This window comes from Peromyscus maniculatus, chromosome 13 (assembly GCF_049852395.1).
Source record: "Peromyscus maniculatus bairdii isolate BWxNUB_F1_BW_parent chromosome 13, HU_Pman_BW_mat_3.1, whole genome shotgun sequence".
Classification (NCBI taxonomy): Eukaryota; Metazoa; Chordata; class Mammalia; order Rodentia; family Cricetidae; genus Peromyscus; species Peromyscus maniculatus.
In genome coordinates this window covers 41,728,072-41,843,530 of record NC_134864.1, presented here as the reverse complement: position 1 = coordinate 41,843,530, position 115,459 = coordinate 41,728,072, and the positions used below count along the sequence as shown (strand labels likewise).

Sequence of the window (115,459 nt, the reverse complement as noted above, 5' to 3'; positions counted from 1 at the left end):
TGAGAGATAATCGTCAAGCTTTCCCTGTTACTGTCTGAATGCTTTTGCTGTAGCAGGTCTACTGGCTAAGACAGATGGAGGGGGTGAGATGGCGACTCGGAACCACAGTGGGAGCAGCGGTCTGTGTTGTCTGCCTGGTCTTGGTTCCATCACCTAATAACTACTGCCCTCTGAAACCAGGGGCTGTTACATTGCCTACCTTAGGGCGCCTCGGGAAAGACTTAAGGTCCCAACCGTCATTAGCGTCAGCATTCGAATTGTCAAACTGGGGGCCTGGGATTTTGATGGTGACTGATGAGAAGCTGCTTTGACGTTATGAAAGGGATACATGGGGGTTGGCGTGGTTTCCTGGAGTGCAGAGCAGCGGTTTTCAAAGTCAGGTTCTTTTCCTAGGCTGGCTGCAGGAGCAGCAGCTGGGAGTGACCAGAGGATAACTTCTCAGGCTCTGTCTCAGACTTACAGAATCACAAGCAGGTGGGGCCTGCAATCCGTGCTTTGAGACGTACGGGTGTGTGTTGCTGTTGTTATTTTGTGAAACAGACTCTCACTACGTAGTTCAAACTGACTTGGATTCAAGGACATCCTTCAGCCTCGCCCTCCCAAGTGTTGGGGTTACAGGCATGTGTCACCGCACCCAACTTTTTAGTTGTAGTTTTAGTTCTGTTTCCAGTGCTGGGGATTGAAGCTAGGGTCTCCCACATGGATGCTAGGCAAGTGCTCTAGCCTGAACTATACCCGAGTCCTGCGGTCTGCTTTAGTAAGGTGATTCTGATGTCCACTTCAACTTCAAATCCAACTGGATGGGGCGGAAGCCTGGTACCTAAAGCCCCAGGCAGAATCACAGTGTTTTGTTTTGCTTTGCCCGTGTGATAGTTAGAAACTTGACATCGGGCATCAGCATTTACAGTTGGGAAGCTCCTGGCTTCTTAGGGCCTTTGCCAACTGGAGTGGATTAGGAGCTGATCTCTGAGAGGAATCTCCAGTTGCCTTATCCGGTTCCTTCCTGTGGCGCTACAGCTGGCATGCTCCCCCCCCCCCTTACCCCGCTAGACCCAACAATGGCTGTTACAGCATAGCTTTTCAATGGAGGCTGCTAGTTATCATCCAATAGGAGCCCTTGCTGGCCCAGAGGAGGGTGTAGAATTCCCAGAGAAGAGGTGGCTTAGTTGCCCAACATTGCCCCAGTCTTCAAAGAACGCAAGGTGATGAGATCTCGTCTTGGGGGAGCTGAGGTGGAGAAATGGACTCATAGACTTAGATCCACTCAGTGCCCCTCACACTGCGATCCCTGCACAGGCGTCCCGTACCAAGTCACTGAGATACCGTCCGGGATGTTGTGAGACTACCTCCCTTTGTCCTAGGGAGAAGAAGCACGGGGAGAAGGCTAGCAAGCTACTGTAGGAGGATCCGTCGGCTATCCAGGGGCTGTACAAAGAATGGGCCCTGACGTCACAAACACCTGGAGAAGATTGAAAGACTAAGACTGCTGGATGGCTAATGGTTGCTGCTAAGCGGGCTTAAATTTGAGCCATACCAGCTGTTTTGTTTAAGCTGCTTCCTAGGGCTCCAGAAAGAGGAGGAGGAGGAGGAGGAGGAGGAGGAGGAGGAGGAGGAGGAGGAGGTGGTGGAAAGAGGGAGAGAAGGAGTGGGGAGGAGGAAGAAGAAGAGGAGGGGGAGGGGGAAAAGGGGTGGGAAGAGGGAGAGGAGTGGGGAGGGGCAGGAGGAGAAAGAGGAGAGGAAGGAGGAAGAGGAGGAGCAGGAGGAGAAAGAGGAGGAGAAGGAGGAAGAGGAGAAGGAGGAGGAGGAACAGAACTCTTCAAGGTGAGAGACAAGTCCCACAAGATGAGCCCCGGGAGAGCCTCTCTGCAGGCTGTGGTCAGCTGGCAGCCCCTCGCCACCTGGGCACATTTCCAACTCTCCTGTCATCTAGCTACCTGCCCTTCTAGGCACTTTTCTGCAAAGTGTATCTTCCAGGGCCTCCTCTCCCCTTCATCCTCCGGACCGCTGAATCCTTCTCCGCCCCACTCAGGACCGGCTTTCTTCAGAACTGACCACAGGCACCTACCTTTGCTCTCTCTCTCTCTCACTTCCCAAGAACCCTGCTCCCTGTTGGTCCCTCTCCATGCCCTGTTGCTCAAACACCAAGCCTTCCCTTGTGGCTCCTTCTTTACAGCAATGGGGGGCCGGGGGGGGGGGGGATCACCAGCACTTGCAGCCAAGGCCAAAGCACCACTGTGGTCTTCCACAGCTGGGGGCGGAGCGGAGAGCACTGGACACAGACACATGGGGTCAGGGACGGGGAGAAAGGTCAAACTCTCCAATGCAGAGGAGGGAGGGAGGGAAGGAAGGAGGGAGAATTACAGGCGGGAGCACGTGGTAGGGAGAAGACAGGGGATGGTGTCTGCTTCAGGATGGAGAGAACCAGGACTTTTAAAATCGTAAAAGGTAGGGCTGGAGAGTTGGCTCAGTGGTGAAGAGTACTTGTTGCTCTTGCAGAGGACCTGGGTTCACAGCTCGCAGCCGTCTGGATCTCCAGGAGCAGGACATTTGATGTCCCTTTCCACCCTCCATGGTGCACAGGCATCCACGCAGGCAAAACACCCTTATGCAAAAAATAATTTTTTAAAAATATATATTTTAAATATAAAGGGCAGAGTTGTGGATATTAAAGAAAAACGATTATCTTAAGATGCTCGTTTAAATCGTGTTTGGACTTCCCACTGCTGTGACAAAACCCAACAGTTTGGAGAAGGAAGGATTTATCTTGGCTCCAAGTTTCAGAGGCTTCGGTCGCTGCTCAGCTGGACTCTGCTTTAGGTTGGCGTGGAGACAGATGGTCATGATGGTGGAGCATGTGGCAGGGTCCACTCATCTCAGGACAGCCAGGACACAGAGGGTGGGGCCATGTGCCAGGGTCCGCTCACCTCAAAACAGCCAGGACCCAAAGGGTGGGGCCATGTGCCAGGGTCCGCTCAACTCATGACAGCCAGGTCCCAGAGAAAAGCCACAGGAGGGAACCTGGGCCAAGATTTACCATATAAAGGCATGGCTCCAGGAAGCTAATTCCTGGAACTAAGGCCCACTTTCCCTAGTTAAACTACCTCCTGGTAGACTACTCAAATTTCAAAGTCATCAGTGAGTGAAATCATGGCTTAGGTCAGGACCGCCTGATCTACTTCTCTTTAGGTTACCCGCATAGACGCATCTGACCAACTAGACAAGATTACCCACACACCCAGCAAGAACTTCACTCAGAATCACTATGAGAGTGATGAGGACTACCACAGGAAGACCTTCACTAGGGAGAGAGACTGGGCACAAAGCTGAATACCTTAAGTGTGGATAAATGTAGATGTAGCCAGGGAGCAGGATGGGGGTCAGGGCATGGGAAATCACTCAGAAACAGCAGGGGCTTGGGAAGGTTCTGGTTAGGCGAGCCAATAGGAATCTTACCGAAGACAAGCCAGGGTGATGAGACACCACTGAGGGACAGTGGAGGGTGTGAGCAGTTGAGAACAAGGACTCCTGGAAACAAGAGCTGGAAAGCAGGGCTCTTTGCTAAGACTGGATGTGACACAGATAGACCCAGGAGAGGGCTCAGGGACCGGACGAAAGCCTTGCCACGAGAAGAGTCTGTCATAGACACAGAGATTTAACCTAAAACATGGGGATCAAAGTCTTTGGGTCCCAGGAAGAGATGCATTTCAAGTTACAGGACTGCACTCCACCTGGACAGACAGACAGACAGACAGACAGACAGACAGACAGACACACACACACACACACACACACACACACACACACACACTCATGCATGAACACATGATATAGGATGTGAGGGAACTTCTTTCCCAGTAGTAATAAGAATAAAAAATGTGGAGAGAATGAGCTCACTCAAAAGCTTTAATAGAGACATTTTCTCAAGAAGGCATGGATGGCAGCCCTGAACGAAAGAGCTAGCTGCCGCCAATCAGAGGAACGGGCCCTTTCCTTTACATTGCTGGAGTGATCCCGGATCTGGAAACTTTCCACTAGTCACGAGGACAGCATTGTGTGTGCGTGTGGATGTGTGCACGTGCACATGCATGTGTGTGTGAGAGAAAGGGAAAATACATGTGTCTGTTCGTGCACATCTATGTGTGAATGCCAGCGTGTGCATACTACAGTGTACATGTGACAGAAGACAACCCCATCCCCGTCAGCCATTAGCTCCCACCTTGTTTTGAGACAGTATTTTTTTTTAAAAAATAATTTTTCTGTGTATACAAAGGGAGCTGGCCTGTGGGTTTCCTGGGATTCTCCTCTCTCTGTCTGGACTTCCCTGCTGGGATTGTAGATACTCATGCTCCATATGCAACTATTACATGAGTTCTGGAGATTCAAACTCATGTGTGTGCAGCAAATTCTGTTATCCACTGAACCATCAGCCAGCTCGACAGAACTTTAAAAGAAATCTTTCCCTCCTAGTTTAAGGGGATTTTTCTTACTGCAAAGTACAAACCAATAGTAGACCTTTGGGGACATGTTGACATCACCCCATGTCTAATGAGTTTTTTTGTCCCTGGGATAAGAAATGGATAGTAAAGACACATTTCAGATGTCATTGACAGGGAGAGAAAAGGCATGCTTTCATTTTCTGTGTGGTATGGGTTAAGGGTGTGAGAACCTGTATTTCGTGCCCATGAGGTCCCTACTACGTGCCACATATTTGTTACATACTTACCCTCCGGCTTGCTTGTGCAATGCTAATATTTTCTGTTGTATTTCCCCCCTGTATTCTTACCTTTTCTTGCAGATTCTAACTGCTACTAAACATGTGTAATATTATGCTTACCAAAGTGATTCCGCCAAAGTGATTCCACAGCCCGCTGGTGGGCTGTAACTCAGACTGAAAAGCAACCCCTTGAACGTTGGTGATTGGGACTGAATTGATCACGGTTCTCTAAATCTAAGGATGGTGATTGATAAATAATGATAGGGTCCAGCACAAAAGGGTGAAGCGCGTTTGCATTCCCTGTTTGGGTCTCACACATCTATGAGGTACTGTTACTCTTTGCATTTTTTCAGAGGAAGCAAAGGAAGCCCCCAGCCTTCCCACACTTCTGCTGAAGCTGCCGAGGAGGTGGTAGAGCTAGGAAGCAGCATTGGTCATTAGGTCCTAGTGTCTGGCCACATCTCCACACAATCACCCACACTTTCCTCTTCAGTCATGTGTTCAGAACCCAGAATGCAGTACTCCTGGGCTACAGATGACTAGATGAGGCTCCCATCCCTTTCTGGGATGGCTGATGGAGGTGACAGCGGAGAAGCTGTGGACCAGAGCAGCCCTACCCTGGTCCTGAGGAATCTCAGAGTTGGATGGAGGTCACTGAAGCTGGCTTGCACTTTCTGACAGGGTGCTGAAGCCCCCACACCCACAGGGCTGGAGGCCAAGCCTGGCAGGAAAACAGGCACTCTGGGCAACTAAGTCTATCTTCTTCTCCAAGGGTCTCTATGGGATTATGAGAAGCCAAGTTGGTTCAACGAATATTAGCTATTGCTTTCCTGGAGATTCTCTTGAGTGGCATCGTGAGCTTTTGGTAAGAAAAGGACCACATGCCCAGCTTCTGTCCACTAGTATTTGGTACCAGCAGGGCACATACAAGCAGTAGGCATTACTTGTACTATCCATTTCCTTTTTATTAGCATCTTTCTTGGCCATTTCTCTGCTCATTTTTTTCCCTTCTATTTGTCATTTACTTCTTGCATTTGAGGTAAATCTCACAACTTTCAATATCTTCCCAACCAATTAGTACCACAGGCATGTGGATGGAGTGTGGAGACTATGGAATGTCTATTGTATTTATTATGATGTATGGCATTGCCATGGACAGGCTCATTTAGTAAACAGACATGGAAAGAATGAACGACCAGACTTGGAGACCGTAGCGTAAACTGCCCAGCTGATGCTCCCCTTGGCTTCCTAGTTTTGTGCATCGATTCTGTCCCCAAATGTGTTTGTCTGCTCCCTTAGCAGCCGGCAGTAGCTCCCTGCTGTGGATTGAAACAGAGAGCACAGATTTCAGAAGACTGCCTGGATCATTAGCCACGACTGCCATGGAGCTCACAGGCCCTTGCCCTGCTCCCACTCCTGCATTGCTGGGGTTCCTTGGCCCTCTGGCTTCTAGGTCATACTAGGCTGATTGGGTAGACTATTGGAGAGCCTCCACAGGAAGTAAACTCCAGGAGGCTCCTCCCCAATTCCCTCTACTTCCTGCTGTCTAGGACAGCAGATGTGACACGTTCCCAGCAGCCTCTGCCTTCCTGCTGGATGGATGGAGGGTGGCCTGACTTAACAACTCAAGGACAGGACCACAAGTTAAATTTGAACTACAGATAAGCTCACACAGTTTTTGTGCGTTAAAATTTGATGATGGTGAGACAACATGAACTTAACGTAGATTTTGCCATCTAACCACTTTTTAAGGAATAAAATTCTGTGGTATTTAACGCATTCTGTCCTGCTTTTTTATTCTGTGGTGCTGGGCCTTGTATATGCTAAGTGAGCAATATTGCCCGTCCACGTGCCCTAGAGATTGCTATGTGCGTTTGAGGTTCCTACTTTAGCCAGCTCACTGTCCATTGGGCAGCAGCCCCGACAGAAAGCCCCAGCTCTGCAGCTGCGGTGAAGAAGATGCCTTCGTTTGTCCTTCCTTCTAGCAGAGGACACTTTGATAACACCTCTAAACCCTTCACATGGAGGCCAAATTCCTTCATATGAATCGCTGAACAAGAGATCTGGGGCCAGGGGTGCAGCTCAGGGGGAAGGTGCTTGCTTATTGGGTGGTGTGTGTGAAGTCCTGGAATTGATACCCAGCGTTCTCCGAGCCCTCCCCAGCAAGGAAGGCCTACAGGGTTGCCACTGGCTTCCCAGGCTGGGCCTTGGCTGAGGACTGATAGAGACAGTGAAAAGTATCCACTCTCCATTTATGAAGTAGGTATCAAGGCCCCAGAGTTGGCTCCCAATTCACTGGGCCCCTGCCCCGTCATCAACCCTTAACCCTCGGTGTTCCAGAAGGCAGGCCAGGTGTCTCTTTTATTCTCAGGTGTTTCCCTCCCCCCTCCCCCGCGCCCCCTCCCGTCCCTCCACTCCCCACCCCCTTTGCCTTGGGATTTGTTCCACACGTCACTCTGCCGATCTGGTCATAGGTTCCCCTCCCCTCACGCCACCCCTCCCCTCCGCCCACCTGCTTTCCCTCCTCACGGCTCCTCCTCCGGCAGAGCCCTTCCTGCGGCACGTCTGACACGTCCCCGACGTCGTCGTCGGCGCCCCTGCCCCCTCTCTGCCCCCTTTCAGACAAGACAAAAGAGAGGGGTGGCGGGGTGGCTCTTGCCGCATTCAGTACTTTTATTAATGAATGCATGAACCCGGACAGCTGGCCCCTGCAAACATTCCTGCTGAGCTGGGTCGCCGTTAAGATGGGCCAGGAGCTTAGCCTGTTGGGGGTAGGGAAAGGGGTGGGGTGGGGTGGGGGAATAGAGCAAACTAACCTGATACAGCACTGGGGCTGAGGAGTATCAACCAAACCAGAAACAGTGCAAGAGGCTGTCAGGAACCCCGAAGGTGAGGCTATCAGTTCAGCGGCTGGAAACCCAGACCAGAGAGCGCCTGTAAAAGCGGGGAGACTCTCAGTTCCCTTCTGTCCTCCGAGCCTGAATCGGGTCTCTTGTATTAGGGCCCCACCATGTAAGGGGGAGTAACCACGCCGACTTGACAGTCCTGTACCTTCCGAAGCCAGACAGTCTAGCCATTTAAGACTGTATTTAACAAAAGCGGTGGGTTAGGCGACAAGTCGGCCCTTCACCAGGAGTTATTTAAAAAAGCAGTGGCTTAGAACCCAGATCCCCCAGCTGGTTTGAAAAGAGAACCGTCCTCTTTAAAAATGGATGTGATTGCGGCTCCTACCTAATGGGATTATTCAACTGTGGAGGCTGCCATGTCTCTGCACCCGGCACGGGGCATGTGCCGCAGCAGTTAATCAGTCACAGATAGTTCTTGATTCGGGTTGACTAAACCTCTGAGGTCACTGCTCACTGACTGTTGGCCATCCCTTGCTCGTCCTCACCTCATTTAGGAAGATTACTGAGGACACAGCTTCTCTTCATAGTCCATGTTCGCTACCACAGTTCCCACCCTTGGTCACGGTGGAGCGCCCTGAGTTAGGAAGAGTTGATGGGAGGCCATTGTTTTGAGTTGAGCTCCCAAATGAGGCTCCCACAGACCACACCCAACTAGAAGGAGTCACTTTTGCTAGGAGCCAAGGAACCAATCTGAACCTGTAGGTGAATCTCTTCCCCCCACCCCACCCCCAAAAAGATTGGCAGCAGTCAATCAAAATGGCGTGGTCTGACTGGACCAGCATAAGGAAGTCTCCAGAGTCTTGGGTGGTGTAACACTCTTGAGGAGCCTACGCTCACAATTTCAACGTCAACTTTTTGCTCCAAAACAAACTTCTTTCCAATTCTTTTTTTTTTTACTATTAAGAAATTTTTTATTCAATTTGCACACCAATCACAGATCTCCCTCTTCCCTCCTCCAGCCCCTCCAGCCTCCCCCTCAACCTACCTCCCATTCCTTTCTACAAGAAAGAAGGTAAGGCTTCCCATGGGGAGTCAGCAGAGCCTGATCCATTCAGTAAGCTGCCTCAAGGCTGTGTGAGGTGTCCCACTGTAGGTAATGGACTCCAAAAAGCCAGCTCACGAACCAGGGATGTCTGAGTTATTTCTTTGGTAGTGATAAAAATCTGGAAACACTAGGTAGAAGTCTCCATCATGCCTTCTGACTTAGACACCTCCTCAGTGTTTACCAACTGGCAACAAAGATCGTTTTGGTTTTTGTTCCTCACTGGGGCTGTCTTCAGATTCTTCTCCTTATAAATCACTCTCCCTCTGTTCACTGGATTGTATTCTTTTTTCAGCCCTCCCTCCCTTCATCCCTCTCTCCCTCCCTTCCTTCCTGATGGAGGTGGGTCATTGGGGGCGTGTCTTTGAGGTTTATAGACAGGCTCTGGTTCTGGTCCATTTTCTCTTTTTCCTGTTCTATGAGGACATGAGGAGTCTCTGCCACATGGTCCCAAATTGTGAACTTTATTATGAACCAACCCCGCCCCCCATGATGGTCTGAAATTGTGAGTTAAAATAAATCTTTCCTCCCTGGGCTGGAAAGATGGCTCATTAAAAGCTCATCTGCTCTTGCAGAGGACCTGAGTTTAGTTCCCAGCACCCATGATGCACAACTCCCAAATGCCTAACTCTAGCTCCAGGGGATATAACACCTTCTTCTGAACTCTGTGGGCACATCACTCACACATGAATAGACCTACACACACACACACACACATCGACATAATTAAAGCAGTCAAAACAAATCGTAGACAAGGAAAAAACAAAACAAAATCTTACTCCCCTAAGTTGCTTCTGTTACTATGACAAGAAAAGCAAAGTAAGTCAACTTGGTTCATTTGGCCAGCTGGCACCCATACTGTGCTGACTCGGGAGCATACAGAATATGTCCAAGTCTCAAAGCAGAAAACAACAGTGACCTCGGAACAACAGAACAGAAATAATAGTAAGGGCTCAACTGTCTGCAGCATAGGATGGCAAGTTTATGGATAAATTGGTCTTTGGGGTGTCAGGGACACAGGGACACACATGTATGTAGTCTCAGTTTTTTGGAAGGCTGAGGCAAGAAGATCTATTGAGACCAGAAGTTTGAGACAGCCTGGGCAACATAGTGAGACCTTGTCTTAATAATTAATTGATGATTTTTAAGAGCATCACCCTCTGGCTGGGGAGATGGCTCAATTGTTTCTGCTCTTCCAGAGGTCCTGAGTTCGTTTCCCAGCACCCATGTTGAGTGGCTCACAACTGCCTGTAGCTCCAGCTCCAGGGACCCGACATTCTCTTCTGGTTCCCAAAGGTACCTGCACTCATATGCATATACCTCCCAATTCAAGCATACTCATACTTAAGAATAAATAAATCTTTTTTAATCACCATTAACATGAAAAAAATGGACCTGTTGGAAGGTATTCCATCAAGGCTATTGGAGTTTCATTTGTGGTTTGCTCTTGTTAAACCATGTCAACATGGGCAAGTCCCCTTAACCCCTCAGAGCCTCACCTGCCTCCCTCGGGAAAGCAGAGGCGGGATTTGCGTGGGAAGTCAATGAGGTGAGCTCCGTACGTCACTTTGCTAGAGACAAGAGCACACAGTGACTGCCCAGCTACGCCTCTGCTGTTTCTCTTCTTTCCTTTTTCTTCTCCTCTCTGCTCCCACATCACCTCATCTGGTTATCAGCTAGCGAGCTTCTTCGGCATTTCTTGTGGCCATCCTTGATTCCATGTTTGCTGTGGTTTGGAAGTCAAACATTCCCCTCTAAGACTTGGGAGAAAAAGGCTGAGTTCTTAGGACGTCACTGCTGGGGAGTGGTGGAAACGTTAAGAAGCAGAACTAGGGGGCTGGAGAGATGGCTCAGAGGTTAAGAGCACCGACTGCTCTTCCAGAGGAACTGAGTTCAATTCCCAGCAACCACATGGTGGCTCACAACCACTTGTAATGAGATCTGGTGCCCTCTTCTGGCCTGCAGGGACACAGCAGGCAGAATACTGTATACATAATAAATAAATAAATCTTTTTTTTTTTTTTTTTTTTTTTTTTTAAAGCAGAACTAGGGACTGGAGTATAGAAAAATGGGATATGTGGAGCTCTCAGTCTCCAGCACGGAAAAAAAAAGAAGAGCTAAAAGACGTTTAAGATGGCCCAAAGGGACAAAAGGGCTTGCCAGGCAATCCCTGGAACTTATATAAAGGTGGAAGGAGAGATCGGAGTCCACAAAGTTGTCCTCTGACCTCCACACACGTAGTGCACACACAATCCAATAATTATTTTTTTTTTATTTTATTTTATTTTTTTTGTGATATATATTTTTTATTTTACAATACCATTCAGTTCTACATATCAGCCATGGGTTCCCCTATTCTCCCCCCTCCCACGCCCTCCCCTTACCCCCAGCCCACCCTCCATTCCCATCTCCTCCAGGACAAGTCCTCCCCCGAGGACTGTGATCGACTTGGTAGACTCAGTCCAGGGAGGTCCAGTCCCTTCCTCCCAGACTGAGCCAGGTGTCCCTGCATAAGTTCCTGGTTTCCAACAGCCAACTCATGGAATGAGCACAGGACTTGGTCCCACTGCCTAAATGCCTCCCAAACTGATCAAGCCAATCAACTGTCTCACCTATTCAGAGGGCCTGATCCAGCTGGGAGCCCCTCAGTCTTTGGTTCATAGTTCATGTGTTTCCATTCATTTGGCTATTTTTTTTTCAATAATTGAGTAAAACTGAAATTTATTATATGCCACAGTCGTCCTACGGACCTCCATGCTATATATATATAGCCTCTATGGTTCTATGGGTTGTGGTCTGATTGTTCATTTTATATCTAGAATCCACCAATGAGTGAGTACATACCATAACTGTCTTTCTGGGTTTGGGTTACCTCACTCAGGATGATATTTTCTAGTTCCATCCATTTGCCTGCAAATTTCATGCTTTCATTGTTTTTCTCTGCTGAGTAGTACTCCATTGTGTATATGTACCACATTTTTTTCATCCATTCTTCCGTTGATGGGCATCTAGGTTGTTTCCAGGTTCTGGCTATTACAAATAGTGCTGCTATGAACATAGCTGAGCATGTATCTTTATGGTATGTATCAGCATTCTTTGGGTATATGCCCAAGAGTGGGATGGCTGGGTCTTGAGGTAGTTTGATTCCTAATTTTCTGAGAAACCGCCATACTGATTTCCATAGTGCTTGTACAAGTTTACATTCCCACCAACAGTGGAGGAGTGTTCCCTTTGCTCCACATCCTCTCCAACATTGGTTGTCATTGGTGTTTTTGATCTTAGCCATTCTAACAGGTGTAAGGTGGTATCTCAGAGTCGTTTTGATTTGCATTTCTCTGATGATTAAGGATGTTGAGCATTTCTTTAAATGTCTTTCAGCCATATGTAGTTCTTGTTTTGTGAATTCTCTGTTTAGCTCTTTAGCCCATTTTTTAATTGGACTGTTCAGTGCTTTGATGTCTAGTTTCTTGAGTTCTTTATATATTGTGGAGATCAATCCTCTGTCAGATGTGGGGTTGGTGAAGATCTTTTCCCAATCTGTTGGCTGTCTTTTTGTCTTATTGACTGTGTCTTTTGCCCTGCAAAAGCTTCTCAGTTTTGAGAGGTCCCATTTATTAATGGTTGTGCTCAGGGTCTGTGCTGTCGGTGTTTTATTTAGGAAATGGTCTCCAGTGCCAATGCGTTCAAGAGTGCTTCCTATCTTCTTTTCTATTAAGTTTAGTGTAACTGGATTTATGTTTAGGTCTTTGATCCACTAATCCAATAATTATTAATTAATGAAAAGAAGTAGACAGAGTAGGAGGTCTTTATGATTGAGGAAATGTCCTAAAAGGTGATGGAAAGATCCCGGCCCCTTCTGTCTCTTTTTGCTTTCTGAACACGAGGAGAGGTGTTCTCCTTCACCACCCGTGTTCACCTGAGGTGCTACCCCCCCCCCACAGGCCCCAAACAATGGGGCCCATTGATCAAGAACTAGACCGTCCAGAACGATGGGCCCGAACAAGTTGTTTTGCCTCATAAGCTCATTATATCAGGCATTGGTTACAGGGATAGACGGCTGAGAACACAGCTCCCTTATGAGAACACAGAGCTGCTCATGTAGGAAACAGCTCAGGAGCAGCTTTGCGCTGCGTGCCCTCGGGGCTCTCAGTTTGGGGCCTCTGTACGAAGCCATGCTCAGTTTCTCTGTCCTCCGCAGCTCAGGATGTCTAAGTGTCTTTCCTTTTTTTATTTTATTTATTTATTATATATACGGAAGAGGGTACCAGATCTCATTACAGATGGTTGTGAGCCACCATGTGGGTGCTGGGAATTGAACTCAGGACCACTGGAAGAGCAGTCGGTGCTCTTAACCTCTGAGCCATCTCTCCAGCCCCCTAGGTGTTTTTCCTAATGAGATGTCTCTCTGGCCTTCTGATGGATTCTGTGGGTAGCTGATGGAGAGAATTGCTGGGGCGAGGGCAGGGGCGCACGGGGTGGTGGTGGTGTGGGGGGTGGGAGGTTGCCTTCTCCTATAAAGCCACTTCACAGGGGTCTTTTGCACAGTCAGAGCCTATGATTTAAGACAGATAAATTTGAAAGAAGCCCTCCAAATTGGGTGGGGAAATCTAGGTGTATTTTTATGTGAAATGGAAACAGGAAGTTTATTGTTGTTTTTGCTGTTGTTGTTAGATATAGGAAGACTTTCCTGGACCATTGCTGTCTAATAGAGGAGACTTAGTGGGAAGGCCTGGGAGTGGGATGGTCCACAGAGGTCCAGGTTGCTGGGTCGGTGGGAAGGCCATGGTAACTTTCTGCTTGGCGTTGGGAGTGGCATTGAGAACATAGCCCCAGAAAGTCAGAAGGTAGCTGACCCAGCCCTTTGCTCCAGTGCTCCAAGGCACAATGGATGAGAAGCAGGGCCTTCTGTTAGAGCACACCCACTCACTTGGTGGCCTGAAAGGGACCAGATGGCAATGGATGGGGTCAGAGTCATAAACAAAGCCCAGGGTGTGACTTCATCACACTGTGGTGCTTATCTCTGCAAATATTGACTCCGGTGGGTCAAACAAGTAGCCAGAGAAATAATATTTTCCCTGAGAGAAGGTCCTGTTCTAGGCAGCTGGGACCGCTGCTGGATGGCAGGCAGTGATGGAATGTACACCTGCCAGATAAAGCCCTCTGCCCACGGGAGCTACTCTGGCTTGGTACATTCCCTAGGCTTTGTTAGGGAGAATGGGATAAGGTACCATGAAGCAGTCTTGGAGAATGCCAAACACCCTCCTATTCCGGACTATAGTTTTCAAAGCTGATTGCTCCAAGAGGCCAGTGTCCTGCAGCAAAGGCCCGTCATTGGGTGTAACATATATCAAAGCGATCCCCCTTTTTGGACTAGACACACATTTTGGAGTCAGTCAGGAATTCTGTGGAATTTGGGAAAGGAAATTGAGGCTCCAAGCAATTTGGTGACTTGCAAAAATATGTCATATCTAAGTTACGTGAGACACTTGGGGTTGGGGTCCTCCAACAACTGCCTCTGAGGCGGGTTGTTTCAAGCTTGGAACTCTTTTGTGTTACAGCCGAAGTGGCCCATTACACACTGAAAGTCCAGAGAGCAGGCTTCTGGATAAAGGCTGAGGTCATTGCCTTGGGCTGGTTATTATTTTGTAAAAGGTATGGATGGAAATAACTATTGATTCTCCATTCTGGATCTTGGGCAGGAAGCACAATTTGGAAAGGGTTCACAAGGTGCCTAATCTTTCACCCTAGTCATGCAAGGGTGGGGGGTGGGGGGTGGGGGGTGGGGGGTGGGGGAGCAGGCTAGGATAATGGTGGTGGATTTCCCCTCTGCCCACAATGACACCTTCCCAGGAGTCTCTCAGCCATGATGATCATTACAACATAGCATTGTTAAGCCTCTCCTTCAATGATAATAATGGCCGGAACACAGAAAGTCTTTAGTCATGAGTAGGGGAGAGAGGCTGGGAGGTGGGTGTAGGGGGGCAAGAATAATTTTTTGTTTGTTTGTTTTTTCGAGACAGGGTTTCTCTGTTGTTTTGGTGCCTGTCCTGGGTCTCGCTCTGTAGACCAGGCTGGCCTCGAACTCACAGAGGTCCACCTGGGCTCTGCCTCCCGAGTGCTGGGGTTAAAGGTGTGCGCCTCCTTTGTTGATCTTCGGCACATTGTGTTCACTCAGAGGTTGTCTTACTTTCTCTCTCATTTTTTGCCTTTTCCATCATCACTGATGACTCTGTTAAAAATGATTCTTGGCCAGGCAGCGGTGGCGCACACCTTTAATCCCAGCACTCACTCGGGAGGCAGAGGCAGGCGGATCTCTGTGAGTTCGAGGCCAGCCTGGTCTACAGAGCGAGATCCAGGAAAGGTGCAAAGCTACAGAGAAACCCTGTCTTGAAACAAACAAAAAAAACAAAAAAACAAAAAAAAAAAAAAGAAAAGAAAAAAAAAGAAAAGGAAAGGAAGGGGAGTGGATAGAAGAGGCCTCAGCAGGAGATAGTGCCGAGTGACACCCCAGAGACACAGCTTGGCTGCCTCCTATAACCTTGGTTCCTTGCCAACAACCAACCACCAGTGACCTTCAGAAAAGTGGTTTCTGTTGTGCATGGTTGAAATGAAGGAGAAGATGGAATTGAAGTGTGAGAGATAAAGGACTCTAGAACTATCCACCCTCCCCCCCACCAAGGAGACAGTAGGTTTCTAACACTGCCTCTGAGAAGCCCTCCCAGATGTCTCTCTAGGCTTCAGAGTGCTCTGTGGCTCTTCTAGAAGCTCATTGGCCCTTTGTTTGGATTCCTAACTCTATAGAGTTCTCTATAGGCTCTCTTATTTGTGGTTTTCAATGGGTGTGTGTTGTGTCTTTTAACAACCCGCACATCTCTCTATTTCTCTTCCACTTTCTTTCCAGAGCTCAGGTTTTTGTGGGTATGCTCAGCTCTCTCTACCCTTTTTTCTTTAGCAGTGGCTAGGTTAAGGAAAACCCCCATGCTTATTGAACTGTATGCTAGTCTTCCATCTATGTCTTTTATTACAAATTCCCTTCTTATATGATAGCTCTTTCTACTGCCTGTTGCTCCTTATGCAATACTTATTTCTTAAAGATTGAGCTGGTGTGTTTATTCTCCTTTTATACATGAAGGCACTGAATGAACCTCAGGGGCATGCCTCAGTCACTTAAGCCATTCAAAAGATGAACATTTTTTGCCACACGTTCTACCAACATATGCGTATTAGCTACATTTCTCATCACTGTGACCAAGTATTCTACAAGGACCACTACAAGGCCACTTTGGCTTCTGGTTTGAGGTTGTAGTTCATATGGCAGGGAGTCACTGAGGCAGAAATGTCTCCTGTCTGGGGTAGTCAGAGTGGGAGGCTGCATCCTCACATCTCAGAGGATGAGGATGCCAAGGAACCCAGAACCCAGGCTGGGATGGAACACAAAGCCTCCACCCCAGTGACTGACCTCCTTTCTCTAGCAAGGCCTCTCAAGCTGATTTTGATAAGGCATTCCAAGGGAACACTTTTCTTTTTCCTGTGATATTTAGGATGAAATCCAGGCCCTCAAGCATGCTAAATAACTATCCTACCAAAGTTATATTCATGGTCCTCCAGGAACTTCTTTTATTTGGCATCTTGTGTATTTTGTTGTCCTGTGAAATTGAAAGATATATATTAAATTTGTGCTTTTGGGAATGTTACTGTTTGCAATATAAGTAAGTTATCTGAAGCATGGATATTAGAGAAATAATCAAGGTAGTGTAACCATGGGACAAGAGCTAGAAGGCAATTCTTTGTGTGTGTGTGTGGGGGGGGGGGGAGGTTGGCTTTGAGACAGGATCTTGCTACATAGCCAAAGCTAGCTTTGAACTTGCTAGCCTCCTGCCTCAACTTCCTCCAAGCTGTGGTTATGATGCGTCACCACATCTGGTCAGAAGACAAGGTTTTGAATGGCTGGTGTTTGGCAGCATCTGCCTTGTCCACAGTAGTGTGCTCAATCATTGATATTTTACCGCCTGACCATGGCCAGGGACAGGAGGCAGGAAAACAGCACCTATTGCTTTGGAAGTGACCACAGAATCAGGTCTGTCTAAGCACCTGAGTGAGACATGGTACTTCTGTTCTCCAGGCTGTGTTCCCATTCATCCAAAGGGAGTCACTGCGGTTGTTAGGAGTCTACAAAACACTGGAAAGACAGAGCCATCCCTCTATGTACGAACAAAGCTGGGCTGAAGGCTTGTGGGGTGGGAGATGAGGGGCCAGGAGCAGAGAAATAAGAAGTACTTGGTCCCTGCCCTCACTCAGCTTTCAGTATTATTGAGAGGTGGGCGGAGGGAGGCAGAACAGGACGTGAAATACAAAAGTGGAAGCAGAGACCTGAGAACAGCTTCCAGAGGGCCTCTGATCCTGGTGAAGCAGAACAGCTAGCTGGGCAAGAAGAGATTCATCTCCCTTTCAAGAAGATGTTCTGCAAAGAGCTGAATCAAAGGACACCAGTGGAGAACATCCCTGATCCTCAAAGTGACCGGGAAAGGGGTCTCCAAATTGAGCATCTTTCTTTTCTTCTAGAGGCCAATTCCTTGTAATTGCCACTCCCACCTGCCCGCCCAGCACCCCCTGGCCTAATTTCCAAGCTAGACTATTTCATCATTTCCTCCCATCACTCAAATCCCCCCCACCCCCCCACCCCCCACCCCGCAAACCCCGGTGGATGTAATCTCTCGCTGGCTGACTCATGATTGGAGAAGAGAGTCTCCGGGTTAACCACCGAGCACCTGAGGAGCAAAACTGTAACACATCTTCCTAGGCAGGGCTGTGGAAGGGTGGACTCGAATTCATTTTTCCCCATCGCCAAGTAGAAGTGATGTCAGAGACCCAGTGTGTGCCTTTGCAGCTTCCTGTGGCTCTCGGCCGAGAGTCTCTGATTTGCTGGGAAGGAGCCTTAGGGTAAAGCGTACCTGCCATGCTGAGGAAAGAGGAGCAGTGTGTGGTGTGCACGTGCAGCTGGACACACAGATGCCAAGCCCGCCCTGTGGCATGCCTCTGTAGGTTTCAGTTGTGAAGGGGCTCAGCAGTGTGTGTGTGTGTGTGTGTGTGTGTGTGTGTGTGTGTGAGAGAGAGAGAGAGAGAGAGAGAGAGAGAGAGAGAGAGAGAGAGAGAGAGAGAGAGAACGGAGGGGGGGGGGAGGCCAGTGCCTGTGGGGAGGACAAGGCCGGCTGAGTTGCAAGCTTGCAATTTCCCATTGCCAGAGCCTTGGAAATGCCTGGGTTGCTTCCCGTTCTTTATTTGTTTAGCTTTGCCTTCTAGTGGCCTCGTGAGGGTGAGAACGGGGGATAACAGGGGGATGAGATAATTGTAGGGGCCTGAAACAAGTTTGCTCAGACGGTATTGTGTGGCTGAGACTCATTGAGCAAGGCAGGAAGGAGAGTCAGAGGAACTCCCCTCACCACCTCACCACCTCCCATCCCACCCTGACCCCCACCGCCGAGAAAGAAAGAGACGGAGAAAGAAAACAAGCTCGATGCTGAAAAGCCAGTGTGAAGACTGAAACCAGGGGTCTTTTGGAGTGGAGAACAGCCCCGAGGTCTCAAGTGACAAGCTCTCTATCTCTGGGTTGAGGGCCCGGGACTCTGGGGGCAGGGAGAAGAGGAGGAGCTGCAGACCGCATTCGGGATTAAGAAACCCACGGTTACAGGGGCTCCCTCACTGGAGTAAGATTGGCTTTTGTTTGTGTGGTCTGAAAGGTTTCTTTAGTGATTGCAGATAGAGTGTCCCCAAACAGATGTAGACTTGTCTCTTTAAAGAAAGACTTGACGGCGCGGAGGAGGCCCCGTTGGTCACAGGCAGCTACCCTGCTGTGTCTTTACAGATGCTCCCTGCTAGAAACCTGCAGGAAACTGGTTCTGTCTGGCTCTGATGTAGGCGTCTGCCTCACCTCTTTCTCTCCCCGATATTACAGGGACTGTTTTTTTTTTCTTGTGCCTCCATCATGCTGTGCTAAATGAACATTCAGGATCCGCCAGGGCCTGGCCATTAGTCTGGTTGGGTTAAGATTCTGCCGTTGGGATGCTGGGGACTCAGGACACTTCACCGTGGGACCCTGGGAGGGGTTAAGGACTGAGAGCGGGGACCCTCGTGAAGAAGTGGTTATGGGTAGAGTTGCCTTTCCCGCCCGCATTCTCTTGCTCCCTTGCGGTTAACGCTAGATCACCTGAGGGTAGGTTTGGATGCAAGTTGGGAAGTGATACTTGAGGTCCTACACTGTCTCCCAGCCATTGGGGGGCCTTTGAAAGTCAGCTCTCTAAAGCTGAGGGGGGCGCAGAGCAGGGGTCGGCAAGCCGCTGTCCGTGGGCCAATTCTGGCCTCCATCTGTTCTTGCAAATAGAATTTTGTTGGAGTACAGCCATACTCATTTGTTGGAATATTGTCCCCGGCTGCTTCTGCAGCGCAGTGGCAGAGCTGAGTGACCGTGACAGGGACCCCATGGAGCCTTGTGAAGTTTGAAATACTTATCATAGGGCCCTCCACAGAAAGTTTGCCAGCTCTTCATCTAGAGAGTTCTGGCTGAGCGATGCTTTGTTCAAACACCCTTTCCTTTAATGCAGTGGGGCCCTATGGCCCCAAAGCCACAGAGGGTTTCCACATCTCTCTGATGGTACCAACCTTCCAAAAGGGGAGGGAACGCTGTAATTAGCTTCACGGGTTAGTGCTACCTTAGGCTAGAAGCTCTACACTGCTTTTTAAAGACTGTACACCCTGGAGCTGGAAGGGAGTGGTGGCCTGGGCGGGGGTGGGTATTGGTGGGGGGGTGGGGGGGTGGAGGGGTGGGGGTGGGGGGCTGATTCATAGTTCAGATCAGCATCTGCTCCTGACTCCCCAGGGTATGGCCGGGAGTTTGAGAAGTAGAGACAGGACAGCTCTTCAGGACAAGACCTGGCCTGTGTACAGATGCTCTGGAGAGGGTAGAAGATGTGCCGCTTAGACTGTTGGGCAATATCTTCTGTACCACATGCTTTTTCTTCACCTCCTTCAGCACGGGCTGCTCCCGTGACTGCTTGAGCAGTAGAATTTGGGGGACAGGATGCAGCGGGATGCTAGGGTGCCTGGTAAGCTCCATCTGGCCCCTTGCAGCGCCCGCTTTTGGCCCACTGCTTCTCGGCACTCAGCCGCCGTGCTCGGAGAAGCCCAAGCCACGTGGAGAAGCCATATGCAGCCAATGCTGTTGACCACTCAGCTCAACTCACAGCCAGAAGTCGGTATCAGCTGCCACCCAAGGGGGTGAGCAGCTCCCTTATGAGATGGTTCAGTGGTCTCCTGCGATCGTCCAGGACACTGTCTACTGTAAAAGTGTGAGAACCACCTACCTGGGCCTGGACACCATCTACTATAATAGTGTGAAAACTACCTACCTGAGCCTAACCAATCCCAGACTCACAGAGCATCCATCAGTGGTCGTTTCAATGTAAACTTTGATGTAGCTCCATTGGGGAAATGCTTGTCTGGGATGAATGAAGCTCTGGGTATGGTCCCCAGAACATAAAAAGTGGGCATGCCCGCAGTCTCAACACTCAGCAGGCAGAGTGGTAGGAGGGTCAGGAGTTCAAGGTCAAGGTCATTCTCAGCTATACTGTGTGTTTTGAGACCAGTTTGGTCTACATGTTGAGTTCCAAGACAGCCAGAGTGACACAGTGAGACCTTGTCTCAAGGAAAAAAAAAAATGAATTTGAGTTATATCCGTTGACCCATCAGCCTACTTTATCATCAAGTGAGACGTGACCAGGACACAGGTAATGGCAGTGTGGCTGTGAGGAGTGAGTGTGACCTTGGTCATTGGTTACTTCTGGGTGGGTTCCATTGCTCTGGAATGCTTCCTTTAGCTGGAGTTGGGGGGGGGGGTTCCCTTCTGTGCTCTGGTATCTCTTTTTTTTTTTGGGAGAGAGCCATCACCAACTCCCTACTTACAAAATGTCAACGGAGAAGGGATCTTTTCTGAGCCCTTTACATTCCAGCGCTCAAGAATCCTCACAGCTGCTCTGTGAGATTGGCAAGTGTTCATATTAAAAATAAGAACGAACAGGTGTGATGGCGTTGGATGGCTGTGTCGGCGTCATCCAAACAGCAAGTGGCAAGACCAGGCTGTAAACTAAGACCTCTGGAGTATGTGGATTTTAACTGAAACAGGCAGTCCTAAAGCTCTGGGGAACTTAATCCTTTAGAAAATCCGAAAACTAAGTAATTCATAGGACTTGCAATGTTTAGGTATGTTTTTTAATTTTGAAAGATTCACTTACTTTTATTTTATGTCTGTATGTGTTTGTGTTTGTCTGCATGTATGTAAGTGTAACATGTGTGTGGCTGGTATCTATGAAGGACAGAAGACAGTGTCTGAGCTCTTGGAACTGATGTCCCAAGAGGGATGTGAACTACTATGTGGTCTATGAAAACCAAACCCAGATCTTCTGCAAGAACAGCAAGTGCTCTTAACCATGATGTCTCCAGCCCCTGGTTTTTAACTTTCAAGTACCTAAAATGTTAAGAATTCGTGGCAACCCTATGAGGTTGTATATTTCTATTCTATAGATGAGAAAACAGAGGTGCATCGAGGCTAAGTAGCTTGTCCAAAGTTCACACAGCTAATAACTGGTTGCAATCATCAAGACAGACTACTCTACAGTGCGAAAACCAACAACCCTTCTAAATCTCTGTAGTGGGTAGCTATTCCAGCTTGGATATGGAAGTTCCAACCCCCATTGAGACTCTGGCAACTGTCACGCCTATGAGGCGGGGCCAAGGGAGGCGTCTGGAGACCCAGACCTGGATGGGCGAGCGCTCTCTCTGTTCCTGGACCCTAGACGGTGGAGGTTGACTGAGCAGAGCTCCAGAGAACTCCGCTGGACTGCGATACACCTTCCCCAGACCCCCGCGATCTACCTATCCCTTCATTTGTAAGTCACCCACTAAATAAATCTTCCTTTTAACTATGTGGAGTGGCCTTAATAATTTCACCAATAATCTCTAATTCTTTTATGGAATCCTGAGTTGTTCTTTGGTTCTGGTGCTCACCAAAGGAGGTGTTGCTAGTCTGTGGCAAACTCCTCAGGATGGCAGAGAGGCTACAGGACCTCTCTGCTCAAGGCACGCCCCTTCTCCCTTATGTCTCTTCTTGTCTCCTGAAATAGTAACACTCAGGTTAGAACAACTCTACATAGTAAGAGAAGGTATGTAATGTGGTGCACGCAAAGTAATTTCATGTGCTCCCAAAGAGCAATCCATGGCATGGCAGAGTGTGACCCTGTATGATGGATTCCCCTGTACAATCCCTCCTATTCTAATTCTGTCATATGAAAATACACTCAGTGACCCCATTAACCATCAGACTAATTCTCTAAATGAGATACAAACATGTATTCACCAGGACAGGTGAGTAGAGAAAAGACCAAAAATGCTGAAATGATGGCTAAGATAGGAACCTCCACGTGCTGCTGACAAGTGTATACTTTCACACACTTACTTGGCACAACTTTTTGGCTATCCCTACTAAAACTGAATATGTGCATCCACCATGACTCTGAAATTTCGCATCCAGGTGTAGACCTATCTTAGTTATTTTTTTTCTCTGCCGTCACCAAAGACCCGCAGGAAGCAACTTAGGGAGGAAGGACTGATTTTGGCTTACAGTTTGAAGAAGTCCACTCCAGCGTGATGGAGAAGGCATGGTGGCAGGAGTGTGATCGCTGTCCTCATTCCCTTCACGACAATGGAGCAGAGAGATTACAGGAAGTGGAACCTGGCTTTAAACCTCAAAGCCTGCCCACAGTGACCTACTCCATCCACTAAGTCAGTACCTCCTAAGGGTTCCACGGTCTTCCAAAACAGCGCCATGAGCTGGGGGCCAAGTGTTCAAAAACATGAGCCTGTAGGGGGCATTGTACATTTAAGCCACAAGACCCAACAGAATAGATTCACATGTTCAACAATAACATATGACATGTTTTTGGAATATGACATGTTCTAGGAAGTGTGTGCATTTTATTTATTTATTTATTTACTTACTTACTTACTTACTTATTATTTATTTTTTTTGGTTTCTTTGAGACAGGGTTTCTCTGTGTAGTTTTGGTGCCTGTCTGGGATCTTGCTCTGTAATTCAGGCTGGCCTGGAACTCACAGAGATCTGCCTGGCTCTGCCTCCCGAGTGCTGGGATTAAAGGCCACCACTGCCTGGCTAGGTTTATGCATTTTTGTTAAGTGTATTGTGTACATGTGTTTCTGTGTGCTGGTACCTGTGGAGGCCAGAAGAGGGTGTCAGATCCCTCGGAGTTAGGATTACAGGTGGACTGAATTCTGGTCCACTGCAAGAGCAGCAAGCACTCTTAGCTGCTGGACCATTTCTCCAGCCCGCCGCTGGTTCTTATCAGTAACAAACTGGAAACTAGCTACATACCTACCAATGACAGAATGGATAAGTAAATTCATGAAGCATAGCCACTAATGAGAAAGGATGATGTACAGCTACATGCTAGAATATGCGTTAATCTCACACAGAACACTGAGCAAAGACACACACACACACACACACACACACACACACACACACACACACACACACACACATGCTAAAGACGGAAAGACTGCACAGTGTATGTTTTCACTTATGAAGAAATAAAAAGTGGAATAAACAAAATGCACCCAGGTTCATCTAAGTGTGGGTAATGTTTGTCCTAGTGGACAATGGAGGCAATACCTACTACAAAGGGTGTGGAGGATGCTGGCTAATATCTTTCTTGTTCTGGGTGCTTGTTAAACAACTGGCACTTTGCAAATGTGTTTCAAGTTTATGCTATGTGTCTTTTGGCTTGCATATCATATTCCAATAAAATATCTAGAAAAGCATTTCCTACCTTTCTGATCACTTGGTGAGAATAAAATCTCAGCATGGGTCTGGCTGGCCCTCAGCACTTCTTACACTGGCTCACCCACAGGAGTGCGTTCCAGAACTGGAGGCTTCAGCAAGTCACAGTATCCAGCCCGAATGGTTTTTATTGTGTTTATTTTTATGGTTACCATCTGTATATGGCTATCCTTACTGGGTTTCCATTTATGGTAATGATATAGAGTTTCCATTTAAAATAGCCTCAAGTTAAGAAAGAGCGAATTAACTTACATTAAAAATTATGTAAGTAATAGTGCAGATGGTACTTAGTGACGGTAAACCATGGGAGGGTGGAGTTTGCACAGTATTGTTTAATGGAAAGAAAGCAGGGATTAGAAGGGAGAAAACCGGTCTCAGCTTGTCTCTATCCCTTTAGCAGTCCAGATGCCCAACAAAGACAGACTCTCGAGTCGAAGAACGTGTCGTTTACAGAGGCTTTCTGAGAAATGTAAAGTAAGGAATATTCCAGGAACAATGGTCAAAGCAAGAGGCTGGGAGTAGAGACTTTAGGTTCACTCAGAAAATACGATTATCCAGTCTCTGTGTACCAGGCACTGGTATAGGCTCTGGGCTTGGGCAAAGTGGTCAAGACCCAGCAGAGCCAGTAAATTGATTTGAGGCCATGGTCAAGCCTCTCCACTTTTTAGGTTTCAGTGGATTCAGGCATAGCTCAATTCAAATACAGAAGGGATAAACATTTGAGGGCTTGGAACGGCAGGAAAAGTGTCACACGGATTTCTGAAAGTGAGAAGACAGAGGCCGTGTTCCCAAGCGTGACTGTGACCACAGAAGCTAAAGACAAGAATGCATACACTTAGCGCACACACAACCCACAGATCTTTAGCTGCTTCTCACCTCAGCACACAGCACAACTGTTCCTCCCTTCCACGGGCCAGCAGATGAAGGGTCAAGTTCACTTGACTGAGTAGCAGGTTAGGGTGTGCAGAAGTCCTGTTTCCCACCCTCCCCTCCCCCTTTCTCCTCTCCCCTCTTCTTTCTTTCTTTCTTTCTTTCTTTCTTTCTTTCTTTCTTTCTTTCTTTCTTTCTTTCTTTCTTTCTTTCTTTCTTTCTTTCTTCCTTCCTTCCTTCCTTCCTTCCTTCCTTCCTTCCTTCCTTCCTTCTTTCCTCTCTTTCTCTCTCTCTCTCTCTCTTTCTTTCTTTCTCCCCCCCCCCCCCAGGATCTTGTTAGGCTGTGCTGGCTGACCTTGAACTTGCGATCTTCCTGCCGCAGCCTCCCAGGTCCTGAAGTTGCACGGGTTCACCAGAATCCCCCATGTCCTGCTTCCACAATGCCTGCTGACTCCTCTTAAAAAACAACTCTGCTAGTTCTGCTTCCCGAATCCCCCTTGTATTTTATAGAAGCTGTATCAGAAGCCAGTGTTGGCAGACGGCTCTGGAGCAGAACCCGAAGGTTATGGGGATCAGGAAGGGACCGAGATGAGTTACTCTTGGGGTGTGAGTATTTGGGGTTGTGCAGGGTAAAGCTATTAATATGGGAATCAGGGGAAGGAATCAGCAGTGATGAGACTCACCAGAAAGAGAAATTCTGGAAATTCACAGTGGCTCATGCCTGTGATGTCTGGAGACCCAGGCAGGAGGATTGTGAGTTCAAGGTTGTCTCCAGATGTGCTTGGATCATCTTGCCTTTATACTTTTTTTATATTCATTACTGATTAAATGGTACTATTTGGAGTAAACAGAATTCAAGTATATTATTAAAACCGATGGTGCTTTATTTTTTTTAACCCCTTCCCCACTTCTGAGATAGGATTTGTCTGTGTTAGCTCTGTTCTGGAGCTTGCTCTGTAGGCTGGGCTGGCTCAAACTCAGGGATCCGCCTGACTCTGCCTTCCAAGCGCTGGGATTAAAGGCGTGCGCCACCACACCTTGACTCTATTTGATGCGGCTACTAGGAAAGTTAGGTGTAACGTGCCTCCCCCTGCAGTCTGCGCTGGATGTGTCTACGGCACCATTTCTGCTCTAAGGGGATACTCAGTGGGTGAGGCGGATAGGAACATATTCCAAGGCAGGCCCAAGACACCAGGACCCCTGGAGACGATGCGCAGGCACCTGCACCAGCTTTTGTCCATTTCCTACTGGGAGGTCTTCATTCTGTATAGATCCAGGTTACTGTGAGAGGACTATCCCTCTGCTCAAACACTGATGCTGTGCCCCTGTGACGTCCCAACGTAAGCCAAATCTCAGCACAATTCACTGGCTTGCGGGCCAGTTCCCCATCTCCCCAGGGGTTTTGGTCTCTGGCCAAAGTGACTTTCTAGTCTCACTCTTCCTTTTCTGCGTCCTCATTTCGGCTGGTCGTTGTGTTGAGAGCACCCCATTGCCAAGCCACCATTTCCCTCTGTGGCATCTCCAAGCTTTAATTTTACACCCATCCCCCTTATCTTCCATCTGATTGGTCCTCTTCCACAAGGGTCCCGACGATGGCCAGATACTTAAATCGCCCAGACTCTCCCCTACAACTCTTTCTTTCCTCATTTCTCAAGATTAGACATTTGCCTTCCAGGAGGCATGAAATTCACCTTTGGGGGCCCGGCAGACACATGAGCAAATAGTTGCTGAATGGAACGAGATAGGCTGGGAGCCCTGGAGTTAGAAAGGATGGCTTGGAGAAGTCTTGTGGGGGAAGGGAGACACCTCACCCAGCGAAGGTCTTTGTTAAGGTCACAGGCCGGGGAGATGAATGAATAATTAAGGTCCTGTCCAGGCTGGAGTAATGGAGGTTGGGGGCAGCTGGGTGACTCTGTCAGTCGGAACAATGGAGGTAGCCACACTTGGTTATCCGTATGACCTGAGTGAGCGCCTCAGCCCAGCGCTAGGGCTTTCGCTCACACCCGGAGGGGTGGTGGTGGTCTAAACTGACCTTTTCAAGACCCCTTCAGTGGGTGTGTCTTCTTGGGGCGGGGGTGGGGGGTGGGGAGATAGTGTGTGTAGTGGGTGGGGTATGGTGGCCTGGATCTCTCAGAGGTTAGAGGGGCTGGGGGTGAGGGATGGGAAGGGAGGAGATTGCGAGGTACCAGGAAATACGGCGGGTTTTCATCTGTTGTAGCCTGTGAGCTCCAGTGTTTTGGGCAACCGAAGAGTTGTTGCTAGGAGGTGCGGTTTGGGACCAGCCTGGTCTAGAAAGACTGAACTTCCTGGGGGACTCACTCAAGGTCATTGTTCCTAGCAACACGAGGGCTGTAGGGAGTCGGTGTGAGCGCCGACGTCTTTAAGGTCAAGACGGCCTTTGTAGCTTCCCCAGCAGTCAGTCCGAGCCGGCCACGTGGGAAGTGCGCAAACTAAGTCATTCCAACCGAACTAAACTAAAAGAAAGGAGACAAAAGCACCGGCTCTTTCCACACTCCACGCCGCTTCTACCCACGCTTGCCAAGGTTATTCTTACTCTCTCGGAGCGGGCCGAGCCAAGGCTGAAGGGGCGCAAGCCGTGGTCACGAGGAGTGGGGGGACCAGTTTAATGCCCTAGTAACGTAGGGTGGGCGAGTGGGCGTGTGCGCAAGCACGTGCCCGCACACAGGAGTGCTTTGGGGTGGGGGGGGAGAAGGGAGTGGTCTCCAAAAGGGGGAGGGGAGAAGGCGGGCGGGAGGGGGCGGGGAGAAGCAGGCTTTTTAGGACCCGGCACAGGCGGGGGAGGAGAGAAAGAAGGCAAGGAGGCGTCTCCCGCGCTCGCCAGGACCGTGCCACCTGCCCGCTCGCCCGCCGCTCTAACGCAGCCCACAAGCCACCATGCTGCCGAGAACTTGGGCGGCCCCGCGCTGTCAGCTGGCTCCTGCCGTCGCTGCTGCTGGCTGCTGCTGCTGGCGCGGGCGTGGCTGCCGGCCCCGGAGTGCGCGCCGAGGTGCTGTTCCCGCTGCCCGGCCCTGCACGCCCGAGCGTCCTGGCCGCCTGCGGACCCCCGCCCGACGGGCCCTGCGCCGAGCTGGTGCGGGAGCCCGGCTGCGGCTGCTGCTCGGTGTGCGCCCGGCTGGAGGTGCGAGGCCGTGCGGCGTCTACACCCCGCGCTGCGCCCAGATGCTGCGCTGCTACCCCAATCCCGGCTCCGTAGCTGCCCCTGAAAGCGCTGGTCTCCGGCGGGGTACCTGTGCAAAGAGTCGCGTGGGCGCCACCCCACAGCAGGTTGCAGGTATGCGGACAGTGAGCACTAAGTTTGGGGGAAAAAAATCTCTCAGCTCAGCGGGTCTCCTGACTGGCAGCCCTCACGTGGGGGAAGGAGAGTCTGTCTGGACCCTGGGACTGTCTGTAGACGAGAAACAGCCCAGTCCTCGATCTGATCCAGGGAGACTCAGGAGAGCGGGAACTCGAAAGATAGATTCCCGGGAGGGAGGCTCGAGGTTGAGCAGGCGGGATTAACTGAGGTGGGGTAGACGAGGAGGGAGAAGGAGACACCGTGTCACCACTGGCCTTCCCTGGGTGAAAGTGACCCTCACTTCTACTCTGGCGGGACTTAGTGGAGAGGAGAGTATTGGTCAGATCTAGGGGCGGCGGGGGTGGGCCTGGAGCTGGGGCTGTAGGAACTTGAAACTTACTTAGGACACAGGTTGAGTCGGTGACCACCGGTCGAATGCCTCCCCGGTGGGGAAGTTGCTGGTAGGCCGAGGCCACGGGCGCAGGTAACACCGCAGACATGGAGGGACACCTTCCTTCTGGCATTGGGGGGCGAGAAGAAAAGACCTGGTGTTTTTTTATAGGGTAAGGTAGCCCGTGGAGAATGGAGGGGGCTCCATCTGTGTTAACTTTGGCCCGATCGCCAGCTGCATTCCGGCACCCTGGCAGCCAAGCTGTGCGCCTGAGCATCTGGGCCTCAGGTCTGAAGGCTGGAGCTGCTTGAGAGCTGGGAAGCAAGAACCCTTAACGTGGGTGTGTTTCACACCCTACACTCCTCCTAAATCTAGGGAACTCTTCCTATCCCCAGAATGGGGGAGGTGCGGTTCTTTGTTAAGGAGCCCTTCTTTCAAAAAAAAAAAAAAAAGTTAACTTGAGGAACACAATTCACTCCCCCCCCTCCCCCTTCTTCATTACGAAAAGCCTCCTGCCCCTTCGGTCTGGAGAAGGCTGTAATTGTTTTTATTTCGTCTTGGGGACAGTGCTGAATTGTGCCCACTATTCGCTACTATTTAAAAGGAGACTTTGACCAAGTTTCTCAGAGGTGTTGGTTTAAAAGAAAGAAAGAAACGAAGGAAGTGAAGGAAGGAGGGAGGGAGAGAGAAGAAAGGAAGGAAGGAAGGAAGGAAGGAAGGAAGGAAGGAAGAAAGGAAGGAAGGAAGGAAAAGAGTACAAATTCTCTTGCTGCTTTTCGATTTCTTTGTGCACCCCACACTTTCCCTGGGTCTGCTATCGCCCAGCCCCAACAGAGTTAGAGGTCCGTTGAAGCCTTCTCATTCTTGGAGACATTGTTGACCTTGAGTGCAGAGCAAGGTGGGGCTTTCTTTGATTGGGAGTCCCAGGCTTGCTTTCTTCTCTCTCAGCCTGCCTTGGAATTGCTCCTTGCCTCTTACTTCTAAATAATAATAAAAAGAAACAGAAGTCCCTCTCTCCACGCCCTCCTGCTCCCCCATCACCTCTGGGGCCCCAGAATCATCTTCCTCAACAGGCCTTGAAGAATCCTTCAAATTTTGACCATGTCATCAAATCCTGGCGTACTGCCCTCTCATGGTTTTAGTGCCTCCTCCTCACCCCCATTCCTCCCCCCCCCCCGCCCCCCATGGCATTCATTCTAACCCTGAATCCAGCCTTCCTGCTTCCCAAGACTCTGAAATAGATTGGAGTCATGTACAGGCAACAGATGTGGCCGGTTCCCTGGGTCACTTTTCCTTACAGGGCGGCGGCGGGGGTGGGGGGTAGGGGTGGGGTGGGGTGAGGTGGGGTGACGGGGGTTGTCAGGGGAGCTAGGGGACAATGAGGTGAGTTCGTGGGAAGAATGTCACTCTGGATTTTCTGCCTGGTTATGTATGGGTCTCCCTTCCACTGACTCTTCCCAGCTGCTGCCTCAGCCTTTTCCCAAGCAAGGTCCAGATGCCTTGCACATTTTTCTCTTGTGTTCCTGTCTGGAAGAGGGAGGGGGGGATTAACCAAGGTAGGGGGTGGGGTGGGAGTGGGAACTGGAAGCTGAGTAGGTACACTTGAAAACGGTGGTCAGCGGGCCGGCAGGGCTCTCAGAGGAGTCATTTGGGCGGGAGCCTGGTTTTGCAAGGGCCTCTAGAAGAGGGGCAAAGATTGGGGGGGCTTCTGGGCCGGTGGGAGACGCTTTTGAGTTGGGGCAGGGACTAGGGACTCTGTGTGGAGAATGTTGAAGTCCCAGTGGTGGGGAGGGAGATCTCACACCCGGCCGAGACGGATCTGAGCCATGAAGGCTCCTGCCTCCCCACTCACAGTCTTTCACCCCCTCCTCCCGACTCTGAAGGCCGACCCCTCCCCCCACCGGCAGCATCCTCTTTGAGCAGGTTGCTTTTGAGAATTTTAAGCATACCCCTCTTATTTCCACGAAGTTCCGGCTTTGCTGCTGGTTCTTTTGTCTTTGTTCCCAGGGACTCAGGGGCTGTGTGGCTGGCTTCCTGGGGAATGGCAGGAAGGCAGGGGGTGGGGGTGGGCACATCAGTGGGTAGAAGTGGCTGGGGGGGGGGGATCCTGCATCCCAAGAGGTGATGGGCTGGGCCTTTTTGGTTCATAGAAGCAGAAATCAAGCTGGGAATCAGGCCCCGGGAGAAAAAAAATGAAAAGCGAACTCCCGAGAACTGTCGCAACTCCGTGCTTTATAAAGGGTCTGGGAGGGAATAAGGTGGTGGGGTGGCAGAAGTACCCCCTCCCCCCAAAAAAATCTCTGGTGGGGGTCACTGAATACGGGGTGGAGGCTTGGGCCAGGCTAAGCCCTTTCAGAATTCAGCCAGGCTGGTTCCTCAGCAATCCCCTGTCTCCTGTTCTCCTCCACCCCCACCCCCCTCCCCGTTTCATACAATGCAAGGGATTATTATGCTGAGGGGCGGGGCCGTCCAAGTGGCCGTCTGGCCCTGAGCACATATAAAGGTGCTATAGAAATGTTCAGTCATTTAAAGTCCCAGAGTGACAAGGGCCAGCCTGCTGATAGGTGATGGCGTGGGGAGGCCCGAGTCTTCAGTTACTAGGAGAGGGGGACCTGATTTACAGTGACTCCCTTCGGCTTCAAGACTAAGGCGGGGGGGGGGGGGGGGGGGGGGGGGGGGGAAGAAAGCCACGGGACTTCTGGCTCAGAGCACCGCTTTGCATCTTGTCTTGCATAAATTTGCATACCGAGTTCAAACATGGTAAAATAGACTCTCGAATGAGTGGGACTCCCTGTCTCTGCTGATTCTTAGCACCACCTTCCACCTCCTTGCCCCTGTTCTGGACAGAACTTACCCAGGCTGGCTAAGTAGCTGCACTCCGCTGAGGGCGAGGCACGGACTAAGGCCACTCACGGCTCTAGGACGGATGAGGACCCCTGGAGTTGGCTGGTTTAGGACCTGTGCAGGGTGTGGCTCTGGGTACCAAGGCGTGAGAGTCAGGGCAGTGCAGGGGCCCGGGGAGGCACATACTGTGGCCTTGGCCTGCCTTGGTCCAGGGGCTGGGATTGGAAGCTGCTTCGATGTCCAGTCTTTGTTTCAGGTTCATTCCCCGCCTTTTAACAAATGTCAGCAATGTTCCCTGCATGGTTTCCTTTGTGTGGCAATGATGACCCAGTTCCTTAAGAGAAAGCCTGAAGAAGGACAAATCGGTGGGCTGGCAGAGATGGCTGAGTGGGTAGCAAAGGTGTTAGTGTGGCAACCTGAACTTGGTCCCTGGAACCCCTGTTAAGGTGGAAGGAGAGAACCTACTCCATGAATGTCCTCTGACCTTCATACGTGTGCCATGCATGTGGGCCCAGCCTCCCACATACACAATAACAACAAATAATAAAATTTCTTAAAAAAGAAAAACTTGGCGCTTTTAATCCCAGAGGCAGAGAGGGAGGCAGAGGCAGAGGTGGATCTCTGTGAGTTTGAGGCCAGCCTGATCTACAGAATTGAGTTCCAGGACAGCCAGGGCAACACAGTGAAACCCTGTCTCAAAAAACCAAAAAACCAACCAACCAACCAACCAACCAACCAACCAACCAACCAACAATAACAAAAAAAAAAAAAAAAAAAAAAAACCCTCAAAAAACAAAACAACAAAAAACCAAAACAAAACAAAACAAAACAACCCACAAACAAAGCAGAAACCTCTTGTAAATGTTTCAAACTTAAAAAGCACTTTAACAAAATAGAGCTAAGGATGCTCTGAGTTAGAACAGGTAGGAGAATTAGGAGAAGCCACCCACTGGCTGTGTTTATGGAAGGCTTCTCTATGAAGGGGCTCTCGGCCACCTATTGAGTTTGCTAGGGAGCCAAAGGAAGAGGGAGGCTGGGATGGCTCTCGCTGCCAGTCTACCTTAGCGGTACATCTTAGAACATTTCCTGACGATGAGGGTGGGGGGAGGCATCTCAGAGTAACCCTATAAAAGCACTCTGGGGCTGCGGAGATGACTCAGCTGATAAATAAAAACACCCTGCCATGCAAGCCTGGTGACTTGAGTTCAATCCTCAGAACCTAGCGTGGAAGGAGAGAACCAATCCCTTCCAATTGTCCTCTGACTTCTAGAGCCGTGCAGTGGCATGATAGTAGTAATTATAATAATAAGTATCACAGATTGCTCGGAAGCAGGGGTCCATCCCCCCAGCCTCAGACATTTGAGGGCTTACTCGGAGAGGTCTCAGCATCAGATGAGCGTGGCCCTTCACTGTTTTAAAAAGTCAGATGGACTGCCATCAGGACTACCCTGCTAATGGAATGGAGAAGAGGGTAAATCACACCTGGAAGGTAGGGCCAGGGCCCGCAGAAGGGATTGGAGGAGGGGCAGACACCTTTAGTTCACTGGTTGGGTCTCAGTGCTGCAACTGTCTGCCACTGTGGCTGCATTTAGTGTTTGCCTTCTCCGTTTTCAGCTCTTTCTTGCCTCTATCCTGACCTCGAAGTCTCTGTAGCTCCCTCCCCCGCCCAGACACACACATGGTTGCCTCTTCCTGTGCCTTTTTCCACTGTGGGCCCAGCTGGAATCCTTGACTACATGGTAAGTAGGTGGACAGTGTTCAGAACAAGCAGCATGGATAAAATCTATTGGTCCCAGCCTTCTTCAGCTCCAATCAGAGGGAGGCCTGGAAGGTGACTGTAGACCGGAACGTTGAACAAAACGCAGATTCTGGAATGAAAAAGGCTGGCTGAGTGTCAAGGAGCAGGCAGGGGCTGGGTCAGAGAATGAGACTTCCATAGACAAGGGACGTGGCGCTTTGCTCGTAAGGCCGAGTCCTGCTGCATTTGCTTAAGTGGAGGCAGAGAGGAGAGAGTTACAGATGTTTCACTAGGGAGCCTGAGATCTGGCTGGCAGATGTTCCAGCCCCCTCGGTTTCTCTTTGTTATCTCTGGCCGGCGTTTTCCTGTGGTGGCCGGCAGCCATCCAAAGATGGGTCAGCCCCTCTTGTGTCCTTGTCCTATTTTGAAATGACTGCTTGCTTTGGGCCCAGTTTTCCTCCATCCCCCCTAGGGGAGGGAAGTTTTGTCCCTCTCCCCCTCCCGCTCCAGACAGAATTTATCCTGTATAGCCCTGGCCATCCTGGAACTTGCTCTGTAGATCAGACTGGCCTCAAACTCAGAGATCTGCCTGCCTCTGCCACCTGAGTGCTGGGATTAAATGCCGTCACCACCCAGCTAGGAAGGGAGCTTTTTGTACTTCCATCCTAGGTGCCTACATGGGCTCAGTATTAGCATAAGAGCTAAGGGTTTTTGCTGGCTTCCTGCTGCTGAACCCTTTTTACCTCTGTGCTCCAGTCAGGGTTGAGCTATTGGTGGAAAAATACTTTTGAGCCTATGGGCCAGAGGTTTTGTTCCTGGATACCTGTTGCATCTGGGTGACGGTTAGGTCATGGTACACCCCTGTTAGCTTTGGTGAGGGAGAGGACACCACAAAAACATAAGGGGCCGGCATGTGAGATGGAGTGGGAAGATGAAGACAGAAGTCACACACTCTGGAGAGGAAGGACTATGTAGTCAAGAGTTTATGGGGGAAGTAGCCCGGCTTGCGCTTTTAAACTAACCTGGTCCCAGTGCAGACACCGTATCTAGCAGCCTGTGTGGTGGGCTGGATTTGATGGCATGTGTCTCTGGAATCTCAGCACTTGGGAGACAGAGGCAGGGTCAGTCAAGAGCAGAGAATAGTCTGGACTACATTGTGAGTTCCACAACCCAAACAAAACCACAAAACAAAACTCATGGTGAGCACGGGCCTTTCTCAGAAAACAGGTTTGGTAAAGGAGGGATAATCTTTATTTCTTTCAAGGCATGTACATTAGGCTAGTGGTGGGAAGTGTCACACACAATAGTTGTGTGTCTTAACCAAACTAGTTGTCATACACATTAGCTGACTTCATCTTCACCAGTGACATCTTTGCTGTTTTGGTAGCTGGCCCTTCCAATGAAGGCCAGTCTGGACAAATCAGGTGGGCTGCTCATTTCTTTAGGACCCAATCCCACATGTCAACTGTGCATTCAGATGTGAGATGTCTAGTCTCTTTGAACCTCCATTTTTCTTTCTTGCGTGTCTATAAATCAGAAATTGGTGATGCTCATGACTCAACTGAGTTACATTTGCATGGACATATGTCAAAGTAGCTAACACAGCTAGGCAGGTAGTTTATGCTTATCATCTTAGGGAGGCTGAAGCAGGAGGGTTGTCATACTAAGCTTGGAGTCTCAAAACAGAATGTTTTAGCTACTTTTCTGGTGGTTGTGATGAAATTTCCTGACAATGGCAGCTAGAGGAAGGCAGAGTTTATTCTGGCTCAGAGTTCAAGGACGCAGTCCATCATGGAGGGGAGGTCATGGCACCAGGGGTACAGCATGCAGGAAGCACAGGATAAATACTTCTCCTCTGCTTGCTTTCTCCTATTACGCAGTTAAGGACCCTAGCCTAGGGAATGGTGCCACCCGCAGTGGGCAGGTTTTTCCATGTCAATTAAGTTGACTGAGGTAACACCCCTCAGGCGCACCTAGAAGCCCATCATCTCTCATTTGATTGTAGAACTCAATGAGTTGACAAACAAGATTAGCTATTCCATAAAACAAGATAAAAAAAATCAACAACAACAAAGTAGATAATATATGTAATGCTCAGTGCTTGCTGTCTTGTGGGGGTGTCACATGATGCCTACCTCTTTACCTATAAAAGGAAGAAGTCCATCTTTCTCTGACCTATGTCCATTGAGCTTTAGAGAATCCTTTTGTGGAAGAGGTAATGAAACTACACTTCAGTGCAATACAAAACCAGCTGAGAAGAAATGGTTTGCATTTCTTATGAATGAGTTAGGCTTTTTGAGTGCATTTTGGGGCCCATGTCCAAATTTCTGGGGCTGACCATTCCAGGGCTGTAGTTCACACTTGACAGTGCTCAGAGTAAAAACCAGAGCGACTGAGATGACCCTAGAGCTGGGACCCTTGGGTTCTTGTGCCAGCTTTCCTATTCATTTGGCTTATGACAAAGGATGGAGACCTGCCTGCCTTCACCGGGCAGCCAACCTAGGGACTGAGCCTTCCAGAGCCTTCCAGAGTTTGGGAAGACAGGAGAATACCTGAGGTGTCACTGGACAAGGATGGTCTTGGTGGGAAGCCCTTTCTCTGTTCCAGGAAGCTGGCTGGACACAGGCTTCAGAACAGTGGGGTCACATACTAACACAAGTGCTCCACACACTTCGCACATGGAGGTGTGTGTGTCCAGGGGCACCCAGTGAAGACCCCAGAGATCCCCCCTTTTTGTTCCAGGGAAACAGAAGTTTTCAGGTCTGGTGTCTCTGAGCCTAGGGTGCCAGGGGTTAGAGCATGACCCTGGCAAAGAATTTGGATGTTCTCTCCAGGACAATGTTTTCTTACTATGTGGTCTCCAGAGCTGACCTCACTGCTTTGATGGGGCTGCTGCCGGTCAGTTTCAGGAAGGAGTGATCCTCAGGGCCATGCTGGCCTGGGCAGGGTTTTCTGAGTACTGGGGGCTTGCCTAATGTGTGAGGAATCTGGGACCCTAGAAAGTCCTCTCTTGAGAGGTAGCCTTTATGTGCTCAGTGACAACTATTTTTAGGCATCTAATTGAGGTGGGACCCTAGGCAAGTAGGGGTGGTGAGAATATATATATATATATATATATATATATATATATTTAGGCTGGAACCCAAGACCCTGGGGAATCTGGGGTGAATTAGACCCTGAGGTCCTTCATGGTAGGGATGGGAAGGTGAAGCCCCTTTAGTGATGAGTTGTGAGACCAAGGATATGTGTGGGGCTTTTGTTTTCTCCAGTCGCTCCTTCCACAATGAGCCGAATGAGGGATTTTTCCCCCCCTTTTTCTCTAGTGGAGAATGGACCATCCTCCATCCCCTCCTCCTCCTTGGCTCCTACCCCCCTCCCCTTCTGTTCCTTAACAAAGCCAAGGAAGATCTGGGCTGCCTCAGCCTGGGTGTCAGTCAGGACTCAGAGGGAGACCTTGCTCAGAGAGCTGGCTTTCCGGGAGAGAAGTACAGTCCACTACAGTTAGACATTTTTTCCCCTTTCTTTTTTTTTTTTCTTCCTGAGGAGGGTAGGCAGTTGGAAGCCTTGAAGCCCTTCTGGCTGTCTGCCCCACATCCCTTCCTGGCGGTTGGGAAGCAGGGCAGAAGTGAAGACCGGGGAGAAGGGGATGGGCTGGCACATCTCCAGGTGCTGGGCAGGGAAATTAGCCCACAGACCCTGGTGGAGCTGGCTGGGAGGGAAGCCTGGGGAGGTTTCTAATTAGTGGACGGGCGTAGGTGTGTTAGCCTATGTTCATTCAAGGAACTGAACGGAGCCAGGATGTCGAGGAGGGAAAGGGGGCCGGGGGCCCCCAAAGGCCTTGGCAGGTTGTTGGAACTTGGAAGACTAGAGGAGCCTATTTAGTGTGTTCATCCTGGTGGGTTGAAAAGATGGGGGGGGGGGCGCGCTGGCTTCCAGCTGGCGGGTCAGAGTTAGACTGCGGAGTGGGAGAGAGCCATTAGCCAAGGTGCCATCTCGACGGGCAGACAATGAGTCCAGGACAGTTGGAAATGCCTTGCTGCAGGCATTTCCTTCTACACAGCTCAGCGTCAGAGGGAGAAACCAGGGCTGCATTCTGGGTCAAGCGCCAAGGCAAACCCATGGCCCTGGATCCTTGTTCCTGTGTTCTCTCCCCCCCTCCCCCGGAGTTAATACGTGCACACAATCAGTGAGGCATACACTGCTTCTTGGAAAAGTTCTTTTTCCCTGGGTGGCAGTCATTAAGGGATAACATCAAAAAACATTCCTTTATGCAGCTCCCCAGGGAGTTTCTTTGGGGACTATTGTCTTTACTTCTGGATGGAGATGCCCAGCCTCCCCTGGATGCTGAACTTGCTTCCCAAAGTTCCCAAGGCCAAGAAAAGCAGTTTCCCTGGTGTCTTGAGTTCTTCCCCCGTACCTGATAATGCTGACTGGTTCTGTTCCAACCGTCATAGGAGGCATGCCAGGCAGGATAAAGGGGTCAAGTGGATTGGGCTTCCTGGGTCGGAAAGGTTATTGTGGTTGGGCAGGACCACTTGGCATATTGACTGGTAACCTGCTTCCCTAGGGGTTGAAATGTCTTGGTTGCTTTTCCTTAAGTGATCTTATGATCAGAAGGCATTCTGAGGAGTTAAGAGCTGTGTAGGCCAGTAGCCTGGCTTTGGTCTGGGCCCTGACAAGGTAACTGTGCCGCTGGCCTTCAAACTCCAGGCTGTTATCAAATGTGAGAGGGGCTATGAATTCATCAACCTCTTGTGACGGTTTGACAATAAACGGAGTTGTGTATACAAATGACTAAGCAGAGAAACTCAAACAGTCAAATGATGGTATGTATGCACACTCTGATCTCTTCCTTCTTCTTCTCTCCCCATCTCAGCAGAGGTCAGGAGGGAGTCAGGGCCTGAATTCTGATGAGGTGTAGCATGGATGGGGGGAGGGGGGTGGTGAGGTTGGGGGGAGGGTTGGGGAGCTGCCTCAGTAGGTAAATGCATTTGCTATGGAAACTTGAGGATCCCAGTTAGGATCTCCAACTAGGATCTCCAACACCCACGTGCTAAAAAAGAAATCTGCTGGGGTGTGGGGGCGTTGGGGGCAGAGACAGGAGGACCCCTGGGGCTTGTTGGTCAGCCATTCTAGTTGAAACCCACCAAGCTCCAGGTTCAGCGAAAGAACCTGTCTCAAGACCATAAGGAGACAGAGGAGGATGCCTGGTGTAGCATATTGCTTGGCAAAGCCTTCAGTGACTCCAGAGCTTGGAGTCCATGTCTGAGGATTTCCAATGGGCAGTCACGGCCATCGAAATCTTCCCTAATGATGGTACTTCTGATGATAGCCTGATGGCTCATTTACGTCCCAGACATGAGGATCCTTTTAAAAATTATTATTATTGTTATTATTATTGTGTGTATGTCTGTCTGGTGGGGGAGTTTGGATATATAGCACAAGTGGAGGCCAGAGGACAACTTGGCAGAGTTGATTCTCTCCTTCTACCTTTATGTGGGTTCTGGGGATCAAACTCAGGATACCAGGCTTGCGCACAGCAAGTGCCTTCACCCACCGAGCCATCTCATTGGCCCAGACGTGAGAATTCTTGCTCAAGGCGCCATCATTTGTCTCTAGTTTGGATTGTTGCCCCTTCAACCCAAGAGAGCGACACGTCAAGGACGGTGATGGATGTGATGTAGTATTCGATGAGTCACAAATCAGTGAGCGTTGAGTTGAAGCCAGAGGAGAGCACGGTGACCTATTTAAAGACACTTATTTATATTCAGGACACTGGCGTGCTGGGTTGAGAGTGTGGCTGGCAAGCCTGGGCATCCCTGCAGGTCTTACAGTTCTTTCTGCTTCCTCTGGGTTCAGTGTGTCAGGGCGGAGTAGCTGGGGGCGGTGTTGTGGAGACCGAGAGGAGGCCGTCCCGACCGGGAAGGTGATGATGGGAGAGTGGTTGGAAAGGTCAGTGGGTATTGCTTTCTTGGACCAGGATGGTGGGGTCATCATCAGAATCAAATACAGCGGACAGTGGCTTGGAGATGGGCCCTAGAAGAAATGCGTGTCCCTCCCATCTCATGCTGTTACTGCTCACTGCTTCTTGCCTATTTATCCCCTAACCACTCTTGCTGCTGTGGAGGCCGAGATGGTGTGATGTTAAAGAAAACAACAAATTAGGAAGGTACTCCAGGGATGGACGGGGAAGGCTCCTCGCATTAATTAGCTTTTCTAATGTTTAAGTGACAATTGATCATATACTGTGCACCAGCCCACAGCTGAGTGCCATGCCACCTGTAACACAGGACAATAGTTTAAAAGTTAAATATTGCCCACGTTATGAGGTCAGAAGAGATGTCTCCATATCTAAACGCAGTTTTGAGCAGAAGACCCAGCCTTTGATCGACACTCTAGGAAGACCTTCTTAAGCAGTGAGGTCCCTGAAGTGGCAGAATCCACAGAAGAGAGTCAAGCTTGGGAGGAATTGCTTCTTTGGACTGGAGGAAGAAGGCATGTGATCTTCCAGAAAAGCAAACTTCTTTTCCGTCTGTGATGATGTAGAACTTTTAAAATTCTATTTATTAATTATCGAGGTTATAATGACGTCACTTCTCCCTTTCCTCTCATCCCTCAAGACCCTTCCACATATTTACCTACCCTTGCTCTCTTGCACATTCATGGCCTCTTTTTAAAAAATTATTGTTGCATATATCTGTACATACATACATATACATACATATATGCATATACACATATACATGCACATGCATATAGGTGCACACACACATACATGCACATTCCTAAATATATAAATACAACCTTCCCAGTCTCTATAATCTTACTTGTATGCATTTTTCAGGGCTGACAGTTTGGAATTGGGTAGCCGGCTGGTGCTCTCTTCCCTTGGGAAACTACTTCTTCTCTCCCTGCATTCCTCAGTTGCCGGTGGTTCCTCCCCTAGGTTTGAAGCCTCGTCAGCTTTTGCCCCCTCCCTGCTAGCCCAGATGTGAGAATTCCATTTAAACTCTAAGTGCATGTTTATATGCCAACTTCTGTGTACTATAGGTATTTCTAGATGATCATATAATTCCTTACAACTTTCCCCCACATCCTTAACTGTTATTTTACCCTCCTTTATCTGCATCTATCCCCCTCCCTAATTAGAGCCTCTGTTTTTTTTTTGTTTTTTTTTTTTTTTCCATTTCCTCCTTCAGATCACTTGTACCCTGCTAGTCCCCTCTCCATCACTCACCTCCCACAATGGTCCCTTTTTATGAAGTATAATTTTTAAGTCTCTGGGGGAAGCCAAGACCAAGCTATCGTCTTTGAGGCTTCCATACGTCAGGAGAAGTTGAGTCCACGGACTCACTGATTTTTGTTTGTTTTAATTATATGCATTGCTTTCACGTGTGCGTGTGTGGGTGTGTGCGTGTGCGCATGTGCACCATGGTGCCTGTGTCAGTCAGAGGACGGCTTGTGTGAGTTCTCATGTGAGTTACTTTTCTATAGCTGTGATAAAACACTACCCAGAGGGATAAGAATCAGCATGACGGTGAAGAGATGGGCCGGGCAGCTGAGTTGCAAGCTAAGAATCACATTTTTAACTGCAGTCATGAAGCCAAGAAACTCAAGAGTGATCAGAGTCTCTTTACTCTCCAAGTCCACCTCCAGCGACATTTTCCTCTAACAAAGCCAAACCTCCTAAACAGCGCCACCGAGGGACCAAACATTCAAAAGCCAGAGACCCTGGGGGGACATGTCATTCAAACCTCCTGGGAATTGAACTCAGGTTGTCAGGCTTGGGGACAGGCCCTTTATCAGACATTATTCCTCCTCATCTCCCCATGTTTGTTAAAGGACTAGACCTAAAGTACTAAGACGGAAGTAGAGTTGAATTACTAGGATGTTTTGTCCAGTGATATCTTTTTATCAACTCAAAGTCAAGTGGCTTTGCGTCCTCGGTAGCCACATTATCCATCCTCCTTATTCCTTCAAAGGTCCTCCTAAGTTATCCCAGAGGATATGTGTGATTTTTTTTCCCCTGCCATTTGCCACTTATTTTTCTTCTTTCTTGTGAAATTCCAAGTTAGGTAATTGCCTGGATCTCTCCTCTTACCTGTTGTTGGGGAGGCAGAACAGCCCTGTGGACATCTCTACCTCTTTGCATCTGCGGAACCCCCACACCACTGACCCCTTGGGCTGCACCAGGGTACGCTTGACTCTCTCTGTTCTCTGGGCTGAGCGTCTTCATTCCTTCATTTCTGTCCTTCTTGAGTCATGGACCCTCTGCCTCTGGGTCTGGGTCTTCTTCCCCTGACACATCCTTCCACCTCTCCGGGTCACAGAGAAATGGAGAGGGACCCATGGAGAGACTTACTGGTGGACAAGCCATACCGGCAACATTGTGTCAACCAGTGGCGGTGGTGTGCCTGCCATGGCACAGTTAAGGCCTTGTCTAGTCAGGAGTTCTCTAGGACTCTTCAAGTTCACCGTTTCCCTCGTTGAGATGGGGAGGAGCGGCTGGTGGTTGTCTTAGGCTGCTCTCACTATGCATCTCTTGGTGTTCACACAGGTGAAAGCTTGTCTTTATGGCTGCTCCAGATCAATTTTATGTTTTCATTTGCCAATTGTATAGCACCTTCTGGTCAAGATGTTAATCATTTACAACTACAGATAGTGGAACATTTTTTTTATGCACATACTTTATGCATAAGTAGACCTTGGGGGTCAGATACTTTCCTTCTGTCCCTGTAGCTTCTGGGTCCCAGTGTCCGCTAAGGCACACACACTCCTCCTTACTTGGGCCTTTGGCCACTGAGTCACTTTGCCAGGTTCCTGGATGACGTGAGCGAGCTGGAGGAGAAATGTTCAGGACTCATGGGAAGAAGTGAAAACTGGTAGCGCCTGTTGGCCGTCTTGATATCGGTTTCTCTGGCTCTTCAAGGACAACTTGGCTTGCAGAGCCCCAGAGGACCTGGGCTGAATTTGAGAATGTTTTTGTTTTCTCAAACTGTCTGCCTCAGCTCTGACCCTCCCCAGGTCTTCGCGATTCCAGGAATGAACCTGGTGTTTATAAAGCAGCCCTTTTTTGAGTATGCACAGGCAGGGAGGCTCCAGTGAGGCTGTGTTCACTCAGGGGGAGCCTGCAGTGTGAGGGCATGCTCTAGAAATCTCCATGGTGCCTGGCCAAGGAGGGCAGCCCCTCTGCATGTGTGTAAGCATCCATATGTGTCTCTCTACAAACCCAGGAGGCAATGGGGAGACAGCTTGAAGTATTTACCCGAGGCTGTCCTGCTCCAATAGAAGAGATCTCTTTTTCTTCTCACCAAGGACTTCAAGAAAGCCCCGCAGAAGAATCACAGAAAGATGGAACCCTGGAAATGCCAGTGTTTGAGGGTTCTTGTTTGAAATACAGGTTCCTTGGTCCTGGCCCAGGCTTGATGCTTCTGGGTCTCCAGGGCTTGGGTCCAGGACTGTATTTAAAGGTTTCAGATGATCCCTCTTGTACAGTTAACGTTTGGACACCGTGACCTAGCCTAACTGCCCGACTTAGAGATGAACAACACACGGATGCCTAGTCCTGCTCAGCACCCAGCCTGGCATCACTCCCAGCACCACGGGCAGTAAATTCAGGGTCAGAACCATGTCCTTTGACTTGCAAGGTTAGCACTGCTTCTCCAACCACGCTAGAACTGAGTCAGCCTTGGGAGCTCAAAGACCTGGGTTGCAAGAATATGGCGGGATGGAGGGGGGTTCCTCAGGCAAGTGGTCAGTGCTCTGCCCTCTTTTTTTGTGCTCTGGTGCCTTGCTCTCCTACACAGGGAGGAGGGCACGTGCCTCCTCAGCTTTCCACTTGACAGTCTTTTCTGAGCAACAGCAATAGGATGGTCCCTGAGGCTTGTGGATCTAAACACTGACCAAGCCATTTCCTTCCACAAGCATGATTCTGAGAGGAGGGCTGTCTGCTGTGGTCCACTGGACAAGGAGACATTCTTCTAGAGTGTGGCCATGGCGGTGGTGCCCAAGAGATGCCAGGCTTTACTTGACTGGCTTTGGATTCTGGGAGGTAGGGGGGACGGGGTCAAGGATGAGAGTTAGGACAGAAGCTGGATGTCAGCAGAGGGTAGATGGACCAACCAACCCAGAGAGGGTCACTTGGTAACTAAAGTAGACTGTGTCCTGGGGACTAACTTATACCATGACAAACATCCCTTTACAGTGTTAAGAATCAGATACCCCATGCACCATTTGGAATTCAGGAACACTCGAGTACTGTTCGGAATTCAGGTACCTCTGTGCACTGTTCAGAATTCAGGCATCCCTGTGTACATTCTGTATTCAGGCATCCCTGTGCACATTCTGTATTCAGGCATCCCTGTGCACATTCTGTATTCAGGCATCCCTGTGCACATTCTGTATTCAGGCATCCCTGTGCACATTCTGTATTCAGGCATCCCTGTGCACATTCTGTATTCAGGCATCCCTGTGCACATTCTGAATTCAGGCATCCCTGTGCACATTCTGTATTCAGGCATCCCTGTGCACATTCTGTATTCAGGCATCCCTGTGCACATTCTGTATTCAGGCATCCCTGTGTACATTCTGTATAAAGGCATCCCTGTGCACATTCTGTATAAAGGCATCCCTGTACACTGTTCTGGATTCCAGAGCCAGAGGCCACTGCTGCCTGCTGTTCTGGACCTATTGAAAAAGTGATGGGGGAAATACAATGTCACTTCAAAAGACTAAGGTCTTCAGGTTAAATATTAACTAAACAAACGAGTGGGGCTCCCTTTCTTCTGGCTCCCTTACTTCCTGCGGCGTGTGCTGGGGAGTGGTTGCCATGAAGGTGAATGTGGTGGCAGTGATCTGCCTTCTAAAAGGAGTGGCTTCCAATTTTCACTAACACAATCTGTTTCCTATGTGTACTGGACATTTACCCATGCATGCTGGGTACTTCTGGCTTGCCCCTCCCCCCGGTCTCCTTCCCTCCCCTTCCTTCCCTCTTGGCACAAATTCTGTAAGTCAAATGAATTTAGGCAAGCCTGATCTTGCCCAAAGACTTCTGCTTAGCAGCAGAGAGCTTTGCTGTGTAGCCACATATAGGATTTATAACTAGTCTGGGCGTATAGTTCCATGGTGGAGTGTGCAGTTCGTGGCTGCAAGACTCGGGGCTCCATATCCGGAACCACAAAAGAAAAACAAAGCAAAATCATCTACTTTAAACGTCCAGTCCATGCAAGGGTCTCCTTAAAAACAAACAAACAAACAAACAAGCAAACATGTATATAAACTAAACAACAAATAGGCACCTCTTTCTCTTTCTTGCCTCCCTACTTCCTGCAGTGTGTGCTAGTCTCCAGAACTGCAAAAAGTGAAAAAATAAAAAACAAAACATAGAATATACCCCCTCCAAATCAAATTGAGGGGGCCTAGAGAGCTGGCCCAGCAGTTAAGAGTACTCTCTGTCCTCGCAGAGGACCCAGGTTTGATTTCAAGCACCCACATTATGGCTTACAGCAATCTAACTCCAGTTCCAGGGAGTATTCAAAATCCTCTTCTGGCATCTGCAGATATTGTGTGCACATCATGTACTGATATACATGCAGGCAAAAAAAAATCCATATTGGGGCTGGAGAGATGGCTCAGCGGTTAAGAGCACTGACTGCTCTTCCAGAGGTCCTGAGTTCAATTCCCAGCAACCGCATGGTGGCTCACAATCATCTGTAATGAGATCTGGTGCCCTCTTCTGGCCTGCAGTCACATATGCTGTATACATAATAAATAAATAAATCTTTTAAAAAATCGATATTATACATACAATGAAATAAATAAATATCAGAGCAGAGAATATTGGGCAACTGTCATCTAATTAGTTTTTTCCATGTATTTGATGATTCTATTATTAGATATAAGCTACTTTCCCCCCTACATGCAGATAATCCTACATTTACGCAGTCAAGAAACAGATCATCCATCCGTCTTGTAGAAAGCTTGGTTTTTCCCGTAATGAAAGTTTGAGTGAGGAGAGTAATAAAATGGTATCATGTTTAGATTGTGGCCATTATTCCCACTGCTCCGACTTAAGAGTCATGAGATCAGGAAAATTAAAGAGTTTGGCCAAAGCCACGGAAGAAAGACAGTTCCTGAGTGTGGAACTCCGTCGGTTGGTTCTGGGGGTGCTTTGCTCATTTGAGTTTGATCATGAATTTTCTGTTGCCATGGATATTAGTAGAGAAGTTGCCTGAGGAGGAAGAGGGCCAGAAGATGTCCAGGTTAAGCACATTTTTGGAGGGATGGACAGCAGAGGGGCCATGCGAGTTCTGTGTCCAGCCAGAACTGGAAAGCACCCAGCACTCAATTCTTGACCTCTGATGCTCAGAGGCGACTGATTGCATCAGGTCTGGAAGGCCAGCGCCTGTTGAAGACTGAGGGTCTTCACCTCAGTGGTGCCTGAGCTCCCAGAGTGTGGGATCAAAATGAGACAGAAGGCTGGGAAATAGTTTAGAATAAACACAAGGCAGGAAGAAGGCTAGTTGGTTCACTAGGAAGACCGTGATGGCTTGGGGGTAAGGCCTAATTTTCTGACTATACTAGATAAGGACCTGTCAGGGACAAGGACAGAACCTCTAGTTAGTGGAAAAATACAGACCCCCAATAAGACGGGGAACAAGATCATCTTACAGTCAGGTTGCCTAGCAACAGGACATTGAGTCAGAGCCCTTGACCCCCTCACCCTGTAAACATCCCATACAAACATCCTGTTAGCTTGCCCCACCTTATGCAGATGGCAGCTTCTTGCTCCCCTCACCCTGTGGAACTATATAAACCTTTCTGGAAGAGAAACAAAGTGGCACCTTGATCAGAATCTAGACTTGGTGTCTTTTCCTTTGTATTCTCCTGTCCCTACATTCCCTCCTTAGGGTGGTTGAGAACCCGTTGAAGCCCTGTAGGCGGGGCAAGAACCAGGGCCAAGTACTCAAAACAAGGGGTTGCTTTTAGGTTCTTGGGTTTGTTTTGCTGATAACGCTTTAGAATTTCCCACAGATCATGAACCATGGACTTCCAAGTGGAGCAGCGGGACAAGAACCTGGCCCTGGAAGGACGCAGGCCTCTAGAAAACATGGAGATTTTGATTCATTGAGTAAGGTCCTTGATGCTCAAACAGGATTGCCTTAGAGAGAGAGGGACGCGCCATAACTAAATCTTAAAACTGTTGTATGGATGCATGAACTGGACATGTAGCCCTTTTCTGATGTCCGCCTCCAACTGGGCTCCCTGGCCAGGTTAGTAAGTGTAGGTCAATGGACAACATGGGTCCCCGCACCAGGGGTGAAGTTTCTCTGATGATGGCAGAGTATGTTTGCTCCTGTAGACCCAGATGGACCTGGGCCTCAGGTTTGCCAGTTCTAAAAGAGCATAAGCCCTCTGTTCCCTTTGATCTCAGCTGCCCGATTCATTTCCACATGTCTAAAGTGGGATGATGTGGCCGTACAGCAAGGTGAGGGAAAAGGGAGTTTTCCATGTTCTTCAGACCCTCCTCCATTCAGGGCTCTGATTTTGTTTATTCCTTTGCCTACCTTCCTTCTTTTTGAAAAACTTTACTTTTCGCATGTTAATATAATTGTGAAATTCCATGTTGATCCGTTTCCTTAGTTGCTATGTTGGGGAGAACAGCCAAGGCTTAGCAACGGGAGGGGGACGTCTCAAGGTCCCTTCAGAGGCCTTGCAAGTCTCTACCGATTACCTCGGAGGTTGAAGCCTTTCTCACATAGATCTTGGGGGTGCTTAAGAAATGTTTCCTGCAGTGACCTCTGTACATAGCCTGCTTAGCTGCTTGTATAAGTGGCTGCTTAATAAATACTATTCTGGATCTAACTTTCTTAGGCAGAAAAGAATGCAACTTGGTATTTTTGTTCTGAGGCAACATTCCATCTGTAGCTGAAATTCCCTATTTGGAATGTTTTCCTGTGGGTCACTTCTGTAGCCTATAAGAGAGTGTATGGGGTTGGGGATTTAGCTCAGTGGTAGAGCGCTTGCCTAGCAAGTGCCAAGGCCCTGGGTTCAATTCTCAGCTGAAGAAGAAGAAGAAGAAGAAAGAAAATGCATGATGGGAGGCAGCGGGGTGGGGGGTGGGGGGTGCTTGTTCAGGTGAGGTGGGGGCCAATATGGAGAAATAGCATCTATGAGCTTATCCAGATATTCCCATCATGCATCATTCCACATATAACATGAACAGCTCTTGGGAATCATTCTAGCGAGATCCAGAAGCTGGAAGCCCTTTGCTTTCATTTACAGACGGTCACTGGAGGCACAGGGAGCTAAGGAATTTGTTTGGGACTTCAGAGCTGAGTAGGAAAGGAACTGTAGACTCAGACGTTGGTCTTGAACCTTTGAACACCTTTGGCCAGGGATACTGACAAGGCGCGGGGCCCTTCTCAGCCTTCCATCCCTTCCCTCTCGACTTGCCAGCATTTCATTCCTCTTCCTCGGGCTCCTGCTTCAGGATGTGTTTGCTTGGGTCCGTCCGGTAATCTCTTCCAGAGAAGGAAATGGATGTCCTGCTGCCTTTAAAGGGAGCTTGTGTCAGCAAAGCCATGCCTGTGGATTTCCCCACCTTATTGGCCTGTTTGCTGGTAGTCGTGAGATCAATAAAGGGAGAGAACGAAACATGCCCTTGAATCCAGATGGCCTCTGTGAGGATGGACAAATGGACTTTCACCTTGGGGGGGCTGGGGACCTCTCAGGACAGGAAGCCAACTAGTCTCACAGGAGAGAGCTGCCCAACTGACCCTGGTCTTCTGGGGCCTGGATCCAGCAAGGATCACTTTAGGACATTGCATGAATCTTAGGCCTTTTCACCTTTGTGGGCCCTTCCATAAAAAAAAAAAAAAAAAAAAGCATTTTAAAATGATAACGTCTGGCCTTATAAGTGCAAGTATATCAGTATTATATGTTAAGACTTTTTGATTTTAAAAGTTATATTTTTTATCTTCTGACCTTAATGTGAACAAAAACATTTTCTCGGTTTCTACGTCCTGTGTCTGCTGTGTGTAATGGATAAGTTTGCCCTGCCTGTAGACGCCAAACCCGAGTATCTAGCATCTGAGAGTGCCAGTCTCTTTGCAGATAGGACTCCAGGGTTGGCAGAGGGTGTTCTGGGCATTCAATGTTGGACTGACCTTGATTCAGCCGAGGGGTTCTTCTTTGGCTACTGTCTGTAGTTTAAGTGCCCGGGAGGGCTTGGAAACAATAGATCGGCCAGCTGAGTGCTCTGGATGCACTGGGAAGACCCCGTGCCCTGTTCCCTGGACCTGTGGACTAGTGTGACTGTGGGTGCAAGTGGGGTGGGGGTGGGGGAGTTAGCTATTGCAGGAGAGCTAGAGCTACCCTGCATGGAGCCTAGTCATTTCTGCATTGGGCTGGGAAACCCCTGGCCCTTGGGTTAAGGACTGACCAGAACAGTGCGTGATGTTTCGAAGGTTAATTATCAGGAACTGGTGAAGAGCTCTCAGCATTTCAGAGGTCTCTCATGTTTGTTTCCCAAGGTTTGGCTCATTTCAGATCTCCTTAAACGTCTCTTCAGGGCTCCTGCCCTCTACCTCTGTATCCACCTAAGAATGCAAGGGTTGCGTTTATTGGAGTTCCCAGCTGCATGAAGGGATGGTGTGGAACAAACCTTCCCTGATTGCTTTTGGATGCTAAGGCACCTCTCGGCAGCAGGTGTAGCTATCAACACTGGTACCCAGGACTGTACCTGGTGTGGGAGAGCTGAGCTTCGTCTAGTTTCTAATGACTCAAACAGGGCAGTGCGCCTTACCTTTTGCAGTTAATTCTGCCTCTTTCCAACTCCTGGTACTGCCTAAGAGCGGGACCATTGATGCCCTCTGTACAGAATGGATGTTGAAGACTATAAAGCTTTTGAGTGAGCATTAGAAGCTGGGCTGAGTGATGCAAGATTTGTTGAAAACACCTAGGTTTTACTGGGACCCCTGGGCTGCGGCTGGACTGAGAGTACATGTCCCTGGTTGTGGACCTGATCCCCCAATTCCCCTTCTGTCTATCTACCCTGGAAAGACATGAGTGAGCCAGGCTGAGACTGCAATCTTGGGGCTGCTTCGAGAGTCCCCTGCGTGCGGCAGGTTGTAAGATGGTCTCAAGAGACTGAAGGGCTGTTCTCTAGCAGACAGCTCGATTAGGTTTCGTGCCTTGTGAGAAGCTAAATCTACAGAGTCAGTGCTATCCTACGTGGTTCCTGTGTTGAGACCTCTCAGCGGGATGGGGTGCAACACACAGGTAGATGTCAAAACAAAGCAAAGCCAGTGGGGTTAGTACTGTAGCAGCCTAGGCGCCTAGGAGCAAAGGACTATGGGAATTTCATCAGGGGTGCATGAGTGGATGAAGAGGGACGGGAGTGCTGGAGCCTGGTACTCACTGGCAGGTGGCTGTCTGCCTGGTACTCCCTTACCAACCGTGCCATACCTCAGAGAGCTCATGGCAGTAGTTTTAAGCCTCAGTCCTGTTCAGGCTGCCCTGTTCAGACCAGAAATGAAGGAGAATTTAAACTTAGGATGGTTGTGGGTGAGCCTGGTAGATTCTGATGGACCCTAGGGATGACCTGTTTCCATTCCATGTTGAGAGTTTTGTGGCTGTCTTCATCCTTCTGGGCTCCTCTGTCCCAGCTTTGGAGAATGAGGGCAGAACTGAGGATGGCCCTCCCATTTCTCCGGAGTCACACAGCTTGAGTTCGACTCCTGGGTCCATCACTTACCAGGGTCGTCGTCGTCGTCGTCGTCGTCGTCGTGATCTTGGTCAAGTACAGTACCTGGCCTCCGTGAGCTCCAACTTGTGTGTGAAAGATAGGGGATGCCAGTGGCCTATTTATCACCGTGCTTAGATGTCCCATGGAAGCCATGTTAGAGGAGGAACGCATTATTTGGGGTGATCGTTTCAGGGGACTTCATCCAGGAGGCTTGTCGCATCACAGTCTGAACCAGAAGCAGGGTGGGACCCTAACCTTCAGAGTTCCACCCCCAGTAACTCCCCTCTACCAGCCAGGCTCCACAGCCTCCCTCAGCAGTGTCGCCACCCAGGGAGCAAGAGTTCAAACGTACGAGTCTGTGGGGGGACATTTTGTATCCAGCCCATGATATCTCCCAAAGAGTTACCGTGTGACTAGATGGCTAGTCCAGCTAAGCTGTGGAGCATGGGCCATGGGCATAGCTGTCAGGCTTCTCCCTTATGCTTACAGCCCCCCTCCCTTAGGGTAGGCTTCAGCAAGCCCCATCTCTCTGGGGAGCTGAATCGGGAGTGTCTCTTCTCTTCTCTGCAGACACTGGCGATGACCACTCCGAAGGAAGCCTGGTGGAGAATCATGTGGATGGGACCTTGAACATGCTGGGAGGTGGAAGCAGTGCTGGCCGGAAGCCCCTCAAGTCAGGCATGAAGGAGCTGGCTGTGCTCCGGGAGAAGGTCACCGAACAGCACCGGCAGATGGGCAAAGGCAGCAAACACCACCTCAGCCTGGAGGAGCCCAAGAAGCTGCGGCCACCTCCTGCCAGGGTCAGTGGAGGAACGGGGTCTGACGGAGGAAGGGGGTCTGACGGAGGAAGGGGGCTGTGGAAAGGGAGCCTCGCCCTTGGGAAGGATGTCACACTGTGTCCCACATACTCTGCCACAAATGAGCAAACAAACAAACAAACAAACAAACAAAAAAAAAAAACAGTGTCATTGACATACTTGATGACCTGGGGGCCACATGGCACTTCTGTCTCTAACATGGATTTGACATGCTTTCTTGACATCTCTCCTAAAACCTTCCCATGTCTGTTGGACTTTGGAATACCGGGAGGGAAAAATCCAGACGTGCAAACGAAGCCGCTCCCCTGTGTCGTGATGAGTTTCTCACCAGCTCAGCTTCACTATCTGGGCAATTGACCCTGGTCAGGTTATGTTAGGGAATGGAGCTTGGGCCATTGGCTGGGGTACAGGGACAGCATTTGCATTGGGCTGGGGTATAAACTGTCTAGGAACAATGTCTGAATTGGATTGGGCCATGGCTTGAGACATAAACTCTAATCTTTCAAGGGGAGCCCGCTTTGACTCATTCAAGCTGTTGTCTGTCAGAGTTGGAAGAGAGCAGGGAAAATCCACAGCCATGTGACTTTCTAGAGGGGTAGGAGGGCCCAGTGGGGTGGGTTGCCACGGATGTTGCCTTACTAGCCGCTTGGTGTTGAGGGGGTTTATGAGCCCTTGTCTAGTACTGGGGTTTTGTGGGCTCATTTTTCTCACCCCAGGTGTCCATTTTGCCTTTAGACCCCTTGCCAGCAGGAATTGGACCAAGTCCTGGAACGCATCTCCACCATGCGCCTTCCAGATGACCGGGGCCCTCTGGAACACCTCTACTCCTTACACATCCCCAACTGTGACAAGCACGGCCTGTATAACCTTAAACAGGTGAGTGTGGGCGCCAGCCTGGGCTGGGGAGGCCCTTCCTCAGCCCTGAGCCCTGCTGTGCTTAGGCCGCACTGAACCTGCTCATCATCTTGGAAGCTGAGAGCTGAACCTAGATGCAGGCTTCTGTAACCAAAAGGATGATGCATCAGCTCCAGGAGGCTGCCCTCGTGGTCCTCAGGCAGGTCAGGGCTGACTCCACTCTCCCGGCTGTTTTCTGTCTGTCCGGTGTCTGTCAGGAAGGAGGGCCCTGGAGAAGTGAGAGAAGTAGGTTTAAGCCCTCTTGCTTCAGTTTCTCCTGAGATCTGACCCCTGGCCCCCTCTGCCAGAGGTTGTCACTTAGTAGGTTGGCTAGGAACCTACAGTTTGCCTTTTAAGAAGCTGCCGTGGGTTGCTAATGGTCCATGAACCGTATTCTTGGAATCACCAATTTAGCCATTGGCCAAGTAGCCTCTTTGGTGCCTAGGTATCTCGAGAGATGGGAAATTGGGGAGTTAAGTACTAAAAGTCTAGTTCTACACATAGTTGTTGGTACCTTAGTAAGAGTTAAGGAAGTCTGAGTAAACTCCCAGGAGCCTCTACCCTCCTGCTTCTCTGTGTGTATAAGTCCTTTTAGGTGGTCCACCCCTCATTTCCTCCTCCACCTCACAACCTCTTACAGGGGGAAACATGCATTTTCTTGAAGACGGAGGAGAAGGGAGGGGGCAGGGGATGTGCTTGGCAGGAGTCGGGGTGTGGTGGGGACAATGGGAACTGGACTGTCACCCTGTTAGTAAACAGACTCCCTTAGACCTCAGTGCATGTGGGATTGTCTGGGCAGCTTTAAAAAAATTTAGTTGCCAGGTTTTTGTGTGAGAGATTTGGATCTTTTGGGTGTGGGGTATTTTATAGAACTCTTCTGGTGATCTTACTGGCTGGCCAGCAGGGTTCACTTAAGGAGGGGATGTGTGGAGCCAGCAGCTGGGATACTACAAGACTCTTACTGTTCTTTTTTGGGTCTTGCTTCCTCAACTTCATCATCGTCTAGCCCCTCCAATATGACGCCAGCCTTAGAAGCTGTTTGTATGTCTTTCCCTCCAAGTGTAAGCTAATTGTTTCAGTTGGAACTTGGAAGAAATAAAGAAGACATCTAACGAGCAACAGATGTTCTCCTATACCCACTGAGCCACCAGACCCATTTATAACAGCGATCCCTGAAGCTTATATGATAAGGTCAGGGACCCTGGATGGGAACATCCCAAGTTCAGATCTCAGCTCTCTCTCTAGGAGCCAGGGACAAGTCACTTAAGCAATCTTTGCTTCAGGTTCACGGCTGTAAAGCAGGGTGTTGATGGTGCCTTATACACAAAGTGGCCATCAGAATTATGTGACTATAGGGGGCTGGAGAGATGGCTCAGAGGTTAAGAGCACTGGCTGTTCTTCCAGTCATGAGTTCAATTCCCAGCAACCACATGGTGGCTCACAACCATCCATAATGAGATCTGGTGCCCTCTTCTGACCTGCAGGTGTATATGCAGACAGAACATTGTATACATAATAAATAAGTAAATCTTAAAAAAAAAAAAAAAAAAAAAGAATTATGTGACTATAGATGTCACTAGACTGTCGATGTGACTCGATGTCAGCGGGCGGAATTTCTGGCTCTCACAGCGCCCGGCACACGCTTTATTGTGATGTGAGGGTTTTCATCTTTTGACGTGGCTACTACACTCTAGTCTGGGTTTCCCACTGAAGCTGAGTCACTTCTCGGTCTTAGGGTCTCCAGCAGCCCTGGCGATGGGCACAGCCCCTGGCCCTACAGTCTCAGCACCCTGCTGCAGCTTGTGGGCCACGGAGCATTTTAGGGCCACCTGTATAGGAATCTGCATTTTGACAAGCTTCCCCGTGTTCACTTATGGCAAGGAAAGACCGCTGTGTAATAGCCCAGCACCTGGGAACCGGTCAGCCTTGGGTTAAGTGACGGAGAAGCGAGCTAAGGTGGCTTTAGGGGGGATCTTTACCTTTGTCCCTTCTTACCTCTCAGTGCAAGATGTCTCTGAATGGACAACGTGGAGAGTGCTGGTGTGTGAACCCCAATACCGGGAAGCTGATCCAGGGAGCCCCCACCATTCGGGGAGACCCCGAGTGCCATCTCTTCTACAATGAGCAGCAGGAGGCTGGTGGGGCTCATGCCCAGAGGGTGCAGTAAAAACCACAGCCAGTCTGTGCCTGCCTCCCCCACCCCAAACACCGGCAGAAATGGAGGGTGCTTGGGTGATGGGTGGGGAGGATTTCCCAGTTTTGACACATGTATTTATATTTGGAAAGAGACCCACACTGAGCGAGCTCAGAAGCCCCCCCCCCCTCCTCCCCAGCTGCAGATGACCTGTACCTCCATTCCTGCTTCTATGAGGGAGGGAAAAGGGTGTGCTGGGTACAGGCTTGGGAATGGGGAAAGAAATTTTTATTTTTGAACCCCCGCGTCTCTTTTACTTAAGATTAAAGGAAGGAAAAAATAAAGTGTGTCTTGCGTGTGTCTTTGGGGCATCCCTGGGAAGGAGCCTCGGAGGCCGGCTAAGCCTCCCATCCAACTTGCCCCTAGCACTTGGAAACAGAGGGGATGACTGCTTCCCACCATACACAGGCACAGGAAAATGCTTCCACACCCAGATCTGGGTCAGTGGGGGGACCCGGGATTCTGCTATTTCTCCCACGAGGGAGGGTTTCCAACCCGCTGGGCCTCTCCAGCTGACTCTTTAGAGGTGATGGGTGGTAAGGCAAAGCACAAGTCTGCCTTCCTCTTCAATATCCAGAAGACACTGGACACTGGATGCATTGATCCGCAGTTCTAGCATTTGGGAGGCACAGGCAGGAAGATTGACGGTCAAGTCTAGCCTGGGCTACATGACATACAAACACCCAAATAAAGCAATACCAACACCAACACCAAAACCAAAACCAACCAACCAAACAAAAACTTCAGATGCCATTGCGGTGGGAGATGGGGAATGGGAAACATTGGAACTGGGAATTTCTTACCCCTGAAATAATTTTCAGCCCAGGACAAGTGCTGTGGATATTGCTCTATATATAAATAAAACACTGATGGCCAGTGACCAGGCAGGAAGTAGGTGGGACAAGGAGAGAGGAGAATTCTGGGAAGCGGAAGGCTGAGGAGATAGACTGCAGCCACCACCAGGACAAGCAGCATGTAGACTCTGGTAAGCCACCAGCCACGTGGCAAGGTATAGATTTATAAAAATGGGTTAATTTAAGATAAAAGAAGTTAGCAAGAAGCCTGCCACGGCCATACAGTTTATAAGTGATATAAGCGTCTGAGTGACTATTTTATACGTGGATTGTGGGACTGAGGGGCTTGGGGAACCTGGAGAGAAGCCCTCCAGCAACAGACAAGGAATTTCACTTGGGCCCCCCAAGGGAAAGGCTGATGACTCTTGTTGCTGGACTCACACAGAAAGGTCACTTCTTTTTTTTTTTTTTTGGTTTTTCGAGACAGGGTTTCTCTGTGTAGCTTTGCGCCTTTCCTGGAACTCATTTGGTAGCTCAGGCTGGCCTCGAACTCACAGAGATCCGCCTGGCTCTGCCTCCCTAGTGCTGGGATTAAAGGCGTGTGCCACCACTGCCCGGCTAGAAAGGTCACTTCTGAGTTTTCAGAAGATGCTCCTGGAGGGGCCCGAAGAACTGGTCCCAGGTCAGCAAGTCAACCACAAAGAGATCTATATGGACACAGAACTGGGACCGGGTGGTGGTGGGCGGTGGTGGCAGTACACGCCTCTGGCGGATGTTCAAAGCCAGCCTGGTCTACAGAGTGAGTTCCAGGACAGCCAGGGCTACATAGAGAAACCCTGTCTCAAAAAAGGCAAGAACTTTGGGCTGAGAGACTGGAAACTGAGTCACAGAGTATAGGGTGGGGAAACTGCTTTTTTAAAAACAGTGGTCTGTGTCAGGGCTCTCTACCACTTCCTGTTCTGTTTGCACCCTGAAGCCCCAGTCAGGTCCAGGGAGTCTCCTTCACCTTCCGCCCCAGTGCAAAGTTGCTGCATCTGACCCCCTGGCCACGGAGGGGCCTCTTTAATGGCTTTGCCCAGTCTTCCTCCCATCTGACTTAACCTAGCACATCTGGAGATGTCGAGGGACTCCTGGGACCTTTGGCAGGTGCCAGAAGGCAAGATTCCGAGAGCAGACCCCTGCCAGGAACAGAACTGCTTCAGGGTGGAACAGAGGGTGTCATCCTCCTGCCCCGGAATAAACTAATTCAGCAAATCCTCATGAGTTCCCACACCAAAAAGCACGGTTACTCATTTTCATTGTGCAGATGAGGGAAAGTTTTCCAGAGACCCCTTTTGTCCCAGGATCAGGGTTGCTGCTCAGACCTGGATTATGCGTCCCCCTGTGGGTGCACTTTATCCTGGGCCTAGTGCACATGCTTTAAGCTTTACGGAACAAGGCCATATCCCGGGGAGACTGCTGTCAAGCCTGCCAGATGGGAGGGCTTCTGGGATGTTTCCGGGCCACTCTTCTGCTTACAGACACTCAGATAGCCACCTTGTTTAGGTTCTTTTCATGCCATTTTGTGGAAGGCTCTTGATATTTGCCACAACCTGCAACGCCCATCTTTTCTGTAGAAAGAGGGGGCTGGCTGGGTGAGGCGATTGAGTGTGTCTCCTGATCTCTCACTAGAGGCCTAGTCCTTTGAAGGGTAAGCCTGGCCATTGCAAGTAAACACTGAGGCAATACTGCCCACATGTGGCAGCATGGGGAACTGCAGCTAAGCTCACTGGGCTTTAAACGTCCTAAAAGGGATGCAGGAACCCAGAGCAAGTCAAATGGAGGTGCTGCCTCATAGGATGGGTCCTCCTCCTCCTCCTCCTCCTCCTCCTCCTCCTCCTCCTCCTCCTCCTCCTCCTCCTCCTCCTCCTCCTCCTCCTCCTCCTCCTCCTCCTCCTCCTCCTCCTCCTCCTCCGTTTTCAAGATAGGGCTTCTCTGTGTAGTTTTGGTGCCTGTCCTAGAACTCGCTCTGTAGACCAGGCTGGCCTCGAACTCACAGAGATCCGCCTGGCTCTGCCTCCCGAGTGCTGGGATTAAAGGCGTGCGCCACCGCCGCCCGGCTTTGGATGGATTCTTGAACCCTCTCACAGACTTCCTGAGTTAGCAGCTATGGACAGGGCCTGCGAATCTTTATGCGTACCTCACGTGTGCTTTCTACCGGAAGACTGGTGATTTAATTTGCAGGGCCTGGGACAAATAAATATATGAGGCCTCTTGTTCCCACATGACTAAGAACCTTAAGACAGTAATAGGAAAGCAGAACACCGAAGTGTGGTGCTCTGGGTGACGTCACAGATACAGGTCCACGAGGCTGGCCCCTTTCTCTGCCCTCTGGATGCACAGGCACCCTGCTGTAGCTCCTGGATTTGCTAAGTGTATCTTCGGTATTAGCTACCTACATTGTGCTAGTTAGGAACCCGGACTGCTGTTGGGAAGAATTTGTTTTGCCCTGATTACGAACTCCGTGTCTTTGTGCATATTTCCAACTTCTGTACACCTCTTACAATGTCATCTCTGAGTAGTGGGATAACGTCTATCCCAAAGATGGGCTTGCAGAATAGAAAAATCATTTCTGTCATAGCAAGTGTTGGCGAAATGGAGTTATTGCTGTGACCGAAGCTTCGAGATGCAGTGCTTGGATGTGGAGCTGAAAGAGATGTCCTGTAGTGTTTATATTCCAATGCTGGAAATAGCCCACAGTCAGTGCTTTACCGTCTTCGGGCATGATGTGGCAGAGGTGTGCCCTCCAGCAGCTGGGACCATGGGGCAATGAGGAGCAGCCATGAGCATCTTGGAGTGGTAAGGGGGGTTGTAATGAAGACATAGATATGAAAGGAAATGTGCGTGCATGCGTGTGTGTGTGTGTGTGTGTGTGTGTGTGTGTGTGTGTGTGTGTGTGAAAGAGGGAACAGCACATGGAAGGCCTTCAGCCCTAAGCTGTACTCTTACCTGGAGGCCTGCACATGGCTGAGGACATGTGTGGTGTTCACAGGGTACAGGCAGAGGGGCAGCTGAAGAGGAAGGCTGTGGGGGGACCTATCAGGAGGGATGTGGGTGTCTTGCTTACTGAGGGACTGAACTTCGGGCTGGAAGCTGGGAGATCATTTACGTCAAGGATGGGCAAGATTAGATATGTGTTTAGAAAGGGCATGGTGGCTGAGAAGGCCATCCAAGAGGATGAGACCTGGAGAGGAGGGGTGGAGCTGGGTCCAGGAGGCAGAACTGAACATGACCCCAACTAGGACTAGAGAAATAGTGAGAGCGGCAGGGTTCAGAGTTACCAGGGAGCAGCCGATTGCTGGGGTCACGGATGGGACGGTGAGTGAGGAGTGGGGACTGAGACCTGCCGGTCTGGCATGGACATCTGGGAGGACGTGATGACATCATCAGAGACAAGGAAGCTCCAAGACTCGGAGTGTGGCCTAAGTGGACCGAGGCAGAAGGAGAAGATGAATAGGGTACAGAGCCGTGTGGTCTTGGACCAACTGCCATCCACTGTGGGGGAGTATGGGAGACCGTGGATGCCAGACTCCACTCAAGACTGTAAGTGTCCAGGTAAGATGCGTGATGGGAATGTGCCATGTAGATTGTGCCTCCCGATCATGAATTGTGCAGACCAGCCAAGAGGCAGATTGCTAAATGGCCACAAGGCTGTGAGCAGGGAGTTAGAAGGTGGGGGTTATAAGGGTCAGATAAGGCCCTGTGTGGGAGGGTGGGGGTGGGGGGTGGGCATGAGGAATGTGGAGTGAGTTAGGGTCACGAGAAACAGTTGGGAGGAAAATCCTGGCTCCTGCTCCCTTCAGACACTGCATGGGCAATAGCAGGGTGAGCACTTTCCGATGGAGAAGTCAAAAGGCTGTCCTGGGTGTCACCACACCACAAGCCATGCGGTGTCCTCTGCTCACACTCCTTCCAAGCACCTGATTCCTCTCCACAGCACTGCCTGCACCTTTCACAATTCATTTCTACCTAAAACACAGTGTTCGGGTCTCTGGCTCTGTGACGTGGAGGGCTGAGAAGCGCCAGGGAGATGCTCCCAAAGGACCAGTGTACAGTGAGAAACGAGGCGCCATTTACTGTGGGACCACAAGAGCTGGACACCTATCAGAGCCTCAGCATTGAGTTGGGACAGGATGGACAGCTCACTGCCTTGATTTCCCCAGCTGTGCGGGGCCTGTAGGATGTCGTCATTGGCACACTTAAGGGGCGGCATACTGCCCTAATATCATTGAGAATAAACACGGGCCATGCAGAATTGGGCAAAGAGTCCAAGGGCTGAAAGAACCTGGAAAGGAAAGCCCCAGGGAAACCGAGGCAGAAGGCAGAGGGTGTGGATAAACCCAGCAGTCAGTTTATAGCTTTGCTTTTTCCCTAGGCATAAACAGGAATAGCGGGTACCTGGGAGGAGCTGAAAGTAGGATTCACCTGGGCCAGGAGTTTCTATGCATTAAGAACTTGTGAAGGACTGGAATAAGTGACCGAGGAACATTCTAGAAATGTCTTCTTTAGCTTCTTCTCCAAGGAGAAGAGAAAGTGATTTGTCTAAGGGTGGGTTAGACCACTGGATTCGTTGACAGTGGTGGAGATTAAATTATAGCAACCATCGTAGAACACGCGTGTGTTCACGGTTCCGTGCGCTCCATGTAATTTGGCTCCCTATAGTCTCTCAGCAGCTCTGTAGGGTTTAACTCCTGCCGCAAAGGACAGAGAGTTCAAGGAAGTGGCAACTTAAGTGGAATGGGTGCTGTCTGTGGGGACCGGCCCTCCTCCACTCAGGGACCCTCTGGAGGGCGCACACAGGTCTGGATCCTTCCTCTCCTGTCGGCAGCCTGGGTGCTCACAGAGCCCTCTGCCCCGGGAGGAAGGCGGCGCAAGCTAACTGAATGCAGAACTTTATTAAATGAATGCTTTGTCACGACAAAAAGACAAAGATCGGGGGAGTAACAAAAATTGTAAGTTGAATAAATAGAATACAGTAATCGTCACTTGGCAATAAAATGTGAGATCTTCTGTGTTTTTTTTTCTTTTTTTTATTTCCTTAAGTACAATATGCTAAACATGAGCCGAGCTCTTCCACATTGGGGTGATTTCTTTTCCCGCATCTTGTTTTGCACAAACTGGTTTGTTGTTTTATTATTTTTTTTCATCCGTTTCACCAGTAAAAAGTATAAGTATTTTTTTTTCAAGTCGAAAACAAAAAAAGAAGAGAAATCAGAGCTATGGTGTCTGAACGGAACACTACAAAGACCTACGGTAATATGTGCTGTGGTTATTGCTGTTGTAAAAACAAAAAAAATGAAAACAAACAAACAAAACAAAACCCAAAAACAACCGGTAGACATCTCGGAATCTGAAGGAGTCTTGTCTGAACTGCGCTATCCGGTGACAGGCTACTGTGTGACGGTGATGATGGTGTTGGAGATGGGGCCGAGGCTGGCGACTAGGGACCAGAGAAGTGGGGTGAATGGATGCAGGGTGGCTAGGGACCCCTTTCCAACCGGCCCCCCACCTTTCTTTCCCCCACTCAGAAAGACTTAACAGGGGAGGCCGGAGTCTGTGAAGTGGCTAAAGTCTATACTCCATTAGAAAACCAAGAAAGTATGATAAAAGAGACAAAAACCCAGAAGGGAGAAGAAGGCAGAGTAACAAATGGTGCAAGGATTCTTGCACTTTAGTGGTTTCAAAATAAAGACTGTACAGCCCCCAGGCTCCTGGTTGATAAAAACCTCGCTCCTTTCTCCTACCGTCTTTCAAATCGTAGCCTCCTTTCTCTTGAAAGCCGGAAGGCTAGAGCATCTCTTCTCCTTGGCTCATGCCTCTCTCAGGTTGTGGTTACCCACCAAAGCCCTCTAGGGGTCTAAGGGAGGGGAAGGACTGCTGCCCTGCCTAGGAGGGGCAGGGGGTTTGGAGGTTGCCTCGGCAACCTGATCTTCTAAGGAGCTTGGTGGTGAGGATGTTGCCATGGAGATAGATCGTGGTAGGGAGAGGGTCTTGGAGGGAGAAGAGGAGAGACCACAGAAGGTCTCCTCAGACTCCTGTGGGGCAGATGTTCCCAAGCCTTGTCTGTCTAGGCCTGGCCGTCAGAGAAACATAAGAGTCTTCTCTTCCCCAGGTTCCCTGCTCTCTTCTGGATGGTCAAGACTGTCTGGGGTGGAGAATCGGTCCTGGCTAGGCCTCTTTCAGCTGACCTGGCCGTAGTGGGAGAAGAGAGCTATCTTTTCTACTTCTTGAGTGAGGCGTTTGTCAAAAGAAAAAGGAAGAAGCCTTCCGAGGGGTGTGTGTGTGGGGGTGGGGACAGGTAACACTTAGACCTATGGCTGTGGAGAAATCCAGATTAGAAGCCTCTGATGGAGCCAAGGGCTAGCCTGGAGCCAAGAAGCTTTTTGCTCTTGCTCAGGGCATGGTGGGGCCATTGCATGCCTGCCTTCTCTCCCTGTGACATGGGGAAGGGTACCGCTCTTCTCTCGGCGACCCCATTCCCATGGTCTCTCTATCCAGACCTCCCATTTGGAAGGTTTAGCTCCGTCTGCCTGTCAAAGGCAAGCTTCCTCTAGGGAGAGATTAACTGCCTAGGCATGTCTCTCCCTCTGAGCAGTGGGGAGACTCACAAGTTTCGGGGCGCAGGCTGAACTGGGGAAGGCCAAAGTGTCTGTACAATGTCCTCCACCCGTGGCTCACAACAAAGAGTCCGTGTAAGGGACAGAGGCTCATTCAAGGTCCAGCAAGAAGTGGGGTAAAGAGAACCCCCCCCCCCGTTCAGGAGTCAGGTCCAGAGCCGGGAGGGGTAGGCAAGCAGGCAGTTCCTGGCTCAGTCTTTTCTTAGGGGTAGTGGTACCCCAGTGTATCCACTTGGCAAATCCCAGTCATACGACTGCTCAAGATCCAGAGAAATAATGGCAGAAAGAAGAGCGTCATGGAGAAGGGTTAGGATACTGGCCTAAGACGTACCGGGGTGGGAGTTGGGGGGCTGGGGACATTGAGCAGGGAGATGGGTGCTCTGACCCTGCAGGTCTGGGAAGTCCTTATCCTGCCATCCCCATCCGACCCTTTGTCTTATGAAGATCAACTACCTCTTCCATCCCCAGTCAACTGTCCTGTCCAGGCAATAGGAGGAGACATCCCCTAAGCTCCAGAGCCATCTATTTCCCATCAGTCGACGTATTTCTCTTCCTCGGCTGTCCCTTTTGGATGCTCCAAGTTCAGCGTTGGAGGGGGCCCTCAACCATGCCATGCCATCAAGGAAGAGCAAAGAGCTGTGTCCACAGCACAAAAGGGGCCGCCTGTACCAATGTCCTAGCCCCCTTTCCTGGCAGGCTATCTTCAGTCCTCGAGGACAGTCCTAAGCCACCCCTTTGTTGAAGAAGCCAGTGGACAACGGAACTTCTTCTTGGATCAAAATCTGGCTGGCCCATGACAACAGCCGTGAAGATCTATGCCTGAGTTGTCCTGGGCTTTCTGCCATGCCATCCTCCACTTCAGAGAGGGCGTTTGGACGGGGCAGAGTCGACAGAGCGCTTGGCTTGAAAGATTCTTTGGCCTCAGTCCCTTCCTACGGGCTGAAGTTGACCTGAAGTTGTAGCGTCCGGGGCGCATCCACTTGTCCCTTTAATACTCAGTCAGGCTATCCATCCTCGTTTTCAGCCATGCGTCTCAGGTCTAGATCCTGCCTCAATTACCCACCAACTGGGCTCTGTGATTGAATTGAGCTCATTTTTACCTCAGAACTCCCCCCCCCCCCCCACCGCCAGCGTCCTCTCAAATTCCAGATGGTTTATTAGCTGGGAGAAACCAAGAGAAATTCTCTCAGCATTTCCCGTGTTCTGTCTCTTTCCTGTCCCCCAGCCCCTCATTCCTGCTCCATCTTCTACTTCTCTCTGTGGGAGCCCCACCCCTGGCCCACTGCCTCATCCTTGGCCATCTCTCATGTCTGTTTCTCTCTGATCTGTCAGCCTGGCATCTGAGGAAGGAGCCTTTCAAAATACATTTCTGAACAGATAGAAGGAAAGGCCTGGGCAGGCCAGTGGGTGAAAAATGGATCTGGTGGGCTTATGTATCATGGTATAAGACAGTTACTTCCCAAGGGTTGGAAGGCTGAAATGGGATGACCTGGCTGAATAGTTGATGCACGACTGGGTGCTGGCAGCTACCTGGCTCGGTGGATGCATTTAAACACAGGTTGGGAATCATGAGTAGATCCAACTCCGTGTCCCACAAAAGAGCCCAACTTGTAACTCACAGGACAGGCTGCCCAGAAGCACGCAAAGCTAGTGTTCTGGGTTGTATTAGTTGACTATGGGTTTTTCCCAGAATGAGGAAGATCTTCAGTGCTCTAAAAAAAATGACTTTGAAGAGGTAATGCAAAACTTTGAAAGAAAAGAAGAGGGCGAAAATAAAGAAAATAGATTCATACGCCTATATACGTCTACATGGAGCCTGGTAGGTAAGTATAAGCTCCTTTTCTGTCTCCGCCAATCCTCCTCCTCCACAGAGGCTGCTGGGCCAGCTTTGAGTCTAGTGAAATCAAGGGCTGGAGCCACATCCTCCTGAATGCTTGCTGTCACCCTGGAAAATCAAGTCTTTCCAGTGTTGGGGGGCAGGTACTGATTTCTAAAAAAAAAAAATCTCCATCAAGAGTAAAATTTGTACGCAGATCGAGTTCACTCATCCGATGGGGGGGGGGGTGACCTCTCAGCAATCACTCGATCTCCATTGTTTTCAGAGGGATGGAATGCATTTTAGTGTTCATAAATTTGGGGGAGAAACCGCCCTGCACTGGTAAGAGGAGAGGCGGGACAGGGGTCTAGCCATCCCCTGGCTGGCTGGAGGGAGCGACAGACCTGAGAGAGAGGCGCTGATACATCATATGGTTGGTTCTTTCCTCGTTGTGACCAGTCTAAACTGGGTGTCACTGAATGCCGCACTTTTGAGTGCCCCAACCTCTCTCTGACCTCTGGCCAGGGCTGGAAGTGAAGGACAGATCCAGCCCTGGTGGTGGTGCCCTCTCTGCCTCGCCGTTTTTCTTTTGCTCTCTGTAACCCTACGGGTCTCTCTCCCTTTTCTATACCAATGCTTTTCTTTCCACCTCTCGATCCCTGTTGCTCCTTCCTCTTCTTCCCTTCTCTGTCCATTCAACTTGCTTCAAAAAAAAAAATAACATTTTTGGGGTTGAGGTGTGGGGGGGAGTGTCTCCTTAGCCCTTGCTAGAGATTCCGAGGTCCTCAGTTTCCTCAAATATATATGCATATATATTTCCCCTAAATGAGATGAAATGAGTGAGCGTCCTGGGGTGGAGGGAGGCGCTGGCTGGAGTCGGGGCTGGGGATAGGAAAGGGGGGAGGATGGGAGGGGACGCGTCACTCAACATTGCTGCTGTCGAAGGCGTGGCATTGAAAGTCCCCATCGACGTATTCCATGCCTGGCAGCTTCATCCCGTACTTGTCCACACACCAGCAGATGCCACGTTTGCGGCCACGGGAAGGCTTGCACTGAAGGAAGAGGCAGCAGGCAGTGAGAGAGCCGCACCCCGAAGCCCGCTTCTTGCCCGAGAATTGAAAGGGGGTACACCCTTAGACCGCTCTTGGGTTTTGGTGTCTCCATCTCACCGGAGAACCCAGAGACAATTGTTAGTTCAGGCATCCTGCCCTGGAGGAAGTAGGCCCTGCAATCTCCCTTTGGCCATTCACTTTGGGACCCCCCACCTCACATCCTCCGGGGATCAACGAGAGAGGACCCTGGCCATCAAAATAGGAACCATCATCGCTCTGTGGCGCTACCATGTGCCAGGCACAGCTTGAGTTGGGTCACGTAGCAGGAGTTGTTCTAAGTGCTTTGCAAAGGTGTACCACTGACTTTCCCCCAGCAGGGTGATGGTGACTACGAGTCCCCATATCACATGAAAAACTAAAGACACAGAGGTTTTAAATACCTGGGCCAAGGGACCACAGCTAGAAGTGACAGGGTCGAGATATGCCCCAGGGGGATCTAGCTTGTGACTTCATTTAGATTAGGGGTCCTCTAGGGGTACTGCCAAGGTCATCCAGTTAGAAATGTAAAGTGCTTGGCGTCCACTCCAGACCTGCCAATCAGAAGCCCTAGAGGTGAGGCCCGCCCGGGAGCTGGGAACAGCGGCACGGCACGTACCTGCTTTCTCTTGTAGAACCCTTTGCGGTCACAGTTGGGCAGGTACACAGCACGGGGCACCATGCGTGGGCTGGCTTTGAGTTCCTGCAGGGACGCTTCCATGTGTCTGCGGCAGGGGCCCTGTGAAAACGGGAGGGATGAGAGGTCTGGCATGACCCAAGTGGAAACCACTCAGATGTGCGGTCCTCTGACTCATGGGCTGCATCCAGAGGGACTCCAAGCAAAAAATCTATCACCTCTCATCAGAAGCTGTGAAAGTTACTTCTCCCTCACTTGCCCAGTGCCTTGGTCATACAGTAAGCCCACACATAGCCAGGCATAGAGCCCTGCTTTCTTATCTTTCAGCTCGCCATCAACTTTTCTACCCTTCCAAGTTATGAAGACACAGGTTGCATGCTCCAGATGTGCCAGGATAGTTAGTGTTCAACCCCTCCCTGGGACTGGCCATAGCTCTGGGGGTCGCATACCTCCTGTGTGCTCACTGTTCTAATAGGCACTTTTTTTAAAAGACTACTTCTGTTTCCACTCACTTGGATCAGCCCTCAGTCTGGATAAATAAACTCAAGCTCTCACAAGCATCCTTCCAGATCCTCAGCCGACCCACCATGACCACATTAGGTTCTTAGTTTGGTCTAGCCTATGCATCTCCTGTGGCCATAGATGTTCAAGTAAGTGCAGGTACGATTCGATTGTGGAGGTGGCCAGGGCCAGGAGGAGAGACTCCTGAAGACTCACTTGCTCAGATTCCTGTCTCAGTTCAGGCGCAGGGTTGACTCTGGGGTGGGCAGTGTTCTCTGCACCTCCCACAAACTTAGACTGGGTCAGCTTCTTCCTGCGGTCCTTCTTCACGGCCTCGGCCTTCAGCTCGGAAATGCGAGTGTGCTTGGGCCGGAAGACCTTGGGGGCGTAGGTCTCTTCTGCCATCTCGGAGGTGGTGGGCTCCTCATGCTCGTGAGAGTCTCTCTCTGCAGGGAGATGGAGTCAAAGAATCATCAGCTTCTGAGGCTAGAGAGCAGTGTCTAGAGACCAGGACAGGAAGGTTTGGGGTCAGAGGCGTCATAGAGGCTCAGAGAGACGTGACGGGGTCTAAGAAAGCAAGAAGGGGGACAGAATTCATCGGAGGATTCTTGACCAAGTCTCACTAGCACACAAGGGAAGGCAGGCTAGAGAAGGAAGGAGACAAGGCAAGGCCCAAAGCAAGTGAAAGTGATGGGAAACAGTTTGCTGGCTGGCAGCATGGCTCAGGAAATGAGGAAGTGACTAGAGACAGAAGATTGAATTGTCGGGACCTGGAGATCTGGGCCAAGGGAAGAAAACAGGGCCCAGCCCAGACATGGACAAGGACAGCCAAGTGTGTCCTCTTAGTAAGCCCGTGCACTTTCTGAACAACCGGGCTGAGTGGTGAGGGATGTTTGGACCTGGGTGTCTAGCGACAGGGGCAGCGGAGGGTGGAGACTCTGCTGAGGACAGAGAGACAGGAGAGGCACAAAGCAGGTGGAACTCGGAGGCCTCAGCCATCCACACTACCTCCCAGCTGGCCCTGCGCCGTGCACTGGGGCCCAGGAAGCTGGGCATTACTCAGCTTAGTCTGAGAGGGACCGACAGCTGGCGGGAGCCAGACCAGTTATATATAGGCACAACTTGGTGATAGAGTCTATACTTAGCTGACTTATGACCTTTAGAAAAAAACAAGTAGGACTTTGTTCATGTGTCTGTTAGTCTCTTAGTGCCACCTGCCTGGCCCATCTCAGGACACATTTCCAGTAAGTTCTTTTCTCAGTGGTACCTACCATTCCCCTCTCAGCTCCCTGACCTTGTCACCTCAATAGATTATGAGAGGGGGAGACCTTAGGTGGCTGTCCCCAGGTGGTGTGTCTAGGACGACCCACAAGAAAACCAGGGTATGTAGAGTCAGGAAGGTTTAGGGGCCCAGACTACATCACCTTTGCTATTCAAATACTCAAAAAAGGAAAAAAGGGTCTCGGGATACCCCAGCATAATAAAATAGGGTGAAGGAAAACCCACACTGTCCCTCAGACACCCAGAAATGGTGACAGCTAGGTATCTCTGATATGAAAGATGAGGGGGAAAGAATTCAAGGAAGTTGGGTTGAGGGGAAATTGATAAGGAAAGAGGCGTTTTGGAGAAGGCACTGTCGGGTGTCTCCAAACTCCCAGCCCAAAGGAAGATCTGGTGTGAGTGAGGGGGAGGCATCTGGAGATTAAGCCTCTCCTGGTTAGAAGAGCAGAGGACACCAAGCTCCCAAGCATATGTTTCTCTTGGGCTTGTCAAGCTTAACGCACTAGGCATCGGTTCCTGTTAGGAGGAAGCCGCTGGAGGTTTTCGTGGATCCAGAGGATTTCATCGGGTCGGGTGTTCATGCACAGGCGAGGAAGAGAAACAACTTCTGGAAAAGGAAGACGAGGGGCCAGGAGTACCGGACAGTGCTGGGGGCAGGCAGGCTCTCCCTGAGTGAAGTTCAGCTGAGTCAAGTTCAGCGTGGGTCTCTCAGCCCCGCCCCTTCAGTGTCTGACTCTACTGTATCAGAACCTGCTGGGATGTATAATCCCAGGTTGACTGGCCAAAGGTGGAATTTGGTACTCTAGGGATTAAAAGAGGATATCTTGGGAGGAAGCCAATTTTCTTGACCGTGGGACTTGGGGACAGAATGCAGGAGGGGGTGTGTCTAGTCTGGCGGCTCTTGGGCAGGTAGAAAAGTAGAGTCAGAGACCTTTCCTTAAGGAATTTAAAGGGCTTTTTTGCCAACTCTGGGCCTCATAAGTCTGGGCTCCTGGGGGTGCCGACACTCACTCCCCTCATTTGCAGGCTTCTTGCTTGTGAAGGGCAGGCTTAACATTTTGACGTGCCCCCCAGTTTTTGGTTCCACTTCACCCCATGGAAGCGAGAAACCTATTACTCAGGCAGTGGGGGAGTCAAGTATTAAGGATCCTAATCAGGGTCTTGTGGTCACCTGTAGACTCCGGAGGGACAGTGGGAGCTTGGAGGAGGGCCAGAGCAGAGTCAGGAGGATTCAAGGGCTGGAGAGCAAGCCTGGAACTGGAACGAATGCCAGCCAATCCCGCTCAGCTGCCTGGTGGCCGTATCATAAACAGGATTTTATTTTTGGAAGGTTTGGCTTTTAGATGAGAGAGAGAGAGAGAGAGAGAGAGAGAGAGAGAGAGAGAGAGAGAGAGAGAGAGAGAGAGAGAGAGAGAGAGAGAGAGAGAGAGAGAACACAGATACCCTGGCTACCCCTGAGTCGTTTCACCAAGAGAAAACGAATTGAGGTTGCTGAAGGGATTGAGGTGGGGTACAGGAGAACATTTCCAGGAAACTAGCAAGGCTTTCAGAAACAAGCAGGGCCATACCTCCAGATGGCCAGTAGGTGGCGCAGGAGACCGAGAACCCCCTCAACTCGGTGCACATACGCAGGGACCATACAATTTGAAAATCTGGCATTTGGGTGTCTCCCCTTCCTGCTAGTTTGAGAATCTTATCAATCCATTCTCCCTCTTGGTGTTCCTCCAGCATGCACTGAGAAGGTCGGGGGATGGACAAGAGAGAGCTTGTGTAGGTGTGGAGGACAGTGGGGCCACGGCTTGGGTGTGTGTGTGTGTGTGTCTCCGTCCGTCCGTCTGTGTCCCAGAGTGCTGTTTCTCAATCAGTGACTGGAAGGTGTACCAGCCTGGGTGAGAAACACACCCAGGCTCTCTCCTCCCTCATGATGCCCCTGGGAAAGATTTCTGCCGAGGATGAGAAGTGTGGACCGCTCAGTGTCCTCTTCCCGGAAGTCACTGTGGCAGAGCTTCTGACGTCATGATCTGACCCAACAATTAAGAAAGGGGTTTGTGCTGACTAGTTTTGTGTTGTCCCAGTATTTACCCTGGGGTCTGTTCTGAGTCTGCTGTGGCTCTCTAGCCCTTTGTAACGCGCCTACTCTATCATGAACAAATGCAAAAAACCAAAACCCACCCCAGGGGTCTCAGTTGCTCACTTCCCATTTCCAGTGCCCCCGCCCCCCCCCCCCCGCCCCCCCCAGCCACATGTTGTTGGCTGCTACTGTGCTGGACCAGGCAGATACAGAACACTTTCATCATCACAGTAAAGTTCTACTAGATAGCGCTGGCCCAGGACGACAGGGATCAGTGCCTGGAGAGGGACAAAAATAGGCTAAATGCTCTGCCCCCTCCTGGCCTCGTCTTGTCTCTCAGCCAATAGGCAGCCTCCTGCTCTTTGCTGTAACACCAGGCTTCTGGGAGAGCCAGAAACTTGCTGTTCATGTCCCCCAACACGTAAGACGCGTTTCAGTCTCCCCAAATCCGACTGCTTCCCAGCTGCAGATGGATGCTAATTAGCTCCACGGCACTGTGTGAGTGCATTAGCATACAGAGAAAGGGAGGAGGGAGTCTGGGCGGAGGCCTGGCTCACAGCAGCTTCTGCCCAGCCCCAAGCTCTCTCCCGAAGATCCCCGGAAGCCACCATTTTCTTTTCCTCTGTGGTCAGTAAGACAGGTAGTCTCCACGGATTTTAACAATCAGAATGATGAGCTGAGCTTCCCAGAGGAAAACAAATGCACGCAGCTGTAGCCTAAGGTGGGAGGTGGCCAGAAGGGCTCATTTAATTTCAAATGGCTTAACTTTAGATCTTGAAACAGCTTGCTCACTGGGAATGTTGCAAGTGTGTTTGAGACAACATACCGTAAACTTTATGACCCAAATATATACATCTATCTATCTATCTATCTATCTATATATATATGTATAATATATATGTAAAGTGACATTAAAATCGTCTAAATTGAGGTCTTACATTGTAAATATAAAAAGATGTCATGGATTTCCAAGATAGTATATGAAAGAATATTGATGGTTTCATTATCATTGTTTGGGTACATGTTGAGGTGATAATATTTTGGGTATGTTCCGTTAAAACACACAACTAAAATGAACTTCCTCTGTTTCTTTTTAACCTTTGAAAATCTTGGATGCTAGAAAAGATAATAAAAATGGTGGCCCCTGGAAGATGAAACGGTGTGTACGCATGCGGCTCTGTGTTAGCTTTCGGTCGGATGAGCTATTTATTCTAGACGCCTGCACGGGACACACCTGTAGTGGGGGATGGAGAGATGTTACGGCCCCGATGGTACAATTTAGAGTTCCAATAACCGAAACCCATCTAAAGCCACACACTGGCAGAGACACCACACGAGGCCCTGTTCTGAGGGCTTTTTTAGTGAAGGCTTTAGGGGTCAGCGGGGGGGGGGGGGGGGGGGGGGGAGGCCGTTTATCTGACAGTTTAAGTTGAGGCCTAAAGGGTAAGATAACCTATTTGGTTGAGCCTTAAGGCTCCGCTGGCAGGTCCTACTGGGAAGGTAGGCTGGTGTCCTTTGCCTCTTTCCCCAGTAACCCCAAAGGGGAAAGCTTCCTCAGCCCCTGGGCAGGTTAGGGTGGCTCTTGGCATAGCCTCAGGTTAACCTGGACCCCCAGCTGTAGCCTCTCAGCCGAAGGCAGGCCTACTGAGAAGCCTGTACATCGCTGGCTCACGAGTTGTGAGTTGTTCTTTATCAGCCTTGGTGGTAGATGGTCCCTCCTCTTTGTGACGTAGAAACCCTGCAGTCACCTGTATCACCCCATCCTTCCTCGGGTCTCATCACCCTGCTTGCCAGGCCCCGGGGAAGGCCTGTGCCGTGGGGGCAGCTTACCATGGGCAGTCGACCACTGAGGTACTATGTTCTTCGGAGAGACAGGAAGCAGGGGCAGCCACAGGGCTGCCAGGGCCTGTCAGGAGAGCTCCCTGTATTCAGGAAATGAGGTTTGGCCCACAGAGCTGGAGGCTGTGCTGAATACCATTCCTTCAAAACCCTCCTGGCTCACTTCCTCCCACCAAACCACTGGCCTGAAAAAGGGACGGAGGAAACCCCGAGAGCAAGAAGGTGTGATAGCCCCGACTTTTGGGTCATTTCATTGCCTCTCCAGCCCACAAAATACCCCGAAGTGGAAGGTTCTTCTTTCACTTTCAGAATGCCTGCCACTGGAGGGTAGCATTTGGCAATGTTGGCCAAAGGTCTGGGTTAGACCAGGTTAGACCAGCCTAGGCAAGAAAGAGCCTGAGTGATGACTGAAGGAGCCAGAAATAGCAGGACAGAGCACCACAACTCCTAGTGAGGAGCCGAATTCAAGTCCTGACCACCCCAGATCTTGTCTAGGGCAAGTGGCTTCCTGTTTCAGGTTCCGTTGTCCTTATCTGTAAAGTGAGGGCTGTAACCATGATGGTAGCTGTGGGTTTCTTCTAGCTTTAATGTTCTTTGGCCAATATCCAGACAATTCCTGGAGGGATGCTACGGAACAGCTAAGACATGTGGCCAGTCAGGAAAGACCACTTCTCCTTACAAACAAATGTCTAGTTATTCACCTGGATTTATGTTGTTGTTGTTGTTGTTGTTGTTGTTGTTTTCCCCCAAAGAAATAAGTGACATCATAATAGAAATCATGTCTGGGGGAGGGAAGCAGGCATCTGTACCGGCTTCCTTGGCTATTTGCTTATTTATTTCTGCAGACATGTGACCTGTCTTATTGCTCCGAATACCCTACCCAGCTTGGAATTTAAGGACAGTCTGAGAATTCTACTTTGCCTACAACTAAATACAACTACATACTACAACTAAGTACAACAAACTACAATGAAATAACCCCCCTCCCACGTGCCTATTTGTGGCTCCTTGTAACCCGACCCCCACCCCCACCCCCGCTGGTAGGGGGTGTCCCCTGTTCATACTTGGTTGTGTACAGCCCTGCCAGCTTCTGAACGTGGTGTGGCTCTGGGGGGGGGGTGTCATAATCCCTTCTTTAAATTTTATTTTTTCTCCACATTAAATACCTTGAAGGTTTCATAGGCATTGACTGTTCAGGTACAAAGTGAAAACTTTTTTTTTTTTTTTTTTTTTTTTTTTAATATATAAATCCTCCCTTCCGTCTTTGTCCTCCTCCCTGAATTAAGAGACCAGGACGGGGTCAGCACGCTTCCATGTCCTCTGCTCTGACCCGCTCAGTGACCTCTGGCTGGAGGAGGGTCAGCCTGGCCCTGGCCCGTGCAGCTGCGGGGCCCACCTGCTTGCTCAGATGTAAAAAACTCCCGCCCTCAGGGGATGCCTCCGAGTCTGGGGAGTGGGAGTGGGGGGAGGGGAGGGTATTGAAGGGGGAAAAAAAGGGACTTGGAAAGAATGGGAGCTTCCCTGGGCCAGCTGTGCTGGCTCCTCCAGGCCTTGCTGACACAGCAGAAAGATGGGGGCAAAGGCAAGAAACGTCAAGTTAGAGCGCCATGCCCCGATCATCATTGGCCCGGCTCTCCGTTCCGCTTGGCCTCAGCTCTCCCAGACTTGCTTCAAAGGGAGGCTGTGCGGCGGGACAGGAATCTGGCTCTTTTCAATTTTCCATGATCTTGTTCAACCCAGACATGGATTTGGCCAAGAAGCCTTTACTCTGGATTGACTTCAGAGTGGCATTTGGACCAGGGTTGGAGCTGAAGCCCTTGCGGATGGAGGCCAAACCCCTCCAAGTAGCGAAGGCCGAATTCATTTTCGTTTAGGTCATGTCCTCTTCCCCTTTCTTGCCCAGAAGCACATTTTATGTTTCTCTTTGCCTTATTTCTCAATGGCAGGATTGATATTTACAGCCCTCTACTCCCTACATCTCAGATTTCACGTCTCGGCTAGCCCAGGAGACACTATCCAGACCCTCCAGTATGCTGGGCTCCCACTACCAAAGCCACAGGCCCTTTCTAGACACAGCCCTCAGCAAAGCCTGAGCCTTCCTTGACCCACTGAAGCTCACTTTTATTTATTGCTCTTGGCCCTAGAAACTCTTGTCTCCCTCGTCCCTTTAGCCTCACACACACTGCCCTCTGTTTCTATATCTATCTCTGGTCCCAGAATTGGCCAAAAGAAAAAATGCTGGGCTAGGCGCGCTCCCAAGCACCGGGCCATCTCTAGGCCACGCCCTCTCCAGTTGCCAAGCAACGCACCCAGCAAAACGCTGGTCTCCGGCTGCCTGCATACGCCTCCCTCTCCCGAAGCTTTGGCTGCCTTCCACCTCACTCTCCTCCGCTCCTCACTTCTCATTCTATAAACACACTGTGCTGGGGGTGTTACATAATGCAAATAATATATGACTATATAATATGTACTGTTGGTTGCATACCAAATATGAATACAGTATATGTATATTATAGCTTGCATCCGCGGGAGAAGAGGTTATGTCCACGCTCACACTACTCAGATTTTGATGGTGGGGGAGGGGGCCTAGGGAGCAGGAATTTCTTCTAAAGGACCCAGAGGACATCCCCCCCCCCTCTTCACTATCCATTTTCCTCTCTTTAAGAATGACGTCACCTTTAGCTTTTTTTTTTTTTTTCTTAAGGGATCCAGCTAATGGCTCTCGGGTTGAAGGATCTTCTCCGAGAGCCCGCTCTCATCTAAGAGGAAAGCATCAACCTTCGCCGCTGTGGACAGCAGCCAGGGCGCAACCGCAGCCCGCTAGGCACCTGCCTGAGGCGGGCTGGGGTCGGGGAGAAGCGTTGGGGTCGGGGAGAGAGCGAGAAGAGGGGGCCGCTTCGGGTTGGTTGTTGAAGGTGAGACTGAAGCAGCTGCAGAGAATTCTAAAGCGACCTGGCGCGGAACAACCCCCACCCCCCACCCCGTGTACGTGTGTGCGTGTGTGTGCGTGTATGTGTGTGCACGCGAGCGCGTGCACTGGGTTGGCTTGGGAAGTTGGATGCTGCCGCTCTGCTGGCCCAGCATTTGCGCGCGCGCGTGCGCACACATCTCGCCCAACTACTCCCAATGAATTATATGGCTGGGCAAATAAAAGTGGGGCCCGGATACTGCGGAGTCATAACTTGCTCACTTAAGCAGTGAAGGGATTGCTAGCCACAGCTCTTGTCTCCAAGCCAGGTAATGATTTCCTACCGTTTCGGCGGGCAGGAATACAGTAAAAATAACCCGGAAAATTTGGTCTCTGGGGCTTCTGAGGTTTGTACGCTCCCCTCCCTTTCATGATGCAACTTCTTGGGACAGCCAAAACCTGCACTTCCTGGGGAGAGATGCTGAACTCTGTCCTTAGGTCTTTAGTTTGCATTTAATTTTTTTTTTTAAATTACAAAACTCCTCACTTTGGAGTGCTTGGGAATAATGGAGGACGACAGGTAGTAAGAAGGCCTTTGTCTTTGTAAGGAACTGCACCAAATAAACATTTAGCCAAGTCTTAACCTCTCCTAGCTCAGATTTTGTACATCGTTGATTAATATATATATATATATTATATATATATAAGTTTATATATAAGAAGATAACTCCCCAGAGAAACCTAACTTGAAGCAGAACTGTTCTGATTGAACAAGAGACTCTGCCAGTCATTTAAACCATAGACTCCAGGCACACAGAACTTGAAGGCGGGGCAAGAGGGGGCGGGGCAAGAAGGGGCGGGGTAAGCGGAGGGGAGGCTCCCAGTACATGGTCTTGCTGTCTCCGCCCCTTGAATTTTGCATTCTGCGTTTCCAGGGCCCCTCAGGCATTTATAGCCACACTCACTTTTTAGTCTGGCTTAAGTGATTGGGGGTGGGGGTGGGGGTGGGGGTGGGGTGGGGGGTGCTTGGGTGGAGTGGAGTCGGGAGAATGGAGAGGGCAAGCATCCATTGGGAACTTGAGGATGTCTTCAAACCTATGTCCATTTTTTTTTTTTTTTAAATCTTAGGTAAAATCTGAATTCAGGAGGGGAAAAAAATCATTAGATTCAGGGGCGAATAATCAGCACAAACCCTTTCCACGCTCTATCCCACGCCCTATCCCAGCACTCTTGAAGTATTCTTTCTCTTCCTGGGAGGAAAATAAAAGACACGTTTTACAGCCTTATGTGGTTTTTACCATCGATCATATTCATATCCATTTAAAAACAGCAAGTGTACATGTGGGTGAGGTCTCAACACCTCTACCCAAAAGGCATTAGTTATCAAGATGTAGGGCGTGTGTGTGTGTGTGTGTGTGTGTGTGTGTGTGTGTGTGTGTGTACACTCGCGTGCACTCCTGACCAAGTAAGAATGGAGGGATAGAGAAGTCTGGAGGCTACAGGATGGGGTGCGGGGCTTGGAGGGATCAAGGTAGAATTAGCTTCAAAGATGCATAACGCATATCCAGGCTCCAATTAAAGTGACCTTTTAACAAAAAGATTTTTTTTTTTAAGTTTAGGGAGAAAAGTATGGGGGTGGGGTGGAGAAGGGAGTTGATAATTTAACCTGTTCTTTTTCAGAGTGGATACACGGGATTTGGACTTTGAGACTCAATAGGAGCTCAAAGGAGTCAGGATTGCCACGAGTTAGGAGTGGGGGAGGGCCGGGCTCGGGTGGAGGCTGAGAGGAGATGGAGCGCAAACTGTTAAGAGGCTGGGTTAGACAGACGCCTAGGACAGCAGGATCTGCCAGGAGGGCTCCAAATGCAAGGTGCAAGGACGCACCCCATCTACTCCCAGGAGCTACCCGGGTCTAAGCCACTTGCTGCGCAAAGCGCTTGGGTCCCAACCCTTCCCGGATCCCCATCCGTCCAAGTCCCCCCACCCACTCCCCGCCCGTGTGCGGTGCAGCTGACACCCCGGGAGCGCTCACCTATCTTGGTTTGCTCGCCATAGCTCTTCTCGTTGAGGCAAACGCCGCGGCCGTGCAGCAGGGCATGCAGCGGCTTCTCCTCATCCTGCCGGGGGAGGCAGCGCAAACCTTGGGCGCAGCGCTCAGTGTAGACGCCACACGACTGCCCCTCCGCCAGGGCGCAAGTCATGCAGCAGCCGCAGCCGGGCTCCTTGACCAGCTCGCAGCCCAGAGGGCTGGGGGGACACATGGACAGAGCTTTCTCGTCGCAGGGCTCACAGTGCACGAAAGAGCCCAGGGCTTGAGCCTGCCCGGCATAGGCGGCCAGCAGCAGGAGGACCGCGCTGAGCACCATTTTCTCGGAGTCTCGCTTTACCTTGGGGCGGGGCAGGAGAGCGAGAGTGCGTAGAGAAAAGGGCCAGGAGGGCTCCCGGAGATTTTTGGTTTTTTTTTTTTTTTTTAAATCTCTTGCAGGTAGAGCAGGTGCCCTCCCCCAAACACTTGCAAAATATGAGGCAAGGAGGATTCAGGTGCCTGCACGCAAGTCCCAGTTGCAAGGATTAAAGACTTGCAACAGGTTGGGGGTGAAAAAAGGAGGCGCGCCAGGTGCACGCAGAGTGAGCGGAGACCGAAGAAACCCCCAGGCGGGATCGGGTCAGAATTGCAGAGGTGGGGGGACCACAAAATTGCTCACCCCAAAGCAACAGAAATAATGAGCTTGGAGGCTGTGGAAATGGGGGTGATGAAGAAAAAAAATGGACTTGGCTTATTTTTTTTTTCCTTGTTGCTTCAAGTCTAAAACGCACCCCGACTCTTCTCCAAGCCTCGGCTGCGAGCAGCGCCCCTGCGGCAGAACAGGTAAGAGGCGTCGGCAGCTGCCAAGAAGATAGGGGGAAAAATGTTGAAATCAAGAGAAAAAAAAAAAAATCAGCAAAACTCCAAACCTCACCAAACCTGGACCCTAACACCTCTTGTCTCCTACTCGGCCACCACCTCTTCTTGGAAACCCGCAGGTTCTGCGTGAAGTCCGGAGAAGGGTGCAGACCGAGGAGGGGATAATGAAAAGGAACAAAAAAAGGGAAAAAGCCCAAACAGCTTTGCAGCTCTTTGCTAGCTCTTTTTACCCCCCTGGCAGAAGTTTCCAAAGAGACTGCGGGCTCTGGTCGAGCAGGCGCTTTTAAACAGACGGCCCCTGGCTGCCAGCCAGTTATAGCTGCAATCTGAGCTCCCCAACACCCAACCCATGCAAGGATGCCAAGGAGCTTTGCAGCACAGACTCACACGGGGTGGGGGTGGGGAGAGGCCTTCTAGACACACGGGGGCTCCCCTTCGCTCCCTGAACGGTGCCCTCCGCCCCACGGAATGTACGAGAAGGGCTTGGGGGACAGGCTGGAGCTACGGAGAGCTGGGAGAAGGTGGGGGAATAGCCGATAGTTATCTCCAAGAGCTGGCTTGAATACAATGGAGTGACTCCGTCCGTCCCCCCACAACTAGCCGGGACACTGGCTGTCAGGATTCACATTTTCTTTTTAGCCATGTATACCCCCACCCCCCGCCCCCGAAGTCCTTTCCAACCTTTAGGAAAAAAAAAAGAAAGCGTCTAAGTGACCACTGAAGGTTTGTGTGTTGTGTGTTTGGGGGATAAGTAATGCACACTAGCCGGTGAAGGGTGTTGGGACGAATTTAAAGGGGAAAAGAGGAGGGGTGGGGTAGATTCTTCCCTCATCAAAAGTCGGGGAAAAGGGATTAAGGCAAGAGCTTGCAGTCGCTGTTGTTCTGGTGGGGTACTGATCTTAGTTATATTCAGTGGTCATTTTCCTTCACCTACATAGCCGACCAGAGAAGCTCACGCGTGTGTGTTTTACGTGCACTTTCAGGAAGGGATTCCCATCCAGCGTTGTTTGTAGTAGTGACTGAGACTGGAAGAAATGCTGTGGGCTGTCAGTATTATCTGGTGTCTAAGGTGTCCTTGCCATGGGCACCTTAAATGTCCTTTTAAATGAAAGGAAGGTAGACGAGTGATAACCTTCGTGGGGTTACCAAGGAGCTCTTTCGGTGGGGTAGGCTGTTCCTGGAGTGATGGGGTGCCACACTGCAGGAAACCTTGTCCTAAGGTTAATGTGTGCCAAGGAAAACGGCTCAGGGTAGGACCTTGTGCACAGGAGAAATCACGACCCAGGACCACACCATGCCACTTGGAACCCCAGATCGCTGGTTGGCACTAGGGACCATTCGTTCCTTAGGAAAATGAAAGAAAAACTAATGCGTGGAAGAAGTGATGGTCTTAGCTTGTTTTTTGGAAATGAATTTGACATGTTGGGTGGGCTGCAGACTGCCCACCACAGATAATAAGGAAATGACCAAGTGACTGTCTCTGGGGAGTTCTTGGGGTGGGGCTTTTGCCTTTTCTCCAAGCTCCTTCCTCCCTTGCTAAGCACTCTATTCTTCTTTTAGAAAAGGGGCTGCATTTCATGAATTTTGCCACTAGACTGCACCCTTATCTATGATAAGAATTCTTTCTGGAGGACTGCTTTTGAGAAAAGAGTTCCCTTGCTAGCTCTATTTGGGAGCGTCTCTCCTGGTGCCGTCCACACACTCCCAGGACCTGATCCATATTCTCAAGTCTGTTTGCCAAAAGGCACATTCTAAAACAAGTCCGGAAGTTTAGTGCTTTGGCACCGATTGCCAAAGGAGTTTTAGGTGTTGGCTAGGAGACGGAGGAAGAGCTGTGTGTACTGACTTAAAAAAAAAAAAAAAGTGGGAAGGTTTGTTCCAAGTGTTTGTCTCTACTGTTGGAAGGCTTGGTAATGCAGGGAGCAAATCAATGTTGAAAAATTGAATTGAGATGTTATAGACGCAAAAGCGATCAACTGCTATTTTCTCATTTGAATCGAGTTCAGGTGAGAAGAGTGGTCATACACGGAGGGGATGGTGTGGAGATGGCTTCAACTCAGCTCGGGGTAGCATTTGAGATAAGTTGGAAAACTAGGTTCTTTTGAAGGACCCTAAATTACTCAGTTTCTGTCATCCTGCACTCTCAAAAGATGGCCATGTCCAGGGACACCTTTTTTTTTTTTTCCCCTTAGCTAACTTCTTGTGACTGGAAAATACATTATGTGAAGACCAGGAAAAGAGGAGGAGATGGTTCGTAGAGAAGCTAGGTGGGTAGAGAGAAGAAAGACAAGATGGTGTGGGGATCTGGGGATCTGGGGATCTGGGGATCTGGGGATCTGGTCCTTGGACGGTGGGCTCATGGGAAGAGAGCGATAATTGTCTGTGTTAAGCAACCGTTTTGACCACCACTTCCAAAGGGGCAGAAGGAATTCAGAGACAGGCACTGCTCTTCAAGGTCTTGAGAGGAGAACAAAGACCCCTCAACATCCTGGGATTGTCTGCAGGAATTTTGTCCTAAGAGAGGGGACTGGTGAGGCGACTTTTGTGCTCAACAGTCCTTACGTGACATTAGGTGAGGAGGGTGTTGGGTGTTGGAGCGTATGGGCCTCCCATGATTCCATTCTCTCTGGCCTCTATTCCAGAAGCTCCAGGCTCTTTACAATTGGGATGGGGGTGGCGGAGCTAACATCAACAAGTGCCATTGAGATGGCTAGCTTATTCTAGTTAGATTCAAATCTGGTTCTACTCCCAGAGACGTCCTTTACTGCTGGCTTAATTTTGCCTCCATGAACTTCCCTGTTTATGTGTAGGTGAGGTCTGATGGTTGTGTATAGAAATGCCTTTGAGTATCATCTTCTTGGAGATGTTGAAAGTTAAATATCATCCACCATATTCCATACCCATCTTGAGCTCACTCTCTCCTTAACTTTGACAAGAATTAAGTGATGATTAGAACCAAGCTTCAAGAACTACAAGGGAATGAAAGATTTGTGCTGTTTACCTGGACAACTTTCAAAGGGCAGAGGGCACTTTTTAGCTTACCAAGCTTACCAGGCCTCCATAAGCTGACTATTTCTGGAAGATTTTGGCGCTGTTTCAAGGGCAAGGATGATGTCTGCTAACAGGGTTGGGAGAAGCAAGAGAAGTTTGTTTACATCATCGGTTCCACTTTCAAGATCTGGCCATTGGCTTGTCTATTTCCCAGACACACACCTACAGAGAAAAGAGAGCATGTCCGGTATACCAACACCACTGTCTCCTCTGGATCCTGCTGTACGGTAAACAGGCACCAAGTCCTCAAGTCCCTCCCCGGTAAAGAAGTTCAGCAGGACCGAGTCAAGGCAGAGGAGTTTCTCAAGGCTGCTCTGGTGTAATGACTTCACTGAAGGCTAGGTGGCAGAGCCGATACATCATTGAAGACCAGCCTCCATCTCTTTTCACTCCGGGGAAGAAGCCGCAGAGGCTAACAAGGAGAGTTTTAACAAAGGGGTTAGGCGCACAGGAGAAAGCAAAGGCTTGACAGAGGGGCATACTTGTGTACCCATACCCTGTGGGTACATTTATGTGCTGGCAAACCTACCCACTGCTCCTGGAGTTGGCACCACATCTACCTGAGCTGAGCTACAACACAAAATCATCCATGTCCCACTAGCAGCTACTCACAATTTACGCTGGAGACAAGGTCCCTCCAGCTTGCACAGACTGTGGTGACTCTGCGTTCATCAACGCCAGCCCTAGACCTTCTCCGATGAGTAATTAGAACGTGATCTCCAACAAAGTGCATGACACTTCCCCCCTTTAGATTTTCTAAAATGTTAATTTGTCTATCTCACACAATCAGGACCCAGAAGGTCACAGCCCTCTGCTCAGAACATCTTGCCATTGTGGCTGGGGACTTTCTCAAGAATAACACGGTGTCGTGGGGAACATCTCACCTGCCTCACCCTCTCCCATCCTCTGCTGGCATCTGCAGATAACCCTGGACCCTTTTGCACAGTGGATTTGTGGGTTTTATATGCTTTTTCTTATAGAAAAGACAATGATCTTGAAGGTCAAACCATGTGCTGCTTTAAAGTTCAAGTTTTATAGTGAGGCTCACTGCAGCCGGCAACTTAACTGGAGTTGAAATTGACCCTGAGGCTGACTGTTATAACAGAGCAGAAGCCAGCTGTGACTCAGAGTGATTTGTATCCCTATGTGAGCAGTATATGCATTCACGGTTTTACGAATTAACGTTTAGAAGGCTCTGGAGCAGATCCAGGCAAATAGGGGCAGAGCGGAGCTCCATAAATACAGTTTGGGCCCGGAGCCCTCCTGTCCTCTCAGATCACGGGATCTGGCATGTTCCTACAATAGGCAGCTCAGAAGCCGTGTTAATTTTGGAAAATGAGATTAACCAAGAAAAGTGATCCGTTGTGACTTAGAAGACAGGATGGGAAGGCCCAGCTCTAGAGGGGAGAGAGAAGTGGGCAGGAAAATGGAGCAAGAGGAGAGAGCTGGAGCGTTTACAGCTTGAAACATGTTTAATGTAATGAGTTTGAGCTATGAAAAGGCCAAATAAAACCACAGTGCCTGGTGGGGTCTGGGTTTCATCACAGTTCAGCGGGGAGAGGGTGGAAGGGTCACCACACAGGACAAATTTGTGTGAGCTGGGAGAAGATGGCCTTCCTCAAGCTATCTTCCTTTTAGGCATCAGAAAATGGTTACAAAACAACAGACGTTGGAGTCTTAAACATAAATTCTCGCGACTGGAGAGCTGGCTCAGCAGTTAGCAGTCTGAGCTGCTCTTACAGAGGGTCTAAGTTGGATTGCCAGCACTCATATATGATGACGCCAGCTTCAGGGGACCCAGTGGTCTCGTCTGGCCTCTTCAGGCACCACAAACATATGCACACACCCCCATCCATATACATCATAATTGAAATAAAAATAAGTCTTCAAGTTAAATAAATTCTGACTCTTATTGGTAACCTTAAAATTGCACACACCCTAAACTTGCACAAATATGCTAAAGTCTTAATCCTAAACCAGAATTTACTTAACATCTCTTAAAGAAAACTTAAGTCAACACTCAAACAGCCATTTTAAAAATCAAACATTCTGGCACAATACAGTTCAAACAAACAAACAAACAAACAAACAAACAAAATAAGATAGCAACAACAAAAAACCCCAAAAAACTCATTTGTTGCTGAGAGAAGATGGTATGAAAATATTAAACTTCTTTTTTTCTGTAATTGAACCATTTTGCTTCTGTAAGAGAAGAAAACTGTGGTGTACAGTAAAGTCAATGTAATTCTCAATGCACAATAGTCTCTAGTCCACATCCCTGTCAAATCCATCAAAAATGTAAATAAAATCAACCAAAGCTCCTAATGCTACAAAAAATGTAGGCAATACTAATTTAGTAAGTTGGCTGGTGTTAGGCTGAGGGTTTGCTGGAAAATAAACCAACATCTGTGATTGTGATTTAACTGTGATGGTATAAAATTTTTGAGTTCAGTGCATAATGGCTAATGTCCTGATTGATAATTTAATCCTTCCATTGCTGCTTAATGAACACTACAGTCTTGCCTTACACAGTGTTTTTGTTTTGTTTTTCAAGACAGGGTTTTACTATGTACCTCTGGCTGCCTAGGAACTCACTCTGTAGACTAGGCTGGCCTTGAACTCACAGAGATCCACCTGCTTCTGCTTCCAGAGTGCTGGGATCAAAGGCCTGTGCCACTACCATCTAGTTTCACAGTGGCACAGGCCTTTGTGCCACTTTGTCTTTCATAAATAGTAAATCACATATATATCAAATAATTATTTTAAAATCATTTTTATGACTTATTATTAGTAGATATTTGATTTATATATTTATTTCATATACCCATGTAGTCAGGCAAAAAGAGGCCATGAGTATGAGTTTGCAATAAAGGAATTGGTTAGAGTCAAAATTTCTACCAGAAAAGTCCTTAATCACATGGGAAACAAAACCTTCCCTTTGGCAGCCTGGCTGTGTCACCCAGCCTTCACTCAGCCCTTTCCCACTATCTCAAGATATTGACAAGGTGAGTTGGGGGTGTGGCACAGCTTTGATGTCTCTGGAAATGGAAAACGTTCTTCTGTAGCTAGATTAGAATGTGGTCATCCAAAGTGATCTAAGGTGCATGCAGTTTTCAAGGTTACTAACAAAATGAAACACAGATGCACACTTTAATGCAACGTTCAGAGAACATACCTATGGACTGTTTCTTAAATGTGAGTCGTGTCCCTCCACACGTGGGGTCACGGAACTGAATGCGGGGTCCATGAAAGATGTGGCAATAGTAGAAGATTTCTTAAAGTGCAAGGATTCAAAATGAACTCAGAATCAAAAGTGTAATGAATCCACGATGCTTCGGGCAGTACTCCCTGTTGCATCATGGAACTTCACCACAGGTTCTTCTGAACATTCAGTGAACAAACTTCTCATCGTACATACCATATTGTCATACACACCAGTGTAGACTGCATGAAACACATGGGCTCAGATTGGAGACTTTTGTGCATTCAGAGTTGTATTGACATCACTGTACACACACAGTTTTCTTACAGAAGCATAATGGCTTAATTATGGAAAACAAAGACTTCATGTTTTTCTACCATCTTCAGATGAGTGTATCTTCAGATTGTATTGTGTTAGAATGTTTGATTTAAAAGATGACTTAGTTTTTAACTTGAGTTTTCTTTATAAAAGTGTCAAAGTGTCAAATGAGTTTTGGGTTGGGATGAGGACAGAATTTCTAATAATTTCTGAAATGGCTGTAAACATATTTCTACCACTTCTAAAAAACCATGTATTTTTATGAAGCAGTGTTCTCAGCACTTCCAATTTTAAAGTAAAAATGTCAATCAACTCTGAAAAATTTGCAGATGCCCCGTGTCCTTAAATATTAAGTGTTAATATTTAATTATTTATGTAAGAAGGAACAAACATTTATCTCATTTATATGCAGAGTTTCATCTTTTATTACATTTTACTTTGTGTGTGTGTGTGTGTGTGTGTGTGTGTGTGTGTGTGTGTGTGTGTGTGTGTGTAATTCACGGAGTACATGTGGAAGTCAGAAAATCACTTCTCTCTACTATGTGGGTACCAGAATGTATACAAACCATGTTTAAGCGGAGTCCTCAGACCCAGCAGTAGGTGGCCAACACAAAATAAGCTCAGTGGTATTTTTGAAGATTTATTGTGTCATAAAGCTTTGTTTGGGCATTTTTTAACCTTACAAGTCTTTTGAACATGTGGTGTCCAGTTTTGTGTTTTTACAGGATTTCTGTGTGTGCAAATATGTGTGACTCTGTACCTGCATTTCTTGTGCCTTTTCTTTGGTTCCCCCCACCTCTGTTTGTTTAGTTTGTCCTATTCTAGTTTGTTTTTATATCTCCTTCTTCTTATCTTTTAGGTGACTGTTTTCAAATTAGAGCAAGAAAAGTGTGCGTTTGGGTAGGTGGGGAGGATCTGGGAGGAGTTAGGGAAGAGGAAACCATAATCATTAATATATTATATGAAAAAAACTATTGGCAATTAAAAAAAGAAAGAGAGAAAGAAACTCTACTGCAGAACACACTAGTCTGAGAAACAATGACCTACTTGCTTGGTCACAGATCTGATTATTCAAGATGGGCAACATGTACAGTATTCAGTGATTTCTTCCTTGGTCTGAAGTTATCAATGTTCCTGTCTTTAACAACACAAAGAATGCCAGGTCTAAAGCTAGGCTCATAGTTCCTCAGAACCTTGAGCTTCCGAGAACTCCAGAAAGACTATTTTCGGCTCCAACTCCTGGCCTACTGATGGGACTGTGAACCTATTCAACTTAATTGGGCAGTGAATAGCTTTGGAACTATCTCAGACCTGTTCCTCTGGAGCTTCTTTTAGGCTGTTCACCAAGCTGAGATGTGCTCTTTGTCCAGTTGAGAGAGACCCAGTGGACAAAACCACAAAGTCAACACATGTATGTAACATGAACAGCCTATGCTCATCTATCTATCTATCTATCTATCTATCTATCTATCTATCTATCTATCTATCTATCTATCTATCTCTACATATCGGTCAGTTTATATATTTGTATGTGTATCAGAGGTCAGAGGTTTCACATACAGATGAGACACCATGGGGTCAGGAAAGTTAGCTACCAGTTTGTTGGTGAATGAGTATTCTACACAGCATAAACATGACTCACTAGAAACTTCTGCTCCTGTAGACTTGGAAAAGATAAATGAAACAATTGGCTGCCAAGCACACATCATTCAACTAACTATAAACATCTACCCCATCCATCCATCCATCCATCCATCCATCCATCCATCCATCCATCCACCCATCCATCCATCCACCCACCACCCACTCATCCACCCATCCACCCATCCATCCATCCATCCATCCATCTGTCCATCCATCCATCCATCCACCTATCCACACATCCATCATCCATTATCCATCCATCCATCCATCCATCCATCCATCCATCCATCCATCTATCCATCTGTCCATCCATCCATCCATCCATCCATCCATCCATCCATCCCCCATTCATCCACTCATCCATCCATCCACCTGTCCAAGAGTGGAAAGGCTGAGTGGAGAAAAAATATGGGATTTACCTAGTTGGGGAAGACTTAATGTGGAAAATGTTTTTTTTTTTTTCTCTGAGCCTCCAACTTTGAATATCACTGTCTATTTTTTTTTTAAACATCTCAACTTTGAGAAAGCTGAAACTAGTAACAAAAACTACATTATTGATTTATGTATTTATACATAATTTCCATTGTTAGAATGAATTCTACCTACTTACATTTTTTAAAAAACATACTCTAAGGGCCAGCGGGGTGGCTCAGTGGGTAAAGCATTTGCTTTGCAAGTGCCGGGCCCTGAGTTCTGACTGCCCCAAACTTACGTAAAAAGATGGGTCTAGTGGCACATGTCTGCCATCCCAGTGATGGCAGAATGAAAACTGGGGACAGGCAGAGCTCTGGAATCTCATGAGCAGTTAGTCTAGTCCTACTTGCTGAAGTTCCAAGCTAATGAGAGACCCTAGCTTTAAAAGTGGAAGGGACCTGAAGAATAGTGTCTGAAGTTATTTCTTGACTTCCGTATGCATATACACATACATATACCTATATGTGTATACCTATAGACACAAGTGCACTTGCCCATATAGGAATTTGCACACACACACACACACACACACACACACACACACACACACACACACACACACACACACACACATATACACAGAGCATATTGCAAAGCATTATGCCATAAGCAAGGTCATCATCTCATGGTTACCATGTCTCTTGATTGTATCATTTTCTCTTGTGGTTAATTTATTCTTGCATTGTTTTATGCATCATAGCCCTAGTCATAATACAATATAAACTTTATATTTTATAACACACGCACATGCACGCACGCATGCATGCGCGCATACACACACACACACACACACACACACACACACACACACACACACACACACACACACTTTTTTTCCTGGCATGTGGTAGGCTCCCATTAGGACTGCACAGGTACACTCTGACATTTGTATGACAAAATTGCCCAACAAGATGTTTCTCAGAATATATCCCCATTTTTAAATGATGCATGACTGTATGATGAGCATGTGGCTTTTCAGCTTCAGGGACAATATTATGTCTATGGACAATCTCCAGTCTTACACCTTAACAAATACACTCAAACAACTAAGTCTGGCAGTGTAGGCCTATAATTCTAGTTACTTCAGAAGCTGAGAACAGGGGAACTTCTAGTTCAAGACATACTTGGGTTACAGAGTGAATTCAAGTTCAGCCAGGGCAACTGAATGAGACCTCATCTCTTTTTATGGTGGAATGATTTCCCCATTGTATGTAAATATCACATTTTGTTTATCCATTAATCAGCTGGTAGAAATGTGGCCTTTTTTTTGGCTTTTAAGAATCATGCTGCTATGGAGCAGAAGAGATAGCTCAGTAGTTAAGAGCAGAAGACCTGGGTTCAGTTTCCAGCACCCACACGGTGGTTTACAACCATCTGTAATTCCAGTACTGGGGGACTGGTGCCCTCCTCTGGCCTCCACTGGCATCAGGAATGCACATGGTACATATACATACATTCTGGCAAAACACTCATATGCATAAAGTAAAGAAACTTTAAAAATCTGTGAGAGAGTCATGCTGCTACCGACATTTATATACCAAGTTTTGTACAGATATGTCTTCTCATTTTCTTGAGTGACATTCCTATGGCTGGTTCATATGATATCTAGCTCTGCGTTTCACTCTCTGAGGAGTTGTCAGACTGGTATGGACTGGTTTGCGGCCAGCAGCAGCACCTTTGTATATTTCCTGGAGCAACATATACCAGGACTCCAATTTTCCGTGTTTGACAACACATTGTCTTATTTTTTTTTATTATAATTGCTTTATTGGGTATGGCACAGAATCTTACTGCAATTTTGATTTGTGTTTATCTAAGAATATTCTCATGTATTTATTGGTCATTCTTTGGAAAGAAGTCTACTTAGCTCCATTGTCCTTTTAAAATTGGGTTACTTGTCTTTTTGTTATTGAGTTATATTGGAGTTCTTTTGATTATGTTTCTTCATCTTCCTACCTACTTTTGTTTGTCATAAAAAAAATTTCTCAAGTACCTGTCTCCCCATTTGAGTATTCAAAAGTCAACTGCTTAGGTATTTGCATTATGTTTGCAAATCCTACCACCTTTGCCCTGTAAGGTAGCCTGAGCTCAGAAGCCATGTCCTATGTCTTGCCATCATCTAGTGGTTAGGAGCATCCCATCCTAAAGGTCCCACCAGCACTCAGGGGGAAGGATTTGTACAAGAGCTTCAGCCATCAGGGGTTATCTTAGAGTTCTGCCCTTCACAAGGATAAGTAGGGCAACTTCATTTTCATTCTCAAGTTGACCACTGGTAAAACAATAGGTCTGACATGGAAGAAAGACTGTCTCCATTACAAAGCAGACTAAAACAAAACACAAACACAGACAAAGATGAGGGAAGAATGTAGATGAGGAAGCTACATTGAGTTATTTTTCATGATTCTCCAGTTCTATAGTTACATAAAAGTCCCAGGAAGCCACCAGCAAACAAACTCAAGTAAGCAGATACTTGCCGAGTTCACTCTGGCACCAGGCACCTTGCTCTACTTTGTGTTACTAGGGACACATAAGTGAATGTGGTACCTGGCTGCAAGACACTACACTTTTCTATGGAAGAATGGACACAAAGCAGCATCCTCTAAGAGAGATTCAAGGAGGTGGTCTATTGGCTGTAAGAGCCATTTGTGAGCTTCTCGTGACAACCTGACTGATATCCTATTTCTTTGGTCACTTAGGCCCCTCGCCTGGTCTTCTGACTGTCCTAGAAAATACGACCAACTCCAGAGAAAAAGGTATAAACTGTTGTTGTAGGGTTGTGCTTTGATGTTGGCTGACATCTGGTCAACCTCATGATAATAAAGCCACTCAGAGCGGCAGCACAGAAGAGAAGCCTGACGGCTCTCATGAAAAATTAGGTTTTCCACTCCTGACTTCCAGGGGTTATTCACAGTGTGAGGGAAGTGAGGCAAGTGGAGAAAGACATTCAGGAAAATTGATGAGGGATGTTTGGGCCAGAGCCTTTTGGAATCAGTTCTTGTCCCGAGGCTGGCCCAGACTGTTCCAGCTTACCCTGGTGCCTTTGAAGTGTGTTACCTGGATGAGGAGCTAAGTCAGCTTGGCAGGGTGGGGAGGGAGGTTGTGTGGTCTGGCAGAGAGCAGAGCACAGGGGCAGAGGGACTGAGCTCCAATCTGCGGCTGACTCATGGCCCCTCTGGCCAGGAGCTGCATGGTTGGGTCCAGCTGGAAAATAGGGAAGAGACCCAAGTCAGGATCTCACTGAGAAATCCAGATGTCCTTCATGAGAACAAACAAGGCGGCCTTCCTTTCTCTCTCTGGTCTCCTTTTCTCCCTGTGTGTGTATCTAGGCCTCTAGACTGCGTGCGGGCATTTCTTTTTCTGCTCTTCTTTGTGACTTCTCTTCAGGGTCTGATTCTGATCTCGGTTGCTGTCCCTGTCTTTGAATATGACTGTGCTGAGTTCACAGTGGTCCTGCCATCAGCTCCATCATGCTTGACATGGACTTTCCTGAAGTTCAAGTGAAACTTGGGTTTCCAGGTCGTCTGTGTGGTGTGTCTGGACTTCTGCCCCTCTTCTTTGGTAATAGAAATGTTGGGGGCATGGAGAGACTAGAAGACATTTCACCTGGCTCTGGAAAGGCCTTGAACTAAGGGTTCTTGTTCTGTCTGTTGCTGGAACAGCTACACACACACACACACACACACACACACACACACACACACACACACATTTATATTTAATATATATTATATAATAATAATGTATATATTAAAATAGGTATTTCTGGTACTGGAACAAAGGGGACAGAAATCGATCCTTTAAAGTGAATGCTTTTCTATGGCCTTGGATTCTGTCTTTCTGCACCACCCTCGGTCTCTGCCTACTGTTCTCAGACTGGTGACATTTCTTCTTCACTCTCGCACTTTTCCATTTCCTGACACTCTTCCTTCCTATCCCTCCCTCATTAGAGTGACTAGCAGAGTAGATTGTCCTTTAAGACCACATTTGACTCTGTCTGTGGAGGAAGAACCTTGTTCAGTGGCTGACTTTTGCCACTGTGTAGGAGATACTCGAGGCCAGAGCTGGGCCGGAGTGTCCCCACCAACCAAGTGACCTTCATACCATTTGGAACTTCAGTTTTTTTCCCCCTTAACCTGTGAAACAGGAAGAATTCAGCTTGCTGAGCAGGCTTGGAGGGGTTACAAAGCAGGAGAATACACCTCAGACTCTCAGCATACACAACAGCATGTGGGTAGGGGGTTCCGAGCTGAAGTTCTAGTTCGTCATGGACAGGAGCTTGGTTTCCCCTCTCAGTGTATTCCGTGAACTAGCTGGCTCTCTGTTCTTTGTCACCCAAAGAGACGTTATTCAAACATCTTCCTAGACCTTCTGATTCTGAGTGGTGCCTGGTTATCCCCAAGTCTTCTTTCCCTCATTGATGAATGTTGGGATTTTGTGTTGTCGCAGGATGCCCACCCTCAAGGCACCACACGTAAAGTTTTTGTCTCCCTATTAGTTTTTGCGATAGACAAGTGTCATTTATAGGGATCTCCTCGGATGTCAAACACTGCTCCCCACATAGCAGTTTGAACACTTCTTTCTCCTTTTCTTTTTCAGGGAGCCTTCTAGCTCCATCTATTTTCTTTAAATTGCTTGGGTTCTAAGAAGGCTAAGATCATTCTTTTCCCTGCCTCTAAAGACTGAGTTTTTCAGTGGAGAAGCCCTGGAGATCTACAAACCTGATTTTATTTCATTTTATTTTTTTCAGTGCTGGGCATTGAACTGAGGGCCTCATGCATACTAGGCAAGAGCCCTACCCTTAAGCCAACACGGACTTTATCACTGAGCTATATCTCCAGCCTCTCTTTTGGATTCTTGTGGTGCTTGGGATGGAGCCCACAGCCTTGGCCACACCAGAAAAGTGCTCTACCTGTGTTCTCAATCTGACTTGAAAGTTTTAAGCTGTATCTTTCATGTGAGACACCAATGTTTTGGGTCCTTATTGTATCCTTTGGAGAAGTCATGAGACTTTCACAGGCATTGTCTCTTTGGTATTCCCCCACAATACCTAGAAGGCTAAGTGAATTCATTCTGTCCACCTTGAAACTGAAGTCAGGAAGGCTGGCTGTAAGGGTGAATCATGAAGACAAGTCAGCTTGGAGACTTGGGGGAAATGCATCCTCCCCTGACCTTCCAAAGGCTCACTGCCAAGCTGTCAAAGACACCTGAGTTCTGGGTACAGTTCATTTCAGAATGTTTCAAAAAACATGTAAGAGTCTCGTTCACACATGCCCAATCAGGGAAGAGCCTGGAGGAGTCCTTTCAGGGAGTTGGGAGATCTTTCTTCCTCCTCTCTGCTAGGCAAGAGAGCTCACCAATTTAAAGGGGACACAACACAGTACTCCGGGTTGTCTGCAGGGATTGAGTTTTAAGATATTCTGAGACCATTCTTCCATGGGTACCATCAGTTTCTACGGAGTGCAGGGCAGGGGGCCATTTGTAACAGGCACAGAGCACTCTTCTGGGAATGAACTGAACTGTCCAGAACATCTTTGTGCTGTTACCTTAGTGTTACCGAATACTTGTTTACACTGTAAAGATGTGTCTGTGCCTGAGGAGCTTTCTGATTGGTTTAATAAAGAGCTGAATGGCCAACAGCCAGGCAGGAGAGAATAGGCGGGACTTCCTGGGAAAGAGAGGAACAGAGAGGGAAGGCACAAAGGAGCTGCCAGGGAGACACTGAAGAGCTTGGATATATGGTACAGAGTAGAGGCAGCTGAGCCACATGGTAGAACATAGATTAGTATAAGCAGGTTAATTTAAGTTATAAGAGCTGGTGGGACTAGCCTAAGCTAATGGCCAAGCTTTTATAATAAGAAGTCTCCAAGTCATTATTTGTGAGCTGGCTGCTGACAAAAAAGCATGCTACATCCTAGAAACCAGAAAAAAAAAAAAACAACTTTTCTTTGATTTTCTTTTCTAGCACCTGGGAATTAAACTTCTGAGATGAGCCAAGAGTGTCATCCCTTCCTTAACCCAAACTTCCTCTCCTAGGACTGCAGCAAAGGAAGAATTTAGAATGGGTAAGATAATAACCATTTGGGATGCCAAAGGCCATTGACATTTTGTGGGTTGGAGCATCTCTTCTTCTTTATCCTTTGAGTCATGGACCACATTCCTGAGTGAGATTTGCAGCCAGGCAGATGGTTGGAGATCTGAAAAGAGTCCTTTGTTCCTTAGATCCATAGCTGGGGTAAATTTCAGATGATGCTGGAAACAGGGAAGATTCACCAGCTCAAGGTTATGTTCATGAGGAAAGCGTCCATCTTTGTGGGTCTAAGTGAGATGGACCTTTGTAAGGTGCCTAGAGCTAGATGCTTTAGGCATAGGAGAGCCAGATATAACTTAGGATGCCTCGCTAAATTTGAGACCTAGACAAACAACAGATTTTAGTATACACCTGTCTCATTCAGTATTTGCGACATACTTACATAAAAATTATTTGTTGTTTTTCTCAAACTTCAAACCAAACTGGGTATCCTATAATTTGTTTGTTGACTCTGGCACATCTTCCTGGAGTCCGGGCATCTTCTGGTTTCCGTGGAGATGAGATGTACACACACTTGAACTTGGGAAGCAAGATACCGAGGCAGATGGGAAGGGTGTGTCAGTTGCTCATCCGTGCCAATGACAGGAAGCCAAGACGGAGTTAGAGGTCATTTTCGTGTTTCTAGTTTTTCTATTTTGAATGATTATATAATTACTGACTTTGTATTTCCAAACCCTCCTCAAGTCCCGGAGGATTGTTGGAGAATTCCAACATCCATCCAAAATTTGACTGATGGCTCTTAATTAAATTCCCCACTAGGCCATTGGAAAAACGAACAAGGCGAAAGTCTTAGAGAAGTGTGTGACTCCCTCGCTGCCCCTCCCCCACTTCTTCTTAGGCTTCCAGACGGCTCTCATCACACCCTTTCTCCTCTTGGAGATAGAATACGAGGAAAGAGCCACAAGAACTTAAGCATCATCAGGGAAAAGTAAGTCGTGCCTTCGGCACTCCAACTCCAGTTCAAGAGGGGACTCCACCAACGCCCCGGGACTGCGGCAAGCAAAGGTTTTGGGCTTTGAAGTCTGGCAGGGCTTGAGTCAGTCCAGGGCAGGAGAGATGGAAGACTTAACAGAGTGGAGCATGGCTCGCTCTGGGTCATGCAGAGAGGAGGGGAAGAAAGACATTTGGCTACTGACCGAGTCCTGGAGAACAGGGAAAGGGACTGGCATTACGTGTCTCTTTGGAGTCTAACAGTTGCTCAGAGCTCTTGGCCTGGCCTGGAATGGTGGCACCCATATCTTTCTGTTCAAGACACATCCTCTGGTGTTTTGATGCCAGTGGCCAGAGGTCTTGACCAGAATTAAGTGGTGTCGGCTGAGGGACAAAGAGGAGGAGGCAGGCTGGCTACGGGTTTCCAATTATAGTGAGCTCTTCCTGTTTGCATGCTAGGACTCCTACTACAGAACCAAATGTTCCTGCACTGCCCAGGCAAGTGTCCTCTCCTCTTTCTTGGCTAACTTGTCTGGGGACTTGTGGATTTCAGCTCTTATTCTAAGAACACACTACTCCAGGCAAAGGCTGAGGGGACCAAAGAGAAGCTGTCCCAGCCCATGGGCGTGGTCAAGCGGGAGGGCTCACCTAGAGAGGCAGGCTTTCTGTTGGCTTCTCCGTGCCTCCCTCTTTTGGCCAACCCAACTCGGTCAGTCCTCTGCTGACCCTTCAAAGCATTCTCTTGTCTGTCACATCTTTAACCCCTCTTCAGATAAGGCTATAACAAAGCCCTATAGGACCCTTGTCTCCGCGTCTTCTTCTCTGATGTGGATGGCACCTCACCCATCCCTTGGTCTCACTTTGGCCATCCTTCCCTTAAGCCTATGCTGATGGAGATTAGATTTAGGGTCAAGAATCTCTTTATAAACCTGGGCATGGCTCACACCTGTAGTTCTGCTTGGGAGGAAGGCTGACGTATGCTGTTTGAGGCCTGTTTGGGCCACATAGTGAGTCTCAGGCCAGCTTGAGCTATAGTATAAAATCTGCATCAACAAAACAAAACAAACAAACAAACAAACAAACAAACAACAACAAAACTCTTTGCAAATATTCTTGGGATTGTCTCTGGTTTTATCCATGTCCTCAAATGTGGGTGTTCGCAAAGACCTTGAGATATAGCCTTTGGAAATAACAAGAGTTTAATTCTCACCTAATACCCATAGTATGTGATAATTGTTAAGATAATGGATGACATTTTATTTTTAGGATTTATTTTTATTTGTGTGTGTGTGTGTGTGTGTGTGTGTGTGTGTGTGTGTGTGTGTGTGTGTGTGTTGTAACATCTGTATGCTTTCCTATCAAGTCTATAAAGGGGCATCAGATCTCCTGAAGTTGGAGTCACAGATGTGAGTCACTTAAACAGAGAAACTGGAAACTGAATTCCAGTCATCTTTAAGAGGAGGAAGTTCTCCTTACCACTGAAAATCTCTCCAGCACTGACAATGGGAACTTTTCAGTGTCTTCTTTGTGCCTATGTACATGAATATGCATTCTCTGCTCAAGGAGAGAAACAGGACTTTTAAAGATTACCATTCAACAGAGAAAGGTCCAGGCCATTTGTTCTCATTTTTTTGAGGGTACTGATACATGGACAATGATTGTGTGTGAAGACGCAAGTTCCACCCTTTCGCTCTGGGAAGGTCTCTGCAGCACACAGATCATGTGCCCAGTGCACTCTGTTAACCCATCCCTTCCTTTGGGAACATGTTGCCCAGAACTAGAAGAGGAAGGAAAGGAGCAGAGACAGGAAGGGAGGGAATGGAGAAGAGAGCAAAAGAAAATTGCACCATCACAAAGAAGTTTGAGCTCCTCCCTGCCTCCTGATTTGCCCTCGTCATTAACTGGTTGGTAGAGCTGGAGGGACGGCTTCTGGTCAGTTGTAAGTTGTTGGGCTCTGGTCCTTTGGACTCTAAACTGGCTCAGCAGAGGAGAAATACACAGTTCCCTGTGGCCCCCCCTCTTCTGTCCTGTTTGAATTCCCTACCCAGGAGGGTCTGAGAGAGGTTTAAAGGCTTATTGTTCTCTTCCCAGAAGCCCTTCCCCAGGGATGGTGTGGAGACTCTGGGAAGCGCTTGCTTGAAGCATGCTTCTCCCCAATGCTGATTCAGGGGAGCTACTCAGAGGCCTTGAGGGAACATGAAAAAGGGACTGAAAAAATGAAGGAAGAGTCAGGGTTCTGCAGGGCCAACTGTAGTCTGGGTGGACCTGCCGAGATATGGAGTCTCAAAGTCTTCCGAGGCAGTGTGCCTCCAAGGCCTGGAGAGAAGAGCTGGGTCTTCACTGAGATCATTGTATTCAGACCCCGATTCTTCGTAAAACTTACAGCTACTTTATTGTTCTAAGTCTCAGTTTACTTACTTATCCAGCAAGTGGGCAGAATAGTGATACCAACTCCTTAAGAGCGCCTCTCAGCACAGCTCCAGTGCAGGATGAGCATACACAGATGACGCTTCTGTTACTGTTGTTCTTCTGGGAAACCATGTGACTGTATTGATGGATGGGGCATATGTGCCTTCTTGACCCACTCAAAGATGAGCTGTAGATAGACTTTGATTCCAGGTCAGTAAGAACTGGAAATGGAAGCACTGTCTTTGGGGAACCAGAGTGGGGTCCCTGAGAAGCTGCCTGAAGGTTGCCATGTATAGATCAGATGATCTATACACTTCTCCTGGACCAGGAACTGCTCCTCTAACTTATTCAGTCAGTCACACCTGCCACCATTATCATCACTCCAGAGTAGTGTCAGATGATAGGACACAAAAGTTGGGGAGAAACAGAGAGGTTCTTCAAGGTCACTTAACTTCCCTCTGGTGTGAGGTCTTCTCTCTGCAGGAGAATGCACCCATAACTATTTTCTTGAGAGCTTACCAGGCACCAGCACACGCTGTAATAGTTGTCAACTTCACAGTAATCCTGCAAGTGAGAAATGTCATGTCACTTTTGTGATCGTACATCAGAGACACACACCTAAGGCTATTTGCCAGTGTGCGGAGGAGGGCTGGAATAAAGAACTTCAGAATTCCGTAGGTTGAGTTCTTCATAATAAGAACAAAGAGACATCCATACAGCTATTTCTATGGGGATTGTTTTGCAGACATCTTAACAATCTTACCATATTTATTTCTTAATTTGTATGTATGTGTGTATATGCATAGGCACCATAGGTACACATGTACCATGGTATTTATACTGAGATTAGAGGCTAGCTTCCTGAAGTTGGTCCTCTCCTACCATGTGGATCCAAGGGGTCAAACCTAAGTTACCAGGCTTGGTGGCAGGTGTCCTTTCCTGCTGAGCCATCTCTCAGGTCCCATTTTGCAGAAATTTTAATATCAGTTAAGAACAATTGTTCTCTTATGGCTGGGAGCATTGTGGTGTAGGAAAGGAAAGGCCAGGCTCCTCTTGATTATCTCCCTTAGATCTAGCTAGCACTCACAAAGTGGCCACATGGGTGAAGTACATCTTGCTTCAGCAGTAACCTTTAGTTTACTGATCAGAGAGCCCTGTAGTTTTTCCTGCCTGACAAAGATGTCCCGGAAAATCCATTTGTGTCTTCCGATAGCCCTTAAGCTCATTAAGATCTGAGACTGTCTTAGCTATCTAACATCTACATTACCTTATATAGAGTAATCACTCAGAAAATGCCTTCTAGATGAAATACAAGCAGCTAACATTTATCATTTATTTGCTCTATGCCTGTGGTGTAGTATATACGATACGCATGTACCTATAGGATCCTCATAACAACATTGCTTGGCAAAGGGAGACATTGAGGCCTGGAGAGCTGTCACTGAGTCATTTGGGGGAGTGAGCAAGCTGAGATTCTTAGAAACGCGTATGGCTCTCTCCTCCTTTATTCTTATGCTTCGAGATCACTCTCATCACATTCTCCTGCCTTGCTGGAGAAGTGGAAGAATGCAAAGCTATGGCGACTCAGGCACAACCAGCCAGAGGCAGAGCTTGGGATGTGGGAACATTTTCTGCCTGGTGACTCTGAGCATCTTCTTCATAAGCTTTTGGAAGCAAGGCCTCTTCCCCACCCCTCTTCTCAGCCTCTCCAGTTTCCAGAGATGTCTTTTTCTGCTCTCTCTCTCTCTCTCTCTCTCTCTCTCTCTCTCTCTCTCTCTCTCACACACACACACACACACACACACACACGCACGCACGTTCCGTGGTTTTACTTATTGTCAAGTCTGTAGACCTGCCACTAACCGCCAAACTCCCCGGCTCCCCTCTGCTTCATGTCTTCATCTGCATTTGGATTGTGAAGTCATTCTTTGCCCCCAGATAGCTCCAGAGTCCAGAGAGTTAGGGCCGTCACTCGGTCTTGCAAGAAGGTGGGTTGTCTCTGAGGCAGTTCATTCAGGTGCTCCTTTTCCTTCATCCCTGCTTTCATATTTTCTTTCTCCATCCAGTCTTTCTCCCAAGCTCCAAGTGTCAGTTAGGAGCCCTTGAGAGTGTATTAGGTTCCTTTTGCAGCTGTAACAAATCACTACAAATTATCTTCTTAGTGTTCTACAAGTCAGAAATGAAAGGAGTCTAAAATTAAGATTTCAGGAGGGATTGTTCATTCTGGAGATTCTGGGAGGAGAATGAAGTCTCACTCTGTAGCCCAGGCTGGCTTTGAACCAGTGGTAATCCTTCCGCTCTAACAGTCTCTCTGCCATGGTAACCAGACTCCAAGACGGCCCTGGTGGAGCTTGTGAAGAACTCTACTGGAGAGTTTCCTCTCCCCTAGCAATTATTTACTGCTTTTTATAATCTGGCAGGGGTGTGTGTGTGGGCTTGTGAGTCTTGTAGGTTATATGAGCTTCCAGAATCTTGTGTTTCTCCATTCTCTCTGCCGGAAGGAATGTTTAATTCAGAGGCAATAGCTGTACCATAGTTAGTGTGAGTGGGAGAGCATGAGAGAGTGGTAGCGTATGTCTTTTGAGACTGGGACATTGCAGTTTTTCTCCTGTTATCTGTTGAATACTCTGTGTGCACACAAGGTGCCATGTCTCACTATGCACCATGGTGGGGATCCACAGGAGGAGCTGAGGTCCCCAACTCTTGGTCATCATCATCGTCTGTTGTGGAATATTATTTTAAGATGTGTTACATTTGTTTATGCTGTGGAATGTTTGTTTAATGAGGACAAGAGGTGCTGCATTATTTTATGTTGCATTTGCTTAACTCTGTGAAGCTGTGTAGCCTTGCCTGCCTAAAACTCCTGATTGGTCTACTGAAGAGCTGAACAGCCAATAGCGAGGCAGGAGAGGGAAATAGGCAGGGCTGGCAGGCAGAGAAAATAAATAGGAGGAGAAATCTGGGAAGAGGGAACAAGGGACAAAAGACAAGGAGAGGATGACTCCAGGGGCCAGCCACCCAGCTGCATAGCAAGCCATGGAGTAAGCAGTAAAGAAAGGTATATAGGATAAAGATAAAAGCCCAGAGGCAAAAGCTAGATGCGATAACTTAAGTTAAGAAAAGCTGGCTAGAAATAAGCCAAGCAAGGGCCAGGCAATCATAAGAAAGAATAAGCCTCTGTGTATTTATTTGGGAGCTTGGTAGTGGGCCCCCAAAAGATCAAAGAACCAGAAGATTAAAAAAAGCCAATTATAATCATTCCCAGAGTCATATGAGCATGCATTGTGTAAGTATACCATGTCAGACCCTCAGATATTGCAGCAGTACCCAGGACCTTCAATGCAACTTTGTGAGAGACCCAGAGTCCAAACTAGCCAGCCAGGGCACTTTCCAATTTCTATTCTTGAGATAATAAATATTTGTCTTTTGGTTTAAGTTGCCAAGTATTGACACAATTTGTTTTGTACCTATAGTTGACTGATACAAAGGCAAAGATCTAGAAATCTAGACAGAGTTTGTGCTGAGCTCTGGCTTTACCTATGGGGTTGCTAACTAAGCTTTGACCTTCTATCACACACAGTCCATTCCTTCCAGTTAACCTCTGTCCCTGGAGCAGAGAATCCAAGCATTCTGTAGGTTTCCATACTCCTGAGCCACAGGGGACAATTCATGTATCATTTTTTGGCTCTGAAATCATTAGTAGCCATAAATGCCTCCCTGGAGCCCAGACTCCTTACTCTGTCATGCCCCCTTTCTTCTTTCCCAGCCTCTCCACTCTCGTTTCTCATGATGCCTGGCAAACCCTTCAAGCCTGCTCCGACCAAGAGGCTCCCTGATAATGCAGTCGCTTTTTGGTTCATGGTCTTCTTTGCTCTCCCCTCATCTGATGCAGATCAGTGAATGGATACAGATGAGGCTTTGCTTGGAACCAGGAGCCAATGATTGATGCTTTTATGTGTGATATCTCGGTTTGCACAACAAGCCTGTTGTATAGACAAGGAAATTAAAGTTACGTGACTTGTTCAAAGTCCCACGGAAAGCAAGTGGTAGACTCTGTCTGCCCTTGGTCCCCCTGCTCAACCTGTCACTTTGAGTTCAGTGTTTTCCCACCACACTGTATTGCATCTGACTTATGTTTCTATGGAATTTTACAGTGCAGAATGCTCCTATTCGTTTATATTTTTTACAGAGCCTCACAACAACAAGACAGAAAGAACATGACCTGTTCATCTCATTTTACAGATGGGAAGCCTGAGATAACAAAGAGGATTTCCCTTTGATTGTCAACTGTCAGAGCTGGGATTCCCAGCCGTGGTCTGTTTCTGGACCCACCATTCTTCCCTGACCTTCTGTTTTGTACATCATCCTAAAGTAAGTATAAATTTTTGTGGGCTGGATACCATGAATGATATGCTGAATGAGTAATTATTTATTGGCAGTACTGGACATGAAACCCAAGGTCTTGGGCATGATAACAAAGAGGTCTGCCACTGAGTCACATCATCAGCCTCATTTTTAAATGAATTCATTACTAAAGGATACTAAAGGGGGCTCAGATATCTAGGAAATTATTCAAGGTGATGAAATGAGATCAAATTTTTTTTTTTACTGAAAATAAACTTATTTTTATACAACATATTCTGATCATAGTCTCCCTCCAATTCCTTCACACCTCCCCTCATTCTGAAAGAACCCAAGTAGCACTGCTGACGCTCCACATTCAATCACCAGTACGGAGAAAAAAGAAAAAAGAAATAAACTTAAAAATATGCAACAAGGTCAGACCCAAGAAGGACACTGATGATGGGAAAGGTCTGCTGATGACTGAATTCAGAGGCTGTGGAATGAGCTGTGATAGGAATCTCCAAGCATGACCCACATTTGCTTGGGACAAAGGAAGTCCTGCTTATTCCTTCAGGGGGCAGGGTGATAGATACGATGGGCCGTGGAGGGCTCAGATAGCCCCACATGATTCAATGCGCTGGGCATGACGATTACCCAGGCCCCTGAAACAGAGGACAGAAGAAGCCGAAGCTGGTGTGACTAGTCTTTGGTTCTTCTTAGTTTGAGCTCTTTGCTGGAGCCCTCCATGTTCAGCATCTTACTGAATGACAAGCCTATTCTGGAAAGAGGTCCTTTGAGGGCTAGTGATACATGCTGAGGCTTTTCAGGTTTGTGAGATGTCTCCCAGGTCAACCTATTCATGCCCTTGTCCTTAACCTAACACCAGAACACTAGAAGGCACGTAACATCCAAGTGCTGGATGAGGGGAATGGGTCTTACGTAAAGGAATAACCTACCTCCTTGCAGGATTTTCCTCTCTCTGCAGGATTCTAACATTTTGCCATCTTTTACTCACTTATACTGCGGTCCCTACTGTCTTGCGTTATTGAAGACTTTTTCCATCTTCCAACCCTGCTTAAGTTAGGTCCGCCAAACTAGCTTAAAGTGTCCCATTTTCTGTGTCCATGGCTGGTCACTCTTAGCCTCTGGTCATCCTGACCTGGTTTCTTCTTCTTTTCTTTTTTTCATTTTTCTTTATTAAGAAATTTTCTACTCACTCCACATACTATCCTGCCTTGCTATTGGTCAGTTCTTTATTAGACCCTCAGGTGTTTTTTAGAGAGGCAAAGTAACACAGCTTCACAGAGTTCAACAAAAGCAGCACCAACAAAAGTAATACAACTTAAAATAATATTCCACAACAGCCAAGTGTCACCTTGAGCAGGATCTTCCTGCTCTGGGCCCCAGGATCCTCCTGAGCACGAGGGGCTTAGATGTCCTCAATTCATCCTCCCCTCAAAAATTGTATCCTGGCTACTTACTATGTGCCAGGCCCTTTAATGTGTAAGAGTGAACAAAATATAGTTCCTGTAGTCAGGGGACACGCTACAAGCAAAGGCAGCCAGAGCCAAACAAAAGGATGAGAAGATAGGTAACATGTAAGGTTAGAGATAGTGGGATGGAGGTAGATAGAGTGGAGTGAGGGAGGGAGGGAGGCTGGGCTTGTCTTAGGTAAGAGATCCTGGGAGATGTCTCTCAAGAGGCAACATCGTAGTAGAGACTTGGATGGCAGGAGGGAGCAGGTCCATGCCTTTGCCCAGAGGAGTGGATTCCTTTTGGAAAAAGAATTGCAGCAGCAAACCAGTGAGAGAAAGCTTTTTAAAAAAATTTTATTTTATTTTATTTTTTTTTGTTATATTTGAGCAAAGCAAGGAGGACAGGTAGGAACATAGTGCAGGGAACTTGTAGGTGGTTCGGTCTATCCAGTCAGGCCCTAGATCGTATCCTGGTGACGGGGGAGACCACAGAAGCATTGAGAACGAAGTAGTAATGTGGTCTGACTTGTGTGTTAAAAGGATAAGTCAGGTCCCGTGTCCTAAGTTATGTGTTAAAAGGATAAGTCGGGTCCCATGTCCTAAGCTAGAGGCTACTTTTAGCCTCAGGGTCAGCCAGTCTAGCTCAGTAGGGGATCGTCCAGACAGTTCTAGAACCAACGCCTGCCGGAGAGGCAGACCGTGTGCCAAGGCAGAAAGACGGGACACGCCGGCTTCTGCTTCCCGTCACTGCCCGGGAACCTCAGCCTGCAACCTTGCACATGCCTCCCGGGCACAGGGTTTAGCTGACACATCAACTCTTGCCCTCAGCCAGAATCCACAGCAGCTGTTAGGTCTGAGTGTGAGATGTTCGCTCCGTGCTTCTGTGTCTGAGGTCTTAACTCCTCTCGGGGGATGAAGTTTCTCTTTAAAAACAAACAAACAAACAAACAAACAAACAAACAAACAAAAACGTTGGGTCAGGTGAGATGGCTCCGCGGGTAAAAACACCTGCCACACAAGCATGAGGACCTGAGTTTGATCCCCGGGACCTATGCCATGATAAATACAAATACCCCCAAAGTTCTCTTGAAACACAGAGAAGGTGGCAGCTGTGCAACCTGAAAAGGTGGGCGGGGCACCAGAAGGTGGGCGGGGCACCAGGAGGTGGGCGGGGCACCAGAGAAGTGTTTCCCAGGAGGAGAAACGGCCTATTCTGAAATAGGCTTCGAAAATGAAGAGATATGCAGGAGGAAGGACCAGAAGCATGAGGGATGGGAGATCTGTGGGATGCTAGAGGAATAAAGGTCAACCATCTGAGTTAAATACCAAAACAGATTACTTCAAGTGGAAAAATTCAAGTATGTTGGTTTGGCCCTATCTTTTTTTTTTTTTTTTTTTTTTTTAAATTAATTGTTGCTAAACAGACAAACACTAATAATTTTCAGGTAATAAATGAGGTTAAATATTTATGTTACATTCGGGTCAAAGGGTAAATAAAACAGGAAAAGGAGGGAAAGGTTGGGGTCAGAGTTAGGGAACTTCCTGCTTAGACGGAATGGTGTCTGGCTACTTGGAGACACTCGATCCTTGGGAGGAAAGAAAGTTTGGGAAACCTGCTTGACAAGACTCCCAGTACTCTCCTGGGTACGCAATCCGAAGGCATCTCTCAAGCGGCCTTTGGCTCATTTTCCTAGAAATGGCTGTGCTCAGAGTGTTGAGGCCGAGAAGGTGAGTGAAGAGAAGAGACTGAATCATCCTGACAAAGCTGGGGTTTCCATCACACCTTCCTCCCCAAGGGTTTAGGCTGCAGCAGGGAAATGACATCCTCAGGTCCTTCCAGTCTCACCCCAGCCTTCCCTCCTGCTGTGTCATGGAGGAAGAAGTGGTCCCAGTCACAGCTTCTGCTATCTGGATGATGCTCCAGGTCTAGGTACTGGGTCTTAGGCACTGACCTTCGGCTCTCTGGTCCCAGTTTCCAATGTCAAGCTTGCACAGGAGGATGTCTGTTTCTTTACTTGATGTCATCCATGCCAGGACTCCACATTTTCTGCACATCTCCAGAAAAGAAAACCCTTAACTGTCTTTGAAACTTTCCCAATGCTTCAGTCTAGAGAAGAGGGAGTTCTCGATCTCTAACACAACCTGCTCCAGCTTAGGTGAGCCCTGTTCTTTCTGGTCCTGTTTTTAGTTGGTACAAAGAGCAAGTAACTTGCCCTCATGCCCCCCACTTCAGGGAGTGCCTGGGATTTTCCCTTAACTGTTCAAATCTTGTGGGGGTGCATATGCTTCTGTGTGTGTGTGTGTGTGTGTGTGTGTGTGTGTGTGTGTTTCTAGGATTTAACCCAGGGCCTGGTCCATGCTAACCACTGAGTCATGGACAGTTTTTTAAAATTTAATGTATTTATTCTTTGAGAATCTTATACTATATATATATATGTACATATATATATATATATTCTTATCATATTCCTTCCCCTTTCTCAAGTCCTCTCGGACTCCCTCCCCATCCACCCAACTTCATGTTCTTTCTTCCCCTTCCAAAAACAAACCTCCCTCAAATGAAACAAAACAAAACAAAACTAAACTGAAGAGACACAAAAAACTCAAACCACAACAAAATAAACTACATACACATTAACAGAACAGAACAAAACATGGAGTCAGTTTTGCAGTCAACTACTTCTGAGCATGAGGCCTGACCTGGAATATGGTTGATTTGCTTGGTGTCACTCTACTGGGGAAATGGATTTTCTCTCTCCCAGCAGCTCTCAGTAACAGATTGCTTCTTGCTTGGGATAGGACTTGATTCTCATGGTTCCTTCTCCCTGCTAGGCTTTTGTCTGGCTTGAATTTGTGTAGGTCTTGTGCATACTGTCACAATCTCTCCTAGCACATATACGTATCAACCCTGGTGTGTCTCAAAGATGCTGTTTCCTGGAGTTTCCCACCTCTGGCTCTTACAATCTTTCTGCCCCCTAATCTGCATCGATCCCTAAGCTTGGAGGGGAAGACTTGATGTAAGTATCCCATTTAGGGATGACGGCAGGTCCTATGCATTCTGGGCAACTTTTAAAACTGAATTATTTAGTCTTGCCAATCAGAAAGTTGGGCTTTCTTGAACCTGATGGAGGGGCCATTCCTGCATGCTAGTTGTTAGAAGAGGTGCAGGTGAGTCTGACTCAAGAGTTCTTTGTTGAGGACTCACTTAATTCAGAGACCCATCCTAGGCAACATAGAATGCATAAATCAGTTATGGCATGGTCCCCGTCATGCAGGGGCTTTTGGAAGATGGCAAAGTATACAAGCCCCAAAGCAAAATTTCTACTTAACAACCAGGAGCAAATCCTTGATAATCCCTAATATTGCTGGGAGAGTATAATAATGATATTAATAGCAATGAAAGCTGGCTTTTGTTAAGTGTTTGCTATGTGCAAGGGATCTTTTCACAGGCTTTCTATTCATCAACTTGCTTCTTCCTTACTAGGGAAGCTACCATTTTATTCCACTAAGGAGAAAACCGAGTTATAAAGACATTGAAAACTTGCCTGCGATCATACAGGAAGTAAAGCAGAAGAATTTAGAATGTGAATTCAGACCACTTAATATCAGAATATAAAATGATTGTCTTTTAAATTTTAATTTAATTAAAAAAATTTAAATTGACATATTTTACTTTTTATGTTTGCGAGTGTTTTCTCTGCACCCATGTGTGTACCACATGCATACACACACTACTTGAAGAAGTCAGAAGAGGGCATTGGATCCCTGGAGTGGCAGTTATGGATGGTTGTGAATCACCATGTGCTGGGAAACAAACTTAGGTCTTCTGCTCTTACTCCTGATCCATCTCTCTAGTACCACGATTAAGTCTTAAACACAGTAAAAGCAATTTTTATCATTACGTTATCAAGATATGGGGCAGATTCCAACATTTGTAACTATCCAATGGCATCTCAAAGGAGGTGGGAGACCTTTATGCAACAAACTCTTTGCAACTAGAAAGGAGGGCTAGGTACCTTCTTCAATTTAAATGGGGCTAAAGAGTGAATCATTTATGCTGTGGAGAGAGCTGGAAGTGGGAAGATGAGTCTTTGCATTGCTATGGGCCTTCCATGAGCCCACCCATCCCAAGACATGTGGACAGTTTGTTATACAAAGGAGAAGACTCTACAAGGCACATGAATGACTCAATCCAGCTTAGGATAGAGCATGGCCAAATGCTTAAAAAAAAAAAAAAGAAAAAGAAAAAAGAAAAGGATGTTGAGTCCAGGTGTGCTGGAATTACATGCCTGTAAGACTAGGACTTGAGGCCAGCCACGTCCACATAGTGAGTCCCAGGGTAGCCTGGTCTACAGACTGAGACCATTTATTTGCTTAAGTTGCTACTAAGAAGGCTGAGGAGAGGATGTCTGTAGGTGCTGGCATTGATGGGCAGGACAGATCCATAGAGAAGGTGGAGTGTAGAATATGAGGAGAAGGTGCCAAAGTCACACCTTCCTGCCTTATAGATGCGGAATCAATTTTCCAAGTCATTGAGTTGAGAACTGGCCTTAGCCTGTGCCATTTAATTAGTTAGGATGTGCTCAGTTTTAGCTCATAAAGCATTTTCCTGAAATTTGTTTAAACAAGCATGATGGATCTTATAGCTTATTCGAATGGAGAAGTCCAACTGAGCCAGGGATGGCAGCTCATATCTGCAATCCTAGTATGTGGGGGACTGCGACAGGATTGCTAAGAGTTTTGAGGGGAGCCTGAGCAAGAGTGACACGGGATCTCAAAACAAACTATGAACCAATGAGAGTCCACAAGAGTACCATGGTGGGCTTCTCCTGGCCCCAGCCCCTACGAGGCCTGAGCTTCAGTTAAGTTTCAGTTTCTTTTAAGTTCTCAGTTTCTGTGTCGGTTTTGGTTTCTGATAAGGCAGATGGGGAGATATTGCATACCAGGCATGATTCAGCACTTGCAGCCCCAGCCAATCAGAAACAAATTAATGTGGCTGCTGCTCACGTGGCCAATCATGTTTAGGATGACCTAATCCCATCTGTAAAAGGAGCCTGGGCCCTTCTCTGGGGGTCATCACCATTTTGTTGTGTGGCTGACCTCTGCATGTAGGAATTCTTCTCTTGAGAAATAAACGCTCTTGCTTTTGCATATGTGAGTGGTGGTCTTTGTGAGGTGATCTGTAGACCCTAACACAAGCAAACAAAAAACCCAACAACAACCAACCAAACAAACCCATGGAAGTCCAACTGCTTGTTTGTCTTTAGGAGAGGCTTCATGGGGACTCCAGCTCACTGGTTCTTGGAGCTCTGCTCTTCTCTGGGCATTGGGTTTGGGACACAGTTGGCTTTTCTTACAGAGGCAAGATGGCTTATATAAACAACCATAGTTACATGCCTCTTTGTTCTTATCTACCCTCAAGACAAACCATCATTTTCTACAAGATGGGCTATTTAATTTTGGAGGGGCTTCTTATTTTAAGAACATGAAGGGTTTCAATAAGTTAAAACCAAAATATTATATTATATGGCCCTACTAACTTCAGAGCTATGTGTGATGGTACCAGTCACAGTCTGTGAAGTTGGCCCTTGACATAGACTTCATTCTCATTGGTGTGACTTGATCCCATTACTACATTTTCCAGGGGAATGTCTTGGGGTGACTGGGTTAAATTAGGGTTTTTCTTGGTTCTTGGAAAAATTCTTATGGTAAACTGATGGGAGTGTCTGATTGGTTTTGATCATTTGGAGTCAGTCCTTGGAGTTGTAGGTAGGCCACACTCTACCCAGTCTACAAGTGGTCCATGGTAAAGATAGTGAGGCAAGCTTTTCATCCTTTTGGGATGAATGGATCAGAGAGTAAGTATCTCCCTGTCAGTGGTGGTTTGAATGAAAACAGTCTCCCAAGGCTCAGGTATTTGAACACACGGCCCTCAGTTGGTGATGCTGTTTGGGAAGGTACTTTTAGGATGTGGAAACATGCTGGAGGAAGTATGTCACTGGGGGTGGGCTTTTCGTCTTTATAGCCTCACCCCACTTCCTGTGTACCGTCTCCGTTTCCTGTGTTAAAATTGTGATGGCCCAGCTTCCTGCTCTGACGGCCTTCCACCATGCCTTTCTTGCCTTTATGGAGACTGTATTAGTCAGGGTTCTCTAGAGGAACAAAACTGATAGAACGGATCTCTGTCTCTAAAAAGAGAATTTATTTGAGCAACTTATGGGCTGGGGTCCAGCTACTCCCAACAATAGCTGTCTCCTATTGGAAAGTCCAGCAGTCCAGTGGTTGTTCAGTACACAAAGCTGGATGTCTCAGCTGTTCTTCAGTGTATGTCAAAGTCCTGGAGAAGTAGGCTCTAGTGTCAGTGAGTTGAGATTGAGGGCAAGCAGGCAAAGGCAAAAGCTTTTTTTTTCCTTACCATATATATATTTATAATAAATGTGTATATATATAGATATATAGATATATATATCCTTTACCAGAAGGTGTGGCCTAGATTTAGGATGGGTCTTCTCACCTCAAATGATCTAATTAACTAAAAAATCATCCCTCACAGACGTGTCCAGTGACTTGTATTTTTGGTTCATTCAGATGTAGTCAAGCTGACAACCCAGAATAACCATCACAGATGTTCCTCTGGAACCATGAGCCGAAATAAACACTTCTTCCTCAAAGTTGCTTTGATCATGGTATTTTATCACAGTAACAAAAAGGAACTAATATATTGCTGGGGGAGGGTTCAAGGGGGCTTCTATCATTGCAGTTTCCTCCCCCTCCCCCCCACTTCCCCCACTCCCCCTCCCCACCCCCGTTGATCCAGGACAACCATGCTTCCTTCTGCTGAGCAGTGTAGAGCAAAGTTCAGCCAGTGTGCTATCATGGAAAGAGCTTGAGTTTGCATTAAAAAGACTGGAATCCACCCCTCCACCTTGCTCCCCCTAGCTGTATCATTTCTGAACACACGTCATGATTTCTCCAGGACCGATTTCTTTTCTTTGAAGAAAAAAAAAAAACACTCTTTTAGTCCCCATTCCATAGAGTTGATATGACAGTCATCTAGGATTGTGTGTGTGGAAATGTTTGTCGGTGTGGTTGCGATAGTAAAGGATTGCTGGTGGTTATTTTCACTCGTGGGGACCCGCGTGTTTGTGGGCTTTGACATTTTGAGGGCTTATTTGCCAATCTTGAGATTTCAAGTGAGCAACCAGAGCCCAGGAAACGAAAGGAGAGGTAAACGAGAGAGGGGAGTTTGGGAAAGCCGTGAAAAGACTCTCAAGCTCTGAAAATCAGGAGCTCTGTGATTGGCATTACACATGGAGAACAGAACTTCTGGTCCAAACAGTAGTTTGGAAGGAAAAATCACTACAGGTCTTTTCTGACATGACAGGTCTCACCCCACTGGGTCTCTGCCCTTATCATACCCTTCTCTTCTCCGCATCACCCAAATGTCCCTAAGCTCCTCATGTTCTCCTCTATCACTTCTGTGATACCTTGGCTTCTATGTCCTGGAAAGAATTTCCATCACTAGTCACTAATAATCAAGGAGGAAGACAATGGAACTAAGTCTCAGCACGTCCCCAGAACTCAGACTTTCCTCCTACCCAAGACCTAAGCATCCATCATTGCTGACAGCTGCTTGCAAGGGGGAGGTCTTTTCCAAGTCGGCAAATCCCAGGTGCTCCAACAGGAGGGCAGCTTGCCTACAGCACATTCACACATCTAGATGCTTATCTCGACACGTGCACCTGCAGCCCTGAACACATCTGTACATAAATTAGACATGCCCATTACTCCCAAAGCTGGTTAGTCCAACAGCGTATCCCATCATGCCTCAGCCTCTTTGCTCACTACTACCACACTAAAAATGAAAGCATGCTTTCCCACCATCTCACAGAAGGATGTCCTAATGGACAATTTCAAAGACTTGGTTCTTCTGGAATGGTGTCTCTTAAACATCTAGAAAGAGGGATTAATTATGTTACTTACTGTGTTCTCCTAATTCCAGTTGGTGTTTATTAAAATAATGCCTGGGGTGGATTTATAAATGAGTCTTCATAAGGGTCACCAAAAGAGACTTGATAGCCTCTTTGGTCCACCTGTTCTAGCATTTGCATTCCGGCAATTTGGTAAAGCCTTATCGTCAGAACAACACTCTGTTTGCTAATGACATTATTATAGTTTCATGTGGCAGAATTACCCAGGAGTGTGATTATGGTCTTACCAAGGATGACCTGTTCTTTTCTAAGCAAGAGGCAGAGCTGAGTTCCACGCTATGCCAGCTGGGTGTTCTTTGCCAGAATTTCGTGGAGAGGAATCATCAAGATGAGAGGTTCCCAAGCTCAGTGATTTTTCTCTTGCTCCCAGATAACCAGACCTGCTCCGGATCTAGCTTTTCTAACCCCCAGAGTTTTTTTTCCCAGTCCTACAAACTACCTATGTCAGCCCAGAAAGCAATCTCTGTTTCCCAAATAGATTCTGCTTATGTTTGTGTGGTTTCTCAAGTCTTCGATGTCATTTAAAAAAAAAACTCCTAATTGAAGAAATTTATATAAACTTGTGGTCCTTAAATTGTCCCCAGGCAAGAATACTCCCACCATAGCCTCAACCAATCACAAATATATTAGATTTAGGTTTTTTTTTTTTAAATATGATTTTAAGTGTATGATCATTTCTCCACTGGCAAACCAGCAAATCCAACAGGAGTGGGCTTCTTCACCAGGGTGACAATAGACACATGTGTCTCACAGCCAGAACTCACAGAGTTCTTCAACAGGTAACTAATAAGCATGTGTTAGTGACCAATCACATGCTGAGTCCTAGAGACCTAACAGTAAGTACACACACACACACACACACACACACACACCTTTACCTCAACCAGGGGTCTGGACTCTCGGGTCTAGTTACTGGACTAGACTGGACTAGACTCTAGTGCGAGGCACAGTAAACCAAGCATTTCATTGCCACAAGGCGCTAGTGTTGTGTTGCGGGAGGTCCAGGAGGATGTCTGAGCTGGTCAACAGTCCAGGAAGATTCTTCCAGGAGATAATGTCCAGGAATAACTACACGGTCAACAGAATTAAGCAGGTAAACATTGCTGTGTTTCTTCTGGCTCTCACCACACTGTTTACTGGTTAATTATCTGCAATACGCTCACTTCCTGATGAATGCGCAACAGCACCAGGAAGCAGGTTTCCTTTTCCGCTCACGGATGGACTCAGCTAGAGACCAGCACATTGTCTGTGTTAGAGGGAGTCTAAACAACCATGTTAACGGCTACACTGCATTTTAGCTGACCCTATTTTCGACATTCAGTTGACCATGGTTTCCCTTTGCACAGCAACCACAGAACATTCCTTTGTCATCCCTCTGCTGAGAGTATCAACTACTTGAGTTCTTCTGCCACGCTTGCCTGGTCTGTCACCCATGAGGTCAGCCTCCTGGTGCTCCTGGAGCTCTGGGTGAAGTCCTCATGACTTGTGGGGTCCCTGGCTGTCTTGCTTCAGGCCCCTTGCCGAGAACTTAGCTGGGTGTAGGGGGGACAGAGAAGAAAAAAAGTTGTCTGGTTTTATTAGGGATGAATTTTCTATGGAGGGATAATTTTTTTGTTCTGCCTCCTGTCTTCCATCATCCCTTCTAAACTCCCTGATCTCAGGAGTGGGCACTAGTTGTCTTGGAGGGCTGGAGGAAGCAAAGGAGGGTCTAAGGAAACAATGGCTGCCATTCCTGCCCACAATACTCACATTATTGTGCACCTATTAGGCACACTGAAGGTTCACTGAGTATATTCTAAAAATCACCCCCCCCTTACTCTCCAAAGAGCCTTAGGAGGTAGATAGTGTTATTATGCCCATTATATAGATGAGGAAAATTAGCTTCGAAAGGTTCATTTTTAGATCCTAGTAATTTTAATTCTAGTAAAGCTGTGAATCAGGGTAGATAGGGACCTGAAGACAGCTACTCTCAGCAAGAGCATCTCCACGGCTCCAGCCTGCTTATTTTGCATGTACTGTATCAGCACAGGACTCAGGTTCTTGATATGAGCATCCTGGGGCCCTATTCATCCTATCCATGCAGAGAGTTATCATTTCCTGGAGGTGGATGATCTTGCATATGTAAATATTTTTCCTCCTTCTCCTCTTCTTTTCCCTTCTTCTTCCTCTTTTTCTTTTTCTTTTTCATTTTCATTCTCTCTCTCTCTCTCTCTCTCTCTCTCTCTCTCTCTCTCTCTCTCTCTCTCTCTCTCTGAGACAGGGGTTTACTGTATAGCTCAGGTTCACCCAGAACTTTCTATACAGATCAGGTTGGCCTCAAACTCTAGATCCTTTAGCTTCCACCCCCGAGTGCTGGGATTATTGGCACGAGTCCAGTATAAACCTGTGTTTTCACCTGTTTTTTTCCTCTTAGGCATCCGTATCCCATACAGCGCTGTCATTCTATCTCTCTCACTTATGGTCTGTGCAGTGTTTTCCCAAACCCTGGGAAAAAAATCTTTCCAAATCTCACTGGGAAAGGACCTGGCCAAGTTTTCTTCAAATGTCCACCTGCTGTGCCAAGCCCTTTACAGACCTAGAGCCATGTGGGGGTGGGGGTGCTTTCTGCAGCCCTGACTTACGCACTCTCTCTGGGTACCTTGTCCTCGGCCCTGACAGCTGTTGGGTAGGTGCTTCCCTGCCCCCCACGGATGGGCATGCTCCCAAGTGAATTCAGATCTATGGTCTTGCTCTGTGTAGGTGGACCCTGTGGGCAGAGGTCTAGCTCTGAAGTGCAAAGACATGCATTGTTCATAGTTCCAGCTCTGTTCCTTGCTAGGGCGATTTCTAACATGGAAAACCTTCTCTTTACCCAGCCAGTGTGATCATGGGATCACGGTGGTGGTCTTAGTTAGGTTCACTTTCAGTGAGAGCTCATTTAGTTTAACTTTCTCATTTCCTAGATGAGGAAACAGAAGCCTAAGAAAGGCTAGATGTTTAATGAAGCTCACAGTGTTAGCATGTGCTGTATTATTTGAGGATAATACTGCTTTTAGAAAAAGTTGAGAATTCCAAAAGAACCCCGCAGAAGGGGTTTTGAGTTATTGAGTTGTGAGGATATAGCCCCAGTGGCCGTGAAAGAGGGATGAGCTTTATGCCTTGGTTATCAACCAGGTTCTAGGACAATTCAGTGCATGAATGACATTTTCACTTGCTTAGTATCTTACCCAGGATCGCTACAAGAATGGAATCTTCAGGGTCAGAAGATGTAGCTAAGTAGTAGAATACTTGCTTAGCATTCATGAGTTCAACTGGTAGCAACGCACGCACGCACGCACGCACGGACTGGGAATTTTTTGGGAAGTAGTAAGACTTCCTAGTCTTGCATATGCTCAGAAGGAGGCTAGAGGTTAGGGTGTCACCTGGTGACATTGTGGTATGATTTGTATGTGGCTGCAGATGGAGAGAGTGATCGCTTAAACTCCAACCACCCCCTCAAATTCTTTTTTTTTAAAATAATTTATTTATTTTTATTTTATGTGCATTGGTGCTTTGCCCGCATGTATGTCTGTGTGAGGATGCCAGAATCCCTGCAACTGGAGTTACAGACAGTTGTGAGCTGCCATGTAGGTGCTGGGAATTGAACCTCGGTCCTCCGGAAGAGCATCCAGTGCTCTTAACCTCTGAGCCATCCCTCCAGCTGTATTCCCCTCCAACCCCTGCCCCTCGAATTCTTAAGACCACTGTAAGTTGAGACTCAATCCTGGGCTCAGAGATGTTTCTTTCACGTTTGTTTTTAATGGGGGTGGGGGAAGGATGAACTGCCTCTGCCCAGACCGCTAGAGGCATCCACCATCACTGGGCTTTCCAGCCTGCAGAAGTCTGTCATGCTGGGGACTGTCTCCAGGGAGGCAAATGCAGTCTTTCTGGAGCCCTGTGGTTTGGTTTCCTTAGACTTAGGCTGTCCTTTCAAACTTCCTCCTTGGGGCAGTATTAATTCTTTCCTTCACTGTAAGTCATCGGTGACCATGAACGTGATGTTCATGAATCAATTAAACACTTACTGAACACACACCATAGACACACACGCCAACATGGTGGTACTGACACAGACCAGGAAGGGACTCCATTTTTTAAGCTCTGGATGTTTACACACTACTACAGACTTTTCACTGGCTCACCTGGCTCTATCTTCTCTCACCTAAAGACAGGATACCATTACAGCCTTGGTTCCCAGACAGTCTGGTTGTATCTGGGCGTCTCCACCGCTCTCAGGTTCTGTCTTCCCAGAGAGTGGCTCTGGGAACTGTGTTTTGTCAGGGTCCTACCAACTTAAAGGGAAGTCCATGGGACGAGGCTAAGCCAACAGTCACCAGAGGTGGCCATCAGTCCAAGCAGGGTATCTCAGAAATCAGCATGACTTCCACCCTAAACCTTTATTTGCCATTTTCACTTTGATTTTTCTCTAAGGCTACCCTAGAGTTTCCAGAGACTCGACTCACTGCCTGTCATGTGGTCTTGCAGCAGATTGAACACAGAGGCAGCAGAAATGAGAACCCAGCTGTCTTCCATCAGGCTGAAATAAAAGCAATTTGGAAAAATGTGGAACAATGTCACACTTCTCACTAAATTCTTTAAGAAAGTAGTTGTTTTTTGTAACAAGTCAACATCACATGTTAATTTGTAACATTAGACTTCCTTTGAAATGAACTGATAAATACTAAAACCTTTCTCAGTATTAATTTCCAATATAATATAAATATATAGTTATAATCCACCTAAATAAAAATAAAAGTTGTCTGGACTCTTCACTAAGTTTTAGATGTCAGTGTCTGTGTGTGTGTGTGTGTGTGTGTGTGTGCGCGCCAATGAGCATGTGCATGTTACTAGAGACAAAATTTAGAGGTTCATACATTGTAAGCCACTGCTCTACCTCTATGCTATATTCTTAGCTAGATGTTTACTTTTTGAGATAGGGTCTCACTGAGTTAGGTTGACTGTCATTGAAATCACTGCATAGCCCAGGCTGCCCTTGAATTCATAATCTTCCTGCCTCAGCCTCCATGGCAGCTGGGAGCAAAGACTTGTATTACCAGACATGGCTAATTTCTAGAACTTTAAAAGAAAAGTTTAAAAACCACAGCCTGCTCTGGTGACAGCTGCTGGCCATGCAAGTGACTCAAATTAGACCAGTCAGATTAGATTATGGAAGAATTTACGTTCCCTGTCAGAGCAGAACTTTCTCTGTTTCCTCCTAGTGGATGTGAAAGGTTTGGGTCAGCACTGCCAATGGTAGCCTGCTGCTGCCTCGAGTGTCAACATGGACACAGTGGATAACAGGGCGGTGTTAAATGGTTTCAATGTGAAATGTCCCTTGTAGCCTTATGGGTTTAGACACTTGGCTTCCAGCTGGTGACAGTGTTTTGATTCGGGACTCTGGGGCCTAGCTGGCATTTGTAGGCCAGTCGGACAAACCTAGAGGGTAGTAGACTGGCCTCAATTTTCTCCAGAGTTTTTTGTTTCCAGGTGGGCTGATATGCAAGAAGCTAAGCTTTGCCCTCCCCCCTCCGCCCCTCCCACCCCGCAGTACCGTGAACTCTACCATACCTTTTCCACCATAATAGACTGGACCCTCTCAAACAGCCAGCCTAACTAAGTCCTTCCTCACTGAAGCTGTTTCTGTCAAGTCTTCTGTCACAGCGGCGAGAGTCACAATTCACACTAGCAGAGAGAGAAAATGATCCTGGGGGTCCTGAGATATCACCAGGCTGCATGTTCCACTGTCTAGAGCTGTCTTCTAGCAACAGGAGCAAGCTGCTCTCTCATCCCGCTGGAGCTGGGTTCTCCGCCACCTTCCTTAGGATCTCCCAAGCTGATGTGACACTTGGAAATTGAGGAGTTGGCATGGCTGCATCAGTCCCAGATTTTGGAGGACATTTTCCTGTTGTGCATAACCTTATGAGCCACCGTAGGAGAGGAGCCCTGGAGGCTTCTCCAAGGCCAGGGACTCCCAGAGAATGAAGACAGGGGGAGGAGGTAGCAAGTGTGTACCATGGAGGCCTTACTATGCACAGATATAAGATGGATCATACATATGGACTGGGAGACAGACTAGGAAATGTGGGTGCCATAGGGCTGTAGGTCTTGTCTAGTCTTCTGACTGTTGGGCTCCATCAGTGACAGCCACTCTACGTTCCCCAGCACCCCCACTTCCCCTTCTAGAACTGTCTCCTTTGTATAACAAACTGTCCACATGTCTTGGGATGGGTGGGCTCATGGAAGGTTTACTCCCTGTTTGGCAAGTGGGGGACTCAATTTCACAGCCCCGGGGCTGAGAAGCTGTCACACTTGAGGTTCATTTGGCCAACTTGAGAAGCAAGAGGAAGCATCACGGGGCAGGTCCTTTACTGTGCCCCTCAGGAAATGTTCCTGTAGTAGTTTGAATGTAATTGGCCCCCATAAGCTCGTAGGGAGTGGCACTATTAGGAGGTGTGGCTTGATTGGAGTAGGTATAGCCTTGTTGGAGGAAGTGTGTCACTACGGGGATGGGCGTTGAGGTCTCATTTATGCTCAAGCCACACTCAGTGTCTCAGTTCACTTCTTGTTGCCTGTGAGTCAAGATGTAAGAACTCTCAGCTACTTCTCCAGCACCATGTCTGCCTGCACACCACCATGTCCCACCATGATGATAATGGACTGAACCTCTGAACTGTAAGCCATCCCAATGAAATGTTTTCCTTTATGAGAGTTGCCATGGTCATGATGTCTCTTCACAGCAACAGAAACCCTAACTAAGACAGTCCCCAATACTTTTTCTTCCTGATGACAATTGTGTTGGTTTCTGACTTGTGTTGGTTTCAGAACTATCAAAGGCTCTTGTAGGTAAATTGAGGTAGGAGGAGGGGGATGTAAACACAGTATAGAATGACCTTGATGTCTGTTAAAACTAGTCTTCTAACCTATTGAAACAGTTTCCTTTTCTGCTGGAAGTGCCTTTGGTGTCAAAAGACTGCCACCAAGGCCTGTGGCAATAGGAATCTGAGCCATGGATGAGCTGTGAGTATCCACACTTACAGGTGCTTCCTGGCTTGGAAATCACAAGAAGCTCAAAAAAAAAAAATGTTTACTTGGCTTTCATGTTCATCTTTATCGGCAGTAAGTCTCACGAGGACACATAAAATGAATCCAGGAACCTTAAAGAACATTCTGGACTTCTCTTTAGCAAATAGCAAGAAAGACACAAAAGTGTCTTTTGCTAGGAGACCAAAGTTGAAGAGAATCCACTTGAACTTTTTAGAACAAGAATGTCCCAGAAGACACAAAACACATTAGGCTGGGGATAAGACCCTGGAGAGGACTTATATCCAAGTTAAGATCATCAAAAAGAATTTAATCTTCGCAGTTCTGGAATGAAACCAAGGTTATATTCAGCGATATGTGAAGCCAGTTAAAGCCAGCAAATGGGATGACCATATTTAGCTGTTGGTATCTATTTTCACTCCGTTCTATGTGTTTTTCATATTTAAAAATATCACGAGTAATTATTTCTATCATAGTTTAAAGATGTCATAAGGAATAGAAAAAAACATTTTCTAATCTTCGTTATTTACCCCTCTGCTCTCAGGAGTCCTTGAAGCCAAAGAGTGTCTGTTAGTGAATTAGAAGAAAACCACAGATAATTACTCTCTCAGCCTCCAGGG

General features: G+C 48.1%; 2 protein-coding genes and 1 long non-coding RNA gene across 3 annotated transcripts; 2 read left to right on the top strand and 1 right to left on the bottom strand.

Moving 5' to 3' along the window:
- The first annotated feature begins 27,230 nt into the window (after nucleotides 1-27,230).
- Igfbp2 (insulin like growth factor binding protein 2) lies at nucleotides 27,231-53,642 on the top strand. The gene is made up of 4 exons (XM_006972224.4): nucleotides 27,231-27,729; nucleotides 50,023-50,252; nucleotides 51,006-51,146; nucleotides 53,167-53,642. Exons 1-4 carry the CDS (start codon nucleotides 27,333-27,335, stop codon nucleotides 53,329-53,331), a joined length of 933 nt encoding a protein of 310 aa, XP_006972286.2. The 5' UTR covers nucleotides 27,231-27,332; the 3' UTR covers nucleotides 53,332-53,642.
- Nucleotides 53,643-59,198: 5,556 nt separating this feature from the next.
- Nucleotides 59,199-77,694, bottom strand: Igfbp5 (insulin like growth factor binding protein 5). Its single transcript, XM_006972223.4, has 4 exons — nucleotides 74,982-77,694; nucleotides 65,067-65,296; nucleotides 64,332-64,451; nucleotides 59,199-63,676 (listed from the first exon to the last, which is right to left on the bottom strand). Exons 1-4 carry the CDS (start codon nucleotides 75,313-75,315, stop codon nucleotides 63,545-63,547), a joined length of 816 nt encoding a protein of 271 aa, XP_006972285.1. The 5' UTR covers nucleotides 75,316-77,694; the 3' UTR covers nucleotides 59,199-63,544.
- A 12,809-nt stretch (nucleotides 77,695-90,503) lies between these two features.
- Nucleotides 90,504-112,552, top strand: LOC121822064 (uncharacterized). The gene is made up of 3 exons (XR_006063028.2): nucleotides 90,504-90,605; nucleotides 98,213-98,341; nucleotides 112,230-112,552. It is a non-coding gene; the product is annotated as an uncharacterized LOC121822064 (long non-coding RNA).
- The last annotated feature ends 2,907 nt before the right edge of the window (nucleotides 112,553-115,459 follow it).

Excerpts from the sequence above, each read along its gene's own strand:
- Igfbp2 (XM_006972224.4), top strand. The coding sequence starts at position 27,333 with ATGCTGCCGAGAACTTGGGCGGCCCCGCGCTGTCAGCTGGCTCCTGCC. Across the intron at positions 50,253-51,005 it reads TGCGGCCACCTCCTGCCAGG|ACCCCTTGCCAGCAGGAATT; the intron begins GTCAGTGGAGGA and ends TTTTGCCTTTAG. Across the intron at positions 51,147-53,166 it reads GCCTGTATAACCTTAAACAG|TGCAAGATGTCTCTGAATGG; the intron begins GTGAGTGTGGGC and ends CTTACCTCTCAG.
- Igfbp5 (XM_006972223.4), bottom strand. The coding sequence starts at position 75,315 with ATGGTGCTCAGCGCGGTCCTCCTGCTGCTGGCCGCCTATGCCGGGCAG. Across the intron at positions 64,452-65,066 it reads TGAGACAGGAATCTGAGCAA|GGCCCCTGCCGCAGACACAT; the intron begins GTGAGTCTTCAG and ends CCGTTTTCACAG. Across the intron at positions 63,677-64,331 it reads GGTTCTACAAGAGAAAGCAG|TGCAAGCCTTCCCGTGGCCG; the intron begins GTACGTGCCGTG and ends CTCTTCCTTCAG.